Raw genomic sequence first — 113864 nt, forward strand, 5'->3', positions numbered from 1 at the left:
TGACGAGAGGCAATTCATGTGAGAGTAAAGTCTCTTGCCGAATGACTCCGGCCTGGCGTCTAACCTGGGCCGCTTGATCTCAGGGGACCCAGTAGCGCATTATACCATGTCCTCGTCATGTTGTGCAGTTACTTTTTTCGCGAGCCACAAGAATGTGAAACCACAATGCATGAATTTTATTTCCACGCAAGCATAATAGATTTGTGTCAAGAATTGTTACAAGACGTAAGATTCACTTGAAGTTCCAAGTTTTCCCTCGTGAGGCGGCCGGTATGGCAGCCAGCTACACGCTCATACGTCGGGTCCGTATTGTTGTTAGTTCTGTTCTTGAGACATTGAAGGCGAAGAATAAAATTGAAAAGAGCAAGACGAAACGTTCCTGGATGAAAGACATTTTTAAGGAAAGAAAGAGGCAAGGGGTTTTCAGCAACCTTGTAAAGGAGCTGCGACTGATTGTGAATTCTACTTCTATAGAGAAGAAAACTTATCATGATGCTTTTTTTTTTTCACACAACACGCGGTGGTTACGCACTACCTCAGCAAAAGTTTCATGAAAGTAAGTCTTCGGAATCTTGGTGCTCAGCAAAGGAGCGCGCGTACACGAGTGAAAGCTGGAACGAGTACTTCAATTGGCCTGACGTAACAGGCTGCGAGGGCCTTGTGGTTATGTTGTGTTGCATTTTCACGCAGCACCATGATAAGCATAAGAAAAGGGAAAATTTCGATCCTTGTGTTTGTGCTTGTGCCTTTACTTGCATCGGTGTCTTTTTCGCAGTGAAATAAGCACTCTTATGCTTATGCCTGTGCTTGCGTCGTTGGTGAAAACCAGGCTCAAACGGCATAAGTCAGCTTCCTCGTTACGCACAAAGGAAGTTGGAAAGGAGAATGAAACAGAGATGACGCTTGGCCTATACGCCTTTCTCCTTCTCGCGATGTCTCGCACTTTGCGCTCATTCAAATGCGAAGGGCCTAGTGCACACCATGTAAGTTACGCATGCCAACTGACACACGTTTTCAATCCATTGATTGTTTCCGTTTATGCCAAAACCTTTCAAACTGGAAAAGAAACTGAGGAATCTATGTTTTCTACGAAAAAGGACAGTGCTGAACTTCGCATAACAGTAGATTTGTGTTTATTGTGTATTTGAAAATCATTTGGCTATGCTACAATGCTGTCGGTATTTCTAGTATATCTATAGTCCTTCAAAGTTCATGAACTCGTCTGCTACTCGTGTCGATCTGTAACCGTCCGGTTGAAAATTGAATGTACTTGCTCGCAATTTCACCGGGTTTTTCACACAGCGCCCAAGAACAGCAAAAACAGAAATATTTCCATCTTTTTAAAGACATACAGTCCATATTGACCAGTGCTTCCATTATCAGGAAACCCGTGCTTACAAGTACAACTAACTCGGTTTAGAGCGATGTCACGCTCTTGGCCATTTTACTCACAGACGTTCAATTTCATGAATGCATTACAAAGTTATCCTTTGTAAGACGCAACTCGTCTTTTGCTGCTTGGACGCGAACTGAAAAATTTCAGGCGTGGAGAGTGCCCGGATGTTGCGATACAATCTTTCGACTAAAAATTTTATTTTGATTTCATGTACCTTCAGTGGGTGAAACATTTGAAACAAGAGCAAAATAAACGTATGCTTTTGTACGGTATTTCTAGTCATGTAATAAAGAATATGGATTGATTCTTGAGAAAACCACACCAACAAATGCAAGTTTTTCATTCCACTGAAATTTAGTCATGTCTGAATAATGAAAACGCGACATCCCCTTTGTGTTTAGTTCAGCCTCAGGCCAGGGTGCTTAATATTTTCTCGTTTTCAAGGTTTGCCTTGCCTTGCTTTGCATTTCACTAAATGACATTAAAGAATATTAATCTCTTAGAGTTCGCAAATTTCTTACCATAACTTTAAAACCGCCACTCACACCATATAGAATGTTATAATTAACTTTTGATCACACCACATTCAAACATAATTGGCATTATTGTACGATTCATGGTTTATTTCCAGTAGTCTCTCTCCTGTGTTGTTCCCCATCTTTTCTTGGTCGTTTGTCCTGTTTTGCTGTACAATCTCGTGTTTTGTTTTCCAAAACGTCCAGAGCTTTCTTCCAGCTGATTGTGGACACATCCTGTCTCTCCAGCCAGGAGGACTTCACGACCGAACTGTTTCGTTGTTCGGTGTTAATTTTGGGTAGTTTAGTGGGGCCGGCAGTATGTTTTCGATAATCTTTAGAAGTTTTGTCGTCTCCACTGATAGGTGGCAAACTTAAACCTCGTTTGTTCCCTTCCTTGTTGTCAGCGCCATCACTGACTGTTATATCAGGTAGCTTTAGCACTTGCTGTATAGCGTCGTTTTCTTCGTTATACATAAAGTGTCCAGGAATTTCGTTAAGTTCCTTACCGAAACTTTCGTTAAGGCTTTTCTCGGTATCCATGGTAATTTTGCCGAGTTTTCTGCCATGTTTGCTTCGCCCTTTGCGAGCTCGAGGAGTTTTCATGACTGCAAATGGTCCAGTGTTAGCTTACGATCAATCGAGTTGGTGTGTTTTTGCCTTACGTAATAGCAAGAACAGTTGTTACCGTAACGCCGGCATACGTGTTGGCACTAACTTTCAATCCGTTTACTTGAAGTACATTAACATGTGCTTGAAAAAATAAATCCACCGTGTACCTGTGTTGATAGCATATATGTAGCACTTTACTGATCAACAACCCATCAATCTTGAGGTCAATCTCTTCCGCTCAAAAACGTCGTGGGAGCCGCAAAACTGTACATGTTTTGGCAAAACAACTTTTATACTATTTTGAATACATTATGGTTTTGTTTGATTGTGCTTTTTGATAAAATTAAATTTGTTTTCGATTTCTCGTGGGACATATTGAAAACAATGTACCTGTCATCTTTAATTCCACCTTTCTTTTAACTTAATCAGCCTTAGTCCAAAGACAATGTGGCTGTCAGAATACCAATTCAATCGTTTGCTTTTGAATCACTCGACAAAGTTTATTTTTTAGAAATAGAAACGTATCAACGTGTGGTGTGTTTAATTGACTTGATTTTGTTGACTATTAGTGGCTATTAAAAGCAGAGTAGAAAAATAGTTATTCTACGAGAAAGAATTCTACAAACCAGAGACAGCGGTTGGTCGAAATTGCTTACACACGGGCTCTTTCATCCGAAATGTTGTTTGCGCGTGCGTCAGAGAGCCGGTCATCTGGGTGTATTGCAACGCACCTTTATAATCGCCCTCCTCTATAGTCTCGTTCCAAGGGGGCTAGCGGCTCTTCCCGGATGATGTTTTCAGTATTTTGAGTTACTCTTGACGGGAGCAGGCTGTCAGCCTATGTTCGCGTTTGATTTAGGTGGGGGGGGGGGGGGGGGGAAAGAGGAGGCAGGGTGGAGGGCCTCAGGGCTAATGTGATGACCTAATTCGATTACGGCAAGATGAAAAGATAACGTCACCAGAGGGCAACGGGTCCACAAAAATTTCTCGCCTCAAGTTGTTGCTGTTTGAGTAATAGCGGGCGTATTTTACGTATTTGCGGGCAGGTTGACCTTCCTTTTATCAAGTTGGTCTGAATTCTATTTTTTTTTTTTTACAGCTTAAGGTCTAAATATTACCTTGAAGCCAAAAAATCTCGTAATTTTTTTTTCGATTTTCTTTGAAGTAAGAGAAACACTTAAGGCAAGGCTCATCTACCTACGCAGCGCATGCGTGGGAGAACTGCCGTGCTACCAAAGGTGCTCTGTGGAGCTGTCGCTTAAAGGGATGTTTTACACCCGCCTCCGCACTAAAAGGTGCTGATACACGGTCTTCTGGTCGTTCGGTGCCCGACGGCTATGCCACGCTGATGAGGCCTAACAAGGCCGTAACAGCTAATACGAATGCCTAAGGCACTGGCCAGGCCGTGGGTTTGTGTCCGAGTGTGTCACTTGCTTGAAGGGTTTGTCTTACTGATTTTACTGAGTGGGTGTTTTACACCCTCCTAGGCAGTAAATTTACATATTTATTTATTGTATGTAATATTATATTTATTTATGTATTGTAAATTGTCACCGAAAAACTCCAATGGGGAGTGTCAATACAGTATTGTAATAAATGTTCCCTGATACACGGCTTTCTGGTCGTTCGGTGCCCGACAGCTATGCCATGCTGATGAGGCCGAAACAGCTATTCATGGCTGCCACTGTCCGGATGATATGGCTGTGCGAATGTCTAAGGTACTAGCCAGGCCGTTGGTTAGTGTCCGAGTGTCTCACTTGCTTTAAGTGTTTGTCTTATTGATTTTACTGACACACCGATCGCCGTAAAGGCTGGTCCACCTTTCAAGCGCATGCCGTGGGAGAACTGCCGTGCGATTCCTAGCCAACAGCTACCACATGTGTACTGTAGAGTTGTTGCTTAAAGGGGTGTTTTACACCTGCACCGGCATTAATTGGTGCCTGATACACGGCACCCGATGGCTATGCCATGCTGATGAGGCCTAACAAGGCTAAAACAGCTGGCCATGGCTGCCACTACCCGGGTGATATGGCTGTGCGCATGCGTAAGGTATTGCCCAGGCTACACATGTACTGTCGACTTCTGATGCCTAACCTTCTTGACAGAATGCAAAACACATTTTCTGTTTATGGAGTGGAATAAAGGAGTTTGCATGCGTAAATTGCAATGTTGTGTTTTCTTTCCTTGTAAAGCCATACAAGGGGACGGACTAAATACATACTGATCGGAAACAAACATTCACCAATCCCGCCATTTTTAAACAAAAAGGAGAAAACGTGGCCACCAAAATAACAGCGGTACGCGAAAATACAATGCAAATATTGTGTTGCAGATAACCCTTGGGACATATAAATGATTGATTGATTGACACCTTCATTTAAAAGCAAAAAATAAATAAATAAATAAATAAATAAATAAAAAAATAGGTAAGACCTCAGGGTAGTTCCTTCAGGGAGCTTACAAAGCATCTCTGCTATCAATAAGAGCCCTGAGGTCATTACCTAACATAGAATACACAATAAAAAGGGATATACAAAAAAGACAAAATACACAGAGCCTAAATTTATGTACATTTACAGTGATTATTAAAAATCGTACTTCCATAGTAATAGAAGGATCTCCTGGCTGTTTCCGTTACACAGCATTGCAACATAAATAAACTATCAGTGTTATCAAACTACAATAAGTGCGAAAAAAAAGAGTCCTCACCGCTTCCTAGGACCAAACATTATAAATAACAAATTAGAAACACATTGAAAAACAAAAACACATCTCCAGAGAATTATCCAAACATCTCACTAATTGCTGTCACTGCCATAACGCAACAGTCAAAAAGGACGGAAATACTCAAGTACAAAGCGACACAGTAAAGAACAACCACGAGATATCATCCATGGCACAGCTATTCACCGCCAGTAGCATTTGCCACCATTAGATAAACTTAAAGCCCCCCCCCCCCCCCCCCACTTTTTTTTTTTCGTGCACAGGCGACGATCGCAAGAGACGCCATCCATTGGCACAGGCGACGCGACAGCTAAAAGAATAGTAGAAAACAACTTTCTTCTCTACTCGTACAGAGCACTGGGTTAGTTGTATCTCCTAGGCAACGGTGGCTACCTGTGCAAGCCAATACTCGCGGGTTGATCTTTATTTGCCACTGGCAAGATTGGGAAAATATGGCACTGAAAGATTAATGATATAAGCTTGATTTGAGCTTGACTCGTGCTAAGAGAAAAAAAAAAGAAGCAAAACAAAGTTGGTGGTTGTTGTTTAATACCGAATCACTCACAATTAAAAAATAAATAAAAATATCAATTAAAAATTAACACTATCACTAATTTGCGGAGAATAAAAGCAAATGTTGCAACAGACAAAACAACATCGTTGCTATGGTAAGAACACGGAAAACAAAGCACGCGCATGCGCGGTAAAGGATCTACAGAAAGCTTCGGCATCTTAATTAAAAGAATGAGGAGTTTAGGACTGTTACAAACACAGAGCTCCTCTAAAGATCAAAAAACACAGAGCTCCTCTAAAGATCAAATGGCAGCTGTAAATACAGACTTTTCTCACTTTTCTCCCATTCTCACATTAATAGTTTCGAATTGTTAACACAGACATGGCCGCCGTGAAAAGCATACGTGAGTCGCATAACTCATAATTCACTGTTCGACATGGTGTGGTCCAACCTTATATTAAGTAAAAACATGGAAAACAAGATGGTTTACTTGAAACGTTGTCTTCACAATATTAACTTTAACTAAAAGACATCTCATGGAAGAGGGCAATAAAAATATAAAAACATATCTAGTTCCTTGTTATCTCCAGGGATTCTTATGTCTTTTGGATGGAAAGGATGATAACACATCCCTCCATTGGGTGTACAATGTACTAATACTATTAACGGTAAGCAATACTACTGTGTGCTAGCTTTTCTTTGCAAAAAAACTTGGAGCTAACAGTCTTTTAGCAGAACCGCTCGGTTTTTTGAAAGGGGCAGTATTTTTGTTAGTTCTCTGTTGTGGTACAGCCTGCGTGGTGTTGCTAGGGACATTTTGTTGATTTTCAGTTGTTTGTGTTTCTTCCTCTGGCTGGCTCTCATTTTGTTTGGTTTTTTCTATAGATTGACCGTTATCACAAATTTCCGGTGACGCAGCCTTCTGCGGTTTTGATGGAGAGGACTGGTGACTTCTTTTAGTAACCTGGAAACAAATCAGTTAAAACATCCGTTAAAAAGAAAGAAATCTAGAACGAAACGTACTGATTGCTAAACCAGTTCCACGATCCAAGTGTGTTTGATTACAAAAATGATTAATTCTACGCTCAAGACGACATACTTGATTACATGATAAAAACCAAGTCATACATTCCCTCTGAAATACGCTATACTCGTTTATCAGTTTCTCCCACTTCTGCCCATCCCCTACACTTAGAGGTGCTTTGAAGACAATTGATTAAAACGTAAGCCCTGAATACCTGGAATCTTAGTTCCCCCCGACACGAAATGCATCTCTAAGACAAACCGGCAACAAACTATCGATCGATAAACAAAATGCGACATCGCCCACATTTAAACTGCCTGGAATCGAAAGTATAAGTTCCTATCCATGAGATCACGCCATTTTTGCATATCATTAACTCCTTACTTTTCACAATCCACACGGAATATTCTACTTCAAATAGCTGAATGAAAGAATTGAGAGGGGCTCCAGTTTCTTTTGCTCTTTTTTCTCGAATTCTCGCGCTCGCTTGGAAAGGAAACAACTGCTAAACAGGCTACTGTAATAACAAATGCAGCACACCTGCAGTGGGATGAACGGTACTGCTGAAGCACTGAGAGCAGGACTAGGCTGGGGTGACTGTTGCGGCATTCCTTGCTGGCTTCCTGTGCTGGGTCTTGGCTGGGGTGACTGTTGCGGCATTCCTTGCTGTCTTCCTGTGTGGGGTCTTGGCTGGGGTGACTGTTGCGGCATGCCTTGTTGGCTTCCTATGTGGGGTCTTGGCTGGAATGACTGTTGCGGCATGCCTTGTTGCCTTGGAGACGGTCTTACTGCAAAGGCTGGTGGAGTAACTGGTTGAAATGGAGCAGAAAAGAAGCCTGGGGCAAAGCGCTGCTGCTGCTGCATAGCTATCTGTTGAGGGCTTGGCACGTTGGGCATGATACGCGGCTGAAACAAAATTACATTAAAAACTTTTCATATCATTCAGATCAGCATGACCAGAACTACTTCATCCTTAGAGTTCAATTCATTTTGTTTTTTCAAGATTCACTGTAAAGGCATCTTTACCAGTTGAAAGAGTGCTACAGATGCCGCACTCTCTATAGCCTCGCCTTGATCCCGACACTCACTACCAGGGAATTTAAATCCATTGGCCAACTGCACTATAGCAATTACACCCTGAAAAAACAAGGCAAGATTCCTTAATTTTATAGCATTGACAATTTATAAGGCTATTCACCAATCACATAGAGAGAAAAAAACAAAGGCAGATAGAAAGCCTTTACGTAAACACGATTATTGATAAAACTTTACAGCTTGTAAGACCTGTGATGTGAGACCTTATTTACGTTGAATTAAAACAGATCTAAAACAGAGAGAAAAAAATAATAGTAATAATAGTTAGAAACGGTTTTTTTTTTCAAAGCAGGCTAAAAGACAAAACATTTCCTACCTTTGTAGTATGCCTTAAATAAATAACACCAATAAGAGGAGCTCATTAACTTAAAAAGGTGTGAATGACACATTCAATACAACAAATGATGACTATTTACTCTTGTCATCCTCGATGGAAAATTGTAAAACGAACATTACTAACCAAACGGCACGGGGAAGAATATAGCTCCTGCATCCAGATACCCAACCAAAGACACGCGGCTTTTTGTTACACAAAAATATCATTATGAAGGAGCTATTAAACACATTGGTTGGGCACTTGCATGAGCTGGACATGCACGCATTCGGTTTGTGAAACCACCCCGCAACGCCACACATTATGATGATGGCAGAAAGAGACCAAAATGATAACAACGTACTGGTGAACTGCCAAGAAAGATGATGGGAAGAAGGAGGGGGGGGGGGGGGGGGAGTAGTTACAGATACTGAATATCACACAACACGCATACAGATCGCACTGAGACCTACCCCCTGAGGTGTTGGCGTATGATGGTAGTATGGCGGCGGCAGACCAACAGAATGACACCAGTTTAATAAAGCTAATGACGGCATGGTCCTGAAACACAAATCACATCAAAAACAGTGAATGATGAATGACCAAAACGGACAAAATAACTTGGATTTAACAGCTGTTAACTGTGATGCTAAACCGGTAGACCAAGCTGGAAAGACGCAATCTGCGTTTTACGATAAACATTGGTTTCAAAAGATAATTGCTTTTCGTTGAGTATGAATATTTCTCTTGGCCTGTAAATTTTGGCACTACTGAGTTAAAACCTCAATTAACATACAAAACAAATGTTTTGTTTTTTTTTCCGACAAAAGAATAATCATGGCTTATGCACGTATTTTAGTGAGCTCACCAAAACGAAAAATAAGAAACAGAATAGATTGGCAAAAGCAAAAAAAGATTCGCCTGCTCTGAAGGTCTGTCATTCTCATCAGAGGCATAGTGAACAGACCAAGTAGAGAGTTCAAGAAACGCTAAACAGTTAAACACACGAAGGAAGAAATGTAAACGGAATGGCGAGGAAGAAATTTTAGGGTGCGTTCGACTAACCCTATTTCGGAATAGGAAAACATAGAATTATGACAAGAAATCCCTGATAAGAGGATTTTGGAGTTACTGAAGTACAAAATCACTCTTAAAGTATCACGTGCCAGCGAAATTTTCAGAAATGTCTTCCCAAATTTACTTGAAAAGAGAAATCCAAACAGCTACTCACCTTATTCTACTTCCGGAATACAGTCAATTGAACGCAATCTTAAAAAACTCTAGGGTGAATCTCTCTAACGACACGTTTCAAACTGCAGCACCACAGTAAAACACCCAAAATCCCCAGCTTCCATGATAGCTTACAGGATTGGTCGCATTACAGAAAGCTGAATTTGCGCCTTAAGTTAATGTAACAAAACAAAAAAATCACGCCACTCCTTTAAGATGCAGCTCACCGTAACTGTTGAATAACTGGGAAGGTCACTAATGATCCGACGATCTCAATTAATTTGGTTTGGAAATGCACGTGCTAACTAAAGACTGTCTACCAACTCACCCAGTAGGACAAGGTAGTAACGGAGGCTGAGGAACAAGCGGAACAGGGACTTCTGCAGAACCTTGAAAAAATAAATTATTAGTGAAATACATACATATCCTTTATTTAAACACGATAAGGTTTAAAGCTCAGAGCTTGTGGGGTCGTGTGAAAATAATTACAATACGAAACTATGTTAAAATGGTGAAAAAATTACTTACAGAACACAAAATAATTGACTACAGCAATTAAGGCATAAAATGTAAAATACGTAGAAGCATTTGAAATCTTGATAGTGCTTCGGCAGCGACTAGGCCGACTGTGCGCTAAAATCAAGTTCCTTAAAATAAGAGTCCTTCTTCACTTTACGATAAAAATCAGTAAACTGGCCCGTAAAGTGAGTCGAGACAGCGTTCCAAAGGATAGCGCCTCTATAGCTTATAGAAGCTTATAGCAGTTGAGTGACCAGTTTCTATGTCAAAAACTAAAACCTTTAAAACTTTGGAGTTATCAATGCCTGGTCAGATTAACAAGGGAATTTTCGTTTAAGAAGGCCGAGTCTCTGGTGGGTAGATCTTCTTCAGTCAGCTTTCCCACTGACAACTGCGAAAAGGGCAGTAACTATATAAAGGTTTCTGTTCATTAGTCCACTTTGTGTGGTAAAAGTAAAACCGTTTTAATAACTAAATCCTTTTCAATGTAGACATGGACTTACCTTGGCTGCGGAAGAGTTCATCGAGTGACAGCTGCTTGCCACGAACAGAAAGCTCGGGTTTGGATGTTGTTTCCTTTTCAGCTGGCTTCTCACCAATCTGAAGCAGTTCACGAAGAGCCTGAGTCCCTTCCTGAAAACAGGTACATTTGCTGTTTAAATTGCGCTAAAACACTATCTTCATTGCTTTCACAAAATACAAATCAGAGGTTATTTAATTTATCTAAAGTGGGCTTTACAAGTCTCAGCCTTCTTCGTTTGAAGGGAAAAGGGAGAAATCACCAAGCTGGTTCGTGCAAATTCAAACAGTGTTGATCTTGTACCTCCAATGCACCTTTACCAACAAAATGTGCACAAACTGACTCAGCCTGTCACACATAACAAGTACCCCGAGACGGCTCAACCAAGACTAACCTTCATCAGTGTATCTTCCGTCTTTTGTCCAGGATTCTTGGCATCTGAGTCAGAACCAGATTGGGGAGGACTGGTTTCCTTGAGCTTCAGTTCTTTCCACATGTCAGCAAATTCTCTTCGACCATCGTTGGCTTTGTCAGCCTAAGCAACAAATCAAGGAAATATGGAACAAGGTATGATTAAACTCACATTTGAAGCGATATGCTCTAGTAGGCTGAAATGTCAGCTGTTTATTCGCCCCAAATTCTTATGGGTCCAGACGAGAAAGACATTTGAATTGAGTGTTATCGTAACATTACCCAGTAATGACGCAACCGTATTAATAAGCCTTCTTGACTGATTAGTGTATTTCTGTTTTTTATTTACAGCTGACCTTGTGCAACCACATCTCACGAGGCTGCTCTTCGTTAATTTTCGGGATATGATTAAAGTCAGCTTTGTCTGACATGAGCTGTTGTTCACTGCTTGAAATCTACACCTGTTCACCTGGTGTTCGAAAGAGATACTATGCTTGGGATGTGTCCCGTAAAAGTGGAGAGAATGAGAAGTAATAGTTTTTCCATAAAAGAATATTTTATACACTTGGATAAAACGCCCGGTGTAGTTGCTGAAATGAGCTATCCTCCGGGGAGGGGGGGAGGGGAGGGGTAGAAGAAAGCAGTTTCCACATTGCTTGGGGCGATGGGTTGAATCAGGAAAAACAGTTTATTTCAAGTGGAGAAAAAGAATACATGTATGTGACGTCACTATGGCCCCATCAAGTCTCCGTCCTTATCTCGCCGCAAACCGAGTAGCAAAATGTTTTCGTCCACACTAGCTTTTTCGTATCATTTTCACGTGTCCACGCTAAAACCCTCGAAAACGATAAAAATGACTGGGACCTGGGGTTGCGCATATGTAGATACTCGGATTTGGACTGGAACCGATGTCGTCTGACGGTATTTACATCACTGTTTTCAAAAGTCTAAGTTTTCGCCAGTCCACACTAAAAACGTAGCGATTTCAAAACGATGAGTTTTCAAAAGTTTCCGTTATCCTCGACGTTTTCGGTCGTTTTGGTGTGGACTATAGGTGAAGAAAAAAAAACGTATCAAAAAGTATACGTTTTCAAACGAAAACGCATTACCGTTACCACAATTAACATTTTTGTCTACTTATTACAAATTTAACTTCTACCGCTTTGTACTTTAAATAACTGAGGATGACAGAAGTTTCTGTCGAAACATGTTTTATAGACTCGAAAGTTTCGTCGTTTTCCTTAAAATATAAAAACGCATTACTGTGTACGCAGGTGCCTTAAAGGGAATATGGCCCTTGAAATTCAGACCTCTCCCTCCCTTGTGTCCGCGATACGTAGGGCGGGCAGATCACTGACATCTCAGACTACATATTCAAGTGGTAAAAAGAAAAGTCAGATGCATTTGAATGCGTTTCTAACCTTTTGGAATCTTGGAGGTGTGGATGTTTGTTCATCACTGCTGTTATGACAAAAATATATTAGCAACATCATTGATGTGAACAAGAGGAAATAATAAGGAAACCAGAGCAAACAAGGGAAGGGCAAACCTGTGTTTATCTTATTCCTTCCCACCAGTTTCTGCTACCAATTTACACCGCAGCCTTTGAGTTTCCAGGTATTAAGTAATTATAAGCAAAACCAGCATTTGCGCAGTTTCCAAGAAAACACCAATTTGAGTTTTATCACGGTAAGTCTCTTATTCATTGGCCTGTTTCAGGTGTGCCCCTGAGAGCCACTCGCCAGTGTAATAAGCTTATATACAAGTATTTGCTTTTCAACGACTAGGACTAAGTGCAAAGTTTTTATTATGAAAATTAGTTTTCATTCATACACAAAACTAATTTTCATATGAAAAGCTTTGCAATTAGCCTCGCTTTCATAATAAGGTTGACAGCAACTCGAAAGTGGCCTATTATTGTAAAGGAGCAAGATTTCTGTCACCTTTCAGTTGTTCTGTTGGTATTAATCTGAGCTTGTGGGGATCCTCTGGCTTGAATCACTGGTGTCCGCTGCTTTGTTTTGTTGGCGGCTGACTTTGTTGGAGTCTTAAGCTGGGAAGGACTGGTGCGAGAGTTAGGGTCATTTGACAAACCAAAGCCTCCACCATACGGAGAATTTGGAAACATTCCACGACCAGGGGTTCCTAATTAGGCAAAAAGGCAAAACCAGTAGTTGTAACTATAGCTATATAACTGATCACATGAATTAACATCCCCACCCCTGCCTCCAAAAAAAAAAAAACTGCAAAAACGACTAAAGCAAAACACAATTTTAGAAATTTAGTGTTGGGTAACTAACTACAAAAACAACCATCAGATTGCATTGGTATTACAATCTTCCAGAGAATAATTCATTGCAAGCTTGATCATTCAAATCTTTCCATGTAGTCTTGATTTCTTCATGAGTTTGTTTAAACGTTGCACAAAGAAAGTCCAAATAATTATTTTCAGTAGGATTAATTCACTCCATGTTCTCTGGCCAAAAGAAAATTGATCGAAAAAAAAAAAAGGACCCGCCAAGGCTGGCCAGCCCTCTGTGGTGGTACTTTTCTTGAAAAATAACTGCTAATAACAACGTTAACCTAAATCTTGTTTGATTATGTCTATGAATATTATCATTTTTCTTCAGTTATTCGGAATCCCAATGATGTGAGCTATTTTCAGAGTCCCCGCGAGTTTGGTCAATAGGCCGTTTCAGAGTTGCTGTGAGCTTCATTATGAGAGCGAGGCTAAGTGCAAAGTTTTTCATATAAAAATTAGTTTTGTTTGCATATGAATGAAAACTTATTTTCATGATAAAAACTTTGCTTTTAGCCTTGCTTTCATAATGAGGTTCAAAACAATTCGGAAATGGTCTATTGGCATTTGATTGTAAAGCTGCACACACACCTGGAGACTCTAGTCTGACATCAGGTGACCTGTGTTTGTTTTTCTTGCCCAGTTCAGGTGATGCCCCCAGGCTGGGACTGAATGGAGGCCTGCTGGGTGTGCCTGCACTGCATGCCTGCTGCTGGCCTCGGCCTGATGACTTCTTGGCTTCGCAGCGATTACCGTAACTGATGTTAATAAGGGACGAGCCAGACATCAAGTACATCTTGTTAGATGAACATCTGAGTAAAATCAAAGGCTCCTGTGAGCCAACTCGTGAATGCAGATGACACATAGTAATTGAAATTTAGACGGCTACGGAAACTTCCTCAAAAGCTAAAAGAAATTATATCTTTGCCCGATTATGTAACGAAAAATGACCATTCTTGTTCTATTAAAATGATTGTCAAATTATTCTGTACAGATTGAATAAGCCGATTATTCTGATGCGCCGATTAAAAAAAATCACGTGTTTTTTTTATTCAAAGTTCATAGGAGCATGTGCAGCTACGTCATGCAAATTCGTGTCCCCGATAGTCCGGGGCTACTGGATTTCGCGATCGGGCTAGTGGATTCTAACCATCACTTGCCCGATGGGCAAGTGAAGTTTTTTTGGGAATTAAAATTACAAAATTACTGTAGGGCAAGCCGATCTCACAAAGGGAAATATGTTCAACAAAGTATCGCATTACATTTCATGCCCGACATAAATGCGTGAAATTTTTCCTTTGGAGTTCAGTCCACGCAATCCTCAAGTAAAAATAATGAACTATGACAAGCTCTTGCTAAATAAGAATTATTTATCGACCACGTCCTTTTGCTTTCCCATAAATTACCAGTTGTAAATTTCGAAAATGAAAGATTTTTCCCCTGTGAAACCTCTATGAAAGCTGACAAGATCTTAAAGTGTTCATTTCACCAGAAATTTGCATAATTTTGTCTACGACGTCAATGATGCGTGACATGGCACGTTCCGCTTTCGCGTGAAAACTGACAAATTAAATTATTTCTAATTAAATTATTTCTAAATTAAATTATTTTTAATTTTTAAAAGAAACCGCACTTTGTAGAAAAAAACGAAAAAAACCTATAACTTTGCTCAGATTCAACGAAAAATCTCCATTCTTACACTGAAATGATTGTCAAATTATTCTCTACAGAATGAATGAGAGAATTCTGACGCGTCGTGAAAAAAAATTTTCACGTTTTTTTTTTTCACTAATTGAGTTTACGACCCCGGACTTTCTGAAAAACTGAAAAAACTTGTAACTTTGCTCAGATTGAACGAAAAATCTCCATTCTTGCACTAAATGATCGTCAAATTATTCTCTACATATTGAATAAGAATTTCCTGATGCGCCGTGAACAATAAATGTTCGCGTGTTTTTCCCACTAATTGAATTTGAAACTCACTCACTGCGCACGCCCGAAAGTTAACGACAAAACCGACCGACTGATCGACCAAGTCAAAAGCCAGCTATCGCTATAACTCGTTCATTGCACATGCGCGCATTCACGAGTTAATCAAAGGCTCCTGTGAGCCAACTCGTGAATGCAGATGACACATAGTAATTGCAATTTAGACGGCTACGGAAACTTCCTCAAAAGCTAAAAGAAATTATATCTTTGCCCGATTATGTAACGAAAAATGACCATTCTTGTACTATTAAAATGATTGTCAAATTATTCTGTACAGATTGAATAAGCCGATTATTCTGATGCGCCGATTAAAAAATATCACGTGTTTTTTTTATTCAAAGTTTATAGGAGCACGCCATGTGCAGCTACGTCATGCAAATTCGTGTGATAGTCCGCGGCTACTGGATTTCACGATCGGGCTAGTGGATTCTAACCATCACTTGCCCGATGGGCAAGTGAAGTTTTTTTGGGAATTAAAATTACAAAATTACTGTAGGGCAAGCCGATCTCACAAAGGGAAATTTGTTCAACAAAGTATCGCATTACGATTCATGCCCGACATAAATGCGTGAAATTTTTCCTTTGGAGTTCAGTCCACGCAATCCTCAAGTAAAAATAATGAACTATGACAAGCTCTTGCTAAATAAGAATTATTTATCGACCGCGTCCTTTTGCTTTCCCATAAATTACCAGTTGTAAATTTCGAAAATGAAACATTTTTTCCCTTTGAAACCTCTATGAAAGCTGACAAGATCTTAAAAGTGTTCATTTCACCAGAAATTTGCATAATTTTGTTTACGACGTCAATGATGCGTGACATGGCACGTTCCGCTTTCGCGTGAAAACTGACAAATTAAATTATTTTTTAATTAAATTATTTTTAAATTAAATTATTTTTAATTCTTGAAAGAAACCGCACTTCGTAGAAAAAAACGAAAAAATCCTATAACTTTGCTCAGATTCAACGAAAAATCCCCATTCTTACACTAAAATGATTGTCAAATTATTCTCTACAGAATGAATGAGAGAATTCTGACGCGTCGTGAAACAAATTTTCACGTTTTTTTTTTTTTTCACTAATTGAGTTTACGACCCCGGACTTTCTGAAAAACTGAAAAAACTTGACACTTTGCTCAGATTGAACGAAAAATCGCCATTCTTGCACTAAATGATCGTCAAATTATTCTCTACATATTGAATAAGAATTTCCTGATGCGCCATGAACAACAAATGTTCGCGTGTTTTTTTCCACTAATTGAATTTAAAACTCATTCACTGCGCACGCCCGAAAGTTAACGACAAAACCGACTGATCGACTGATCGACTGATCGACTGATCGACCAAGTCGAGAGTCAGCTATCGCTATAACTCGTTCATTGCGCATGCGCGCATTCACGAGTTAAAAAGGGGAAGAGCTACAAACTTTCCAAAGGCAAGCATATATGTTTATTCCTTACTTAACATGCATTGGGTGTCTGCGATGCCGGTAACCCAGGAAGGGAAAACCAAGCACAACTTGACACACGATGAGTTTTTTTGTTATTGTCTGATCAGAAGGTAGCTACAAACATCAAAATTGAGCAAGGTACATCTTCCCTCTAAATACAGTACCTTAGAGGCTGCCCGCCAAGGAATGGCTCGTCAAACACGACTTCATACATCACATCAGAAGCATCATCTCCTAAAAAAAGTAACACAATTATGAAGTATATTAATCTGGATAACATAGATCTACAAAACTCAAAAGGAAAACAATTACCTAAATTGTAATAACAAAGTAAATTACCCTGATGTATGCCGGTGACAGTTCCTCTCAAACCAAATGGAACAGCTGCATTCAGCTTGATATTAATAACTCGGTCAAACAACTCAAATATTGCATCACTGTCCGGGGGAATGGATCCTAAATACTCAGATGGCTACAATAAAATAGAGAATCAAATTAAAGTTATTTTTCTTTCTTTTTTTTTTAAGTAAAGCTTAGGGACTGGTCATAAAGTACCGGGGGGGGTGGGCTGGAAAAATTCATTTTTACGAAGGCTAGTTTTGTGTGACCCACCCTCATATTTTTGCAGAATAATGCATGGCCCACCCATATTTTTCAGGTAAAAAATGAAATGACCCACCCCTAGTAAATAAAGGTAAGACTATACATAAAACTAGACAAATTAGAGGACAAGTATGATAGAGGAAGGAGCACACATGCACAAAGTCTTGTTTTTGAAGTTTATCATTGCATGAGATCTATTTTTGTTGAAATACCTGAAATGATTTTGAGAAGATAATGTGCATCTAATATGTATCATTAATAACCACATGGAATCATAGTTGTTCATTTTAATGGATGCGAGTGAACTTGCCCTTTTCTTGATAGAATGTGTAGTTCCAGAAAATATCCTTACCCCACCCATGGAGGGAATTCAAGATTCTGGAGGGGATGGTGGTAAGAGAAAGAACAAAATTACAGAGATTGTATGAAAGAAACTTGGAAGTTCCTGGCGGTAGGGCGTCCTTTTATAAATTCCCTCTGTGATGGGGGATGGATATTTTCTGAAACTACACAATTATAATTTGTGCTTTTACTGTTAATACATTTCACAGTTTTACTGGCAAAAGGCACCATTTGATGCAAAACATGTGCAAAAATATTATGTGCCCCACCCCTTTAATGATGCATGGTTTTTGCTAGCCCACCCCTTTTTACATGCATGAAAACAGTGACCCACCCCCCCTTTTTTTCCAGCCCACCCCCCCCTGTACTTTATGACCAGTCCCTTAGCACTGTGACACATGGAAGGAAAATTGAAAGAAAGAAATTTTCGTAGCTACATATAAAGATAGAACAAAAAGCAAATAAACAAAACAAATAGATAAATAAAATAAAATAAAATAAAGCAACACAAAAACCGGCCATGTGAGCCAATGCAATGTTACTGGTCTCACAATAATACCTTCTACTCACCCTAAACAATAGGTACGGCCGCACACGGACTTTCACTGTCTTTGATTTCTGGTTCAGTTCCTTTCAAATTTTATTAAACCAAGGCAGATAACATAGGGAAAAAGAGTAAACAAAGTAAGTTTGGAGTCGGCGGGAAAGAGAACGCGAGACAAAACATGGTTTAGAACGAAACAAGTCACAGAGATATAAAACTGGTGAGGCTATAATGTTAGATTTTGTTAAATTATGTCAGATTTTGTAGTCAGTTTAACCCACTGGATTAAACGGCTTGGGCTTGGCTTTTGCGTTGCTGTCCCATGACGTGACTAGATGGGATGATGATGAGTTACACAATCATCCCTCAACATCTTTGTTTTAAACTCAGTGGTCAGGATCGGTACATAAACCTTTGTAGTTAAAGGCAATGGAGAACAACATCACAGCAAAGATCTGCAGACTCTGATGACCATTGGTAAGATTGAAAGACAGTGGGTCCTTTGCAGCTAACAGTCACATGGTACAGAATCTGCCATGCTGCAGAACAAGTTGCGCACTGGGACATCTAAAACAAAGCGACTTCGTTCAGTCAAACTGAAATTTTTTTTGTTTTGGATGTTCCAACGCGTAGCTTGCTCTCAAGCATAACGGATTTTGTACCATGTGACCGTTAGCTGGAAAGAGCCCATTGCATAACAAGACCGAGATGCCTTCACATTACCTGTTTAAGAAGCTTACTTTCAGATAGAGATGACTTAATATCCCTTCCAAGTACCGTGTATTTTCATTAGAAAACAAGTGCACATTGTACCGAACAAGGAAACAAATAGTAGACCATAGTTACACTATGAACAGGACGGTGTTGCTCACCTTGGTTTTTCGAACAGCTTCTTCTATGGCTTCAACAACTGGTTCATCTAAACTGTTGTTGCCACATTTGACCGGCTCTAAGCTTAAGGTCGGGACTGTCTTCAGCCAGTCTTGAACCTCTGATAAAGGGGCAGATCTGTAAAACAAACAAACAAACAAACAGACAAAAATGTTCGGTTTTCTTTTCGGTTGTGTGGTATAAGTTATCCTTTTCAGATGATCTTCTCTCATGAAAAAATAAACGTGTAACAAAAGTTGACAGTAAGTTTAAACGTTGGGATGTCCGATCAGCCAAATTAAATTATGCAATTAAAATAGCTTAATAGGTACAATTTTTATTGGTATTTTACAAATCCGATATCTTCAATCACTAGTTTTATGTTTGACCTACTGAGCATCAGTCACTTGGTCAGAAAATTGACAGTTCAACCACATTAAACACTCACCCATTTTCTTCTGTACCCAAATCATTTGTATAGAAATTATCCTTTGAAGACATCTTTGCCAGGGACTCAAAAAGCTGAGGAAACCTGAGACACATAAACAAAAACCATCAAAACCAACAGCCTTGGGCACCCTGTTGTGTGGAAAAATCCTGATTTTTGTTTTCTTCTGGAGGAGGGTGGGGGGGGGGGGAGGGTAGTACGCAAAACTAATTGTCTATTCTACCTCTGTGTATTTAACATTAATCTAACAAATTGGATCCATGATGTCATTACTTTATTAAATATTCAGCAATGGTTTTCCGTGCTGTGGGAGAAAATGTCCAACCACCATCTTCTGTTCTCCGTGCAAATCCAAGAACCTGCGCAAAAAAGAAAACATATTCACACCCAGCCTGTGGACAGCTATACTCTAGAGATAAAGCAGGTCAACAAACTGACAAATTTGAGTAAAATAACCGGCACCATAAGGCTAATAATGATTATTAAAAACTGGATCAATGGTTATAATTCCAGAGTTTTGATTGGCTTAATGGCCATGGTATATGAGCCATAATACCATGCCCAAGAAATAGCGACCATGAAATCTTCTTCTGCTCTTTCAGGGGAAAATAAAATCAGCAATATCTGGCAACATTTCTTGGTTGTTTTAATACAACAATAAATACTTATCCCACGAATGCGCGTTGGAAATGAGCATATTCGCAGATTTTAAGTTCAGATATGGTTGACGAAGTAAACTTTTCAAATGAATAACATAAGAATGGTTACTATACGGAAAGAGCCAACAGAACGGTACAAGACTATCTAAAAGGTTTTAGTATAAATCTACTAGCGTTCTATCACGAATGCTGTTATCTCATTGGCTACGCTACTCACTATCTATTCTGTTGTAGATAGTTATTATAGTGAGTAGCACGTGGCGTGACCTATTTATATTATTCAATAAAACCGTGAACCTGTCTTGTTGTTAAGTTTTGAACGACTAGTAGATTTATACTAAAACAATTAGATTATTGGCTCTTAATTTCAATGTGTGATAGTTGAAGGCGACGAGATAGACATTTTGAGCTCATAATCTAATTGTTAATTATGAAGACAGCAATGAATAACTGGACAAAGACGGAAGTGTAATGACTCTCCATCTCAAGTGAATGATAATGCTAACACAAACATACTATTAAGCATGTCAACCCTGAATCCTCTCTCCCAACACACCAGCCCCCTTCTGTCCTCTCCCCATAGAATAATGATGCGCTCCACAGAAAAAATATATTCATAAACAACATGAGATAGGCATAAGCCGCTGGGCCTATCTTATACAATAGAAACCATCAGAGCTTAAAGTGGCTGCAGTTGTTTCTAAGAATTTCCAACTACCGTGAATTAACTAAGAAAATTTGATATTTTTAAAGTATTAGAGATCGCCTGCAAGAGCTGTTAAGTAAACTTGTCTGTACACAAGTTATACGACTTTTCACAATACCTCTTTGTTCTGTTTGCTGAATTTCATGTTCAATCCAATGTCAAGCTTGCTGCCACTACCAGATACACTGTAAAACACAGTTGTTAAATACACATGAAACAATTTATTGCTTAGTTGTCCTCACAGTGAAAACCCCTCCGTCAAGCTACCAACTGGGTAGGGTAATCTAGCTGTATGAATGCCAGATGGCTGGATTAGAAATTGAGATGGTATTTTTTCAGTCCACCACGAGGTGGTGGCGCAATAATGGCTGGCTGTAACACGAGTGCATCCTATTCCTATTACTTTATTAATAGCTTTTCCTTTTTTCATTCTTTGCCATCTTCTGAAGTACAAATTAAATTGACCACCATTAGAAAACCATATATGACGTCTCACATGCAAGTGCAAGAGTGTCTGGAATAACATTGGCTGATCTTTGTTACACATTTTCAATGAGCGCGAAATGTTTTGCAGGGACTGCAAAGTATTTCTCTTCTGCAGCTTAACTTCTGGATCAAAAATTATCCTTGTACACATATCCATAGAAACCCAGGCCCTGCACATTGCACAGATATCCCAAGGCTCTTATGAAACAAGTTATAATGCACAAGGCGTGCACAACTTTTTAAAGAAATTCAGAAAAAAAGAAAGTTAGTGTAAACAACACTTCCCCTATTATGTTTAAGTCACTTTCGATCTACAAAAACAATAACAACAAATTTATTGAACAATGAAAACAGTGGGAGCCGGCAGTATTTAGAATTTTACCTATATTCCAACTGGTAGTTTTTTTCATGTAAAAAATTGCAATTGGTATTCACTTTGGTCTCAATAGATAAACTGAGACAGCTCCCTGCACTCCTCTTTCAATACATATTCGTTGGTGTGAATTGTGATGTGTTCAACCACTTACTGTTGCTCTTCTTCAAGCAATGGATTTAATAACTAATATGTCTACATACGCTTGTTAGTGATCCAACTGTGTACTTACTCTGCACTGGATCCTTGTGTTACCAGGAAGCTGCCTGTAATCCTTGATAGCAAATTGGAAGAAATACCAAGCTTCTTGGCTACAACATGTGCGGGCAGGTAATTGAGTGACATAGCCTACAGAAGCACAAAGACTGTCAGGCAAATAAAAAAGCCCCTCGGGTTTGTTTGTGGAAAATCTACCCTTGGAATGTGGTGAGGAAGAAAAGTGTGAGCTTGGGTTTGAACTGACTTTACAAGATCTTTTATCCGCCTTTGGAAGTGACCAGTAAAATATAAATATTTTTCCTGCCCTCAAACTCTTTCTCGAAAATTTAGCAAATCATATTGTGGACAAGGTCACATATTACACTTTGGTTGCATATTAAGTAAGTAAGTAACTTTATTTAATCACATATCGCACATGAGCAAAGGCTCGCCTGTGATGATACTCTTCAAACTGTTTTGATAGGGATGAAGACAAAAGTTTGAATCCCACACTGAACTGAAGCCAGAAATTTACACACGCCGGTCAAACACTCTAACCACTGAACTACTGGGACGACTCGTGGCAAGCTAGAAATTATAGTCACATTAGTTTGAACATTTTATTTGAACGTTTTATTCTATGCCCTCCCATAGTGTTGATACCATGATTCACAGCAGCAAAACTGTTTAGCACAACAGCAGAGGAGAGGGGAAAGCCACAGGTATATTCTGATCTTTGGCCAACTAATTGTGATGAACATTGTAGGTCATTTACTATGACAATATGTTGTTAAAAGTTTGAGAATACACAAGAAATAAGATATTATTCTGTATTCATTACGGCTGGAAGGGACAAGCCTTACCTGATGTTGATTAATGATAGATGATAGGTCAGGTTCAACAGGGACAAGAAGCTGCACTCTGATGCGGGATTGCTTCACGTCAATCTCTATCACTTCCCCTGATGCACCATAATATGGTGATGCTAACATGAAGCATTGACAACCAACTGGGAAAAGCTCCTCAATGGTGTGAATTTTATCATCCATATGAGACTCATGCACATGTATGTCCTTTCAAACAAACAAACAAAATCAATGTTTAAGGTTGTCTGTTCGAAGATTAATGTCTTTTTAGTATTAAAATACATCATAATTCAGAAACTTAATAAGAAGGTGACGATTCATGTAGCATTACAAATAAAATTATTTTTGTTGAGAAAGAGGTTGTTGTTGTTCATCGTGGTAGATACAATAACAATAAAATAATGTATTATCATTTGTCTCACGATGTAGTCACTTTGAGATGTAAATCATGACGTTTCGAAACTTTCGAAACGTTGTGATTTACATCTCAAAGTGACTAAATCGTGAGACAAACGATAGTACATTTATTGTTGAAATTATTTTTCTCCTGATAAAGGTTGATTTTCTTGATTAACAATAGAAGGAGCCATGGATGGAGGATTCGTGTGTTACCTTAACAGTCAATTGGTGAGGATACGCAATTGGCATGGGTGACCATTCTTTTTCCATAGTAACCAGACCTTTCGCTCCACATACATACCTAGAACAACAAAGCAAAGTAGATTAAGATATATAGCCACATTTGGCAGAGATAAATTCCATTCCTCACAGGTTTAGCATCCTCTGTTTGTGTGGTGGACGGTGTAAAGAGCCACCCTAATGGCTGGCTTGTTCCATAAATGAACCCAGTTGTTACTGGAAAACTGGAAAACTACATTATCTGAAATTCCATTTTCGAGTTATATATCTATATTAGAGGAACCCCAAATTCCCAGTCAAATTTGAAAGTTTTGGATGGATTTTAAAGTCAGTACATACATGTTGATGCAATGAACTAACATTTGGCCTAGTTGTAGTCCAAACACGGGTCTTTCAGAGGCCAGGAATTTTTTTTAGAAAAGTAAAAAGGTCAATAATTATTGCATTTTCGCTGATAAAAATTCCAGCCAAGTTAACAATGTCATCGTCTCTGACTTGCAAACCTCAATTTAAAGTACAATACTTATTTTAATCTAATTTAATGGCCCTACCCATTTAATAAAGAGTTGTTGTTGTTGTTGTTGTTGATGTTGTTAATTATTATTTTAAACCCATTGCCCACCACAGAAACAGAGGTAAACCAGTGCAGTTGCATACGACCTGGCCAATGGAAAAATAATGTCCATATTTGCATTTTCAAAGAAGTTGAGAAGGTTTTTGTTGATGTTGAGGTAAGTGTTGTACATGTCAAGGCTGTTTTATTCCTTTTTTTTTTTTTGGCTCAAATGGAACACAACAAAAATTGTTTATATTTTGCTAGAGCTGGTTCAGCTTTCAGGCAAAAGTCATAAGCTAATTTGCTGAATAGCAGCCTGTGGATAAAAAAGTAAATATGGAACTAACAGTCTGGTTGCCAAGTTAGAGTTAATTATGAGAAATTTTGATTACAATGCCAAATCTGAACTGGAAGCCTTTATCACCAAGGAAAGTAAAATGATGTTCCAAACCTCTTTCCTCTGATGGGACAGGCATCAATCAGCACAGTTGTGTCTCCAAGCTCTATTCCTCTCCTCTCCAAGTGACTGAAATTTAACACGTTACTAAGTATAAGAAACTAATTACATGTACACAGGACCACCAGTGTTGAAATCATTTTCTTTTCAGGGTCAAGCACCTTCACCACCATGATCTCTTATCTATTATGCTAAGTGATACATTGATATTTGACATTTGGTTATATCGCTTTGATGTTCCACGTATTGTACTTAGAAGGGGGAATATTAATTGCTCTAACTTGGTCACACTAGTTGGGATTCATATGGCTGCTCTTGTTATTGAATGCATGTTATGGGGTGTGCTTCAGATGTAAAGTTGTGTTAACGATTATTAGTAATATTATGTTTGGGTTGGTTCTAGCCAGGCCCTCCAAAAACAAACTAATTTGCTTCAAAAGACAAAATGAATACTTACTGTTCTGTCATGCACCTCACTTGGTTTTTCCACCCTTTAACCTCCACCTCTGTCAAGTTATGTTCTTTGATTTCCTTTGAAGAATTTTGTGAGCTCTTTTTCTCTAAGATGTAGCTATAGAACAAAAAAAAAATGAAAGGTTAACAGAGATAATACAGGGCCGTACCTAGGATTTTTTGTCTGTGGGGGCAAACTCCGCACACCCCTCATGGATCACTGCTGGGGAAAACTCGGAGGGCCAGTTATTTAAACAGAGTCTAACTTAGGCCGCGCTTAAGACATTCAGTGGGCCTCCAAATCTGTTTATAGGTGGTTTATTTTAAGTAGATAAATAGTTTTCTAGTCTTCTTGTTACCGTTGGCAGTACATAATGTTTAGATATGATTGTTAGCAAAATTGAAAATAGCTTAGAATGTGGCCAGTTTGTTATTAAACACCGCCTAAACTGTCTTTTAGTAAATGAACCGTACAGGCTTCCGCCTCGAAAGATTTTCCAAAATAATTATTTGGAAGTCACATCGAAGGAATATTTCTTCTGTCAATTAGTCGATTCTCTTGTGATTTTGTACCACTGTATAGCTACACGAAATAGCTCAGCAAACTCAAACACTATGTTAAAAAAAATTGACTTTTCCTGGCAGGGGCAGCTGCCCCTCTGTCCCCCCCCCCCCCCCACCCCCACTATGTACAGCCCTGTAATAAAGACAGAGGATAGAGCAATCCTTTGCATTCCAAGGATTCAAACTTGTACATTCTCGCTACACTAGCAATGTTGTCACCATTTTACGATTTTTTTTTACTCATTTATATATTAACAGATATGGATGAAAACTTGACTGTAAGGGAGAATCAAACAGACATTGAGCTGATCAATGATGTAGGGTGTGCTCATCCAACACCAAAATCCCTGTTTACTTTTATTAGTGGCTTGCAAAATGACAGAATGCACCAAGTTCAACCTTCTTGGTTCTTTTCAGACCCAAATGGTTAAAATCCATACAGACAAAAATGACTTATAGTGCAACGCGCCTTACCTTGGTCACCCAACAAACTTTTCTTACAAGTTAGCCAATCAGGATATCTTCCTCCTTGTTCATAAAATACAAAACGACATGTTTTCAATAATTCGTTGTTGCATCACTTGCCTGTTGGACTTTGCAAGAAGCGTGACCGTTAATCCAATTCGCGTATCCTGATTGGCTAACTTGTAAAAAAAGTTTGTTGGGTGGCCACAGTAAGGTGCATCACACTGTACAACCCTACCTCTTGAGACCCCCCCCCCTCCCACCCCCAACAAATGACTTATAAGTAGTGTGTACATACCTCTTTATTCCATCACTTACTCCCATGACCAGGGCTTCCACCATGTGAGGCCAGCCAACATAACACGTCTCCCCCAGCAATTCCTCTGCTATTTCATCTGTTGAGATCTGATGTAACAAAAGTTAAACGTATAGACTTACTTATACATGTATCTTGAACAGGAATGCAGTATAAACAAGTTGGCACCACAAAGTCTAACAGTAGATGAAGAAACTACAGTTCATACATGTAATGGATCCTCTATCAACCAGTTTACATGTGTAAAAGATTGAACAGTGCTCACTGTAAATTGAATATCCAATTTTGTTCATAACTAAGTAAACACAACCTTTTCTTGCACTGTCACAGACGTAAAAAGAAATCCTCTCTAACATACAGAAAAGCCCCAAATTTGATGTTAAAATCTGGTGTAATGCTTTATGATCAGTCTTTCTTTTAAAATTTTTTTAAATCAAAATTTTGTAGTTTCAAGTCTTGATCCAAACATAAGTGTTGGCAAAATCCCTACTTTGTGGGCACTTTCAGATAAGGGTGAATTAATACAAAGTTTGATGTCTGTATTGGTATATACACACACAGGAACCACGTTAGTGTCATTTAAGCAGAATTTTCATGCATCTCATGAAAGGAAACTTAATACAAATTGACAATAAGCAATATACCTCTTGCTGTGGTGGAGTAACCTGAAGAATCATACTTTTCCCTTTGCTGTGCATCTGGAATACCTTTACGTTTGCTTTCTTTAGCTCAGCCTTCAAAACCCAAAAAATGGCATCATTAATTAGAAATGTGAAACTATTTTAAAAATCAAAAGCAATCAATTTACTGAAAAGTATAATATTAAGCAGTTTAGTACAATAATGCCCAGGCATTAAATCCTTCATGATGCTTGGAATGCTCCAGGCTTCAAATTATCATAATTAATTTTAGTACATTCTTGAAACAAAAAGAGAAAATTAATAAAATATAAATATTATTATTAGAAATCAACAATAAGACATTATTTTCATGACACAATTCTCAGAAAAATAACGTTGTTAGATATTATAAAACAGATTATTTGAGGACCTAAGGGTGTAAAAGAGCTGTAGTTCAAATTTCTGTTCGAGTTTATAAACCATGGAATTCTGGGCGGGGGGGGGGGGGGGGGAATATATGTTTTTCAAATTAACTGCTACAGACCATGTCCAAAAAATATATGCATGAATCCATTGAAAGCTGGTATTTTTTTGGGACCTCCTCATTTTTGGCATATCACTTACAAAACACGTGTAACAAGTGATTTAACCCTTTGACCCCTGAAGACGCCTATAGGCGCGCTTTCATATATGGTGTACATTTTGCTCTAAAAAAAGGGGCCAAAAGCACTTTCTAGGCCCCAGGCCTCCTCTACTATTGTAAGAAACAACGTGATTCAAAATGGCGTCTATTTTAGCTAGATTTCTTTAGTTTTCAGGGGGAAATTTTCAATTTTTTTTGGAGCATTGTTTACAGATGTCATCTGGTGATTTAAAAATGGCATCCTTCTACTCAGACATGGAGGACATTCATCGAATTGTGATGGAAAGACCCGACATTAGCAATGTTTCGTAGGAGTAGAGTTTCGAGTACGAAACCGCCGATTATTCTTCCCCAGAAGAGACCGAAAATGTGAATATTGTCGAAGCATCAAGAGGGCAACATCTCATGCATGTGCAAATCGTGATGGACAAACAGTGAGATGGAAACCAGCTCGGCAACTACGCTGTAGAAATGAAGGGAAGACTCTAAACCTGAATCAGAGCGGTTTGGATTTTTTATACAATACGGACTAACCACAATTTTCAGGCCCCAACCATGGACCGACTAATGCCTTTGAGGTCGATAGCAGTCCGACTGTATTTTTTGACAAGCTGTTTCCAGGTGAAGTGCGATCCAAGAATGAAAACGATTGCTGATTGTTGTAGCTTATATAGTATTCAAGTGATATACTGATAGTTGAACATCAGTAGCTTGCATGGACGGTAATAAACTTGGACCCATGACAGCAAATGTGATATTTCTTCTTTTTGGGCCGACATTTTGAATGAGTAACCAGACTAGTTAATAATTAACAACATAATGTTTACATTTTCAAAATGTTCGTCTCATCTACTTTCTAAAAATATATGGTTATGTATGGTTTGGATGAAAACTTAAGCTTTTATTAGCCATTTTCTCTGTCCATGTCAATTTTTAGCAAAACTTAGTAAAAAATTCAGGGGTCAAAGGGTTAAGAAACTCAGGTCCATTGTTTTCCTGGAATTTGGTCCTATCTTAAGAACTAGGAAAAAAAATCCCAATAAACACACAGCTTAAAAAGTTACCTTATGAGCAATGTGGTATAAAGTGGGAAATCCAGGAAAGTACACATCAAGCTTCACTCCTTCACAGATGCCTGCGATAAAATATTTAACTAGTCAAAAACAATCTTTGTGAGTAACTTCTAATGTAGTTACCACATACTTACCATGATACAAGTGCTGTATATCTACATGGAAGATATCTTTGGCAAGCACCTCACACCTGCAGGAAAAATACCATCATTATAAATTATCAAAAAAAAGTAATATTTAGTTGTGCCTGTAATAATTTGAACCTGTTATAAAACAACCTACCCCCAGTAGTTCCCTTTGACCTAATACTGAGTGTCCAGTAAACAAACGATTGCTTGTGTTCACCAACATAATGCAGGGGTGTAGCTAGACTATTTTGCAGTCTATGCACAGAAGGGCACAGTTTTTCCTGACACGCACCAACCTAGGCCAATGAACAACATTTGTATCTTTTTCTGAAAGAAAACAATGTCCAGGTCTTGCAAAAAATCCGCCTAGTGCGTGCACAAGATCGAAAAATTCCATCTACTGCCAGAACCAATCAGATTGCATGATTTTCAGAATTCCGCCTGCTCCCACACCAAGCAAAAATAAATTAAAAGATTGTTATCAGATTGTTTACAGGCAAAGAGACAACACCTGTCCTTAACATTTGCAAAATCAGTGACAGCCTCACCAATGTCAACCTCCTTATGTTTATGAATATGAAGAATTATGAGAGAACAAACAGCCTTTGCAGCTGCCACCCACAAAGCGGTGACATATCTTAGAGACACTGATTACATTTTGGTAAACTGAAATAGTTGGATTGTTGTCTACCATAAATCATGCAAGAAATCAAGACAGATATAGGTGTCAACTAAAGACAAATTTATCGAGTCTTAACTGTTTTGAGACTTGGCTGAGGATTTTGAGAAGTGTTACCTTGCATGACAAAATGTGATATCAGGAAACTTTCCTGGCAATGTTGAAGGAACAGAGATACTGAGGTTTGGATCATAAGTGTACAGCAGACAAGGACCATGCTTGTTACGGTTTAGTTCTTCTTCTGTTAACCTTGGGTACAGAGGTGACATGGTGTCTAGGAGTTTACGCTAGTAACAAAGGAATACACACTATTTATTATGACATCACTTACATGACTGTATAACTGGGCAAAAAAGAATATTTAAAATGATTAAAGTGACAAAGATATGCATACCACATGCAAGTACAGTTTAATGGAACTTTGTTGTAAGAAAAAACACCTGAACATGAAAAATTAATTGACACTGTACGGCACAAACCTCTTCAATGAATGGAATCAGGACGACAGCTTCCCACTCATGTTGTTTACCATTTAAATCAGTCTTGAAATTCACTGGATAATATTCTATTATATCAGACTGCTCCATGATCATCAGGTTCTGTTGGAAATGAAACAGTGATGTTTAGCTTCAATGCACACATGCTACTTTGAAATGAATAAAGCGATTATTTACTGAACTACGGTCTGGCCGGGAAGTAAGATGAATCTGTGTATCTTTCTGCCATTTTGAAGCGATTTTCTTTCGTTTAGACTCGATTTAGACACTAAAAAATCCCACTTCTGACACCATGTTACATACGAGGCACAAGTGACGCACAAGTGAAAAAAAGCTATTAACACTTTTTCTAGCAAGTTTCCTTTCTGTTTTGATCTCAACCGCGAAGAATATAAAATCCAAATGACGCACAATTTAGCCCCATAAGCAGTTCGACAGTTTAGACCTTATATTGGTTTATTAAACTGACTTACAGTTGTAATTGAGTAGATTTGTTTTCTTCGGAAAGGTCTTAGGCTTTGCACTACCAATTGTCTGAATGTAAATAATGACTACGCAACACATAAATTAAAGTTCTTTACCGAAAATAATAAAAGATGTTGCATTTCTGAGAATTTGGGAGACTGGCACTTGTAGAGCAGAATGCAGTTCGACCAAGAAAGCCACGCATATCTGTTCTTTCGTGTAAATCATGGCTTGACAACTTCAAATTTCAATCACTCTTCATAACAACTGGAGTTCCTGTCCCAAATATAATTCAATCTTAAACAAGGTAAGTTGAGAGAAGGATAGATTAGTAAAATTATCAAGGAAAAACAGCGGTTTAATAGGTAAATTGAAAGACGTTTACAGCTGTCAGAATCGCGGAAATCACGTCTAAGAGGCTTCAATTTTTCAAAATTTTCTGGGGGAGCATGCCCCCAGACCCCCCTAGCAGCATGGCGCCTGCGGCACCATGCTATGTGGGCCTTCGGCCCACATAACATTTGGACTCCCACTTTCAAAATCCTGGCTAAAAGCCTGATCTGAGTGTATGCCAGCCAAATTGACTTACAGTCAGTTGTTATTAAATAGCGTTGATTTGTTCTCAAGGAAGTAAGAGGGAGGTGTGATTAGCAAAGGTTTGACAGTATTGTTAACTATTTCAATAATTACAGATGAGTGGCATTACCTGGAAAGGTTTTGGCAAGAGCTGTCGGCTGGCAGCTGGTAACACAGCAAGGAGCTGTTCAAATGGAAGGAAGGGAGTTCCCAGTTCAAAACTGATGGCAAGTTCACCAAAGTTCCTGATGTCTGACATAAAGGGAGCATAATGGGAAGGATAAAACCTACAACACAAACATAACATATCATTCAATGACACTACGATCCAAACATGAGCCATTTTGATGCAAGTTCTTCAGCAACTGGTACAGGTACTTAACAAAAAAATTAATGTAATGCTTGTTTTCCAACAATCCTCAAACTTAAAAATTTGAAAATTTTAAGTATAATTTATAATATTATAATTTGATCTTGGATAGTGCTAGGAGAGACAGAGCTAAATCATTGTTAGGCCATCATTACTTCAGGTGCTGTAGGCTTAACATGTATCACAAGCCAGTCTTATATGTCAGTCCTGTATCCACCGAGTGGCTCATCTTTGGAACCATTTCCAGTGAGGAATAAAATGATGTGCTAAGCGGTATGTTAAATGGCATATTGCAGCTCCATTCTTTTAAAATATGTGTTACAACAAAATTTTATTTAATATTTATTGTACCCCCAAAAAAATGATAAAAGGAAGTTATACCAACTCCAGGAGGGTACTCCAGTGAAATAGTACAAGAGAATCCACTCAATCCCCATAACATACTGGAATGTCAGTTCTGCCAGAACATCTCTGAAACAACAAAGGTATCGTAAATAAGATCAGCAGTGGGTTAGGATGATTTTATTGAACCCCTTTAACACTTACTATGTATACCCTGGTGGACCTAGGCTCTAATTTAATCAAATAAATTAATAATTAATAATTTCTAATACCTCCTTTTATTTCGTGTGGTTTCCCCCGCCTAAATTAGACTTTTTAAGTCATAGGTGGCCAGAAACCATCTTTTAATTATATTTTTATTATTTCTTTTACTCCAGATTTTATATGTCCTGTGAGCTGTCTGTGAAATCTGAAATCTGAAAGTTTATGACAATTGCCAGTTTACAAATTAGGGTAGTTTTCTGAGTCAAAAAGACAGCAATTTAAACACTTGAATGCAATGTCTCTTCAAATTATTAAGTTTACTTGTTAAAAACTTCTTGGTGGCAATCTTGCCATGATTTGTGACAGCAGCCAAAATCTTGCTTGGGTCATGGTCGGAATTTCACCAGGATTCACCACACCAGGAAGCAAGATTCCTGGCACCCATGAAAATCTTTGTGCAAATCTTGCGAGGATTCCTGGAGGAAAGTTTAATTCTTTGGCAGTCAAAATTACAGTATGGATCTCATAGAGGGAAGTGAAAATCTCAGTGAACCTGCAGTATGAATGAACCTTGCCAATTTTAGTGGTGAGGTGAGACTATACCACCCAGAGTGTGTATTGTTTGCAGCGGTATTTGAATTTACCTTGTTACTTCTTCATATCCAAATTTCTGTATGTAGTAATCTCTTTTAAACATTGCAAACTCAGTTTCGAAGACATCTTCTTCCTCATCACTTAGCTCATCTTCAAATTTTTGTGCAAGTTTCTCAAGTTCAGGATTCAATTTCTTCTTTGGTGCTTGCACTTTCACAACAGAGTCTCCAGGCATTAATTCCAAAGCAGCAAAACTGTTCTCTAAAGTCAGCAAAGAGTCATCTTCCTAGAGTAAAAATCATGCACAACAATCACATACTACACTGAATTATTATAATCATGTTGGGTAGATACTGGTGTGCATGTTTTTGTCTCTGTTGTGTTTGTTGTCTCTTTTCTCTGTGTTTTCTGGCCACAATATTGTAATTTATCTCATGTAAATTGGCTTCCTTGTTCTTTAACTCTTGAGTCATTTGAGAAAGCCAATACCCCTTTTGCCATTTCATTGTACGTTTTATGTCATTTCAGCTGTAGTGCTCTATAGGGGCAGAATGAAGTTGTAATCATGCATCCAAATACAGATATACCGTCCAATAAAATGTGTTCACTGAATGTAAATAATATTATCCCTTTTGGGAAAATCATGAAATTTTGATTGGTTGGTCGAGTATTTCTAAATCAGCTTACCATTAGACAGGAGATATGTGTAAGCTCCAATCTAGTTTTATCACCAGTAGATAATATTAATAATCTTTGAGCTTGTAGGTTTCTCATAAAGTGCCAACAATGGCTAAAAATTGGCTACATGTACTTCAGAGTTTCAGGCCCTGCTTTTCAGTGAAAAGGCCAATTGAAAGTGTTTAATAAGTAAAACATTAATTTCATATTAAACAACTGCTGAGCCATCTACCTTTTCTTCCTACTCTGAAACTTAATGAGAACCCTGATAAGGAAGGCAGGCAGAGACATATGAACTATGCCAACAGTGGCAGATGGCCAAGTGCACAATTCTGTGTTGAAAACACATTAGCCTCAATATGCCATCAACCTAGATTAATTTAACATGCAACCTCTCTGAGCCAAATATTCACAAAAAGGTAATGATAGTCTCTAATGGATGAGATCTACAGCCAGGTAGAAAACTCTCCTGCATAATAACCTGCCTTATTTATTTCAACTTGCATGGTTATTTTTGGTTATTACATTCAGGTGACCAAAAATGCATAACCTCTAACTACAACGTACTTTAAGGGCTTGGTGAAAAACTATACTACAGCTGTATAGTAGAAGTAGCAGCAGTGTGTTGTAGTGCAGCTGTAACTAGAAATATGTCTGTAAAATTTAAACAGCTACAAACAAGTCCTAGTTTGGTATACAGATTGATTATCAAGCATAAGAATGATAGTCTGTATTTATTTTTGACAATGTTAAGGTTGGAATTTGAAGAATTATTCCGCAACTTAGAATAACATCATACAAAAATTAGGCTAATTCTTTGAATTTAGGCCTCAAGATCCAAAGTTAGACAAAAAACTAATAAAATGTATTATGTTAATTAGGTCAATGATAATGAGCCTGTTTGCCAAATTAGAGGTAATCTGCAGCAATTTGGATTTTATGACCAAATTTCTACATAGCATAGTTTTTGACCGAACCCTTCAATTACTGTTGTGTACAACTTACACCAAGAAAACAAAATTCTTGTTACCACACTTGCATACCTGCGATTCTGGAGGATTATTTCCAAACGTAAAACCTTTCTTACTTTCAAACCATTTCATATCAACAAACTTCTCTTCAAACTGTTCTCTATCAAACTAAAGTAGGAAAACAGAGACCACATTTTTAGATCAAACACAATTTACACTTATCATGTGCTGTACTTAATCAATGAAACACTGAAATATGAAGTTTTTTGTAAAGCTCTAACTGTATTGGAGTTGTAATGGCCTTCAGCCCATTTTGACAGCAGTGACTTTGACAACACTATTCATCTAAGACTGATGTTAATTTGGACACAAAGGATAACAAATGGCAAAAATGCTGTAAGGCAGTTTCAAAGCAGAAGTAGGACAAATAAAGAAAATAGCCCACAAAATCATTTTTATTCTAATCATGTATCTGATCTAATGTTCTATGCTTATGTGTGATGATCTACAGTACCTTAGACAAAGCAACCAGGTATTTCTCAAATCTGGGAAGTATAAGCTTTCCACTTTCATGAAGATAACCTATTCACAGAACAATGACCAAAGGCAATAACTGTAATTACAGAAAATAATATACACTTGGTAGTCATCAACACAATTAAACCAAAAGCAACAATTAACAGTTCAATTTATAATAAAAAAATTATCATCATACCATCTTGGGAAGGCATGACATCAATATAAACTCTGTAAAGGTACGGCAAGGCATCCTAGAGAGAGATAACATGTTTAGGTTAAAAAAAAAAAAAGGAAAAAAGTCAATATTTACAATGTTTTGCATTCACTGACTCATGACTGCATAACAGAATACCTTTGTGAGAGAAGGATTCAATGTAAAACACAAATAACACAAGATGAATTGTTCAGACTGTCACACTTCCTCTACAAAAATTCTAAGTGAGAAAAACACAAATTAAACTAAACAAAACCAGTATTGCAAGGACATTCTTTGAACAGCTCAGCATAAACGTTAAAGCAGCCAGACAAACTTTACGAACAGATTAGCATAGGCTAATGAATAGCATCTACGAATGGATAAGTAATTAAACTATTCCAACAATGATCTTAACCGTTCAAAAGGCAATAAAAGGATAGGTCTTTCCAATGGTAATCTTTTTATCACGATACTCACATGGTTTATGTGGAGATTTGGTAAGTGCGGTATAAAATCATTTCCAACAAGAAATCCCATGAGAATCCAGTCATCTATTATTCTTTCCAGGTCATATGGAAAGGGTAGTGTATCCTGCGAAATTAAAACAATTAAACTGAACTCGTTGTGGTTAATCATCTTCACTATCACTATCACCATCATCATCACTGCTATGCAACACACCTAACACATAAAGATTGAGACTGCTTGCCACCTGGGTGATCATTCCTCTTAATTAATGAACAGTTCATCATGTTACCTTAAGGTGATTCCATTGTTTGCATTCCGCATTTTTAAGCTCTGGTCAAACGGCACATGATAGTTGATGATAGTCAAAAACTATTATCAACTATCAAGCGGGTGGTCAAACGGCTCAAAGAAACTCGCAATAGCCGAGGATAGTGGTGTCACCTTAAGTTACAAAACTTCGCACGGATGAATTTTTCCCGGTGAAAGAGGACGGCAGCCTGCTTCGTTTTCACACTATCATGTGCGTGGTCAAACAGCAAAAACTATCATCAACTATCATGAAGAATTTGAACACGTTCAAAGTGAATGATAGATGATGATGGTCGATGATAGCCCATGATAGTTGGTGGTCAAACGAGCGCGCGTGCTTTAACTATCATCGGCTATCATCAACTATCATTGACTATCATGCGCCGTTTGACCAGGGCTTTAATGCACACACTTTCTTGCGTCATTAGCATGCGCTTAGTCTGCACGCATTGAAAACAGAGTATGTTTTCTACATATGCTGAACCTAGTCAATAACTAAATGGCTATTTCCTAAACAAGCATGGTGACCTAACTTCTTTTAATTATCTCATTATTCTAAATTAGCTATTATCTTCGTTATGTTAATTTAAAAATTTTCAGAAAATATTAACGACAGAAAAATGAGTTATTGCCAGAAATACGAGCTTGCCAACCACTCAAGGGCATAAAATAGCACTTGATACTGAGAACTTGCATGCAAAAAACTTTTTGGGTTAATTTTGTTTTATGTTTTGCTGCCCTACCAACAAATTCACCTTTAATTGCAAATTATGCTTCATATATACTATGTAAAATGTATTGCTAAGTTGTGCTTTATCTATGTAACTTCTGTTTCTACCAGACATGGTAATAACTGATCAAATAACTTCATTTTTGGAAGCGAATATTGCAAGCGATTATGGGATAAATTGAGTGGATTGTAGCTCCTTTGCGGACATGGTGATGTATCTTTTTCATTTCATTTCTCAAAATGGTACATGGCAGTGAACAATCACAGAAAGTTTAAGAAAATTTTAACAACAACTTTTAATTCGTGGAAATTACCTTAAGTTCACCGAATTCCCAGTCCAAGTATTCTCTGAACAGAGACAAGTGAAGTAGATGAAACGTGATCTTTTCAGGCTTTGTTATTCTGCAAGTTAAAAAAGGTAAGTTCAACTTAACAAATATAATACTATTAAATATCTGTTACACAAAAATGTGGGATTATTTAGCTTCAGTGCAGCAGTCTTATCAGAAATCTAGATTAATCAGAAAGGTTTAACTTACTGTAGTAGTTACATGTGCCAGTTGTTTCATGTACAATGTACATTGTATATAATTTGTATATGGTGTAAGGATACATCACGTTTCACCCGATCTTGTCAGCCAATCAGAGTTAAGCTTTGCCATGTACTTTCCAATTTTGTTCTTGTCAACATGGTCATGTATGATTAGGCTGGTGCATGAATAAAATGCTTTACATACATACATACATACTTTATTTATTCCAGAAGCAGACTATATATACAGATAAAACTAAGAAGAAAAGTACTTCTAGAAAAGGAAGTTTGGAGGTTAGCCCTATGCGAAAACTCCCTCAAATAAAAGAAAAACAAAAAATAAGTATACATAAATCGAGATCTTTAGAGTCAAATATTCAAATACATTTTGAGCTTAGATTTAAAATGCTTAAAGCTATCAGCTTCCACTATATCGCCAGGTAGTTCATTCCAGAGTTTCACAGTTCTGACGAAAAAAGAATGTTTATAACAGTTAAGTCGTGCTTTTCAAGCGTGTAGAAGTCTAGTTTCTTTACATCTATCAAAATGTCTACAGGCATCCTCTAAAGACACTGACAGCTACACTATGTAATTGATTCTTCCTGCATCATCTGTTTTTGACATCACATTTAAAATCGCATAACACAAGTAGACTTTATCACAGGACTAGCTTAAGATTTACGGTTCACATCAAGCTGGCATCTTTCTCATAACAAAACCTGCTCATTGAGTCCTGGCTAACCTTTTTGCAGCTTTTCCAAATCTTACTTCTTCACGAAGAAGAGAAAAGTGAGGTTCATGTGCTGATAACCCAAGCATCATCTATAAGAACAAAGTAGAAAAGTATGACTATGTCACTCTAACAAATAACCCATTCAAAGTTCTCTCACTAAACTGAAGTAAATAATACAAGCCATCCGTGAGACTTACTGTAGCTCATTATAAAATGTGTGGTTCAAGTGAATCCAAAAGACCCTAACAGGAGGAAATTACACTTGGGCTCTCTCCCCGTTGGTCGAATGGTTGGTCAATTGATTGGTGGGTCACTTGTTCACTTGGTCAGTGAGTCAGCGAGTCAGTAACTTAGTCACTTAGTCAGCCAGTCAGTCAGTCGCCAGTGTATCAGTCTGAGTTATTCAGTCACTGTACCAGTCTGTTATTCAGTGAGACAGTTAATGACAGAGTCAGTCGGTCACTAAGTGAGACAATGAGTGGGTCAACGGCCAACTCATTGGATTTCTCATTTTTTCAAGAAAATAATTACACCCACTGAAATTCTTTGATTGAACTGCAGATTAAACTCTGTGGCTGGATTGACAAGAATAAGATAAATAGCTTTGTAGGTATGTTGGTATACTATAACTTGAATTTACATGTACAAAGGTAGCTACCTTTTTGTAACAAGTAAATAGACAAACAAACAATTATTAAACACATTTTAAATACGTTAAAAGATGGTTTGTTAATTTACTCACCAGGTCAGCATCTAAGCCATATAAGCAGTGCCGTGTATTGGGGTCATAGTCCAGTCGCACCTTTTCCGATCTGATGAACTCCATGATCTTATGTTCACCTTCACCGGGCGTCTGCAAAGCAAAAGTAATAATTGTTGTCTTATAACACATATGTTTGAGAACATTTACACCAATTTCTTATGCACATTCTTATTGTGCTCAATCATATCATGATGTCACAGCATGTCATGTCCTCAGTAAAGTAAAAATCTAAACAAATAAAATAAATGAGGGGGATTAGTTTCTAAAGAAGCTGTGGAGCTGCGTCGGTGGGAAGTGGAAACAAATGTTTTGTTTTATCAACAGAGGTGATAAGGTAATTTGGCCAATGTAGAGAGATGAATCAAGTACTGGTATTTTGAGCATTAGGCCTTCATCAGAGCAAATCCAAAGCAAGGGTTAACAATCAAAACACCAATACTTGAAACGTCCGCACTCAAATCTCTTTACAGTGGCCAAAGGACTTTGAAAGGATTTAACTCCAGCCAAAATAATTCAATCAATTCAATAGACCCAATTTTAAGTAAAATTTGAGTTTTTAAATTACATTCTGTTGTATTCTTATTAAATTCAATGTGTGTTACTAACAAGCACTGAGATCCAGTCAGGTTCTGAAAACTGATTTGTCCATTTCAGTGTACATGTATTTTTCAATGTGCCTTATTTCTGAAACTACGTGTAAGTCAGTAACTCCCAATTTTTTTGCAGTTGTGATCTGGGCAACTCATAATCTAACTGTGACAAAAGTTTAAAGAACTTGTGGCACAAACCTCATGTCCAGACAGGTAAATTCTTAATCCTTGCCAAGCAAGATCAGTAGAAATCTTGTAGTTCACAAAAAATTTTAACTGCTCATGGAGTCTCACCATGAAAGGAGTACCTAATGGGAGTAAATAAAACAGCAGCTGCATATAAAAATATAATTGAAGGGTATAAAATAATGACCTTTTGTGTTGTTTAATAGATTGTTTTTTGTTGTTTTGGCTCAGATTTACCAGATTTTTTGCCTGTGGCAGTCAATCCCTTTAGAAAATGTTGCCCTCAGTGAAATTTTTCCCTTTTTTGTGGTTTGTTTGTAGTAAAGCCATGGCAACACATGATTCTTTCCTTGTGCATTTGATACATTTGAAATAGTTTGGAGTATTACTGCAATAATCTCTGATCCTGCTATACATTATGTAAGGTTTCTAAAAGTCAAGGATGATTGGAACTGGTCAATTTTCCTATACAAGCATGGATGGCAATGAGTTGGAATACCATAGGACAACATAAGAACGTCCATACCAGGAGTAATACAGTTTGAATCAAATCTTTCTTCTTTGGGTAAAACCTGGCCCTTCTCTAATGCTTTACGAATGTTGTCCTCTGCTTCTTTGGCAGACCTGTTGGTAAAGATAAGCAATGAAGTAAACATACATGTACAGATTCAAATATCCACAGACAATCAACCAACATGTTGGGAATCTTTAGATCTCTACTTTTAATTAGGAAATGAGTGTTAAAAAGACACATCAATTCAGGGCTCGAAATAACGGCCGGTCAACGGACAATGTCCGGACTGATTTGGGAGTTGACCGGTCAACCTTTCGTCTTGCCGGTCATGTTGACTGGTCACATTTGATCGTTTTGAAAATGAAATAAATTAAAATTTCCATGCTGTTCAGTTGTTTCAGTTGTAGCAAGTCGCTGTGTATTGTCATTTGCGGAACTTTGATCTGAAATCCTGGGTGAAATGCAACAAGAACCGTTGTTTACAATCCGGGCATTGAAAACAGACATCGGGGTTCACGCACTTCCGGTCACAAAGTTAAAAATAATTTATTTTCTAATTCACTTTTATTAGTTAATTTTCAAGTTTTGCATTTCTCCCTGCATATAAAGTAATTCCTCAGCCCAGAATAAATATAATCAAAGTACAAAAGCAAAGGAACTATACTTAATAAAACCAATAGTTATTCCAATCTCCGAAAGTTTATCTGTGTGTTTATCTTTGGCGTGCGTAATATAAACATAAAAGGTTATACAATGATAAACATCCGTGAACCTGAATCAATGTACAAACATTTTAATGTTTGCCAGATATTATTGGCCTATAGAGATAACACAAAATGAAAAACATTCAAGCAAAAACTGGTTGTGATTGTCATGGAATGTGTTACAGAAAAATATATATATCTAAAGATTTGCGAGTTAAATAAAAGCCGGATGGGAGTAAAGTATGTCACGTCACGGGAACCCGCGCAGCAGGCATGTGATCATATGTTGATAATCGCCAACTTCTTTGATTCTATCCTGTGCATTGTAATGTTCCTGAGTGATGTTATCAAAGTCTTCTTGTGTGAAGTAAAGCCCTCGTATTTCTAAAAGTACCCTACTGTTAGTGTACTTCAACAGCTCAACAACACAATGTACGGAAAGAGCTTCTCGGTTGTGTACCACACACAAAAGCTTGAGATGTTTGTGTTGCTTAAAGGGAGATATTTATTAACTTTCCTGAGAAATTTCTTGGCAGTTGTCAATAAATAACATTTCCAGACTTTCAAATTTTACCATATTTCTTGAACACTTCATGTGTCTTCCGGTTCCAGCACACCCAAGTTAAAATGCCTGGTTACTAAGCTTTTCTCGATGAATCTCTTGTAATGAGGAGTATAAACATGGATTACTGGCGGAGTGTTAGGATCAAGATCTCACACCGTGATACGTACACCAGAAATCATTATATTTGGGGGCATTTACTGTGCATTTACTTATTTACAAATTTAATGTATACGATAACGATATTTACCGTGTCGCAGGTTAGTCTTACAGACAGTGTACAGTACGTATTAATACACATATACGGTAAGCTTATTTTCATTTTGCTGCTGTAATTTACTTGTGTTGTTGACAATGAGTGCGTAAAAGTGCTCTAACTTTTTTTGGAAATATATAATGCCAGTTTTGGTTCATGGGCCCCTGTTTTAAGAGTTATTTATATAATTTGACCGACCAGAAACAGTACGTGACCGAGCTAAAATGAATTGGGCCGGTCATCGTGTCCGGAGACTCTCCGGAAATTATTTCGAGCCCTGCAATTTGTCCAATAACTTAATGTTAACATGTAATTCAGTAATTGTAGAATGAGAAAATTTTGAAGTTTCTCTTTACAGTATCATAGAGGGCAAAATTACTGAATGCTGATTGGTCAAGACAGAGGGTTTTTTTTATTGTTGCCATTTATTTCACTTCCCCTAGTTTTAATTTTTTTTTTTCTTTTACTTCCCTTTCCTGGCTTTGGTTCAATTTTATATACTGCAAAGCTACCATCTAATAGAAATAAAATATTAAACATTTATCTACCTTTGTCAATAAAATAAGGGAAACTGTTGATTGCTTAAACTTTCATGTTGTATTCCATTATTAGTCAATTTTCATTTGTAAGTAGCAGTAAAACAGTATCACAGAAAAAAGCTCCACAGCTAAATTACATAACTGTAATTACCGAAATCGTCGACCTCTTTGTTGATTCATTTTTGCTCTAGGGGCAACTCCATCAACAGCCATGAAAAACACCTTCTTTGGTTTAATAATACGAAACAGCACCTGAATAAATGGAAATACAGAGTAAAATCATGCTTACCATGGTATCTGAGATATTCTGAAGGCAATGCTCATTACAAATTCATCAAATTTACAGTTTTCGGTTTAATTTACATGTAATTACAGTGCAACAAACTCAACTGGGGCCACCCAACATTGATCAGCCAATCACAAGTCATGTTTACAACACAGGAGTCTGGCTTTGATAGTTTGTAAACCAATCAAAAACGAGAACATTTCAAAGTGTCGGTTTTTTCAGTGGCCCCAGTTGAGTTGGTTGCACTGTAAAGAAGATCAAGTTCACAAAAAGGTCTCTATGAAGGGTTTTATGAGTGGTGTAAAGGCCAGTTTAAACAGTTTCAACATTTGAACAACATTGGTTCAACAAACGTTGAACAGATGTTGGGCAAATGTTGGACAAATGTTGAACGAATGTTCAAACGGCTTCAACACCATTCAACATTTTGAGAACAAAGGAATTTTATGCTTCAATTTCCCCCACAGAAGGGCAAGCCTAATCGGAATGCAATAAGTGCTGTGCTCTGTTCGTAAAGGCAATACAAACAACTTAATGGAGAAAAATTGGCTATGTGAAATTTATCACATAGCCGCTTTATTAAGTTCCAAATATCCAATATAAATAAGAATATAAACTTTTGTTAAATATGTATTGCCTACGAAGGTGAGGGCAATAAACCGCTAATATATATGTTAATTATCTTAGTACAAAGAAGAGGCAGGAATGGGGAGGAGAAGGGTCGATGAAAAAGTTGTGTGTCAACGAGATCATGAACACGCCAGCCATTATACGACGCTCCGTAACTACGACATTAGTAGTAAACACCATCTTGGATTCAATTATTTCAAATCAATACCCTCGATTCCATGTTCCCAGCCTCAATCAACATTATGAAGGAATTAAAATAGAGTTTCAATTGCGGCATAAAATTTTATTCGCAAGCAAATAATGTGTTTGTATGGATGTTGAATGAAATTTAAATCAAATTAAATTTGATTTAACACAGTTTCAAAATTTTTTTACACTTTTGGCAATGTTGAACTACGTGTTCAAATGCCCCCAACATTTGGTTCACCAAAGTGTTGAATGCATGTTGAAGCAAATGTTGAAACCGTTTAAACGGGCCTTAAGCTGGTTCAAACAGATCACTAGTACAAACCATATGCCACATCTATTTCATTAAGAACATTATTGGTCATTGCGACTGGTTAACAAGATGAGCAAGACAAAACTTTGATTTCAAAGCCCCAATCAGGCCAGACAGTGTCCAATGAATAACAAGCTTGTGAAAACGTTTATACCTACAACTTGAATTAATGAAACAGAGCTTTACATACAACACTTTTTTTATGAGAATGATGTATTATTCAGTGGTGACACAGCTACAGGCATACACAGAAAAAGGAAATCCGAGTGCTCCTATCACGAGTCGAACTTATGACCTGAGTTAAAGGAGACTTGTGGCAGCTCGGCCATTAAACTAGATTCTAGTGTCAATAAACATCCTGCATACTGCTAGGATTTGAATATTGATGCGTGGCATTTGCATAATGAAATAAACATGATGGTATATTTTAAGCCTGATAAATAAATGAGACTGATGTGTTATTCAGCGAGTGACACAGGCATACCTGGCAAAAAGAAATCTGACTTCTCCCACCAGGAGTCGAACCTATGACCTTCCGATTACTAAATTGGATGCTCTACCACTGAGCTATGGGAGACTTGTGGGACCTACGCCATTAATCAAACTAAGTTCTTATGAAAGAGTCAGGAATCTGGAAAATTTTTTATGTATGATACATTATATCACCTTAAAGGTACTTATTACTGTATTTCATAAATCATGTAAATACTGAAAGAAGTATAAACTTTGCCCAAAAAAGTTTTGAAAGGAAATGGTGATTCAAACCCAACAAATATCTGCAAAGGATGGAGCGTGGTGGAGGTCTGGCATTTAACTAATAGTGGTATAATAAAGCAAAGCAGAATAATACATAACTTACCTCTATGTAATGAAATATATCAGCAAAGACATCCTCTTCACTTTTTCGAAAATGGGGATCGTCATCATTTGGATGGGCACATGGGTGAATGATGCCATTCATATCCAGGTAAAGATTGTCAAAGTCAGGAATCTGGAAATTCAACAAACTACAGTCCAGTGTGATATAATCAATCAATCATTAAATCAATCAATCAACAAACAAAAGCATAATACAAAAGATCAGAGAAGCAGCTTATATATGTGGCCGTGTAACATCAGTGATGACAGAGAGAATCTAAAGCTTAAGGCCTTAATAATACTTATAATTTCAGAAGTTAAATCAACCTCAGTACAGCTCATCTTTAGACACTGCGACTACATAAGCTTACTATTCAAAAATACCTGGTGTTCCTGAATGACTTGACTTAGACATGGATATCGTTCACTAACCCACCGATAGAACTTTGGCACTCCCATTGCTATTTCATCTAAAACCCACTTGGTGTTTATGAAATGGTCTATGTCCTAGGTTTACACCATTTACGCTCTATTTCCTCTCTAAGAACTCCATTCTCTCGATCGATTCCTGGAATCGCAAGTCGGAACGCACGCATAGCTTGCCGCTGACTATGGTTTTTCGAGCGGTGACTCATGTAAGAGACATCAATAAACCTCAAAATCGGGTGCTGCATTTACTTGGGTCGACAGTCGGGGGTGTTAGCGGTTGGTGTCCGATCGAGCATGCTCTGATTCCAGTCAAAAAGAAAAATGGCGTGTTCCGTACCGCGCGAAAACAAAAATTGAGAGATCCTGAATGACATTTGTTTGGAGGAAAACATAGAAACAGTGAAAAGTAGTGCTTATGATGTGGTGACAACAACTGTTGTTTAAAGATGAAGCGTGCTTGCTCTCCAAACTCGATAACACCGTTAAGGTGTTACTCCAGTGTGACTATCGAATGTTTAGAAAGACCGGGTGTACTTGACGACACGGAGAGTTATATTTCAGGAAGTGTTCTTAGAGGTGGGAAGCTAGCCTGGCTCGTTCGTGGAGCCACTTTGGAAGTCATTAATACAGTGACTGGATCGCGGCATGCCTCTTGGAGGTTTGGTTCGAGCTTGCAACGACAGCGCTCCGTGTGTATTTCCTCCGTGAACGAACTTCATATGGAAGATGGTACAAAGCTGTTGGTTGGAATGAAAGATTTATCTGGTGCTGGTGGAGGGATTGTTTGCATTTTTGACCCGTTTGTTTCGCGAGTCATTAAAGCTATTGAGATTCCTTACCCTGTCACGGTAGTGGAAGGCGTGACAGGGTCTGGTGGAGCACAAGCAACACCTCATGCTCTCAGGTCTGTTTCATTCCCGGGGCGGGGGGGGGTACTCCCAAAATAAATTGGGTGTGCGGCCTGCTTCCCAAAACCCTTACCCTATTTATGACGAAAATCTGCGATTTTCCGTACCCTATTTATGATCTGACCAAAAATTTGATACCCTATTTATGACTTGATAGTGTCTGGTCAACTTCAATTCAAAAACCCCTGGAGCCCAGCGCATGACCGGAGCGCATGACAAGCCGTTGCAGAACGTACACAGTTGCTGTAAACATCATGATGAAGAAGTAGCTTCTTCAAAAACAACAACAACAACAGCAACAAAAAAACGAATTCAAAACTAGAGTGAAAAAATCGATACCCTATTTATTACCAAAATGGCTAAAACCGATACCTTATTTATGACCAAGGCGGTTGAAAAACCATACCCTTTGGCACTGCACATACCTATTTAGCCCATATAAGGGAGTACCCCCCCCCCCCCCTTCCTGGGGGTTTCATTTGTTTTTATGTCGGCAGTAGTGGTTGATTTTGTCTATTAGACTTATTACTAAGGTGTAAATCTGTATAGATGGGAAAATTGGAGACTACCTCATAACCAGTGCAAGCTTTAATTAACAAATATTAATGTTGTGTCGTGACCACTAATGAAACAAATGATGGATCAGAGAATTAACTCTGCAGTGTACATGTCTGTTGTAGTGCTAAGGGAACCCATGAATTTCCCTACTGAGTATATCTCCAGTAAGGAAAAATGGGAGACAGCATGAGGCAAAGAAAAAATCTTTGAACTCAGTGGGAATTGAACCCAGAACCTCTTGATTTGATCACCGTTGCTCTACCAACTGAGCTACAGGGCCAGACGGGAGTAAGTTTTGGGTGCACTAATGATGTACTAATGATGCAAATGGTGGATCAGAGAATTAACTTTGTAGTGTTTGTTGTTGTGCTAAGTGAACCCATGAATTTCCTGCTGAGCATTAGCCCTGGTAAGGAAAAACTGGAGACTGCGTGTATGGGGGCAAAGAAGAAATCTTTGACCTCTGTGACCTTCACAGGATATCTTGTCGAAGCTTACATTGAAACGCACAAAGTTCAATTCGATTCCACGTGGTAGCAAAGGTCAAGCAATCGCACAAACACACAAGGGTTTTCTTCACACGGCCAATAACTTTGTTACTAGTGAAATAGCTTGCTTGAGTAGCGCTGTAGCTGAGTTCTGATGATTACGTTGTATTGTGATTCAAACTAAAAAAGGCAATCAACAAAGAAAGCTCTGTGTAACAATAATCTACTAACTGATACAACTTACAACATGTAATGAATAGCTATTCCTAATAGAATCAGATAGAGCTAAATAACAACAATAATCGAATCAATAACATTAATTTTAGATAAAACAACTAAAATCGCTTACTTTGGTAGAGCTCCTGGCAAGGTTTGGTAGCGTAGCTGTGTAGCAATCTCTATCTCTTCCGATAGCAAGGATAGCGTAGCGAACGATCTCTCAATAGCAGCTAACCTAAGTGACCTTTGAAACCCTAATAAGCGTGTAATCTGAGAAAGTAGCTAACTTAGTTTTAATACGTAACTAGACTCTACATGAAATGCGCAACGACTAACAGAGAGCGTGAATTAGGCAAATATTAACGTAATCAAACAATATCGCAACAACTAAATCATCCGGAAAACAAAATAGATAAAAAGGCGTTTCAGGGCTAACAACCTCAGCAGTAATCACCTTCATATTCACTTTGTAACATTGATCCCCATAATCAACCACAACTTGCTTTCATCTGGCCTCGTACATTAGCTCAGTCAGAAAACTGCTGCGAGCCTCCTTAAGGATGGTGCCTACTAATACCGAAGTATTTTTGTGCGGCTTATGACTATGTGGGAAAAGCAGATCTTGGCAAGGGCTATTGGAATCCAAACAGAAAATTGGAGGTAACCACGCATTTTTTAGAGATAATTTAGCAACAATTAATCTAAAAAGCAGTAAATTAAAAAGCAATGTATGGAGTTTTTTCCAAATTGAAGCTTTATTATCTCTGAAAAATACATGGTTACCCCCAATTTTCTTTTTGGATACCAAAAGCACTTGCTAAGCTCTGCTTTCTCCACATAGTTTTAAACCGCGCAGAAATATCCCTGTATTAGTAGGCACCACCCATAGGAAACCCAAGTATCTCGAGATGCACAGAATGTGTGCGCAGTAACAAAAGTAGGCACCGTTCTTAAGCAGTTTCAAAAAGAAAACCTGAAATAAATTCAGGTTTGAACAGGATTCAAACCCATGACCTTTGCAATACAAGTGCAATACTCTAGCATGTTGGTTTGAATCGCATTCAAGTCTGTTATGGAGCAGAACACAAAGATCTGTCAAATGCATTCACTTGACAATTACAAGGAGTTTTTTGGTTTTTGATAGTATTGATTAGTTTCAGTATTAATGACAGTGTGTGTGACATTTTTCTTTCAGCCAGCCGTTAAAGCTGTTATTTGGCATTGCAGCTGTTGGCACAGAACAGGGACACTGTTACTTAGTAGATCTCCGTCTTGATGATGAAGGAGAAGAGTTTGATGAGTGGCACATGAGTCCTATTGAAGTGGTGAATCCTTTATCACATGACATGGCACAACTCAGAAATACTGCAAGGATAAATGGAACCCACTTAGCCATTGAGATAGGAAGTATGCCTCCCTGTATTTTATTATCATGATACATTACATGTTTGTTACTTCCACTTGACTGCTTTTGTCTCAAAGACTTTTTAAAGAATAAATTTCACACCATACAACAACTTACAACACCACCCAGCATGATAATCGTAATGGTTTGTCCTGATCACCAGTTAAGCCCGATGTAGGGATCAAGAGGTACAATAATATAGAGGGCAGATGGCTATAGGCATTGTCATGATGAAGGTAGTGGTACAAAGCTACGTTGGCCTACCGTACTCCTGACAAGCAGTTGGCAAGGGCATGTCAGGCTATTAATGAATGAAAACCAAGCATATCAAAGGAGGAAGTCGTGGTTTTGTTTTGGTTATGTTTCATTATATTGTTGCAAAAGCAAATTATTGAAATCTTAATGGCTGGGGTATGAGGTTAGGTCCAGCTTATGAAGCACTGTATGTTAGATATTTCATCATCATTTTGTTCTATTCATTTTCAGGTTTTTGCCATGTTTTTGGAAGATTTTCATATGTGAAAAGTGATTTTACTGAGATGAAGAGCTTGTCCTCAGGTACAGGGTTTTTATTGATTAACTACTGATTTTATAAAATAGCAGAGATTTTAGTGTCTTTCCTATTAAAAACATGGTTGTGAAAACAAGCTGCTATTACATCTTTATCACACTAGCATGACATACATGTTGGTGTAGAAGTCATGTCATACCACGCATTGGTGGGAAAACCACTGGAACAAAACCTGTTTTTGAACTTGTTTTTGTGCGAGCTTCTTGCTGCTAATAAAAGTAATTGTCACCTGAGAGTAGAATGATGTGTCACTTCATTATTGTTTTTTTTTACGACAATAATTTCTTCCTTATTGAGTTGTCATAATTTGTAACTACATGTAGTTAGGGGCAGTGTTGCCTATTTTTGTGCCACTTTGAATAGCCCAAAAATATATTTGAATCCTTAAACTAATGGTTCAGATTTGTTAACAATAACCCCACTAGTGCACAGAAATCAGTATTTAATTATGTTTGGCTGTGGATGGCTAAGATAGAAATGGATTGCAACTTGAAAAAATTGACCCCCGGCGTTTAGAGAAGTTGCTAAAAAAAATTGATCACATTTGACAAGGTGGCATAGTATGGGACAAATCAAAAGCCTACCTTTTATGCAAAATTTTGAATTTGAATTAATGTAAGGTGTTCTGCTTTTGACCAGGGGATGTGTTCGTGACAGCTATCAAGTATATAAGGCAGACAAGCTTATTGATTGTTGGATTCAACTTTGGTTGCTTTCAGATGTGGAACATGGAAACTCTCACTCACATGTAAGGCTTGTAAGCCATTTCATACAAGAAAAAGCCACAATAACTTTGCATCTTTTTTCTAAAATTTATCAGGAAACCATTTGGTATCACATTCTGTTCTTAAAATTAAAAATTGTTACCATGGTACTACACTGTACAGTCCAACCTCCACGTGTGACCACCTCTCGTAAGCGACCACCTACCATTAGCAACCATCTATCAAAAACACCAATTTTTCGTAGTCAAAGCCCTATAGTTGAAACCTCTCATAAGCGACCGCAAGCAGTTTTTGAGCTGACAGCTTTATAGTTTTTCATTGTTTTTGACTTCTTGTAAATGACCTCGTAAATTCTGGGAACTAGCATAGTACATACAGCAACATGGACATCAGACCATATGTCAAGTGGTCCACTTGACATATGGTCTGATGTCCATATTCACTGTATGTACTACGCTACTCCCAAGAGTTTATGAGGAACCTTTAGTGATAGGCTAGCACTGCTCATATTGGAACTAGGAAAATGTATGCCATAAATTCTCTTCGAATAAGTGGATATGTCAGACCTGTTCCCGGTAGAGAGCCCCTCTGGTTCAACTCTCGTATGCAACCACTAAATCTTGGCATTTTGGGTGGTGGTTTACAGGAAGTTTGACTGTATACTTTGCATAATTTTATTGTAACAATTTTTGCATTTTTTGATTACTTTGGTGCCTTATTTTATTTTTGAGAAATTATGATTTCAAGATGGTTGCCATTTGGAAAAAAAATTGTGTGGAATAATAGGGTATGCGTAGCACATGAGTGTTGATTGTTTGTTTCCCACAGATACAGCAGTCAGGTTGACCAGTACTATTCAGCAGTGACACACTTCATGTATCAGGTCAGTATATGTCTACAGCTTCCCTTGTTGTAAAGCAGGAACACAAAAACTTTATTATTTGTTGTGAAATCCCTTTCAGAACCTGACTGAATTCTCTTGCCAAAAGAATTGGTATTTTTTTATGTGAGTGACCTAGTGAAGATGCACATTTTGTGTGCATTTGCTGTATCTGTGGCCTAACAGAACTACTTACAAATTACTGAGTCATTAGCAAATTGTTCAGAACCTTTAAACCAAGAATTTCCTTCACCAAAATTCTGTCTACCCATTGATCTTCAGACAGAGATTGTGTACAAGATAGGCAAGGGGGTTAGTTTCTATTTAGAAACTGTGGTGCTGCATCAGTCGGGGAGTGAAAATGAATATTTGGTTTTATCAACTAATTTGATAAGGTAATTTGGCTACTGTAAAGAGATTCCAGAATTCTCAATTCTCTTTATGGTGGCCAAAGTATTTTATCAACTCCTTGATAAAACCAAACATTTGTTGTGTACAAGATCCCTTGTGTCGACTGTTCCTGGAGTTATATACTAGGAGAAACAGGCCGAAAACTTTTGACCCAGTTCAAATGTTTGAATTCACGCATGGAAAAATGAACATTCAATAATTGAATGCTCATTTTTCCATGCTATGGCAATTACCAAAGGTGACTACAGAGTGCAAAAGACTATTGAATGCAATGACTATGACTAATAAAGTGGACAATAATTCCAAGCCATTGATTCAATATTCAATTCCAATATTCCATTATTTTATAACATTTACTTTTTCAATTTACTTTTACTTTTTTACTTTTCCTGTATGTTTTAGATACAAATTTACTACATTCATATTTAACCACCCGTTTCTCTATTAACATTTTCTCTAGTCCTTTTTGTCTTTTGGTGTATGTATGGTATTGCTTTTATTTTTCACTTTTTTAGACAGTATAGGTGTATATGTTGTGGTTCAAAATGTTTTTGGTTTAAATTTTTTTAAACGTTTCATTTTTATTTTCCTTTGTGCGGTATTCATTACCATAAGCTGAGACAAAGGGAAATAAAAATCAAACTGGTTTGAAAACTTTTGAACCACAGCATATATATATTTGCAAATTCACACTTTTTTAATCCTTAGTTTAAGGCTTCAGACAGGAAGCCAAAAGCTTCTGTTTTTGAATACATGTACATAAAACCAGATAGCCATTTATTACTCAATTAAAATGCATGTAACTACTTCACCAAAAATGGGCTAGAGGAGAATTGTTAAGCAGAGCTCAACTTGCGTTATTTTTTTATGAATAGGAGCCAGAGAATGACCCACGTTATTGTTGTTACTTGTGGGTTGCCAGAGGTCCTCTTGTTCCAGAGAACTCTCCAGAGACTCCTGCCACCCTCACTTTATATCAACTAGTTTTTGCCTCCAAAGATATACTGTCAGGTTATGGAATTGTCTACAAGGTAATTTCCTTTCTTTTTAGTAATGAAATCTTCATGCTTTATGTGTAATGCAAATTATTATAATTACAGTCACTGCATGCCAAATTACCACCATCAACATCATCGTCATTAGCTTATTTTGTTTTAAATTTGCTGGTTTCCTATCTTGGAGAAAAGTTTAAAAGTTCATTAAAAGCACATGTTTTTAAGGCTTGCAAGTTGTAACTATATATTTTGAAATATTTAACAAATTGACGGCAGTTTTCTATGGTCTATACTCTTATAGACCATAAAATGACGTCAAAAAATGTTCAAAACTCAAGTGGAACGGCGAGTGGTTTCACTGCCAAGTTTTGGACATTTTATGGCATCATTTTATGGTCTGTAAGAGTATAGACCATAGAAAACTGCCGTCGATTTGTTTTTTACAATAACATGGAAAAAGTACAAGCGGAATTGACTATTTTTTTCATTGAGAAAGCGCGCGCGTTACATCTGACGTCATTTTTATTGTCTGTACTCTTATAGACAATAGCTACGAGGCAATCAGCGCGCGGGAATTTGGACAGTTATTATTAAAATTCTTTTTAGTTATTATGCACTATTGAAAATATTTTTTTGCACACTGTGTTTATTTAGGTTTAATATCTATTTTGTACAGTTCCATTTGGTAATGTGCATTGCTTATATTTTACATGTTTACCTTAATAATTAACTAATGGTGTTAAGATTGTGCATAAGTTCCTTGTTAGCCCTTTTGAAGTCCTATATTTGTTATACTATCAGTTTTAAGCCGTAGCGACATCTTATCTTTGGTGATCATTTTCTTTATTCTCAATACCTTTATGTGTGATGAAGTAATGATACTGGTAAGAAGAAATTAGATACTGGTACTGTAACTATAAGGACTTAAAAGGTTAATATGTTGCATTTTATCTCAAGTGTGTGACCTTGATCTAATCATTAGTTCAAGGTCATGTAGTAAAAGTTACAAGCTCATAATAAGTGTTAAAAAATTTTGTCTGCTGAAGGTAAGTGTTAGGGTAATATTTTTGTCTTGTTAGGAACTAAGTGGTGTTGGGCGTAGATTTGAACATCAACTCACCGCTGATGCTCATCATCTTGCTGATGCAACATCTGTTGGAAGTAAAATCATTTGCTGTTACACATTAGGTACATAACTTCAATTTTTCTATATATTTCCTTCTTTTTCCTCGGATTGCATTTTCAAATGAATTTAAACCACAGGGTGCCCTCAGTCAAGATAGCACACATGTTTTGAAAATAATATATTTTCAATGTAGGATGGTTGATTTCAACACTTCTGCTAGAAAACTTGTCATTGTAGTTATGGTCATGTTGTTGGTGGTGCAAACACTGTTTGTGATTCCACAGTTTGCTGATAATGTGAGCTGAATGATTAACCAACAAAACACATAGTACCTTCAAGTGCTTAAAAACTGGAAAGCAGAACTTCTGCCTATTATATTGAACATATTCAGTGGCTAAGATTTTACTATTTATTTGGTTGTAGAAAAAGATGGAAGTTCCTTTGACAGTCCAAGAGTGGATGATGCTGCTGGTGGTTTAGATGGTGAGTGTTGTGTTCCTCCATCTTTTGTGGTTGAGAGCCAGAGCTGTCATTAAGGGCTGTAATCCATAACACCTGTTATGGCTGAATACCCTTAAAAGATCGTTGATGGGTGATCTTGATGGCTGTAGGGTCATTTTTCTTGGAAAGCAACAAGACTGTTACAAGTGAGAAGTTTAATATAACATGTGGCGAAAAACTTAATGACTGCCCTGGCTGGAACGCAGAAAAACTTAATAAACCATGATAACAATAATTGCAGTTATTGCTCTCGTGTGGCTGTATTTTACAAGGAATGTTACTTAATTATGTCATTGGCTCTGTGCAGGCACAACAGTTTATATTATCATGCGCAATGTCGTTGCCACTTAGTCAAACGGTAACCACAATAAAAGAAGATAGGATAACAAAATTAATAACGTTTGGTTTTGTCAAAGGCAAATTTAAGTTACCACTGTGAAAAGATACAAAAGCTGTAGTTTTTGAGTGCAAGCCCTTTGTCAAGGGATTCATATCCATTCAAGGAACTGTGGATTGCGTGGTTTATACGTTGAGTATTGTGAACAGCAAGGATAAGTGGTTCAGTGAGAAGCAGTTTTGATTCTGTAGAGATTAAGAGTGCCAATATGAAAGATGAAACATCTGTACTGCTTTTCATGTTGCCTCCATGATAAAGTGAGCAGTTCAGTTGAGTTTGAGTCAAGATATAGTTAACTGACATTTCTTTACTTAGAAATTGGTAAATAAAGGTTTCAGATCAAGTTTAAAGAAAACTGACAAGAGATTCAGTTTACATGATGTGGCTGATAATTTGGGAAAACATTGCATTGCCCTATCTCTTAATCTTTGTCACTCATAAACTCCTTGTGTCTTTAGCTTTGCAATCATTTAAACAGCAAACTTAACTCAAACTCAACTTACAGTAACTCCTACTTAGCAAAATAACTGATCCCTTATGAAAAAATGTGCAGTTCCAGATAATATCCACATTCCCCCCACGGAAGGTTTTTTTGTTTTGCACCGCCTCCCCCTCCCAGTTTTGCTTCATATTTTGCTTCTAAAATTTTGGCTTGTAAGACCCCCCTCCCCTTAGAAATTTTCTGATGACCTTCCATGGTGTAGGTATGGATTTGTTCTGGAACTGTACAATCTCTGTATATGACGAACATTTGGAGAACTGCTTGCTTTTCCTTCATTCAAGATATTGATTGATCTTTGTGGCATAAATGACAAACCAAAATAACATCGCTCCTTGACCATGTGTGTTATAAAAGTTGTTTTGTACATGTTTTTCTTTATTCTCCAGTCTTTGTTAGATATGTGTATTTTATGCCATTTTGATTTTTCTGTTTCAGTTGATCATATGAAGGATCTCACTTTAGCTGTGTGTGTTTGGGAGGCTCCTGCCCATGATCCACATTCCAGACCTACATGTTATTTAGGGATTTTTGATGTAAATTGTTGGTATCATTCACAAATGCCACCATCCATCAGGTAAGAAACTAGAAAATTGCCCCAGGGAGTCTAGGTAATGAAATAAATATTTATTATTAATAATAATAATTTATTATAATCGAGGTGGTCTGATCAACTGAAGATTAGACTTGGCGTTTAACTACTAACTAGTTTCTAATATTATAGTAATTATTAGTAAAATAAAATATAAGAAATTGAAATACTGTACATGTATAATTATTACAAACCTTTATGCTTTCCTTATTGATTAAATCGTATATCACTATTGTATATTTATTATTATTTTTACAAAAGCTCTGCCACAAATTGTTGATCTGGTAGGCTCTGTCAAGTGTGGCCCTAATCAGTTACTCAGTAAGATAGGAAGAAATGTACATAATACCTGTCACAGTTATTCAGAACTTTCGAAGGAAATATCAGAATATTTACTGCTATGTATGCACATGGCTCTGACTTCCCCTTGTTGTCGAGTCAAAGAGATTTTCTTGTTACGAGTCATTGCTGCCAACATTAATTGGGGAAGCAAAGAACATTGAGGCTTGGTAGAGTTTTTTGAGTTTCAGCAAACAGAGTGGCCTTAATTGCTCTACTGGGAGTTGCCGTGATCAGTGAATGTGATTTTTATTATTTTTCGCACATTATTTTATAACCTTGGTTAGTATTCAAAAAGGCGAGAGAAGGTAGCTGAGTTGATGTTTGTTTGTTAAACTGTTGCAGTTTTCGAACTCACTCTTTCATAAATCAGTGAAATACTTAGAATGGCTGTATAATTTCTTTTTCAGTTGCACCAAATATGGTTTGTAGAATATTTTTTTTGAAAGTATTTCCTTCATGTTGTTTTATTAGGGATGCCATGTTTGGTAGTAAAGATCCCACATGTCCGTTCTTTGCTTTCTTCTCTCTGGCTGACATTCTAGACATTGCATCACCTGATGGGATAGTGGTAAGTCATCAGCACAGTCAAGTGAATTGTGTATCATCAGTAGATGGTATTAAGGATGGTACCTCGTTTTGCTACTGTACGTACATTCTGCACATCTCGAGATGGTCCAAGAAACTCGGGTTTCCTATGGACCACACTTACTAATACAGGGATGATTTTTGTATGGTTTATAGCTATGCGGGAAAAGCACATCTAAGTTATTGGTATCCGAAAAAAAAAATTGCAGGTAACGATTCATTTTTAGGGATAATTGAGTTTTAATTTGGAAAAGAAGCCATGCATTGCCTTGTATTTTACAGATTTTTACAAATATTGTTACTGAATAATTATCTCTTCAAAATGCACTGCTGCCCCCAATTTTTTTCTTTGGATTTCAATAGCCCTTGGTAAGATCTGCTTTTCCTGCAAAGTCCTAAACTGCGCCAAAAAAAAAAAATAGCCATGTTTAAGGAGGTACCATCCTTAATTAAGTCTCCAGTTATTGACCTGTCTTGCTTACCTGCTTTAATAATCTTTAATCTTAAATAATCTTAAATGAAATCAGTGAGGTTGTATGAAAATTCTACTAGTTTCAGGGTCATTATTGGAGTAATTTAGTAGTTATTTAAGATGGTGCTTTTGATTGCATGGTTATGTGGATGGAAAATAGGGTCAATGGAATTCTTTGGCTTTTTCCTTCTGTGAAGTTTGTGGTGCTGACTGTCAATCAATCCATTGGTTGCAGAGTTAACAACAGAGTCAGGATAGCCACTTTATTAAAACTGAAACCTTTCCTCTGCTTTGTTGGAAAAATCATAGTCATCCCATCTTAAGTGTCAAAGTCAGGACCACACCCACCAGGATGATTGTTCATTACATCTTATGAGGACACTCCTAGTTTTGAACCATTTACACTAACTAATGTTTTCTCACTAACTTAGTCAGTCAGTCAGATACAAAAATGGTTTTGTCCCTCCAGCTTCCTATTCTAATTCAATCTGTTATTTCAATAGGTAAAGTGTTTGGTTAGTAATCTAGCCAATTTCTTTTGGCTTTTAGTCTCAAGTCTTGATGTTGATGTTAATTTTGCTGTTCTGTTATTGTTTTTAGGATGTATTTGTAGATGCTACAACTGTTTCCAGTTTTAAATCTAGTGCTGGGTCAACACTTGAGCAGCACCTGTGGCCAGCTTCTCTAAAGTTTGGTGAGCTGACATGTTTCATTGTAAACGAGCTTGACTTTGTTTTCCCTTTCTTATCAGCTTTTTTCTGTTTAATGTTTTATACTTCAGATACATGCTGCCTCATGGAGACAGGACTTGTGGATTCAAAGTTCTTAGGAGTCCAGCGTCAGGTGAGTTATTAAAAGTGCTGTTGCTCAAACCAGGCTACAAAAAAAGTGCATTCTTCATTTCTTGAAGGATGCAAGTTTGTGTCCAAGCAAGCTTTATTTCATTATAAACGTTGTCTTTGCATATCCATTTCACCAAGCGTTGGCATTATCATTTTTTTTTGTTTGTTTGTTTTTTGTTTTGTCATCTCTTCTTGATGTAAAATTTACACCACTACTACTCGACAGAAGAGCTACCAAAGTACATATATATGTATAGTATATTTATCTGAAAAAACTAAATAAAACAAAATGCAAACAAGATATTGTTACATCACCTTGACTATGCTCTTTACATTGCTACATGTAATTTCATTTAAGATTCTTGCCAACATGAGTAAACAGGGAACCAGTTGTCTCTCTGATGCACATGAGTATTTCAATATGTGCTATGTTGCTGGACTACTTCCCAGGAATTTTGATCTTTCCAAGCCTCAAGACAGATCGGTGAGTAGTTTGCATTCAGGTCTTGTTACAATATTCATCAGCAACAGCTCAAAATTACCACTGTTCTTTTCAGCAATAGAAATTGCTAGTATTGATGACTTCATTCGCCATACCCAGAGCTCATTTTGCCATGGTCATTTTTGTTGCAGTTTCACCTTGAGGCTCTGTTTTCAGTTGCCTTGGAACATGGTTTGGTGACATTCATTGTGTCATGCATTCAGAAACTGGGAGCAGGAAGTAAGAACATTTCCATTGTTTACAGTATTTGGGAAACACAATAGCTTGCTTTATTGTTTGTTCACGATGTAAATGCTTTTATTCCAGTAGCCACCACATACAGCTATAAGCACAATGTTACCATAGTTATGTAACATAGATAATGAGTCCTCGTTGTGGTCTAATCACCTGTAGAGTAGTATTCACCCACATTGACAACTACTGTACATTAGAATACAAATCATAAAGAAAACTATTGTTTCTCTTAATGCATTCCCTTGTTGAACACTGTCAAACAGCATCTAATCATTAATCAAATGAAGGAAGGAAGAAAGTGAGCAATTGAGTGTGTGAGTATTTGAGGAGTGAGTGAGTATCTGAGGCATGAGCTGGTTTTTGCTGCAATTTTTTTCTTTCTAACAAGAAGAAAATGCATTGGTAATGCCAACATTTCATCCTGGACGCCAAAACATTGCTATCTGTTTATTAATACTTTGTGGTAAAAGTTTGATTTTGCATGATTATAATACTTCTATCAGAAGTTACTAATCATGCCCTCTCTTGACAACCAAAATTGACCTCAGCCTAAATGAATCATTTTCATTAATTTATCTCTCTAGTGACTAAAGTAGAGTAATTGTGCTAATCTCAGTGATGTTTGAATTTTCCTTAGATGTAACTCATGGAGGTTGCAACTTAAAGTTGATATTGGACTGGGCTTGGGATCGAGTAGTGGACATTAAAGACCAACTTGACCAGCTCTGTAAGAACAAAGACATCATCTTTGCCCGCTTTGTAATAATTGGGTACCATCTGCTAGGATTTCTTGTTGTAGCAGTTTATTTGAAGAGTCTTAAAACCATGGTTTTATGCAAGAACTTTATTGTTACTTTGTCTGTTAGAGATTAGTACTGACTGTAAAAGTCAAAATGCTGTGCACAAAAGGGACAAAATTGAAGGGCACATTTGAAAAAAGGGCACAGTATCAATATTTGTTAAGATACTGGAGTTTTACTTGAAATTTCTTCTTTTCTTACAATGTAAGAGTGAAATGTTTGTAATTTGCTGTACAGCAAGTATTGTTAATAGCACCTGTGATTGATGTTCAAGAAAACTTAACAATCACCTCATATCTAATAAGCATCCCCTCGAAACAACAAATAATTTAACAAACACCATGGGCATTTATTAGGTGATTTCCTTGTGTTTTGTAATATTGTGATGGTGATTTCTTGTTGAAGGTGTTCCATTGTTTGATTGTGGAGGTGGTACCCCAGATGATCAGATGCTTTTGATGTTGAACAATCAGAAAGTACAGCTGAGTCACTTGACTACTATATTCCAAGCATTGATTACTCAGTCAGCACCTACCACTCACCAAGGTAATATTAAATGCAAAATGCCTGTCAGTGTTGATTGTTATTTTATCCTCCTGTAATCTTATCATTCTTCTCTACACCTCATGATCATTTTATCTGGAACTCACCAAACATAGTTTCAGCACTTTTCATAACCATTCCTTTGTGAGAAGGATTGTGTGTCAGTGGAATGACAGTACCTATTGTGCACTTGACTTTTACTTTTTTATGAAACTCTAATTTTGATTCATGTTTTCCAACACTTCGTGTTATTAATTTTTGATGGTTTTTACCTGTATTTCCAATTTTAACTTGTGAAGCCTCTTAGCTTTCTATCAAGTTGTAGCAGTTAGGGGGAAAATTTGGTTAGTTGGTTGGTCAATTGATATTTCCATCCCTCATAAACTTTGACAGGTAATTCTGCTGACCAGTGCAGCCCTGTGAAATCATTACACTACTGCTGGCCCATAGGTCAACAACATGGCATCCTTTGCAACTGAGAATGATAGTATATTTGATTGCCCAAAAATACTTCAAATTTCTTTGACTTATGAGTAAAGCCTAGTTATATCTGAACCAGTCTATATATTTTCTTTTGCCTGCTACACAGACGTTCTTTTGAATCATCATGCAATGTTTCCATCCTTGACTAGCTCAAAGAAAGTCTCTATCATTGTTTTTCTGATTTCAGTGCTTCTCAAAATTCTCCAATACATATATATGGAGCGAAATGTCATAAACATAAAGCATTTAAAAAAAAAGAAACTGAAAAAATTCTCGTGTATCCGCTGGGGATCAATCCCCTACCTTCCAAACACCAATCTGATATCTTGGCATTAAACATAATTTGCCAAAAGTTGGTGGGTGATTAGCCGCCCTCGTAGACGCTCTTTTGGCTCATTACACAATCTTTCCTGCTTGTGTGATAAGCCATAAGAGCATCTGCAAGGGAGTGGGTGATGTAAGGAACTATTTATAAACTGACATCACAGCCACCAACAGCCCTTTGCTTTTGAGAAAAACAATTTGTCTTCACGCATTCCCTAGCAGGGCCTTTGATTCTTTTAACTCCTTATTAATATTCTAGAAATGAAACTGAATGTGGTCATTGTTTTTTTTAATTTCAGGTCTCAAGGACTTGGAAGCAAAATATAATGTTGTTAGCATTCTCTTGCTGGTAAGTTCAACTTTTATGTTAAAAATATCTGAAAAAAAGAACTTAAAAACAAACAAAGAAATGAAAAGAAATGTCAGCATGTCTTGGAACACAAATGTTCAGGGTAAAACCCTTAACTACACTGATGAAAGGTTATGCCGAGAACATAATGGCACACTACCGATAATGAACATAAGGATAATAATTAAATAACACACCACAGCCAAAGTTCAGCAACTTTAACACTTCCTCATGGAGAAAGACATAACTAGAGAAAGTGCAGTTCCAGGAGATATCCATACTCCCACCTCAGAGAGAATTTCACATAGGACCCCCCCATCCTCTGTATTTCCCCTTTTCAAGGTATGTTTCCCCCCCCCCCCCCCCTCCACTCCTTCGGAAATTCTTCAGGTATAAAATACAATAACATAGTAGTTGCTAGAGATGTATTTTTTTAAGGCTAGATTTGAAAGAGGAAAGATATACTGGGTTACAAAATATCTTTATCTAAAGAATTAAAGTACTTGTGACGTATAGGTATCCTCCATAAAGATTATTATTACCCTTGAAGCTGAAGAGTGTTCCATCTCACTTTGTTTTAGTATTTGAGAGTTGTTTTGTGGCTCATTGGTCAGGGACTGTTACCTGAACAACCTGGTAAATATTATCAATTGAAATTTATTATTATCTAGTACCACTGTAGTTCTTTGCTTTAAAATACTTATTAAAAGTGTGTTTGATGTGAAAGAAAATGCACTGGTAACACCCCTCCCCTCCTCTTCTCTGGGGATGAAAAATTGCAGTGGTTCAAGATGGCTTGCAATGTAAAACAAAAAGTCTTGCAATCTTTCTATAACCTTTCCTGTCATCATCTCAAAAGCATTGTTTGGCTCTCATGGCATATCAGTAATTTCTGCACTCTCAATTCTTTATATAAGTGGATGCCATATTAAGGGAACACCCTTCAATTAAATGGACAGCAAGCAAAGTCCTTCAATTAATTTTCCTTCCCACTTTTACTGTAAAAAGCCCTTGTGTTAACCAGGCACAGTCACCTAAGAAGTGGCTAAAATATGGCTTGATTTTTGGCCACTCCCGTGACATTTTTTTGCTCATCTCTTGAATTTTGATATACCCTACATGTTCACTAGAATACAATGTGATTTGTAGAAATATCCCTTAGTGCCACAGACTAAATTGTCTAACAAATTTATACATTATAGTTGCTTACTGAAAAGCTTTTTTTTTATTTCAGAGGGCTCAGTTACAGCAACAAAAAGGTGAATACCATTAGTGATCAACACTAAATTTCTGCTTAAGGTCACGAGAATAAAGGAAATGATCAACGAACAAGGATGTGAGCTGTGTCCTCTCAAGCTTTGTTTTGTCCTATTGTTTTCTTGACTGAGCAGCACAGAATTGAATTAATTAATTTTATCATTTCAGAGGCCATTGTTACCCAGCTATGTCCCTCAGTGGGGCTTGTGAAGATCGAAGGAGAGATCTAGAAAACCTCTGCACCAAGTATGTTTCATTTTCTTTAATTGTTTCTTATGTACGTCAGTAAAAGTTGCAAAAGTTTTTATTGATGAGTCACTGTGGGTATATAAAAATATTAATATTAGAAGTAAAAAAATTAGCTATTATTTTTTTGTTCAATTTTTTGGGATCTCTTTTTAGCTTTTCAAGAATTTGTGCATTCATCAGTAAGGCCCTCTGCTTTGTGTAAATGACCATATGATAGCAGGGATAGCAGGGCCAAAGGCAAACTTTCAAGAGATGCAAGGCAAGTATAAGTTTGCATTATGCTAACACAGTACTGTCTTGATTGTTTTATCAGTGAACCAGGATCTATTGGCCTGATGGTAGACAAGCTTATTGCTCAGCTTGGTAATCAAGCTGTGAGCCAGTGGATTATTAAGGGAGGAAGTGAACAGTATCCACCCAGCAGTTTGCATGTAAGTTGAGTTAAACAAAAGTGCCCTTATTCTTTTGTTGTTGATTGTGACAAGGGGGAAAGCATTCAGCTCTTTAGTTGTTTCTTTGTTGTTAGTGTTCCTGTTGCATGGTCTATATCATTGGCATTGTTATTATTTACTGTTTCTGTTATGCCAGTTTTCCAATAACAAATTAGGTGAACAACTAATTAATCAAAACTCATGATTCTCTGGAGTATTTTCAGCCATTAATTAACTTTGTGGTTTTAGTTGCTAGTTAGTGGGGCAGATTTAACACAATTAGTAGCTGGTGTTTGTGGGGAGGAGTAAATACGAGTCCCCTAAAAACAACTGCGTGGGAGGCTACACAATTAGTTGATGACACACTGTTCAAGATAACGTCTCCAAAGACCATCAAAATGGCAGTCAAAGTCACCAGTGATAAGGGCTTCTCTTACCTGGATCATCGTCACAGCTTGATTAATCTGTTTAATTTTACTCCATATTCCTTGATTTGTTTGTCCAAACTCTTGTTGTTTGGATTTAATGGTTTGTTCTGCTCTCTCTCCAAATGCTTTTGTCAAGGTTATTTGTTTTAGTTTTAACTTTACCTTATGAAATAGGTGCTAACTGTTTGGTTTTATTTGCACAATACATATTAAAGGACATTTCAACTAATTTTTGGCGCTGACACCTTCCTGCAGGTAGTGCTCCTGTCATTACATTAATGATGAGTGTGATTATGATATTTTCAGGGACTGTGCAGTTTGTATTTAATTGAAAAAGTTCATCCCACCTGGAAACACTGTATTGTATCCTTTACAAGCCAAATGTACCAAATCCATTCTTTAAAGCAAAGTAGAATGTAAATTCCATGGCAGGGGTCCAAACTGGAGAACCCTCCATTGTGTGGATGTGGCCGTATTCTTTTCTTTTTTTTGTTCTCAAAAGTGCATGTGACCTCCACTGTTGTCAGAGAACATCACACATTCCATTTGAAAATCTCTGGTAAGGTGAGCGAAATAATAGAGCAAGTCTACCCTGACTGGGGAGAAGTTTGTCACAGGCAGTCACATGATCAGCTGAAAAAAGGGGCCTTTCTCAACAAAGGAAGAGAAAGGGAACAAGGTTACTTGACTCACAGTCTTTAATAGGAAGGCATTTCTCTTGGATACTGGTTTCAGTAATTTTACTACTGGCGATCTGTTCCTCAAATTATGAATATTTGTTTTCCTTGCCTGTTCAAGTTACACTTGAGTCTACTAGCTTGATATAATGTATAAATTCCCTGATTTTTTAGTCGCGAGATGCTACATTTGGACCTGTAGGACACGCGGCCAATGTCCTAGAATAGAAGGCTTTCCCCTTTTTCCTCTCATATTACAATTTCAAAAGCTGTTGGTAAAAAATTCTTATCTGTTGCAAAGAAGACCACATGTGCATCACATATCTGAAATTAAGTAACTACAAAAAAATGTGCAAATACTTTATGAATGTAAATTTTAGGTGCGTAGCGTTGTGATATGCGTAATGCACTAACTGATTTATTTTGTTAGTAATGTATCCTAAGCATTCTATTGTTGAATTAAGAAATAAAAAAAATAAAATTAAATAAATTCTTTGATTACATACTCTTTAACCTACCAAAGGTGTTCTATCTGTTGCTTGATTTGTGTTTTCTGGATACTGAGCTTCAACAGAATGAGGTATGTACCAGATTATTTTGTATTCTTAAGACCAGATACTAGGAAACAAGGAAAACACTTTGTATCCAGTAAGTTGGAACACATTAAGGTGCAAAACTAGTGTGATTCATGATTTTAATACTATACAAATTAATTCAGAAGTTTAGCTTTGTATGTCAATACAAAACTTTACTTCTGTTAGAGTTGCTTAGAAGTATACCTTTGCTAGGGTTATGAAAGCTTAATGAATATCTCAACTAAGGGCACTTTCCATTTGTCAGAACTAGTGGGCAGAACCATTCAGTTCATAAACAGAATGTACCAATTTGAATGCTAGTCCTTCGAATTTCTTCAAAATATTGCATTCCAGTTTCATAGTGATTATTTTTTAACATTTTGCAGCACCATCCCTTCAAAATGACTCACTTGATTTACAGACTGGCCGGTCTGGCCTGCCAGTTCTAGCAAGTGGAAAGCACTCTAAGGATCAAAATACCAGTCATTACTGATGTTGATTGACTGTAATATTATTTTACTTATGTTACCTTTTTTTTCTATTTGTTTTATACCTTTCTTATTTCATTTTTACTTGCCTGGTTGTTTCCTTCCTGACTTCCGCACTTGTTTGTTTGCATTGTTAAATTTATCAAAAAATGTCTTGTTAAAGAGGTTTTGTTTTACCTCTGCTTTTAGGTGGCAGCAAAATTTTCTGAAGAATTCAACATGTCAATAGGCTTGATAAGACTCATTCAAGGCTTTTGGCTGCTGGATCACCAGTATTTTGAGGTGTGGCAGTGTCCCTTTTTTTGTTAGTGATGTTCTTGTTTAATAGAATGAAATTAGATTGCAGGTGATTTACCAGTAAAATCATAATTGGGTTTTAAACTTATGATAGGGTGTATCTACAATCCTAGCCAATATTTTCCGAGACAGATTCAAAAATAGCATTTGCAGTGTACATTTGTGTTTTGGATATCTATAACCAGTCGCTATAAGGTTTGGTGGTGCTGTCATTGCAAATTTCTGGAAGCTCCACTCCCGAAGCAATGTTGATAGCCACTGAAATCATTCGGACTGTAAATAAACACAGCAACATGACAGCATTGCATGGGGGCAAGGCACGGATGTATTTCATGTTGAATTTTGGAAATCATCCCGACATTTTTGGCCAGGATTGTAGATGGGAAATCATCTTGTAATCATTATCAAACACCAAACACTTGTTATGGACTTTGCATTTGAAATGCCTTAACGGAAAGTAAAACACCAGCGACTTAATCTCAGACCAACAGCAACAACAGTACACATAATGTACCATTATTTTCAATGCGAATCATAACCTGCACAAGAGGTACGATTTCTGTTCTACTCACTGCATGTGGATTTGAGAGGGAAGGGGGGAGGGATGGAATTTGTCTCTAAATGGGTCATTATTTCAAGTGCTGTACAGACGCTATGAAATGGCAACACGATTGGAAATAGAGTCACGTGAACAACAAGAGACAGAAGGAGCAAGAGACAGAAAAAGAGAGATGCCTTTATTGATTGAGGTTAACCCCATTAGTGACTGAATATCCCTGCTATCGATGGGATAAATCCCAAAAACGTTTACAATGTGAGTTAATGAGGAGACACAAGGCAAATTCTGTAGCATATTTGAAAAATCATGTTGCTCCAAAAAGAATTCTTGTCTGTAATCGATACATATTTCACAGCATCAAGGAAGCATAAATGGAAATGATGAATCATTACAACTTATCAAAACCACCACAGTCCTGAAAAATTATTTTTCTCTCATAGGGTGCAGTGAGGAGTTTGGTTGATCCAGTGATAAACACTGAACTTGGTGTGTGGCAGAGAAGCTTTATTATCAAGACTCTACTTGCTCAAGGTAACAATGATCGCAACTTAACTGACCTCAAGACTTATGCCAAAAATGAACTTACTCCCGGAATATACCACTCAAGCATCATGTTAGACTTGCCTCTAGCCGTCTTCTTATGCGCTGAAAGAGTGACTGATGAGCGATGAGGTCAAGAGGCGAGCAACAAAATGAAAACGGACTTTGAGAAAGTCTAGCACATGTATCTGGATATATCTTTTGACTTTGATTGAGAGTTTTGTTATTTTTAGGAACTTACAAACAATTTGTACTTGTACATTTTTTATTGTTTAGGGGAGTCAGAAAAAGCTTTGTACTTTATGAAGGTTACACATCCCATTGTGCAGGACTTTAATGATGTCAAGTTGTTCCTCATGGTGCTGTTAGCCAATGGGTAAGAATGTCCTACACTGTGACTTCTAACTCACAGTCAAAGATTTTTGGACCAATCATGAAAGATATAGGCTATAAATTTGTTATAGCTGGATGCTCTCAAAAAAAATATAATTATTTATCAAAAATAATGGATTGAATGAGGTGTTTGTGACGAGTTATATTAGTTTCTTGATGAAATCCACATGGCATCCTGATACGAATATCAAAAGAAATTTGACTTTTGGTCACACCAAAAACGGCAAAGTTTTTTTTTTGTGTGTGTGTGACACCAAAAGAAAAACAGAAGTCTGCCTACCCTCATCTTCTCTGTTAGAGATAGCTAAAGATAGAGCTTTATTTGGAGGCTAACATTTATCCTACAGACAGCGCCTTCATGTATTTGTAAGTTATACAAATATTATTTGTTCATTAAGTTCAGGTGACATTAAAGTTGTATATGTTTTAATGTTCATTTAGATGTTTTATTTTAAGGAAAATCGGTTATCTTAGCAGTCATCGCTAGATGGTTAACAGACGGGCTTGGCTAAGGAACTGTGTCCGGCAATTCCTTCTTTCCTGGATGGAAGAGGGAAAAGCTGGTGCCTGTTGCCATTTACTTTTAATTGAAATCTGAAATGAGTTTACCAGTGGAGTGTGATCACCCAAGTTACTTTGGTTTTTACTGATGGGTATTCATTTTCAGTGGCCATCCTAGATAGATTTCCAGTCATTTCAGAAGACACACTTAAAATGTTGTTTGGAGATCATGTATGCTTTCCAGAACCCCAAGCTGTAAAACGGCAAAGTTTACTGTGCCCTTCAATATACACGTATGCAGACTCTGAAAGTTCATTATTCAAAACTCAGCCAAGTGTTGCATTTTCCATTGCTGTCAATCATGCAGTGGACCTCTTAGAAAACAAAGCTGTTTGGCTCAACAGGGTCAAAAGAACACATTCAAAGTTCTTCAAACGCTGAGATTAGCGGATTTTGATCCACTTTCTTGATTTCTGTATTTTTGCGGTCTGTTGGTTGTTATCATAATTACGATTGATGACAGTGAAACATGCACATTATTAGTTGGGTTTTAAAGGTCAGAGTTAATGTGTTATTGAATGGCGCAGTTACATCATGTATACCAAATTGAAATTACCATGAGATTTCTTTCTTTCCTTTTTCAGAAAAGTTGCAGAGGCATTCAACTTTCAGGTAAGAGAATGCTTTACTTGGTTTGCTCTCTACCATGTTGTACGCAGGTCAGGATTTGCCAGTTCTTGAAATTACTAATTATGATTATTAATAACAGTTACTATTGTAATGCAAGAGAGGATTGTCGTGCTTGCTTTGGGTGACTATTGTTTGTATAACCTTGTTTACCTTTTTCTCTTTAAGAAAAATCATCAAAATCCTGCAAGAAGTAAAGAGTTGTTGTATCACTTTTTTAGTGGCTGTCAACAAAGTAAGTGTTAAGATTGTTTTAAATTAGCCTTTCCACATGATATTACTGCTCTTTTCAATATTTTCTTCAAGTTGGAAACTCTAAAATTCAAACCATCAATGTTCTGATCTTTGACCAAAAGTAGAATCATACGACTACTGTGGTTAAACAAACATTTACAACTAAACAGTTACTTCATCTGCCTGTTAAAGCTACTTTCCAGTGTACCTACAATCTCAGTCACATTTGTTGGGACTGATCTTGTCACCTTGCCCTGTCAATGTTTTTTGGAAAGATTGGCTTGCAGAATGTCAAGGAACAACTTTGAGAGGGGGGGAGGAGTACTAGAAGGACGGTGTTAGCTTGGCTATGAAGTGTTCCAACTTAACTTGACAAGGACTGTAGTTTCACTTTGCCTGCTTTGTTTGTCTTTATGTGTTGTTTTATACATGTATGATCACATGAGTATAGTAAGAGATGGAAAACAAACAAAATTCATTCTCACAACTGAGCATTAAAGGTGGTGGAAGTTGTTTCAACTGCTTTATTAATATGGTTTTTGTGTATTGTGTTCAAATATAATGAAGAATGCTGGATACAGCTTATTGCATGTTCGTGTTTGCATTTATAAGTAATTGTAGTATGTTTTGTATTTTCTTCTCAACAGCTCAAAACATGAGCAAGTTGTTACTGCTTTCCCTGGACTCTGCTGAAGAGGTTTGTCGTAGCACTGCCACAATATTGTTTCAACTTGTTTCCTATAACACAGATTACCTATTTCTTTTTTGTGCATTTGTTTAATTCCAGTTAATGTTGATTTATATTTATAATTAAGTGAAAATGATGCGATTACTTATAAATCAAGAGAATTCAAAAGCTTTTGTCAACCTGAATTGCAAAGAAGTATTTTTGTAAGTTCCTTCAGATTTTCCAAAAAATCCCTGAGGGGAACGGCATATGTGATGGTATATTTTAAGCTTGGTAAATACATGAGAACGATGTGTTACTCAGTAAGTGACACAGGCATACTAAAAAAAAAAAGAAAGAAATTTGAGATCTCCTAACAGGAGTCTCCCACAAGTCTCCTGTAGCTCAGTGGTAGAGCATCCGAACTAATAATCACAAGATCATGGGTTCGTCTCCTGTTGGGAGAACTCGGATGTTTTTTTTTTCTTTTTCAAGTAGGCCTGTGTTACTGACTGAGTAACGCATCACTCTCAACTCCCTGAGTGTTTACATCAGATTCTAAAAGCACAGAGTATTTATTAGCTAGACAGCCAATTGGACTGCATGTCACATGGACCAAGTTTTGTAATGTATTATTCTTCAATTGGAGGTTCCTTGTTTTAACAGGAAATCTTAATGAACTTCCTTCAAGAAGAAACCTTCCCGTCATCTAAAGAGCTGCTCGTTATGCACTTCCTTCAAAAAGGCCGTTATGTTGAGGGGATCAGATTAAATGAGCTGATGAAAAAGAGCAAACTGGTTTGTATACAGAGTTCATACTTAACATGTGTAATACAATTTTACTTGCATTCTGCTGCAGTAAAGTATTGGACTGTAAAGTTGACCTTGATCTTTCACAGAGTCAGCAAGATGAGCAAGCCAAAGTCAGAAATGCTATCGTTGATGCTTACACAAGATGTTTACCAAGAGTTCAACGTAAGCTTTTGTTTGGACCAGACAAGGCTCCCCAGCGAGCCATAACTTTAACTGAAGGTATGTTTTGTCTGGTCTTTGATGTCCAGCTTAAACAGCTTCCAATGGTTCTCCGTGTGTTTCATTTAGAGTTTTCCATGTTAATAAGTTCGCAGTGGTTGGAGCACTACTCACCGCACTCAATTCTATTTTCTTTTACTCATTTATGTTTTAGTTAAGTGGTACAAAAGTTTGCTAGTTGAATATACTTGCAATAGCAAGATGTTTTGCACTATCTAAGTGTGTTGTACATGTATCTTTGCAGTTCCACGGCCCAAACCACTGTCGACTGTTGTGCAGAAAGTGGATAAAGGGCGTCCATTGTCCCGTGCCGTCATTCTGAGTTCAGCCATGGATAAAGTACAAGAAATAAGGTGACTGAAGAAACATTTGTTTATGATGAATTTGACGTTATTTTCCTTATAGTTTTACTAGTAGCCCCTGAACCTTATTAAAAAAAAAACGAAGCTTCGTGCATAGTGCAAACAAAACTAATTTATTTGAAAAGCTTTGCACAAAGGCTCGCTTTCATGATGGGGCTCAAAGCAACCCGGAAATGGCGTATTGATTAAGAGTCTTCTTGAGGGTAGTTTTAGTAATAGCAGCAGCAACAGCTCCCACCACTGCCGGCATCAGTATTGCCATAGTGTGTACATGAATAAGCCAGCATAGAAAGACTAGAAGGATCATAATTTCAGTAGTACACACATTGAACCTGTGTGTGGTTGAATAATAATTGGACTTTGCCAACACTGTTGAAAAACCCTCAACTACACTAAGAATTAATGAAGACGTAAGGTTCTTGCTGTCATTGTATACAGAGCATGCATTACGGGCGCTATCCTTGACTCCAAGAGGAAATGTATTTTTTAAGTGTTTAGTTGCTTATGTAAGGTATAAATATTTCAAAATCAATGCGAAATTATCCTCTGTTAATACCCATTGTGCGCGTAAAACAGCAGCCCCTAAAGATTAAGTGCCACTAAGCTTAAGACTGCCGTGTGAAGATTTAATAACTATTCTTGTTTGCATGGATGAATATTCCGCACGAGTTATCTATTCTGTTGATTCCTTAGGATGCAATCACAAGCTGAAGGCCCATTATCACAGAGCAGGTGTGTGAAGACTAGATTACTCATGTGTTGTCATCATTATCGTCATCATCGTCATCATATCTACCTTTTTATCCCAGTGTGTGGTCTGTATTTAACATTGAGAATTCTTGTACGTATGGCAGCAGGTTTTGTGTCAATATGTCTACATACATATGGTTTGTGTGAAGGATAGAAAATTTTGTCTTGGTAGTAGTTGTTGCTGTTGTCATATCTGAACTTTCTTCTCTTCAGTAGATTAACAGAAAAGCTTGAATGCCAGGATGCTGAACCTTTTGTCTGTACTCCAGTCACACCCAGAGCTAGGAGCAGATTGAGGTATGCTAAGATTGTACTCTGTTGTTCATGTTGTACTAACTAAACATATACAAACTCCTCTCTAATGGGTAATGTCTTCTTTTTAAGTGATTCAAACAGAGTGGGACTTGTTTTTGCATCAGTCACTAAGCCTTCAGAAGTTACTCTTGTAAGTATTTTGTGTTCAGTTCATGTCAATACATGTTGTAAAATCACAAAAGGTTATACCTGGATAGATCCAACAAGTGTAGATGTATATTGTGCTGTTGATTATACATGCTTGTTGTTACTTGTTTTTTAGTCATCAATGACAGAGAAAGGAACCCCTCCCAGGAACATCACATCGCCAACATTCTTGGACAAGAGAAGGTAAATGGCATTTTAAGCAGTTTGGGTGGTGCTGACAGGCACACCCTCTCTTCCTCCCCTTTAGTGCCTACCGTGTAGGCTTTAAGCAATGACATGTAGTTTCATTGGTTCTGTCATTTTGTCGTTTTTGTTTTTTTACCTCTTGTAAGGGACACATGGTCTGATCTCCATGTTCGCTGTATGTACTACGCTACTCGGGGTTTACGAGGAACTTTTAGTGACAACCTAACACTGCTCGTATTATAACTAGGAAAATGTATGCAATGAATTCTCTTCGAATAAGTATGTCACTGAGTCCTGTTCCCGGAAGACTCCCTCTGGTTTTACTCTCTTATTCGACCACTAACTCTTGGCATTTGGGATCGTCGCTTACCGGAGGTTCGACTGTATTAAACTTTAACCCTTTTCTTCCTATAGAGTATTTCCACTGTAATTTCTGGTAGTCATGTTTTATTATCTTTCTTTCTTTCTTTCTCTCTTTCTTTTTGTAGCAGGCGACAGTTTTTTTCAGGTGCTGAAGCTCTTTCTCTGTTGGCGACACCTCCAGTTGTTAAAGTGAAGCCGGTCAGTATTAAGCAGAGACTTGTTGTAAATAGTTTTAATGTTTCTCTCAAAAGGACCTTATAATAGGAATTTTCCCAAATATTTATTGTTAACAAGACCTTTTGACAGAAAAGAGAAAGTGTCAAGTTTTATTTTGCCAGAGATATTGGTGAAAAATGCGTGAATAAACAAAATCATCCCGTAAAAATTGATTCATTGTTTTCTTGAAAATGCTCTTACAGATTTTTTTCTAATATCGCCTGCAAGTTGTCTAAGTAGATTCATTAAGTAGTTTAAATCCCTAAGTTTCGTCAGAAAGTGTCTCACTAGATTTCGAGATAATCGACAATGTTGAAATGAGAGACTATGCGCTATCGTTGCTATGGTAATAGTTGTTGCTTGGAAACCGATGAAACTTAGATCATATTTTGAAATGATGTTGTAGTATGAAGGAGATCGAACTTTATCTTCTATGCGAGATTGTAATTTTAAAACTTCCACCGTAAGTCCAGAAAAACTGCTGCGAGCCTCCTTAAGTTACAATGGTTTGAAAAATTGCTTACATATGTGAAGTGAAGTTCGTAGCGAGCAAGGTGGTCCTTTTTTGTTTTGTTTGTTTGTTTGTTTGCTTTTCAACTGGAAAATGAAGTTTGCTCCTGTTTTTCAGATAGTTGCTGGATCTATAAATGACACAGAGGCGGTCAATACTGCTACACCACAGTCAATTTTAAAGGTGGCGTACACCTATACACTTAAACTGATCTTTGGATTGTGCACGTCCTGAATTGTCAGTTCTGCCATCTTGTGACGCATGCATGTTTAGTCCATGATACAGGTTTCACTGGCCTATTGCAATAGTGAAGCAATCTCCATACCACAATCAATAGGAGATATTTACAATTACTCAAATTATGGGAACGTTTTAGCGTGAACGTTTCAGTTGACAAGCCTAGTTGCGCTCTAGCTTGTGTCATTATCTCAGCTTCAGGATTTAGGTTATGATGGCTATTTTAAAACTAGACAAGTATGTGAGTTGAGCGATAATGCGAAAGACAACAAAAGACACACAGGCCATGAATATTTTTATCTCCTAGTTAAATCGCCTGTATTACATACTTGGCACGCTGGACAAATTTAAGAAACTTGAAACTGTAGACTCCTATATTGAAGTGGAAACGATAATTGACCAAATGAAAAACTGATCATCCATGTCCTTCTTTTTGCCAGTATAATCTGATTCTCCTTTTCCCTTTTCATCTCTTTTCTATTGTAATATTAATGATAATAAAAAAATTACATATAATTTACTTTAATTTTGATGTATAGCCTTATCTAAATCTGCGTTATTATGTAAAGTTAAGTTTTCCGTTTTCCAGCATGTTTGTAATTTACTGTAATTTTGTTTGTCTTGTCCCGCCTCGACTAGCTTTGTGGCTATTTGCGGGACAAGGCCTTTATATAATCTGAATCTGTAAATAAATTGTTGTTGTTGTTGTTGTTGTTTTTGTTTTTGTTGTTAGAAGATAGGACTGGAAACAGGCTTATCACCACCATTGTAAACTGTTCTCTTCTGGAGAATCAACATTACTTATTTGCTGTATTTAATTGCAGATCACCCGAGTAATACGTCGCACATCGCCCCAACAGTCGCCCACATCTTCACCTCCAATAACAAGGCGCAGTTCCTCGGATCAGTTGTCCAGGCCTGGTGAGCCTCATGGTACGTGTCGTGTATGCCAAGGCTTGTATTCGTAATTTTATGGTATTTCAAGAGAGGTCGGGGACATGAACATCTAAGATTGTAAAAACACCTACTGAATGAGATTAAGGGAAACAAAAACGGAACGAATAGTAGGAATACGGTTTCAGAGTAGCGAAACAAACAGACAAGTATTGGAAATGTGGGCTTGTACAGTTGACGCGCTTTCCATTATAGGGGGCTTAAGCCGTAGGGTTGCTTGTCGGATGGCGATTCTTATTAACACATGGATTCGAATCTGTCACCCACGGTAAATTTCCTTTCAAATGTTTGATCAGTTGATCTGATTATTTGGCATATATAGTGTTAGTACTTCTCTTTTATATACTACATATATGTGTGTGCGTTCTTTGTAACCTTTTTGCCAAGGGTTTTTTTTCTGTTTTATTTTACATATTTCATTATTTTGTAAATTCACTGTTTTTTAGCATGAAAAGCTTTCAAAACCTTTAGTGATAGTCGCGTTATAAAGCAGTTATTTATTTTATTTAGAGGCTACTGGTCCTGCTCAAACTGAAGAATTTGCCACGCCAAACAGACGTATAAGGTAAAATAGTTTTCCATATCATCCTTGTGTATAATTTCACAACCCTTACTTACTGTAATACAGCTCCTTACTGAAAGTAAGCTTGCCAACGTATCAGTTATATTTGATCGCTTATAAGTCTTGTGCGATCCTGTGTTTGTTCGCTTTTTTCCAGGTTTGCTGGTGAGAATGCTATGTCCCCTCCCAGAAGGTAACCCATTGATCTTTTATTGATACAAGTTATAAATAAATGAGTGACCATTATTGCGAAAAGAAAGCGTTAAAAATACAGGCTTGAACGGGATTCAAACCCATAACCACTGCGATACCGGTGCAGTGCTCTAAGCTATCAAGACGAAAGAATTAGGAATGAGTAAACATCATAGTTATGTACAGCACAACTAATGACAGACACCGGTTGAATCCGGTTTCCAATCTGTGTTACCAATATGCATTCAGGTTTTGTTGAAAACTTAACCACCACCACCACCACCCCCCCCCCCCCCCTTCACTCCGTCCTCTATATTACAACATTGTGTTGCGCTTTGTTCTTCTTCCCTCTATGTAAACTGAAACAACATACTTTTGAATTAGCCCGCCTAAACAAGCAGAAGATGTCTCCACACCTGACACCTCGCCCAGTCACATGACTGAAGATACAGACGCCATGGAAATAAGTACCAGGCACGTGACTGTGGAATATACTGATCAAGAGGAAGACACTCAAGGTATGATGTTTAGCTTTCGTGTGATCTGTAGGAAAGCAAAATAATGACCACAACAAAACTCGATTTTAGGTCGACCGAGTGCGACGTGGGTTTTAAATACACACCCAAAAATAAACTCAATGAAAAGTTCAAAAACGAGTTCAGATATTATCCTTAAAGACTTGTACTAATGCTGAGCGGACTCGCATTCTGCACAAGCGTGTAATGACACTGAAGGCCGGACCCAAAGTGTAAGTTACAAGTGTGAACGCTCTATTAAATTGGCTCCTGGGCCCAATTGTTCAAAGCCCGATTAAGCTAATCCCAGATTAACGTGAACTTTGATGCGAGTTTAATTGATAATCAATAAAGATTCTCCCAAAAGATTTTGGTTCCTCAGTTTTGTCTTGACTTTCCTTAACCTTTAGCTTGAAATTAGCCTTTAAAACCATTTTAAACGCGCGAGATTTAAACCTTGACTAACTTTTAATCGAGGATTAGCTTTAATCGGCTTTCGAACAACCGGGCCCTGGTGTTTAAAGTACAGGGCACGGTGTGTAATCGAGAATGAGTACGATAGGTGAATCAAACTGAGGGAATTTTACTTGTGTCAGTAGATGGTGCAGCTGTTTCGTTTCATGAAGAAGAGGAAGAGGAGGAAGAAGAACAAACAGAGACAGAGGTGCAGATAACTGCTGCTGTAATGGACTTAACAGGAGACAGTGATATAGAGGAAACAGCCGCTCATGACGAGGACTACAGCAGCTACGAGCTGGACGATAGTGATGCAGTGATTGGTTTGTAAAATCAGCCTGCTTTTCACTTCACTCGCTGTTCGGTTGGTCAATTTTTTTTCTGTTTGCGGTTTAGATGCTGACAGTGAAGAAGACAGCGTAAAAGATGAGCCACCTCAAATAACGAGTGTTACAGTTGATCAAACAGTACACACCTTTGCAGAGTGAGTGATGATACAAGTCAAATATACTTTGTACATGATAATTTGCTTGCGGAAATAAGCCATAAATCGCTTTAATACAGTGATTTGTCTGTCAAACTTTGAATTAGCCTTATTAATATTATTGTGATCTGTCCACCATCACCATACGAGTGATTCTGACTTGGTTAATGGGAGTGTCGCCTGTTTCAAACCAATAGCAAATGGTTTTACTCGTATCTTTACTGATCATTTAATGCGATTCATTTGTGCGTCTTCAGAGTGACTCCTTTGAATGAACAGCCGTCATCCTCAGCAAAGGTAACACTATTTCTCGTTACAGTTCTAATATATTTTTCCCTCCACTACACAAACAATAAGAACACCATCACAAGGCTTTGAGACATGGGCGCGCTGGTGAGCGAGGGCCAATATAGACTTTATTGACACATCTTGACTATGTTTCAGTAGCTGACGATTCTTACTTAGTCACTTGGAGACAGGTGTTGCGCCAGGGCCTGCTTGCATAAAGCGGAAGTTCTCTGCTATCATTCTTTGTGTTCCGAAAGATGTTCAAAGATGTTCTCGAGCGCTATATTGGATCACTCGGCTGAAGACGGTTTACTGAGGATAGAGAACACAAACTGAAAGAGGGCGAGAAAATCCTTCGGAATACTGGGAACGACTGGAGAAAACTCACACTTTCTTAAGATGCTTTATTCAACCAGACCCTGGTCATATGGTCATATGCGACCAACACACCTCCCACATACTGCTAAGATTAGTCATATGGAAAGGTAACTCGGTCCCATAAGCAGGAACTGTGGACCAGTTTGCAGGAGGTCATGGGTTCGACTCCCATCCTGGGATACATTAGCTATTTTCTGACTGCCTATGTTACCGCTTTTGGAGGGGCATTTTCAGAAAATTTGTCTTTGTTCTGATGAAAATTGATGGTCCAAATGAATCTGTGATTGTGCCTAGTGAACAAGTCATATAATGAAATACCTTTTGGCTTGGCTAGGACCTCCTAATTGTTTACTTTAACCCCTTGACAAACTGAATACAGTTTACTTTTTTGGCTATTTGTGATAAGTTTATTGATGGTTTGTTTTGTTTTGTTTTGTTTTGTTTAATCTTGTATTTCAGGAGCCGAGCCCAGATCGTATAAGTGAAGAACCTTCGAACAAAACCTCACCGATCAAAGACAAGGAACGAGAACACAGTACACTGTCACCTCCCACCTCCACCAGCACCAGCAGCAGTCCGCTGAAACTGTCGCCATCATCTGTAGCACCTCCTCTTGTATTCTCACAAACCTCTCCACAGAGGGATACCAACCAGGCAACAATGGAAACATCTGCCTTATACACGTTTTCACCACCAGCTGCTCTTCAAACACCGCTCAGAGAAGGAGAAACTACAGCTTCTTCATCAGCACAACCAAGCACCACTCCCTCATTAGAGTTCATCTTCTCACCACCTTTGACCCGCTCTATGGCCAGGCGCAGGTCTTCGGGATTAAGTTCAGCAGGTCACAGCTATGCTAGGTACAGTCCATTTTTAAGTCGTACGACTAAGCAAGTACAGCTAGTTGCTTATATTTTATTATTATATATTTTTTTTATTTACAGTGAAGACACCAGGAAAGGCACTCCACACCAGTCCCCATCCAACAGTCCAATTTCCTTTGTCTCTCCAGTCCCCCAGCCACACTCGTCACCACGCAGCTCTCGGAAGAAGGTTGTGCGGTTACCTGTTCATCCTATGAACCTGCGGGCGAGAAAGTGTCCAGCACGACCCACGCGGGCTGCCAAATTGCCGCACACCCACTTGTAGCCTACTACTAATTTGTTTTGCTAAATAGAAAATAGAAACAGACTTCAGTGGACTTTGTCTCCGTGACTGCATATCACTGCAGCTGGAGATTACGTGGTGCGTCCGCCATGATATTGTGGTTGTTCAGTCGCTAAAACTGTATCACCGGTACGGTATATTTGGCCGCTGTCTCCTCGCATCAGTCAACATTTCTGTGTTTTTTCAGTGCGACCCACTGTTTTTACATAGGTTTGCGCACTGCAAGTCTGGTATTGTTATCGGATAGCCGCTTCTGAAGCTAAAGGTCAAGTGTAAGACAGCAGTAGTGTAAGCCTCATCTCTTGTTATTTGGTGAAAGCGCAAACAAGGCTTTTTATACTGTGGAGTCGAAAATAATAAAGTAACTTGAATTAAAAGTTTTCAAGTAAGGCTTGAATGGTTTCCTCTCGCCCTCGTTTTCTTCTGAAGTGTTTATTTTGTGGTAGTTATGATTACACTTAACGCTGTTCGTAATCTAAAGGTTCCGTTTCTCTCCATAACCAGGCGAAAGCAGCCTTCTTTCCTCGATTTTGAAGTTCTCTTCCGGTGACTTCTCTTGTTCTTCTATGATATTCGTTTAGCCAGTCGACCTGCAGAGTAGCAAATTAAACCATTGCAGTAAGGCACTGTTGATTTTTTTTATAAGGTTGGGATGGGTTTTTGTTTTTTTTAATTAAGGTTGGGGGGGGGGGGGGGGTGCGAAAAAAGTGGTTTTAACGTCACCTAAAAAATAAGGAGTTTCATGACCCGATGGTTATTGAAAAAATGCTTGTAGCGACGAAAGAAACCTTATTAATTAAACGAGAAACTACAACCAATTTTTCTTCAAGTGTACAGACTTTCTTCAAATACACAATAAGCAATCGTTAACCAACAATGGCGACATGCGACCTTAAGTTCCAGCGTGTGGAAGCGACATGGACAGCTGTTATTGTTGTTACAGGTTAGGAATCGTCAGTCCGGGGGATCGACTAATGTAGCTGTTAGCCCTTTTTTTTTACAAAATTACATTGTTCAGGGGATGCTTTCCGATTACCAGTCAGACATGAAAAGTTTTTCCAACTGCATCATACGTCGTCAAATGCTGGAATTGTGTAAAAATAGAGTTCCTTCTTGCCGTGGAGTCATAGAACATGTTTAGAAGGTTGGGAGAACAAGAAACTTGTCTCTGTACAAACCCCGGATAAACGTTCTTGTAATACACCGTATTCACAAATGGCGGATGCGCGTGAAAAAACTGGAACTAGGCATCAAAACGAGGCGTTTTAGGATAAAAAATAATTTGCCTGCGAGTACAAGCTCACAGAGAGAATGTTTAGCTGATAAGCTCTTAAATAGCAAGTTTTTCAGATCGCTGGTTTTATTCCGAACGAGAGAGGTCTAGTGTTTCTTGGTTCGTTTCTTGTAGCAATTCCAAATGCAAAATAGACAATCACGAAAACAAATCGGTTAGAGTTTTTGTTTCCGAAGGATTCAATTTTCGAGCGCAGATGGATATAGATATTACAGAAGTTTGCTTGGTATGTCTCTCGGAATCCGAAGGTAAGATAGGTCTTGAAGGAAACAAAATGAACATACAAAAGGATGCATTTCTAACGAAAGTTGCGTGATCAACTTCGTATCGGACGTTCCGAGGGCAAGAGAGACTACAACCATTTGTCTAAACCGCTATAATACCAAAAAAAAAGACAAAGACGACAACGAAAATACGTGAAGGATCTGGAGAGAAACGGCTGGACGAATAATTTAAAAAGAAGCAACAGGTAAACCAAGACTTGTCTGTTTCGATTCATTTATATTGTAGCCGTACTGTAAACAGCAAGCAGAGAATGCCGTCCCCTCAAAATTCATAATTTGTTAAATCAATCAAGTCATCAAAATCTAACTGTTTAATAATGGAACAAGCTCAGAAGGAACATTTCTTGCCTGAATGAGAAAATTGTATTTCGTGAAACAGGGACTAGAGAACACAGCATTGTGGCTTTTTAACCGGCATTTCGGTTGAAATCATTAAAGATTTGCATACTTAATTAGGTAATTTGTCAGAATTAGATTATCGTATTTCGCTTTACACTGGGTTCCTAAACTTGCCATTCCTTGTAATGCAGTTTCAATGTAACGCATTTGAGAGTGACATTCCTGAATTTCCTTGCAGGATCGTTTCCTTAAAATTGATACCTTACTTCCAGTAGTTCCTCTTGACTTTGGTAACTGCCACATTTTCAATGACTTGCATGAATCTTGGCCTATCTTGCGATGCATGATATCTTTTTTATTTCGGGGGAAAAGCGCCTAAAATGTACCGAAATATTTACAGATGTAAGTCTTGGCTCACATATTGCTTCCTTAGTTAAACTTTTCTTTCAGTAACTTCCCTCCACCTCCTTTTGTTTTCGTTTTTTAGGCATTAGAGCTGTTCACAATAGTAGGAGTCGGTTTTTGTAGCTTTTGTGATTGGAACTTCCGAGTAGTAATCACCACGCAACCCTCTTTGGAACTGCGTCCGTTTGTAGATTCATTTTCTTTCCTTCGAAACCTGTTTTATTTCCCTTTCCAAACAACACATTGAATAAACCTTTGTGGCTCCTGCTAGAGTGAAGATCTTTTTAACAACTTTTCATATTTCTGTAGACATTACACTCGAAGGTTTGAAACAAACAATCTAACTCAGTTTTTTTTCCCGTGAGTGTCTAGTTTGCATTTGAGATTGCTACAAGAAGCCAACCAATAAATAATAAACACTACAACTTGAACTCGTTCGGACTAAGTGATCGGAAAAACTCAATTTTTAGAAACTCAGCACTTATCGACTTACATTCGCTGGAAATTCTTTTTGTTTATCCTAAAACGCCTCGTTTTGATGCGTAGTGCCAGTCTTTTCCGTGCGTGTCCGCCATTTGTGAATACGGTGTATTCGTTTTATGAAATATTTTACAATAAATTTACCGAGTACCGTAGTTAGAAACACGACTTTCAACCAACCAGACCGCTCACTAAAGGATATTTTATCAAGAGAATTGCACTTGTCCTCATGCGGTTTCTGTTATATGGACATGAGACGTGAAACGTTTCGTGAACATGAGATTTACCTGCGACTTGCTTAGCATGGACACGTCAATGAGCTTGCGTTGGAACGGCATCTAGTCAATAATTTAAAGAAATATTAAATAAGACATCACAAACAGAACCCCATCCACGAGAAAAATCGGGGCTGTTTATTGAACAGAGGCGAGAAACCTTTGGTAACTTTCGATGATAATGATTATCATCGAAAGTTACCAAAGGTTTCTCGCCTCTGTTCAATAAACAGCCCCGAATGGGGTTCTGTTTGTGATGATCGTGGCTGGTGTAATTTATTCAAGGCTCCGTTCACACAAATGCGTTTTCGTTTGAAAACATACATTTCGATACTTTTTGGCCTTGCGTCCATACTAAAACGATCATCGTTTTCATCGAGAACGCTCTCAACAACAGTGGAGAGCGAAAACGGAGATTTTGAGTATTTACAAAGGGAAAACAGTTGGTGCGCGGTTTGTGCAAATGGTAAGCCGATGGAGATTTGCGTCTGCCTTTTGTGCAATACACTATCAAAGCAGGGCCTGGAACTGGTAAAACAAACGGAGCACATTTTTCCGTCCGGACATTCCAGTGGGAATGTACCTCTCAAGACTTGCCGTTAATTTTGGAAATTTTCTGCTGGGTTAAACTCTCTTTGAGCGTATTAGTGTGGAAGAGGGAAAACGTTGTAAAAACGACAGCGTGTACTCGAAGCTTTTGATGCGTTTTTGGTAGAACAATCGCGGCGTTTCGAAAACGCATTAGTCTGAAGGGAGCGTTCATCAGATGATTACCTTGGAAACAAGTTACCATTTTTATGAGGTATCGTTCTAAACCCTCCCCGACGTGGTTTTGCTGCAACGAAGCAGAACTGTCTTAAATCAGATTAGAAAACATGTGAAACGCTGTTCCATTGAACAATCTGAAAGATCACTCAGATGCCTTGCTCGTTATTTCCCGTCTTTTACAAGCAGCTCGAACAAGTAAACATAAAGATATTACATTAGTTGCATCGTTTCGCTCTTGCGACAAGCCGCTGAGAAGCGTTTATCATCAAACACTTGATGTTCCATTCAGTAGGATAGAAGCTTTGAACGATTGGTTTTTTTGTTTGGGTTTGCCGCCAATGGAATGAACCACCTCATAATATTGGGGAGCCGAACACCTTGTCAGTCTTTCGTAAGAACTTGATTGCCTTCTTTATGATAAATTTAATACAATTTTTTTATTGTAAGTTAATTTATTTTTGTGTATATAAAACTAGTTATTAGAGACTATCTGTGATATATTAAGCGGTTTATTCCAAGGAATCTCGTATTTTGTTTTGAGCTGACCTCAAATTCATTAGATTATCTCCTGCAGTGTGATGAAATTTGGAATTTGATTAAATAAATAAATTAATTAAATTGATAAATTTGCTTTGTTAAGTGTCAGAATAAAACAAGAAATACTTACATATGTAACCGGCTCGAACTTGAGGTACTCCAGTCCATCAAAATGATACTGCGTAATAAATAAAATAAAAAAAAAAAAAAACTCGCACTGAGAGAAAGATCAGAATAGAGAACCTTGTGATAACAATTTCTTGATGTACAAAGGACAGAAACAAATTTCTTTTACTAAAACCTCACTCTGCTTCCAATCCACTTCTCCAACAAAGCTTTGACAAATGTAAATAAATCCTAACCAGTTTCAAAGAGACGAGAACTCGGGACTTCGCAAAACTGTTGCAATGTTTGAAATGTCTGAACTAGCAAGTCAGCCTTAGGGCTACTAGTTCCATGAGAGTTCCTGAAAGTACACCTATAGCTGATGATTAAACTAAAGGATGGTGAATATACACCTTTTGCCCTGACAGATTATGACCAGCTGTTGATCTCGCTGGATATCTTAGTTAGTCGCGTTGTTTCCAACTAATTTCACTGATAAAACACTAAGAAGATGATCAGCTCAATACATATGGGATTTCACTTTGAACTCAAAACTGTATCCTCCTTACCTTTGTATTGGCTGGTTTTACAAGCACAGCTGTTTCTAGTCGTATTCCAAAATTCCCGTCTTCATAATATCCGGGTTCTGAGGAAAGAAGTATTAAACACGCCTTTTTACATACTGGTAAACCAGTCTATATCTACAATGATTTTTATTAAAGTTCGCTGTTGAAAATAGTATAAATACGCGCAATGGAATAAATGTGATGGTATATTTTAAGCCTGGTGAATGTATGAGAATAATGTATTATTCAAAGTGACACAGGCATACTAGGCAAAAAGAAAATCCGACAACCTAACACCTTCCGATTACTGGTTCAGATGCTCTACCACTGAGCTACAGGAGACTCGCTCGGGGAAGTTAAGGCCATTAAACTAGGTTCGAGTCTACAATTTGTTACAAAAAATGTATATTTATAGGAATAAAAGAAAATTCATAGGTTTAAGTATCCCTAGGACCATGTGCCTTTGGCGCCCGCATTATTGGAAAACGGTCGCATTTTTTCCTGAATCCGCGCCTGGACTTTTGTGTACACCGCTTTAAACACTCGTTTTCTCTGATTGTTGTGTTGAATTTAGTTTGAAGATAACACATGTTTACGAAACAGAGTTTGAGAGCGGTTTGTAAGCGAAAACAACTACGACCGTTAAATGTTGATAAGCTTATAAAGATTAATTTTTTCACTCAGATAACCTAATTAAAATAAACTATGTACGTCTGTGTTGCATATTTACACGACCGTAAACTTGAAATGCGTCGTTTTCTCAGCAAAGGTTTACAATTTCTTTGCTGAGTATCATTTTGAAGATTTTCTACTTAATTTGCATAATTTTACCGTCGCTTTGCGAGCGTGATCTCAGGAAAAAAGTAGGACGGCTCACAGTCTATTCCACAACAGCTGAACATTCAATTCCAGTTCGAACACATACGGTCCTATTGTGTTGTTTATCCTTAGCACGCAGAGATAATAATTATGTTTTTCGCTGACAGTGAACGTGCGGTAATTAAAGAAAACATACATGCATTGGAGAAGGGATGTTTTAGTTTTGGGGATCATAATAAAAACTTGGTTTTTAACTAAACTCCTCGTCAATTTTAGCCCAGTGGCTTGCAAAGAAAAGCGTAACTAGGACCGGCATGCGTAGAATAATTTTACAGCAGCCTGCCGCCGGGTAGCCTGCGAACGCAGACGTATTTCCGGCTGTCGCTTCACTCCGCCGAGAAATATTTTTCGGCGGAGTGAAGCGACAGCCGGAAATACGTCTGCGTTCGCAGGCTAGCCGCCGGGAGTTCGAGTTATAATGACTCACGGGATGATGGGAGGGGAAGATAATATATTGCCTTGCCTAATATTTTTGCAGGTAAATTCGCGATTTTAATTTACCAGTCGTGAAAAACAATAAGTAAACTATTTTCGACAAAAGAAAAAAGGAAAAAACTAAAACAAAGCATACATTAAACCTGAATCTCGTGTTGTCTTGGATGAAAGATGAAACAATTACCCGTGAAAGATCTTTTAACTCCTCTCCACCGCTTCTCTGTTAAACCCCCTCTCTAACAAGCCGGCCCCCTTTTGGAGGTCAGAACTTTTAATGAACCCACTGAATGAGCGGTCAGTCAAAGATATACCCGTGAGAGCCAAATTATAAAAAAGGCTTAAACACGCGCTAGGGAGCCGTGCAGGCCTGTTACTCTTGTACCCAATATGATTGCTTGTGATAACCTGGCTGCCCTATAGAGTGGTTCCATTTCGAATGCGTTGGACTTGTGGATACACCAAGTTCGAAAGCGGCTTTACACTGAATGTGCTGTTTTAACATTTTCAAAGCTACCACTGTTCAGAAATGCTCTGTTGTAATGTGAAATTCATATTCTTGCAAAATTTAATAATCCACAACAAGTTTAGTTTTAAAAGAAAACTATTGCCTTATTAAAGTCTATTTTTCTCCTGATTAATTCAGTGTGAACGGTTTCTTTTTGTTTTGCTTTGTTTGGTTTGTTTTGTTTTTTTTTCTAATCCCTTGCCAATTTTTTCCCAGGGGGAGGGGAATTTGATCTCAAGATTTTCCCCGGGGGTTGAAGGTTTTCGTATGATTTGATCAGGGCCTTTGTCAAATCCCCCTACCTGTCCCGGGTCCGGGGGGGGGGGTGGGGGTTTCAAATGACCAGTGCATTATTTTATCACTGGAATATGCAAACACGCAACAGCGTTCTTCGGTTAAAATTGTAAACAGTTTGAATTTTTTTCAGTTCGTTGCATCGAAAACAAAAATCTTGCACATGTTTGCGTCAATAGATAAATTGGGTAACATGACTGACTAAACCGGCTGTGAAGACAGACAATTTAAAATTTCAGCTGAAAACGTTTGTTTTTTTCTCCTACTTTTCTATCCTGACGAAGCTTTAGATTTTGCTCAGAATTATAAAAAGTTCCACACAGAAAATTCATTTTGAATTCGAAGCTAAAGTGAATCAATTCAATATTGGACTTAATACAAGTGAGCTGATATGGATAATTGTTTATTTTCCGTGCCGTTTATGAATACGTGGGCTCTCAAACTTCACACGCACAAAACCCAACAGCTGTTAAATTTCAGGTAAAAATATTTGCTTTCATCTCCCGCTTTTCGATCCTGACAAAACTTTGGATTTCGATACAAAATATAAAAAGTATTAAAGCGGGTATAGATAGGCGGAAAGCATGCACAATTAGAAGTGAATGGATAATTTATGAACAGGCAGTTTCAATATTGGACTTGAGGCAAGTTAGGCAATAAATCATTGTTTATTTTCAGTGACAGCTCCATGGGCTTCGCCATGTAAAAAACGCACGAGAACCCAAAGGTGGCACTGGCTGGCACTGCCACTCCTGCGTTTTGGGTCACGCGGTCCAATCAAAAAGGGTTCCTCTCGGCTATTTCACCGAAACTAGTTAACCGTGAGGGCCTGGAAGAAAGCTGTATAGGAACCCACCAGGGTAGGTTACACGAAAAGACAGCTCGCGGAAAGTGTACGAGTTCAGATAAAAGCCGCTAAAAACTATTTTCTTCGAGACTCGGTATGAAAACGTAAAAGAAAAGAAACAAAACAAGGAAACAATACCTGAGCACTTAAAACATTTTTATCTAACGGTGATAAAATCGTGTTAAACTTAGAAAATTCATTTTTCATACACTTTCTATTTTGATTCCTCAGCTAAACAATGAGAAAGACTGATTTTTGTTGAATGTTTTAGAAACAGCTTGCCTTTCTCTTCCTTTACTACGGCAATATGGAAACCTTACATGCCATTATTATGCATTTTCAAGCCTTTTAGCATTGTTACTTTATCAGAAATTTCCGGAAAAACGTGGTTATCCTCATTTTTTTTTAATTCCAATGAGATTTGTACAATTTAGCAGATCCAGGCAACTAGCAAACTTTGGGGCAACCAGTGTGAATAACGAGCCAAATAAGCTCTGTGAAACCGGCGATCACTATTAAATTGAAATCCGGCTGATCTGACTAATCAGTTATACTGTGACAAAGAAAACATCCTGCCCTCGGAAGATGTACTTGCCTCGCTCATTTATACAATGGTCCAACTTTTTTTTTATTAGTAGCTATAGTACAATGAATAAAGTCATTAAGTAGTTTTTGAATATTGAAAGATATTTGTGTACCACAGCCTTTTAGGTCGATTTCCTTGTCTACGTTTTACAAAGCTGTAATGTTCATTTTTAACCTTTCAGTTATCTAAGACTGTCCATTTATTTTAACTGAACTATGTATAATAACCAATCTTACTACGACAGTTTTTTGGAACTTTTATGACCTTCTACTGACGTTATTGGTCTCAGGCTAAATATTTACAGCCGAACGATTGGCTTTAAGATGTGTACGGGTACTATGAATCAGTCATTAAAAATGTGTATTTTTACATTTCTGTAAGCTTGTGAAATGTTTCCTTTTGTTAGCTATGTGTGCGACATCGCAAGTCGTCGCAGGTGTGGACAACTTAAAACAAAAGCACCCACGAACCAAATGATGCTTTAAACTTTTATCTAGAACAAATTCTTCTTCGTAACAGCTAGCTTCTTCCCGCGAATACCGTGGTTTATTCCGCTATTACCAGCATGTGCTGTCATCAGCCGTGGCCTAACAGCTAATATTTCCTTGCATGCAAGCCATTGAGTTTAGCGCACTTTAATAAACCGCCAAAATTGCTACTGAATTGTTTTCATTTCTCCACCTTAGTTACAGCAGATGGCGATCAAACCCAATGCAACTTTGTAAAAGACTATTTTAAATGTTTTCGCCATTTTTCAGCTGTGTGATTGGATTTATGTGTAACGGTACTTGCTATGAATGAGTCGTTTAAATTTCTAAGCATGCTTGTAAACCTTTTTTTTTGTGTGGCGATCACTGTTCGTGACATGTTGCTCGACAAAACAAGAAGTTTAAACGCTGTACACGAAGAGTTTACTTCTTATTTACAGTTGATTGTTCTTCGTTACAGCCACGTTTTCGTTCTCGTAAACAGTCACTCAGCTTTCCACTGCTATGAATGAGTGTATGATATCTACAGCGTCGGCTAACAGCGAATTACTCGCACCCTCACTAGGCGCACTTTAGCAGTCTGCGAAAAGCGTCTCTAAATTGTTCATTTCTCCAGCCGTAGATAAAAGGACCACAAACGGCGTTTAAACAAAATGCAAGGGCGTGAACGATGTGCTTAATATATTTGATCTCTCGGTGATAATCATCATCAGGCAGCTTGTCGAAAAAACGAAGGCTTGTAGAGATCAAGAGGGGGACAATACCGAGAAGGCACACTGCCACAACAATGGCGAGAGTGCGAGCGCCTTTCATTTCACGCTTAATGGTGGAAATATCTGGGAAGTTGCCTTGCTCCCTGATCTGTTTTCTGTGCTTTTTGGACACAAGAAAGATGTAGCCATACGAGCATAGAATGATCACCAGAGGGATGACAAACATAGTCGTGACCATGAAGATCAGATACCCTTTGATTAACGAATGGCATTTTTTTGGCTTGTAGGATGGATGCATAGCATGAACAAGGTGTTTGTAGGCGTCGTTGTTGCTCGCTCTAAGCGCCTGTGGAAAGACCAGGATGACAGCCACAGCCCACAGCCAAACCGAGATGGACGCGAACAGCGCTCGGCGATAAGTCACTATGGTGTGGTATCTCAAGGAGAACTTGATGGCGATAAAACGTTCAACGCTGATCAACGCGAGATGAAGGATAATGACAGCGGTGAGTGTGAAGCTGAACGGTGCCTCTACCATGCAAACACTCTTCAGCATATCGACATCACGAGAGCTTAGATACAGAGACAGTTTACTAATGTTTATGATAAAAGAGACCACTATTAAACTGTCCGCGGTGCACAAACTCACCAGAATTACATTGGACGCAGTTCGCAGGCTGGAAAATTTGTAAAAGGCTATGATCACCAACGAATTTCCGCATACGGCAGCGATTATCACAACGCATTTTACGCTGATTATAAATGGGATCACCGTTTCTTCAAGGTAAAAATTAGTACAATTCGTACGTGTTCCGTTACAATTCCCTTCTTGTTGGTCCGTCGAATTATTACCGGCCATGATGTAACTGTGTGGGTCGCTGAAGAGATGGGGCGTGAAGGACAACAGACCGAGTTTAGCATCAGTTATGTTTTCTATAATTTTTCTTCGCTACCAGCTTTTAGAATTAACCAGACCACTTAAATGCCAACTGCTTGAGGCTGATGTCAACTTTTGAATTAGACAACTACACATTAGCATTTATAAGTAATACGCTCGGTACCATATGCTCTTTTTTTAGCAAAACAATAAGATGGAATAAAAACTGGATTTCTTTCGGACTAATTCTATAAGTAAGAGAAAATCTTCAACTCGTGTCACGTACTTCCACTTTTTATCTACTTTTTCATCAAAAGTAACGGTAACATAATGGTTTACTTTTTTTATGTATTTTTAGATTTTAAACTGACTCACTGTCTTATAATTGTCAGATTAATTTTTAAACGGAGACGCATTAAGCGCTTAATGACAATTATTGTCAAATTTGTCGCATAAAATGGAGATATGACTGACAATGACAAACTATATAACAACCTAAAATAAACTAGATTCGAATAGCATTGCTTTATACTTTTTGTTCTCAGCAACCTGGCGTTTGAATGGAAGAGACGCTAGAGTGGACTGAGTTTTCACACAAAACCCGGACTTAGTTTTGATACAAAACCTTCCTTCTTTTCAGACTCTTGGTGGACTGAGTGTTGGGCGACTAAATCAGGATATTTACAGACTAAATGAGTAGTGCATATAAGCAGCCAGAGATATGGGAGATTCCAGAAATTAACAAAAACAATTTTCCGTGTTCCTTTCGACTAAAGTTGTTCATTCATCCTGGAAAATAATTATCGAATCGCTTTAGGTTAGGATAAGATGTATTCATGGGTACATTCTTTACACAACAAGGAAAGGTGTTTAAGCCTGATTAATGCCACGAGCGAAGAGAGCGAACTACTTAAATGGTATTTATGATTTTATTACGAATTTTAGATCACCATGAGAAAAATTTCGGGTTTGTGGTCAGGTGACTTAAAATGTCATTCATCTGTTAATTGCAAGTGAACGGCGAACGGAAACATCGGGTGGGGAAGCTTTTGGGTAAAACATGATAAGAGAAGCAAATCACGATGATTGAGCGTAAGTTTAATGTACAGTTACAGGAGCGAATTCTTATTGGCTCCTGCCGCTCATAAATAAAAAATATTGGAAAAATACTTATTCGGTCCGGCAAGTTATTGGGGCTTCAGGGAAACGGGCCCTTGGCGTTAGCGGCCTATGTCCTAGGAGGCCATCGTTTTCTATGGGAGATGGGACGTAAGCGGCCCAATGACAGGAAAAGGTTCGAGATTATTGCATTTTGTTAGCCTGTTTCAAATAGGCATTAGCGCTATCCGTCTAACAATACAGCTACTTAATATGGAGGGTCGAGCTATTTGTTTGACCTTTTTAGAGACATTGCCTGTGTTTTTTTATTTTTAAAGCAACTGTACCGAGTCAGTATGTTAAAATGTTTTCCACGTTCCCTGTTTTTGGAAAGTGCTGTTAAAGTTTAGACAGCTAGCAACACGCGACTTACATAAGAATTGTCTCTTCTCCAGAAAATCCTTTCTTCTTTATCAACGGCAAATACACTTCACACTACATCGGCGTGTTGTATCTTCCCTCACACCTCAAAAGGTTCCATTTTAATTCCATGGAGACAAAGTGTTTTTTTACAATTTTATAACCAATGAAAATTTATGTTTTCCCATAAAGATATGGAAACATGGTTTTCACAGCAACAAACGATAGCTCAAAAAACAGAGGTAAGCCCAAAGAAACGCTTCGAGACTGTGACGAACTTTATGATTCATAGAGGAAAGTTTTTTGACAAAATCTGTAAATGCCTTATTGTCAACTTATGCTGCTGCTCTACTCAAACCTTGGTAGCCAGGATCATTATATATTCCGTATAGCACCTAATTGCATTCCAAGAGACATCTCACAAGCTACGAAAACGTGCATTCATAGCAAGAAGACATCAAACACTTGCATTTACAGCGAAATTACATCAAAGGGGAGCAATTGTGCTCCCCTGGATCACAAGTAAATGACAGTTTTCAGAATATAGTAATTTACTTCCCGCACGCAACCTGAGTTCCGCTTAGTCACCCAAGGTAACTAGACTTGGTTACTTCAGTTTGTGTTTTTGCAACATTCGTCTCCGCGCTGAGCATTGATCGTATAATTTTAAGAGTAAAATAACCACTGATACCTGAATTACTCTTTCCCCGCATTTCACGAGCGTTAAGTTTGTGAAAAAATCAAATTATGTGCAAAACATTACAGACAGTAAAGCAAGTCATTCTATTATCCCCAGAAACCACAATTAATGACGCGCTTTTTAATTCGCTCTGGCGAAGGGCTAACGCTCGAAACGTCTGCACTCGAATCTCTTTACGGAGGCCAACCTGCACTTCTCGACTGTGACTTGAAATCCCTTTCTCTGACACCTTTTAAATAATGTTTGTTATAATAATGACTGGCAGGAGAGTACTCGGCTGGATTTTACATCCAATTTAAAGTATTGCAAAAATAGATAGATAGTTTATTAGGAAATTACTTCGCAGCCAAAAGGCTGAATTGCGTAATTTGAAAATGTTGAGAATATAATATATATAATATGAAACATGAGTTAATGTGTTATAAATACAAATTATTTAACTCTAAATAGGTGATCTGTAGGGAAACTTAAATTATATCAAGTATTCCTCCCCCACCCCTCCCCTCCCCCCCCCCCCCCCTCAGGAAAAAATTGAACTTCATACCCGACAGGTGCTTGCAAGGCGAAAAGCTATCGTACTTATTTTATCATTGGAATATGCAAAGACGCAATAGCGTTCTTTGGTTAAAATAATACACAGTTTGAATTTTTTTCAGTTCATATCCTCGGACAAAAAAATCAAGCACACGTTTGCTTCAATAAATAATTGGGTAACATGACTGACTAAACCGGCTGCGAAGACAGACAATGTAAAGTTTCAGCTGAAAACATGTTTTTTTTTTTTCTCCTACTTTTCTATCCTGAGGAAGCTTTAGTTTTTGCTCAGAATTATAAAAAGTTCCACAACAGGTAGAGATACAGAAAAAGCATTTTGAATGCGAAGCTTAAGTGAATTGATTCAATATTGGACTTAATACAAGTGAGCTGATATGGATAATTGTTTATTTTCTATGAATACGTGGGTTCTCAAACTTCACACGCACGAAACCTAACAGCTGTTTAATGTCAGGTAGAAATATTTGCTTTTATCTCCCGCTTTTCGATCCTGAGAAAGCTTTGGATTTCGATACGAAATATAAAAAGCATTAAAGCAGGTATAGATAGGCGGAAAGCATGCACAATTAGAAGTGAATGGATAATTTATGAACAAGCAGTTTCAATATTGAACTTGAGGCACGTTAGGCAATAAATCATTGTTTATTTTCAACGACAGCTCCATGGGCTTCGCCATGTAAAACGCACGAGAACCCAAAGGTGGCACTGGCACTCCTAAGCCTCTCGATGGCTTTCGTCTTGGTCGCTGCGTTTTGGGTCACGCGGTCCAATTGAAAAAGCGTTCGTCTCGGATACGTCACCGAAACGAATTAACCGTGATCGAGGGCCTGCGAAAAAGTCATATAGGAACCCACCAGGGTGTTACAGGCAAAGACAGCTCGCGGAAAGTGTACGAGTTCAGATAGAATTGCATAGCTATTAGAATTCTCGCCATCTGGTTGGCTATCGAGGCGAGGAATTCAGAGTGGAATTGCGAGTTGAAAGCGAGGTTGACCGATATTGCACCATAGCAACGCGTAGCCTCTCATAGCAACGCAGGCAAAATTGGAAACAATTATGTTTTCAAAACATTTGTCTCCATTTACAAAGCAATAAGCTGACCGAAGTGAGGAAACAGAAGATTTTCCTTGTTTTAATTTAAATTATGACTTCCTCGAGAGATTTTCTAAGACGCCGCATACGCTTACGAGCACGAGAAATCGGCAGCAGTCTATCGCGAAAGAAAAAATGGCGGAAGGAAGAGAAACGAGCAAAAGCTATGCGATTCAAGAAAAATTCACCACCTGACTCGTGAATTCCACGTTCAATTTCACTTGAAAAACCGATATCGGTTTTTCGCGTTTTTCGACTCGGTAGGAAAACGTAGAAGAAATGAAACAAAACAAGCAAACAAACAAACAAATAAAACGCTTATCAACAAATACACGAGCACTTAATACATTTTAATCTAACGGTGATAAAATTGTGATAAACTTAGAAGATTCATTTTTCATGCACGTTCTATTTTGATTCCTCAGCTAAACAATGAGAGAGACTGATTTTTGTTGAATGTTTTACAAACAGCTTGCCTTTCTCTTCCTTTACTACGGCAATATGGAAAACTTAAATGCCATTATTATACATTTTCAAGCTAATCTCGTAGCCAGATCTCATTTGGTTCGGGAATGTCAAAATGTGAGAAATGTTACTTTATTATGAGATATTTCTGGAAAAAAACGTGGTTACCCACGACTTTCTTTTTGATTCCAGTAACACTTGTACAATTTAGCATATCCAGGCGACGAGCAAACTTTGTGGCAAGGTGCTTGTTATTGAATAACGAGCCTAATAAGCTCTGAGAAACCAAACACTATTAAATTGGAATCCGTCTCATCTGACTAATAAAGTTATACTGTGACAAAGAAAATATCCTGCCTTCGGAAGGTGTACTTCCCTCGCTCATTTATACAATATTCCAAGTTGTTTGTTTAGTAGCTATATATAGTACAATGAATAAAGTCATTAAGTAGTTTTTGAATATTGAAAGATATTTGTGTACAACAGCCTTTTAAGTCGATTTCCGTGTCTACGTTTTACAAAGCTGTAATGTTCATTTTTAACCTTTCAGTCATCTAAGACTGTCCATTCATTTTAACTGAACTATGTATAATAACCAATCTTACTACGACAGTGTTTTGGAACTTTTATGACCTTCTACTGACGTTATTTGACTCAGGCTAAATATTTACAGCTGTACGATTGGCTTCAATTGTGTACGGGTACTATGAATCAGTCATTTAAAATGTGTATTTTTACATTTCTGTAAGCTTGTGAAATGTTTCCTTTTGTTAGCTATGAGTGCCATATCGTAAGTCGTCGCAGGTGTGGGCAACTTAAAACAAAAGGACCCACGAACAAAATGATGCTTTTAACTTTTATCTAGAACAAATTCTTCTTCGTAACAGCTAGCTTCTTCCCGCGAATACCGTGGTTTATTCCGCTATCACCAGCATGTGCTGTTATCAGCCGTTGCCTAACAGCGAAATATTCCCTTGCACGCCAGCCAAAGAGTTTAGCACACTTTAATAAACCGCGAAAATTGCTTCTGAATTGTTTTCATTTCTCCATTTTAGTTACAGCAGATGGCGATAAAACCAAATGCAACTTCGAAGACTATTTTAAATGTTTTCGCCGTTTTACAGCTGTGTTATTAGATTTATGTGTAACAGTACTAGCTATGAATGAGTCATTTAAATTTCTAAGCTTGCTTGTAAACCTTTTTCGCGACGATCACTGTTCGTGACATGTTGCTCGCAAAACAAGAGGAAGTTTAAACGCTGTACACGAAGACCTTCTTATCTATAGTTGATTGTTCTTCGTTACAGCCACGTTTTCCTTCTCGTAAACAGTCACTCAGCTTTCCACTGCTTTTAATGAGTGTGTGATGTCCACAGCGTCAGCTAACAGCGAAATAGTCGAAATAGTTGCACCCTCACTAGGCGCACTTCAGCAGTCTGCGAAAAGCCTCCCTAAATTGTTCATTTCTCCAGCCGTAGATAACAGGATTACAAACGGCGTTTAAACAAAATGCAAAGGCGTGAACGATGTACTTAAAATATTTGAGCTTTCGCCGGCGACAATCATCATCAGGCAGCTTACCGAAAAAACGAAGGCTTGTAGTGATCAAGAGTGGGACGATACTGAGAAGACACACTACCACAACAATGGCAAGAGTGCGAGCGCCTTTCATTTCACGCTTAATGGAAATATCTGGGAAGTTGCCTTGGTCTCTGATCTGTTTTCGGTGCTTGTTTGACACAAGAAAGGTGTAGCCATACGAGCATAGAATGATCACCAGAGGGATGACAAGCATGGAGGTGACCAAGAAGATCAGATACCCGTTGGTTAACGCCGGTGTCGACCCGCGCGAATGCGATTTCTTTTGCTTGTGGCATGGATGCATCGCATGAACAAGGTCTCCGTAGGCGTCGTTGTTGCTCGCCCTAAGCGCCTGTGGAAAGACAAGGGTGACAGCTACAGCCCACAGCCAAACCGCGATGGACGCGAACAGCGCTCGGCGATTAGTCACTATGGTGTGGTATCTCAAGGAGAACTTGATGGCGATAAAACGTTCAACGCTGATCAACGCGAGATGAAGGATAATGACAGCGGTGAGTGTGAAGCTGAACGATGCCTCTACCTTGCAAACACTCTTCAGCATATGGACATCATGAGAGCTTAGAAATGCAGACAGTGTACTAATGTTTATGATAAAAGAGATCACTATTAAACTGTCCGCGGTGCACAAACTCACCAGAATTACATTGGACGCAGTTCGCAGGCTGGAAAATTTGTAAAAGGCTATGATCACCAACGAATTTCCGCATACGGCCGCGATTATCACAACGCATTGTATGCTGATTCTGATAAATGGGATCACCGTTTCTTCGATGTGAAAATTTGTAGAATTCGTACTTGTTTCGTTACAATTCCCTTCTTGTTGGTCCGTCGAATAATTACCGTCCATGATGTAACTGTGTGGGTCGCTGAAGAGAAGTGACTTGAAGGACAACAGACCGAGTTTAGCATCAGTTTCGTTTTCTATAATTTTTCGTCACTACTAGCTTTTAGAATTAAACAGACCACTTAAATGCCATCTGCTTGAGGATGATGTCAAATTTTGAATAAGACAACTGCACATTAGCATTTATAAGTTATAACGCTCGGTACCATATGTTCTCTTTTAGCAAAATAATAAGATGGGATAAAAACTGTATTTCTTTCGGACTAAGAGAAAATCTTCAACTCGTGTCACGTACTTGCACTTTTTTGTGGTTTCAGCTTTGTAGCTTAGCTGAAACCTACATGGTCATCGTGTAATGTATTAAAGTAAGAAAGAAAGTAAGCAAGTCCATTTTCCGTAAAGGTTCAGAATGCCGAAGGTTCGCCACGACAGGTTCACGAGATCTTGGTCGGCTTTTATTCGTACGGAAGATCCTTGTATTCAATTCAAAATGACTGCCGCGTCTCTCATGCGTGGATTTTCACGGTGGCAGTTTATGGTTCTTGGAAGGAAAACACAGGTTTTTAACACTGTAAATCAAAAGAACAACTTCTATGGAACACTCGGCTGCTTAAAAAGAGGAAATCAGTAAGTTAATAGCGAAGAAATTCCTTTTCGAGATTGTGTCAAGGCGAAACATGTGCGATCGTAAACAAGATCTGCAAATCATCCCATGAGCAGTAGACGTTCCGCGCACAGGGCCCCCACACAAGCTGTGTGACCGTTTCAATTTTGAATTTATAGAGGAAATGTATGGGAATGTCGAAAATCCTCGTATTATCGTACTAGATTACGATAAATATTCTCATTTAACATCAAAATAAACGTATTTTTACTTAAATGTTGTGTGTTGTCGTTCTTGTGGTTGAAAACGGCAATTTTAGCGATTTGAAGGGTTCGGCCTTGGACGTTCGCTCGAGTGTTGTCTCTCTACTATTACAGTCAACCCAGGTCACGCGTGAACAGAATTTCCAAGAATGAAATGAACATTCGACTTTCTCTTTGTAATGTCCGACGTGTGAATGGAATGTTGGACATTTCTCTAAAAATCGTTCCGAAAAAGACGCATTAACTGAAAAAAAAGATTCAAAATACTTGAGAAACAATTGTTATTCTTGAAATATTCAATTTTGCAATGTAAAGAAAAATGCATAGCTTTATCCTGTCAATAAGCTAGGGAAATTTATGCGGGAACCCCGAAATCTCGTTGGCGATGTTCAAAACTGACATGTAAATTTCAAAACTCCGTTCAAATTTCGAAAATACCGTTCACGCGTGACCTGGGTTGACTGTAAACTCGAGTGAACGTCCAACACCGAACCCTTCAAATCGCTGAAACGTGCAAAACATAACAGACAGTAAAGCAAGGCAGTCTATTATCCCCAGAAACCACAATTGATGACGCGCCTTTTAATTCGTGCTGGCGAAGGGCTAACGCTCGAAACGTCTGCACTCGAATCATTGTAATTCTCGACGATTCTTGACTGTGACTTGAAATCCCTTTCTGTGACACCTTTTAAATAATGTTTGTTATTATAATGGTAGTATCGAGAACGAAGACCGAAGCACGAAGCACCCCAAAACTCGAAAACGAAGCACTCTAAAACTCGAAAACGAAGCACCCTAGGTCGAAAATGAAGCGAGTAGGTCGAAAACGAAGCATCCAGTTTTTTTTTTGTTGTTGTTTATTCAAGGTCGAAATTTAGTCACCAATCAAGTACGATAACCGATAGAGTGCTGCGCAAAACTATTCAACTGCGAGGTGCTTCGTTTTCGAGTTTTGGGATGCTTCGTTTTCGACCTTACTTACCTTGGATGCTTCCTTTTTCGAGTTTTTGGGGTGCTTCGTGCTTGGGTCTTCGTTTTCGAAACCACCTTATTATAATGGCTGGCAGGAGTACTCGGCTGGATTTTAAATCCAATTTAAAGTATTGCATAAATAGATAGATAGTTTATTAGAAAATTACTCCGCAGCCGAAAGGCTGAATTGCGTAACTTACAAATGTTGAGAATATACTATATATAAATAAGAAACGTGAATTAATATGCTATAAATACAAAATCATAAAACTATAAATTCAATATTATCCAAAAGGGCCATACTAAAAAATGTGAATGTGTAAATCAGTATATGCAACAACTGTGTAGACCTATGTATTATTATGTAATGTTAGGATTTCTTGCGAGGGGAGCGGACGGCGATGTCGCTGGGTCTCGCAAATCTTACCCCTATGCAGTCGTCCCTGTTCCCCCATCCCCGGGTCCGTCAGTGATTTTAGCATATAGTTTAGGCTTTAAACCTACTGAGCAAGAAATGTGAATAAGGAGTGTCCGGTAAACAAATGTCTGGTTTTACTGTTACGTTCACTATCGTTTTTATCTGTATTCAGCTAATTTGGCTTACCGTCTGATAGAATCATTCCAGGCATGAGAATCTTCTCGTCTTCTATAGGAAATCCTGGGGCTATACACTGCGGCCCTGCATGAAAATGAAAGTAAAGTTTGACGATATCTGAAAAATTAGATATCCGGAGACAGGTCTGGGCATTCTTAATGATCATGGGTTTGTTTCCTTAGCGCATGACAAATTGGTGTGCCTCCTTTGTACGTGACAGTTTACCTACTGTGTGCGGTATTCGTTTATTCGTCGTTTAAAAAGGTAACAGGACGGATCACTCTCAAAAATTTTCGATGTTGCCGTCCAGGTTGGGAAAACACTCGGATGCAATTCATGTGCAGATTTTGTGATTTGTTAGAAGTAGGTCCTTCGTGCTCCACGCTTGAACTGTGATGGGCATTACCTACTTACGGACAGTGCCTACTTTTGTTAATGCGCATACGTTCTGCGCATCTCGAGATACTCCGGTTTCCTATGGGTGGTGGCTACTAATACAGGGATAGTTTTGCGCGGTTTAAAATTATGCGGAGAAAGCAGAACTTAGCAGGTGCTTTTGGTATCCAAGAAGAAAGTTGGGGGTAACCATACATTTTTCAGGGAAATAAAGCTTCAATTTGATAAAAAATAATTCCATACATTGCTTTGTATTTTAGCACTTTTTAAAATTATAGATTAATTAACTCTAAAAAATGCTTGGTTACCCCCAATTTTTTTGGATTCCTATAGCCCTTGCTAAGATCTGCTTTCCCCGTATAGTCATCAGCAAACTGCGCAAAAAATACCTCAGTATTAGTAGGCACCGTCCTTAAGTCATATGTTGAATACCTTCGTGTACGTTAAGGAAATGTCCGATTCCGTGTCCAGTACCATGTCGATAATCCAATCCTATTTTCCACAAAGGCTCTCGTGCAAACACATCTAATGTCCTCCCTAAATGAACAAAAAAAGGAAGGTGGAGCGTAATAAGGAAAAGTTACAAACAATGCTGAGACTTTGTAACAAAGGAAGGTACAAGAATTGGAACATATGTTGAGACGATGTTTTAAACTATAAAATCAATTTAGTTACATTTTGCGCTACTACGTTTGGAGTTATGTTCTTATATTGAATTTTGCGTGAAAAGTTTTTACATTTTGCGCTAAGAGTGGTCGCATTTTGGGATACCATTACAACACGCATCAGTGATTACATTTTGTGGGGTAACGAGCGTTTATCACATATGTATCAGTCTAACACAGGTTTGCCTAAAAAATAGGCAGTAATTAACAAACTTCATTTTTTCTTTTTTCTAATCTGTTGTGAATTAAATATTGTAAACTGAAAATTTTGAGGGATAACTACTACTGTAGTTAGTAATATCTGAGCCATTATTTCTTACCGTACGTGTCATTAGGAAACACTGCATTAGCAATGTCCATATGTCCTTTTAAAACTCTTGTGTAACAATCCTGGTGAAGACATAAACATTTGTCGTTAGCGAGGGTAGTAAAGTATACATTTGTCGCTAAGTGGTTTTACACCCAAGCATTTCTTCATCACTCACGCACTACCCTCGATCTGAAAGGGATCCATGTTATTTTAGTCAGCCCAAATTTCAACAATTTACAACAATTACGTTGAAATCATCTTTTCGGGAGGTCTTTGACAGGCGATAGAATCACAATTTAATTTACGAGTGGGATGATTGTCCGCTTTGCGCTTTCCTGGACCTCGAAATGGAAATCACGGTAACAGAATGAAATTAAAGAGACGTATTTCAATTATTTTCAAATACCAAAGGATTACAGAAAGAAGTCGCGTGTAAATTCAAAAGTAATTTATTATTTCATTACCGATGATAGTACTTAGCAGTATTTAGATGAACAACAAAACTGGCCCAAGACCGCCGATTTGTGATCATATACCATACCTTTTCTCGCAACAAAAAAGAGACCAAATCAAGCGTGCTAGGTGATCGAAAATAAACAGCTTTGCAACGACTACAAGCTATTGTATTATTGTCCACGTGATTAACGTGCGGAAAGATGACGCTGTTACTACAAGAATTATATATGTAGTGCATTAACAACAACAGCGACAACAACAATAATACTTTATTTACCCACGCTACATCTAGGAGTGATAAAAACTCGTTAAAACATGAGCGTGAAACGAAAAGCATCAAAAAGAAAAGAAATAATTTAAAAATTACTTAAATTACTTAAATCTTAGATCTATCTATAAACCTGCTTCTTCAAAAGACATCTAAAAGTAGAGATATCCTTGGCATTTCTAACATACGTGAATAAAGTGAATGAAACTGTATGTTATAGAACAGAAGATGTATTTACTGCTGAGAGTGTAAGTTTTTCAGTGGTGTAATTTCCGCTGGGCAGAACAGTTGTTCAATTTACCTACGAATTAGAGCTTACTTCGATTGATGTCATCAGAGTTTGCAAGGCCGATTCGTATTTCTCTTGGTTTCACCTCCTTTCGAAAATCATTGTTCAATTCTCGAAACAATAAGGCAACTTTATCCTGGCTGGGGAGATGTGAGTGGCAGGTTTGACGCCAGGGAAGGAGGCTCAATGCCTTGCTGCTTAAAGCTTTAGAAGCCATAATAACATTTAACTTACCTTCTCATGTTGGCTGGGCACTCCAAAATGAACAGTGCGTGTCGTATCTGTCGTACCATCTCTAAATAATAGAAAACAACACTAAAGCATAGCAACGATAGCCAATTGTCGACACAGTGTTTATGTATTTCTACCCTCACGATAATGAGATCCTCCTTCGTTTAATTCCCGGGCATTCGATAGCCTTAGACATCATTCATTGTTCAGGTACTCTCCTGCACACATATTCCCCCGCAACAAGAGATTATTAGCCCTCCTTTTCTACTAATGATACTTTCACAACGGGATTCAAGGGTTAAAAATTTTGCACGTGAAAACTGCGACCATGGTATATCGCATGAAGACGATATAGCGGGCCAGGCCTTCTTTTCCACATACAGATGTTAAAAAACGGTAGAAACTAAGGTAAAATTTAATTTATTTAAGTAACTTACAAAGTGATTAACTAAATTTCATTAGGTTAGTTTATTCCACGAGGTTCTAGAGTCGTGGTTTTAGTAAACATGTGTGACTCCGGAGGGCTTGGCACGAGGTGAATAAATCACATATCCACGATATGAGCAGGTGGACAATTTAAAAGTAAGTAGGTTATCAAGTGAGATGCTATTGAAAACAATTGGACCAATATGTATATACTTTCGTAAGGATGCTGAAAATACACATTCGGGTTTCCACGTGGAAACTCGTCCTGTAGACACGTCGTTTGTTCTTCTGCCTCCATTGTCGGGGAGTAGGGATGGCGCGGTGCTGAGAGCACTCTCCTCCCACCAATATGGCCCGGGTTCGATTCCCGGACTTGGCGTCATATGTGGGTTGAAGTTGTTCTTGGTTGTCGTCCTTGCTCCGAGGTTTTTTTTTTTTTTTCGGGCACTCAGGTTCTCCTCTCTCCACAAAAAACAACATCCTCAAATTCCAATTCGACCTGGAACGCACGGACATCTTTGAATGGGTTCCTAGAGCTCTTTGGTGCTCCGTGGGTAAATAAGTTACATTTTACATTTTTTTTTTCTTTCTTTTTTTTTTTTTTTTACCTTTTTTACATTGTTTTTAGCATTTCTAATTTATATTCTTTTACGTCATCCGAGAGTTTAAAAAGCTCAGCTTACATGAAGTTTATCCTATTTCATTCACAAAAAGATGTTCAAATGCACTTGAACTTATGGCTCAAACCTGCTTTCACAACTGGAAAAAAGGCGGGAAAACTTTATCGTCGAAAGTAAAACGAGACGCTACAATGTGGTTCTACGAAACATTTACTTTTTGTCAGGTTTCGTTGCACCAGTACTCGGCAAGAAATTTTGTCCAACCAGCTTAAACATTGCAATAGATTTTAAACGTTGTATCACCTTTTCCCTAGTCCTTGGACTTATTTATATTTTGGCTGATTGGTAAACAGCCTTAATTAACAGCGCAAACCTTACAAGTATTGTCCTCCAGAATCCAACAGAAAAATGCCTTCTTTGTTGATCTTCGCGTCTGTAAATCTATTTGCTCTGCAGGGTAAGAAATGCAGAAAAAGTACTGACGATAGTCAAACAAACCAGTCTTACAAAATTCTGAGTGAGTAATACGATTTTAAAAGCGGTTTATCACTGGAGCGAATGACCGCCAGTAACGCCATCACAAAGAACTAAACAGACCAGAGTTCCCGGGGACGAGGTCCCACGCTTCCAGTTGCCAAGAACTTTCTGAGTTATTAACTTGACTTACTTGTAATGAATAATCGCGCTGTTTGGTCCAAAGCCAGAAATTGTCGCAAAGCTAGGGCTTATGAAGTTCTCCTGTTGACTTTAACAAGATAGGATACAGAAGATTAAGGCATTTCTGAATAAAGAGCTGTTTGGCGTAGTGAGCCTCAAATTTCAAGTTAGCTCAACGTGACTTGCCAACTCATTTCAACGTATCTATCCCTTTTGGTGCAAGTTTTGATTTCATAATGATCTTAATTGTTAATAAAGAATGCTAAAAGGTACAGAAATACGAAATAATATAATTGCGCGTAACTGAACTCTGTAACCGCTCAGTAAATTCAGGCTCCGCCCACCCGCCAGCTTGCGTTATTTTTACGGGGGATGGAAGGGGTGGTCTTATTTTCATAGTTTTGAAGCCATAAAAAAGCTATTTAATGAAAGGACTTACAAGATAAATGTAATGTATGTTTGGGCACAGGTGTAATCTGAAAGTTTCATACAAGCACCAAAATATTTCGAAATCTTAATGCCAGGAATCAGTAAGCTGCTGCTTCACGAGATGACTAATAGAGCGGTAAAAGACGAGCCTGTGTTAACAATAATTTGTCTTACGATCTAAAGTGTAAGAGCTTTGTTTCAGCTGTAAGTTCTGTAAGCTGCGAAGAATTCCTTGAAATCTGTAACATAAATAAACACACCAAGTTAGTGCAGCTCAGGAGGTCAGGGAAAGTTCACCAGACACGCCGTAGTTAGTTTCTTCTGGCTTTTAAATAACAAGTTGCTAGGTTAACAGACAGTTTACTTTCGGAGACAGTGGATTCCGTCGCAAGGTAAAACGTACAAAAAAATGTCAGCTTTTCCCAAGCTTTGAGGGTGCATGCTATGCGTAATCGGTTCATTGTCAACACAAACGGATTCCGTGGAAAGATATATTCGGGGACAAAGACCATGATCTTGAAACTACGCTATGATGCAAAAGACACAAAAAACAGACAAGTGAAATTGTGAGACGAAATATAAGTTGTTACCATTTCTAAAGGGCTAGATCTAAAGGAACCACTTCTGTACTCTCCCCTCCACATAGCAAAAATCTTGGATCCATTACTGTTTAGTAAAAAATTCATTTATTCTACATACCTCCTGTTCAATCCAAGCAAAAAACTCACACATAGCCATACAATCCTTTAGCTGAAAATGATAACAATTGGAATGCAATTAACAACGAACAAGACGCTTGAAATAAAATTGCTCTGCTTCAATATTTTTACGTTCTGCCAAAGTATATTATCTATGCGCAAGTGAGAAGCATCGAGCACCAGAATAACAATTTTATTACAAACGTCCAAAAATATTTCCGCCCAATTGCCAAATTTTAATAATAACGGTACAGTTTAGAATTGTTTACTCTGCCGACTGATTTTGCCGTATTACTTCAAGTTCAAAATTCCAGCAAAATAAGCGCAATCAGAATATTTTCATTTTATCGTCAGTATTATTTGATATTAAGAACTGGAGCAGGGATTTGGTTGGCTTAGTGGCCATGGTGTATGAGCCATTGTTATTAAAAACAATCAGAAATATTGCTATATTTTGCTTATTTCTCTTTGCAAGGACAACCAGAAGACAATTTAATTGTCGCTGTTTCTCAGGCATGGTATAATGGCTCACATACCATGGCCGCTAAGCCAATCAAATCCCTGGAATTGCATTATACAATGATTCAGTTTTTAATAAAACCGAATAGGCGCACGGTAACATAAAATTTACTTGCTTTATACATTAAAAGACATTTCTTTCTTCATGTTATTGATGTTAACTTTCATGCCGAGTGTGTTAATAAGAAACGCTAAACACTTTTTACAAATTTGTAGACTTTGGTAATCGATACCAATTGATATCAATCGAAGATTGATATCGACGTTAATGACGTATTTTAATATGGTCGGATAGATGAATGGGTTTATTCTTCAACTTACATTAGCTTTTTTCAATCCTTCAATTTCTGTCGGGTTCTTCAAAGCCTTTGGTAAGGCAATTGGAGATTCATCTACCAACAACTTTTCCTAACAAGAATAAAATACGTTATCAATTCAAGTACAAATCAGTTCGAATGAAATGAGATCAAGAGAATTGTTTTTAATCAAAAAGGAAAGTAGCGACAAGCGGAAAAGAAAAATTGTTTCCCATAATTTTTTGAAGACTTGTTCCGAGCTATGCAACGTAAAACACCATCACCTGTTACGCAAATTATTGAAACTATAGTTTTTACAAAATTAAGTCAAACCACGTACCTTAGGAATGTTCATTCGTATCCCATGACTTGTTGCTGTGCTGACCTGAGTTGATAAAAGAGATCAACAAACAGTCAGCAAATGAGAGATAAAATATTTTAACTAAACGGTCAGCATTGTCACCTGCTTAACCGTTCTGTTTTGCTTGTTCTTTTGTTGCTGTTGTTGTTGTTGTTGTTTGTTGTTTGTTGTTTGTTTGTTTGTTTGTTTGATTGTTTTTGTTGTTTTTTGTTGTTGTTTTTTTACCGATACAACAGCACGAGAGAGCCCAAGTCAATTAAACCATTCAAAGCGAATAAAGCAGAAAGATTTTCGAATGTTAAGTTCAAGTTGTCGAGCTAATCATTTTATCTCCAAAAAAGGCGGTGATTGGACTTGCGAGCATGAGGAACCTTATAAATATAGTTTGATCAGATTCACGGGGCATAAGGGGTCAGCCTCGAAAAGCCGTAATGATTCTCTCAGACATGAATTTTGAAGTAATAAAATTCATTTTGACTCTAAAAAGGAATCTTGAGCCGGGCGATTATAAAAATACCAACAATTATTAGACGTATTTGAATATGTGAAACATATATTTGAACTGCGGTTGAAATATTAAATAAAAGAAAGACTCTCGTAGTTATTAATGCAACTTAAGCAGTTGCAAAGAGAAAGCATGAAGCCTGAAGGGAATGGACTGCCTCTTCCCGCCTGGTGTTGGTCGAACTTCCATTCAAACAGCTGAAGTTACGTTCGCGTTGAGTCGACGACGCTAAAACAAAGTCGCACATGTAAATTACTTTGGAATCGGCCAGTTGTGATTAAACACACAAAATGAGTTGGAAAAGCAGACATTGGGCTCACCCATATTTTAGCGTGTGCTTTCTCAGCCAATCGTTTGACTTCCTCCGTTATAGCCTTGTATGGTTTCAGCTGAACACATAGCTCCTTTTTGCTAGGACATGAATTAACTTTTAAATGCGTTTCCACCTGTGACGTCACCTTTTTACGATCTACAAACAATCTGCAAAGTAAAGACCAAAATCTGAGAAAATTATCCCGAGAAAAATTAACCATACTGATGTTTTTGGAGGTAATAAACTGAACGAAAATGGTATAAGGTGAAATTTCTCTCTATTTTGTGATTTAAGTGTCTGATTAAAGTAGATGTAGATTACTTACACCTGGGAACACGACTGCAAGGAGCACACTACATCATCTCTGTGGTATGGCTACTACCTTACACATGCGCCAATAGAGTGGAAGCCATGGACAGTTGTTTCCTCCTTGTTAGGACTCAGCATCCTGGGGTAGCTACATGCAGACCATGCAGTAAGCAGGACTCGAAAGCACTGCTGACCATGGCTGCTACTCCTCTGATAATATGAGTGTGCGCAAGTGTAAGATACTGGCTATACGCTAAGTTGGTATAGTGTGCTCCTTGCTGTCTGTAGTCCCCTGCGGTACTTCGCTGCACATGCGATCCTGTAATACGAATCTCTCCATGCGTCTTTGTCAAAGAGTGTTTTGATTTTCCTTTAGCCAGCAGCTCCTACAGCGATGGAGTGCAGCTGGAATTTAAGCCGCCCCTTGCTGTTGGGGGAGACCGAAGGATTAAGAAGTAATATTTCACGACACATGATCTCCATCTTGATGAGGTCAGAGTACTCGTTACAATTTTGCGTACTGTTGCCTACATGCTTCCATGGAAAAAAAAACTTTGAAAGGTACTCTTTACATTTCCTATCCTGTAAAAGAAACACAGGACAACCTTTTTTTTACCGAACAGCTACGAACTTGGCAGCGGGAACAGAATTGATACTGAATCTTATACGTGGGACTGTCGGCTGTTCTTGATCACTAAGATCTATTAAAAGGAGTGTTACTGGGTACTTTTTAGTAAAGTAGATCAAATTTCGCTTAACTTAGGAATTTGGCAGTCTTTGTAATCGTAAAACAAATCGTATAACTGTTTAACACCTGCTCAGTGATCTTTCGAATATGCAACGAGCTACAGTTTGTTAAGGCAAGGAAAGTAACATCCCAAGAAATTCCTCCATTTGCTAATCTTATGCCAGTGCGAGTGAATTGTCGGAACACTATTGACTGCGAATCGTATATTTCAACTGTCTTTCAGTACTGCCAGCAACTAAATGTATGAGTCAAGATTTCCAATAAACACCAGGTTCCATAAAGAAGTTCTGGTCCACTTGATTATAAAGATGCCTGAAGGTAATAGGGCAACTCTCACTCAGCCACGGAGAAAAATTTCCCAAAAGACCCTGTCACACAAGCAACAGTCTCATGTTAAAGAAAGCAAATATTGTCTAGAACTTTGCGGATGCAGTTTGACCTGTTGCCTTTTCCCTTTACAGCTGTGATGTTTTTGTTGTCTTTTCAAAAACGAGATCGTTAGAATCCGTGGCCGAGTAAACGGACTCTTAAACTTAGCTTAGTTTTCATTCGAGCCCAGCCTTTGTTTGATGTCTTGAGAATTTGCACCAGTACTTCATCACTGATTTGGCACTGTTGTTGGATTTTCTTTTCGTTTCTCTACTTATATTTAGTATGAATTTTTCAACAACTTGGCATCACTTAAGAAACGTCTGCAAATGATGGATCTTATTTCCTTGTTCTTCAGTACAGCTCTTAATTAATCCAGAGAAAGATGAAAACCTTGAATTATTTTATGCGCCATGATGTCCCTTTTTTGAAGGACTTTTCAGCAAAGGAAGGTGAACGATGAATCCCGTGTCATGTGAGGCTATTTCTCGTTCGCCCTTGTGATTGAGCGTCGGACACATTTTCTCTAGTGAAAATTTATCGTTCGCGTTTCTGATTGGCTGTTTTATTTGCCCGCACATCATTTTTCTGGGCACCAGTTTCAGTGGGTAAATCTCAAACACATAAAATGAAATCTAATACCTATTTGCTGATATGAAGGCGTGACGCAACTTACGTTATATCCTCAGTTGTAACAATGGCATAAGAGAAAAACACGGGCGTGTACTTGATGTCAAATCCACGAAGATTAAACAGCCCTAAAAAAGACAAGAAAACAATAGTGTGTGTAATTATTTTTCTTCTTCTGGATGTCAAAAAGCATGTATTCTACAAACCCATCAAAGGAAGACAACGCAAAAACGCTCTATTCTACGTACACACAGCAAGATCTCTTCATAACAACAACAGCAAAAACATTTTGAGTTTGCATTTCAAATTATTGTTCGTTATTATAATTTGATTATTTGGCTAAGGTACGTTGGTAATTAAGGTATGGTCTACATGTTTTTAAACATGTAGACAGCTTAAAAGCTGTATTGTTTCGTTTACAGTCTCTAGTTTTCCTATGGTTTTTGGGGCACACGCGGTCCACCTCTCTAACCGAGTAGTATAACGCAGGGGTGGTATTTTTCGATGCGATCCGTAGAAAACAACTTTGACTGGTTTCTGGGGGGACCAATCATTAACAGACTTGTTATATAGCACAACACAGGCACTTAAAATAGATCAATGTGGAAATCAAATGTATTAAGACAAAAGTGTACAAGTAACAATTTTATGTCTTATCTTGATGTTTTCCCCCACAGACGTCTCTGGATGTAAGCAAGAAGGTTTCCTTCGCCGGTGAACAAAATTAGAATTTTTAACTTCCACAAGACATAAAATCGCTTGTTCAAGTGGGAAGAATCCGCACAGCGCGGAACGGACTTCATTACGCAGATATTCGCTTGATAAATAACGCGCTGACATGTCTACGACAACATCATACTTCCTTCAGTCACGTGCTGTTCATGGTAGCAGCGGTCAATATTCCCGGATAATAGTAAACTGTTACCCTCTGATCTCATAGTCTTTGAAATAATGCCCTTCCATTGAGATTTGGTGGGAAAAAGTCTCATTGGCCTTTGTCATGTGATTATGAACTAGCCAATGAATCCACAAGAGAAGGGAAGAGCTTTAGGTTGTACGGGAAGAGCTTTAGGCTGTACTACAGTCTGAAACTACTATATTGAAAGATTCAGCATTGCTCTTGGTAAGCACTTAAGCAAAATTCCCTAATAATGCCTTGAACTGAGGATCAACTAACACAAGTGTACAGCCTGCGTCATCCCATCATGTTTCATATAACGATCTGTTTTGTTACTTACATGCTATTTCATCCAGCTTTTGAAGAACAACTGCTATGCTAGATTTTGCTCGCAACGCCTCTCGCAGGGCCAGGACTTTATCTTCCCATTTTCTGCCTAAAATTAGAATCAAGTTTGCCTGTTTAGTAGTAACTCACTAAATTGGAATGAACTTAAGTTACTTCATGTTACTTGTTTGGTTTCTAAGAGTCCGCAGCCTAGTACCTAGACTTCGAAGAGAACGTTTTTGCGGCAAAATGTCTCGGTTTTACAATAGCTTTTTATCCGAACGATTTTAGCACTTGATATTTGGGAGGCTTAAATTGGGAATGATACGGCATCGACTATTGCGAGTTCCATCTCAGCCTTGCCCGTTTAAGTTTGTGGTAACGAAGGGAAAGCAGCACACACTCAAAGATTATTGAAAGTGCTACAAGGATGGGCGCGAGAAATGCCTGGTTCCTCCACATTGCTTCCTCTAACTTTTCGTCGGTCTCAATTTTTATTTCATTGCAAGGAACATTTATTTTCTTGTTAACTTTAGCTTATGATGTACTAAAATATGACCTTTTTTATAAATTATTTACCTGAGTAAGTGACATTGAGGACTATCAAGTTTCTCTTTACGGGCTTGGGTTTTGTTTTCCATATTAAGTCAATCAGGTTTTGTTTGATGGGGATCAATTGTATGCCATTTTTCTTGAGTTCCTGGTGACGTAAGAATAGCATTAATATACTCACATCTTCCTCGTCATAGGTCAGGAGAGAATCTAGTTGCCATACCTTTTCCATGAGATCCCATTCACCTATAAAAAAAGACAAGGTAATCATCAACAGCTAAAATTAATTATATTTTTCCTTCGCTCGGCTGCGCTGCAGCTGTTTGCTTTCACACGCTTTGCAAGGTTTGATTGAGTCTGGTTGCTTGCCCTGTTTCTGTGCGTGTTTTAACTATGGTGCTACTACGATGTCTTAGCCATAACTACAGAACAGGATTAAAATGCGAAATCTAAACATAGTACAACTATGTAACAGCTATTCTCCAAATCAGACAAACCGAACCGTGAATATTTATAATACACTTTGAAATAACTACAAAGAAAACAGAAGGCCAACTATTTGCGGAAACTGAATAGACAAGTGAAAAGCAAGGTATTCATATAATCTCAGGCAGTTAGGAGTTTTTGGAAAAGTACCGTTGTGGTTATTTTCGGAAGTTCAGAGTTAGCGATATGAGTAGTTTTAATACTGTATCCTTCTCAGGTGGGATCACTAGAAATTGAGAAGAACATATTTGAAAAACAAAAACAATATTATCTCAAGATTTAATTTAAATTTGATCATTTCTACTTACATATAGAGAAAAGAAAAGGGTCCACGCCGACCTTGGAGTTTTTGGAGAGGTTCTGAAATGACATGAGGACAATTCAATGTGCTGAGCTGATTTCTGTCCACTGGTGTCTTATTCTAAGTATTCTTACATGTAACTGGGTCCAGTGACAAAATCTGGTCTAAAAGTGCCTCGAATTCCGCTTACTTAAACTTTGAGTTTAATCGTCAACGGGTTAAAGTGACGTAGTACCTGTTGAACTACTGTGGTTAGAATTGTTTGGATAAAGCCCAAGACAATGCATGGTCACAGTCTTAAGAAATTTTGACAAGTCTTAGCGGAAGGTTGAAGGAAGTTAACAATTAAGCAGCTCTTAAGACTGGCGAAAATTTAAGCATAACGAAAAACAGGGAGATAGGGTCTGCTGAACCGCTTCGTTCAAGGATTTTTTTTTTCTCTCAGCAAAATCCTTCGTCACAATAATCTGTCTCTATTGAGCGCAAACACTTAGAAAACGGCCAGAATACGATGAAAGTAAAACTGAAGGCTCCTAACCTGAACTAACCATTTGGACAGGCTTGGAGTTCCTTTTACTCCTACGGGAAATAATTACACCTATTTAGTATCAACAACTTGTACCTACACTGTAAACTTGATTACAAACTTGTTTTTGGTTGGGGGAGGGGGGAGCGGCTAAGGCGCTTAAAATGAAATTTTTGTACTGATTTTTTTCTTTCTTGTTTGTTATTTTGGTATCAATGAAGTTTTAAACAAGTAACCGTAGTCTTTTATGTGAACTTCGTCAAACTGGTTTTAAAAGAAGTCATCCTTTTTCAAGGAGGACGGCTTTTTAAAACAATTTTTCTCTTTCTTTTCTTCTTTTCTTCTTTTTTTATCTTTTTTTTTTTCTTATCTCTAAACAGATACTGGAATGTGGTAAATTTAGGAGGAAGAAATATATTATTCCACAAAAATTCTTGTCTGGCTTGTACCTTACACACACACACAAAGGTTGCGAAGTTAGAGAAGTATCTGCATTTTTTGTAATTTGCTTACTGAAAGGTGTCTCGACGTAGCATAATACCTGCATAATGCCATCATACGCAAATATGTCGAGAGAATAAATAATCAAGTGAGGAAAATTCGCCTCCCTTAAGATGATTCCATTGAATTGCATTGCGCATTTTTACTGCACATGTACATAATTTCTCGCGTCCTTAACAAGCTGAAAACATTATTATTTTCTCCTAAAGCAGCATAGTGACCTATATTTGAACTCAGCTATTACCCTCTTTATGTTTAAAGACTTTTAGAAAAAAATGGCAACACAAAAATGAGTCATCGCGAGAAATACGAGCTGGCCCACCACTCTCGGGGATAAAATAGTGGTACTGAGAAAACGCCCGCAACAAACATTTTGGGTTACTACTGCTTCATATTGTGCTTCCCTGCCAAGAAATTTATCTTTAATTGCTGTTTATGCTGAATACATTCTATGTATAACGTTTACTGTTCGAAGTTTGCGTTATCTAATTTCTCGTACTACCAGACATGGCACTGAAGAACTGATCGAATATTTAAAAAGCGAATATTGCAAGCAATTATTGGCTAATTTGAGTGGATCGTAGCGCTTTCGTGGGGAAGGTGAACTATATTTTTTTAATTGCATTTTTGGAAATAATACATAGTACTAAACAATCACAGAAAGTTTGAGAAAAATTGCACGACAACGATGATTCGAGGGAATCACTTTGAACAGGTTTTCTGTAACACCCAAATTTTGAGTAACTGACCCTCTTTTTGTAATATCCAGTTGCAATCTAGTTCCATGTTAGCTTGCAGGAAATATCTCCCATCAGTCCACAAGGCAGCCTTTGTTGCAGTCACAATAGCAGTCCCTGAAAAACATATCATTTGTACGAGTAGCTTACTATGACTTGGTGACACATCACATCAGAAGTGTAAAAGGTTCTGTTCTATTTCTAAAAAAATATGATTGATACCGCGAGATCCGCTAAATCCAGAAATGAACTCCCTCCTCTGATGCTGAGGTGCAACATCTTCACTCTGCAAAAGTTGCGATATGAACACATTACCAGACATGCACATGAGGCCGGAGATGATCTACATACGTGGATTCGCCATGAATAGGAGGAAGTGAAAATGTCACGCTTCAAAGACCATTCAAATATGTCAAATATAACCGCAGGAAACAGATTTCCCAATCTTTTACAAGAGGAGGTTGAGGGGGAGGGGTGAGATATCTTTGAATTCTGTCACAAAAGGTTCTTTTCAGGCCTACATTTATGAGAAACTTCTCATAACAGAGTTTTTAAGGAGTTTGTTTAGTGCTAGCTTCAAGTGCCTTTGAAACACATTACATTTTATTTTTTGGCGTTTTTCTGTAGTTCATAATTCTTATGAAGACTACGACCTTTTTTATAGTAAACATATTTCGGATTAAAAATCTTAATCCATCTTTAATAGAGAACCCGCTATCAAAAAAGTCAACCTTCATAAAAATTAAGACATGCCTGCTGGCTCTATAAAAATTTAGTTCATAATATCCAAAGAATGAAGATAAATAATCAAATCACGAAAAGAACAAGGCATCGAAGATGAACAATCTTAAGGTGCACTTCCACTGTCGCGTACAGTTTTACATGCATACATGTACGGACGTAAATAAATGTGTGAGCCACTTATGTAAACGTAAACGTTGAACAGCCCTCAACTTTTCAGACGTCGCAAGACGTTCATACATCAGCTATTTATTTACGTCCGTATGCACGTAAGCTGTACGGGAAAGCGAATTATCAACAAGCACAAGGACCATTACCCGTTAGCCAGGTCACGTTCCTGGCCATCAGCTGAAGGAAATAGAATGAACAGCCATTTAACACAAAAAGAGCAATGCACATCAATAGCAGCAGTCGGGTAATGGCCATTATTACAGATGTTATCACACATATATTTCATTTCTTCCTGGCTGTTTAATTTGCTGTATGTAACATGTGTAATGGTCAATAAGGCTGTTAAAAAAATACCTGATGTGCGTCAATGGACGGGACGATGTAAGCTTGTAATCCTCCTCCGTTTAGCTTGGACATAATATTTCTTAAATCCGACAAACGCTTGGTTGTGTTCACTGAGGTTCGTGGCAAAAACTAAAACGAATAGTAATAAATCAAATTACTATTCCAAGTGAACTGGCCTATATATTGCACGCCGATTTTGTTGAATCTCTTTCTACCGACTCTGTTTCAAGTTAAAAGGTAACCGTGGGAATCTCCTGGAATCTCAAATCAAAATTTTTCACCCGTATAAGCCGTGGGGATGATTGACATATTATCTTGTTCCTGAGTACCTCCCATTTGTGTGGAAAAAAAAAAAAGAAACAGTTGTTCCATTGGGAAATTAAACGAAACGGTATTCTTATTTAACTCGTTTTTACTTTAATTATCGGAACATCACCATTTGCTTCATCACGCTATTACCTTGCTAATAGATCCTAAAATTTCTAGTGGAAAGGACTGTTCCATTTGATTCCGTATCGGAGCAACCGGTTTTTACATACAAATGGAAAACGCTAAAGAATTGTACTGGTCCATTTAGCGGAATATTGCACCAGTGTCTCCATACAACCTGTCTTGTATCACTAACCTGTGGCTTTTGTTTCGAACAGATTCGCTGCTCAATCGGATCATGGAAGAAATTAAAAACATTTGGAATTTCTGCCAGTCCTTCAACAAAAACGACAGGGAAACAGATTGAATATGTGGTTACAAATTATCATCAGGTCGAAAATGTCACATCCTAATGACAATGAATAAGAAAACCTAACAAAATAAAGCAGTAGTGATCAAAAGACAATCCACTCACCAGAAGACATCATTACTGTGAGGATTACAAACCCTATAGCAACCATTATAACCACTCCAAAACACCTCACAATTGAGAGGAAATGTGCCAGCTACATCTCAGATTAAGTGGAAATGTTAGTTTCTATTTAAAAAACAGCTCTGAGAACACAGGAATCAGATATACTGTGAATCACACAATCAAGCACCGGGCTTGTTGTGTGAACAAGTCATGTAAGGCAGGTACCTGTTCTGTAACCATGACAACAAACGAACAGCAGTTAAACTCCGGCACAAGTTATACGCTAATTTTCAAAAGTAACGGAAGCGGCACGTTTATCAAACCCACCTCTCCGAGTGTTAGATATATATTTTTCTTAAATGACTAGCATACTGATTCATTTGCGATGAAAGCTATAAACCACCGGAGAATTACAAGTTACGACTTACAAAACTGGATTTTGGACTTGTACCACAGAATGTTAGTCGATTAAATTAAGCAAATTATGCTCTAACTATACGTTTGTAACCTTTATCTCTCGGCAATTTGTTTTGGTATATAATAAAACTTTTATTTTACTAACTCTTGTCGCAGATGACTCAGCCATCTCCTGTATAACCACCTATTTATCCCTATACGCGACAATTCACCATTCCCTGCTCGCGTTTTTTCAAGCGTGACACCTCAACGGACACTTGCTGATATTTTCCACTCAGTAGCAAGCTATTATATCCTGGTACATGAAATTATCAAATTCATCAATTTCTTTTAATTTTAATCACGGCTCCTCTTCTTCAGTTAATAATCAACAAATATTTCACCAAGGCATAAAAATTAGCTGTTAAACTTGGTGATCCCAAACTGCAATAAGTTGACGATTTTCTCTTTCAAACGACAACCCAATATAAAAAATGAAATTGTTGATGAAA

The 113864-nt window shown here is 37.9% G+C and overlaps 4 protein-coding genes across 5 annotated transcripts; 1 reads left to right on the top strand and 3 right to left on the bottom strand.

Annotated features, from left to right (window-relative positions):
- Positions 1–5779: 5779 nt before the first annotated feature.
- LOC146489638 (5'-3' exoribonuclease 1-like) lies at positions 5780–44456 on the bottom strand. The gene is given in 43 exon segments (XM_085103604.1): positions 5780–6725; positions 7326–7691; positions 7812–7922; positions 8667–8754; positions 9752–9812; positions 10446–10575; positions 10857–10997; positions 12295–12334; positions 12817–13018; positions 13758–13984; positions 16773–16842; positions 16948–17080; positions 18124–18183; positions 18970–19105; positions 19416–19499; positions 19689–19774; positions 20899–20965; positions 21872–21987; positions 22701–22910; positions 23316–23403; positions 24350–24424; positions 24813–24926; positions 26136–26242; positions 26798–26887; positions 28481–28551; positions 28624–28679; positions 29414–29583; positions 29776–29895; positions 30965–31121; positions 31586–31675; positions 32395–32630; positions 34066–34161; positions 34508–34575; positions 34709–34763; positions 35186–35299; positions 36530–36617; positions 37490–37569; positions 38223–38333; positions 39032–39141; positions 39546–39643; positions 41746–41846; positions 43869–44000; positions 44252–44456. Coding segments are annotated over 43 exon segments (5106 nt in total). The 5' UTR covers positions 44327–44456; the 3' UTR covers positions 5780–6449.
- Positions 44457–44575: 119 nt separating this feature from the next.
- Positions 44576–77542, top strand: LOC146489639 (protein ELYS-like). 2 transcript variants are annotated; one of them, XM_085103624.1, is made up of 47 exons: positions 44576–45200; positions 47665–47876; positions 48361–48432; positions 49085–49193; positions 49999–50053; positions 51337–51492; positions 52536–52644; positions 53006–53065; positions 54418–54556; positions 55385–55481; positions 56571–56664; positions 56752–56813; positions 57171–57296; positions 57446–57533; positions 58186–58275; positions 58754–58894; positions 59998–60047; positions 60629–60683; positions 61282–61306; positions 61473–61550; positions 61867–61984; positions 62719–62775; positions 63613–63669; positions 64342–64434; positions 65449–65539; positions 65825–65924; positions 67087–67114; positions 67298–67364; positions 68011–68060; positions 68697–68828; positions 68930–69062; positions 69307–69415; positions 70118–70156; positions 70388–70471; positions 70559–70619; positions 70752–70819; positions 71311–71383; positions 72030–72095; positions 72974–73082; positions 73614–73668; positions 73823–73858; positions 74242–74375; positions 74972–75151; positions 75225–75312; positions 75570–75609; positions 76438–76838; positions 76923–77542. In XM_085103624.1, the coding sequence occupies exons 1-47, from the start codon at positions 44743–44745 to the stop codon at positions 77125–77127; spliced, it is 4950 nt and encodes a 1649-aa protein (XP_084959750.1). In that variant the 5' UTR covers positions 44576–44742; the 3' UTR covers positions 77128–77542. The 2 variants fall into 2 exon arrangements, with proteins under 2 accessions (XP_084959750.1, XP_084959757.1); XM_085103631.1 differs by having other exon boundaries at positions 44577–45200; positions 70391–70471.
- A 48-nt stretch (positions 77543–77590) lies between these two features.
- On the bottom strand, positions 77591–113123 carry LOC146489640 (xaa-Pro aminopeptidase 1-like). Its single transcript, XM_085103637.1, has 26 exons — positions 112957–113123; positions 112738–112817; positions 112122–112241; positions 111078–111141; positions 110868–110972; positions 109630–109670; positions 109099–109150; positions 108528–108550; positions 108332–108452; positions 107766–107861; positions 106574–106655; positions 104479–104638; positions 103633–103677; positions 103318–103404; positions 102479–102529; positions 101954–102018; positions 101361–101438; positions 101072–101143; positions 99651–99711; positions 98414–98483; positions 97861–97965; positions 97042–97116; positions 82202–82278; positions 81658–81705; positions 80235–80285; positions 77591–77735 (listed from the first exon to the last, which is right to left on the bottom strand). The coding sequence occupies exons 1-26, from the start codon at positions 113000–113002 to the stop codon at positions 77604–77606; spliced, it is 2007 nt and encodes a 668-aa protein (XP_084959763.1). The 5' UTR covers positions 113003–113123; the 3' UTR covers positions 77591–77603.
- LOC146489641 (adenosine receptor A2a-like) lies at positions 92765–95392 on the bottom strand. Its single transcript, XM_085103614.1, has one exon. The coding sequence runs from the start codon at positions 94599–94601 to the stop codon at positions 93570–93572; it is 1032 nt and encodes a 343-aa protein (XP_084959740.1). The 5' UTR covers positions 94602–95392; the 3' UTR covers positions 92765–93569.
- Positions 113124–113864: the final 741 nt, after the last annotated feature.

The sequence above is a fragment of the Pavona decussata genome, unplaced genomic scaffold (genome assembly GCF_977016875.1).
Source record: "Pavona decussata unplaced genomic scaffold, jaPavDecu1.1 SCAFFOLD_4, whole genome shotgun sequence".
Taxonomy (NCBI): Eukaryota; Metazoa; Cnidaria; class Anthozoa; order Scleractinia; family Agariciidae; genus Pavona; species Pavona decussata.

Bases quoted from the DNA above. Each gene is read 5' to 3' on its own strand.
- LOC146489639 (XM_085103624.1), top strand. From the start codon at position 44,743: ATGAAGCGTGCTTGCTCTCCAAACTCGATAACACCGTTAAGGTGTTAC. The intron at 57,297-57,445 runs GTGAGTAGTTTG...TTTTTGTTGCAG, and splicing joins CCAAGCCTCAAGACAGATCG to TTTCACCTTGAGGCTCTGTT. The intron at 69,416-70,117 runs GTGACTGAAGAA...TTGATTCCTTAG, and splicing joins GATAAAGTACAAGAAATAAG to GATGCAATCACAAGCTGAAG.
- LOC146489641 (XM_085103614.1), bottom strand. From the start codon at position 94,601: ATGGACGGTAATTATTCGACGGACCAACAAGAAGGGAATTGTAACGAA.
- LOC146489640 (XM_085103637.1), bottom strand. From the start codon at position 113,002: ATGGTTGCTATAGGGTTTGTAATCCTCACAGTAATGATGTCTTCTG. The intron at 109,671-110,867 runs GTCAGTTACTCA...TATTTCCCGTAG, and splicing joins CTGGATATTACAAAAAGAGG to GAGTAAAAGGAACTCCAAGC. The intron at 101,439-101,953 runs GTAAGACAAATT...ATCTTGTTAAAG, and splicing joins AAGCTCTTACACTTTAGATC to TCAACAGGAGAACTTCATAA.